Raw genomic sequence first — 144,179 nt, forward strand, 5'->3', positions numbered from 1 at the left:
CTGCATTCACTGATGAAAAATTTGCAAGAATATTTTTCAATTCAATTGTGATAAATACAAATACAAACAAAATGAATGTTGTGGGTTTTTGAAATGGCATGATATGTAAATATTTGTTCATTTGCAATTCCATTTGACTCTTTGTAATATTGTACTCCCGGCGTTATCTTGTAACAACTCTCGTAAAAGACGAGTCCATAAAGCCCTCAAAAAATATTTTAAAAAATAAAACAATAGATTTTAAGTGCTACACGGTACATACATAATATTTTCACAATAATCTTAGAACAAAATTTAGTTACAAAATTAGTTGTACTCTAAGGTTACAACCTTACTCAATAAAATAAACATTACTACATATTTTGAAAATCTAACCGTTGAACTGCATGTTCTTTATTCTCTTAATACACATGTCAAATTTTGTATTAATCAGATATTATTTACTATATGATCTATATTCTTATATTTTATACATAATTTTAAACTACAAAAAATTATATTTTAAAAAATTTATTGATGACATAGCTATTGATCTTTAATCTTCTAGAAATTTTGCAAGCATAGAGGGTATAAAAAGAAAATGTAATCCAATTGTGACATTGTCAAAATCCACCTCCAATAAAAAGATATTAAGTAAAATTGTAGTGCTAGGGTACAACTAATTTTGTAGTTAAACTTTGTCCTTGTAAAGTTATTGTAAAAATGTTCTACCACGGATCCCCCTTGGTACGGTAGTCACTCTACAAGTACAAATGCTTGTAGAGTATGGGAGGTAAGGGCCGGGGTTCAAGTCTCTAGAAAGAAGTTTCACACACATATACACTTAGATTAAGTTAGAATAGAAATTTTATCTTGTATTAAAAAAAATGTTCCTAATGTACCATTTCTTAATTAGATTAGCTTAAGAGAGTGCAGCGACAAGTGCATTACTTTCTCCCCCACCCCACCATATTCCATTACCAATTCGTATTCTAATGGAGTAATTTTTGGAAACCAATCGTCCTCTAATTTAATTCATTCGGAGTTGGATTCTTGTGGTTACAGACATACAATAGAATAATTAGTATTGTTAATATAAGACCTTTATGATTGCTGCGATAGCAAAGAGGATTACCTGATTAATTAATTGCTTTTCTTTTGATAAAAATTAATTTATTACTATGATTGCATTGAAAATGTAACAGTGCACGAAGTGCTAATTTGGTCACTAAAAGGGTTGGAATCAGCCGTGTGATAGGCTGATAGCTTTGATTGGTATGTATAATACCTTTATGGTTGTTGCGACAGCAGAAAGGATTACCTAATTAATTCATTACTTTTATTTTGATAAAAAAAAATAATTAATTACGTACTATAATTGCATATGAAAATGTAACATTGCACGAAGTGCTAATTTTGGCCATAAAAGGGGTTGGAATCAACCGTGTGATAGGCTGATAGCTGTGATTGGCCCAAATAAATTAAAGAAGGTTTAGTCATCTCTATCACATTCCTTCTTTCGTCCTAGGGTTTTCTATATTTCTTTCCGCAACTTTTGATTGCTTTGAAGGGCTTAGGCCTCTAGGGTTTCTATTGTGAGAGAGAGAAAGTCATGTTTGGCATGGCCTTTAGGATTTTTTATGTTTGAGGAATTTGGTTGTATTCTCAATTCATTGCTTACTTAATCTTTCGCTGGGTGGCCTTCAGTGAAGGTTTATGACTAGGATTAAGAGTCAAGGATTTGAACCCATTTTTAGAAAATGTTTTTGTGTTTTTTGGTTTTGTGCTTTCATGAATTATTATGTTATCTTTCTTTTCAAGACGATGAAGCAGAAGCTCAGCGCTACTGAGTTGGAAAAATGGTCAACTGTAGCTTGGGCGACTTGGAACGCACGCAATCAGTTCTATTTTAAGCATGTTCAGGTACACCCGAAGATGATTTTTGAGGGTGCGGTAGGTCTGTTAGAGGAATATCAGCGTTTGATGTCTGCGCATCTGTAAGGCTAAGTGGGGTGCTGTTCTGTCTTGGGTTGTTTTGTGTTGTAGCCTTTGGAGTTTTAGCTCGGAACAACACATGTTGTTTGTTGATGGGTCCCTAGTAGCTGTCTTGGGTTTTGCTTAGTTCTTTTTTCCTTGCTGTATTTAGGGGTGGCAATTCGTGTTCGCGTGTCGGGTTTGTGTCGTGTCAACTCATATGTATCCGACTATATGGGTCAACACTAACCCGACATGTTTATTAAACGAGTCAAGATTCCTCAACCCTAACATGACCTATTTATTAAACGAGTCAATCGTGTCGACCTGTTTATCTAATTTTATTAAAATGAAGAAAAACATTTATGGAAAAACAAGCAAATAAATATTTTAAATATAAAATTTAGAACTAATGAGTAATTATATTACAAATAATCATTCAAAACTAAATCATATCTCAATATCATAAATAATCAATTACAATACGTCAAAGAAAATATACTACAACAACTAATAAGTTTATATACCTATAGTGTGAATGGTATATTGGTAAAATTTTATTTAATTAAACAGGTCAGATGGGTCAAACGGGTTCTATAGGTTGAACCCTAACCCAACCCGTTTATCAAATGAGTTCGTCGTGTCAACCCGAATATGACACTAACCCATTAAGCCTCAACCCCATAACCTGCTAATTTCGTGTCGTGTCGTGTCGGGTTCGCGGGTTGTGTCCAATTTTGCCACCCCTAGCTGTATTGCTTTTCTTTATCAATAAAATTTTTCTATCGTTGGGTTTTCAAAAAAAAAAAAAAAAAAAGGGGAAAAGCAGTATTTTGTTATTGAAAATTGCATTAATTAATTAGTTTTGATCGAGGGAGTGGAACTTTATCTTTTCTTGATGTCCCTAATATTGTAAAATCTAGTGTTCAAAAGTCTTCTACAAATGGTGTATGAGGGTTTTTTAATCTCTAACTCTCTGTGTTATATGAGCTTTCAACAACAATAACAGCAATAAGTTTAGTCCAAAAATTTTCTGGTTGGTTAAAGATTTACAATAAATTAGTTAAGGTTAACCATATGTATTTTTTTCAAAATTCTACATGATCTTTACATTTTTAATACAATCTTATTAATTAATTATAAATTAAAGATATCTTGTTTCTTTAAGGATAAAGACAAGGAAGAACCTAAGGATAAAGCATTTTCGTTTCTCAAAAAAAAACCTAAGGATAAAGCATTTTCAGATTTGACCAAATATTGTTCATAAATCATTTTATAGAAAAAAATACAGAGCGCTAGTTGAATTTTAGGTCTAAAAAACCATTAGAGTGTGCATAGGAGTTTCTTTTACTAACATTAAGCCTTTGATCTGTAATCGATGAAGTGGCCAAGAGAGAAGGACCATCTTTTGAGCAGGAAGATTTTGAAGGCTATCAAACAAGGATATTGAGACCAAGAGACTCATATTCTCTATGTAAAGCTACTTCGTTTGTACACTATAGGGTTTTGTAACCAAGTGCTTCCAGACTTTCATTGTTGATGAAGTGAAGAATTTTATAGGCAACACCATCTGTTCAAGTTGCTAGAGTTAGTCACATATTTGAAATCTATGCAAAGGGTTTGTATGTTTATAAACCCCCTTAAAACAACCAGATTAACCTAGTTATGCAGATCTAGGTTAACACATATAAATCATATCATGCAAAGTAGTGAAAAAATAAAGAACACAATGATATGATGACTAAGAAAAACCAAACTGGTAAAAAACTTGGGGAGAATTTAATCTAATTATCCTTAAGGTAAAACTGAATCCACTATGAAGAAATTGAAGTTTACACAATAGCGATTTAAACCACTAACATCCTATTGCTACCTTAAGTAGGAAACTTACTACCATGACCACGTGACAGCTCCGAGTCCACGGACTACTTCCTTTTTGGATTCCCAGCAAGCACAAGCACTCTCGCTTGTATATCTTTAAGTTTTTAATGCAGTAACTGAATAATCATCAAGTTCTTGACATAATCTTGATCCTTGATAACCCTAAATATGTGTGAAGGCAAACACCTCTAAATCTCATAGAAGATTCACATGTACAGCATCAACAACCTCTAAAAATGTGGCTAGGTTTTCCCTTTTATACCTAAGGCAAAACATAAAATCCTACATGGGCTGAGTTGGAAAATTCTGCAGAAAAAATAATCTGCACGACTTTCGATCGGTCGAGTCTAATTCTCGATCGATCGAGCTAGGTAGAATTGCATAAAAGACACATACTTTGAGCAGTCTAAATAAGACTAAAACGTTTTGATCATGGTTTGCCAACATTACAAATTAGTGTTCTAATACATTTAAACCTAAAGGTCTTAGAACCTAACAAACTCCCCTTTTGACAATTCGTGACAAAACACAAACCAAACAAAATGCTCAAAGTTTACATATAAAAAGCCCATTACAAAAACACAGCCCAACATAATAAATTCAACCTAACTACTATCCATCAGTTGCAAATGTAGACAGCAGCATGACTGAATCAACCTGTATATTCTTGTAATACTTAACAAACACATAAACGCATGTGTGGAAAATATAAGTAAAACAAACATAACTTCTTGATTTCACAAAAAGATAAACTACAAGACATATATCATGACTCATCAATATAGATCAATAGACAATGTAGCACAATGTGAAACAAGAAACAAATAAACAAAACAAAATATCTCCCCCTATCATGAACAACCCAACACAAACATCATGAGCCAAAAAAATACAAACAAAGTGAAGCACCTAGATACAATCTAAAATATCTCCACAGCTCCAAACAATACAAAATCTCCCCCTAACTACAAAAAACTCATCTCTACAACATATATGCACTCCCCTTTTTGTGACAAATTGCCAAAGGGCACTTACTCATTATCAAAAGAAGGTGGAGGTCCAAAACTCTCCAAATTTGCTCGCAAGGCACGAAACTTATCAAACATGACCACCAAAATTGACCATAAGCTGCCTAAACGGTCATGATAGTCTCTAACATACGTGAAATGTCTTAATCATCCGAAGCATCTCATAATTGAATACGAGATGTCATAATTACAGGCTTTACAACTATATTGATCAAAGCGCTACGTAGACTTTTGTTTCTCTTGTAATAATAATCATGATAAGTAATCGAGTAGGCTTCGATAAAGTGGTGGTCCCTTTCATGCACTTGCCCTTGCTTATGGACAAATTAATTGGTTTTATGCTTTGGTGTCTCTAAGGTTTGGACTTTTGCACTCACAGAGTCACGGTGCTTTTGGACTAATTAATTGGGACATCAATCTTGAAATCACTTGTCAAAGACTTGGGTTTTGAAGGTGATTTTAAGCACATTTTCAATAATCTCTATTCCACAGTGCAACTTTATTTTCTTCCATCCAAACCAGTTCATCCAAATTACTTTGGGTTCATTTGGATTGAGGGTTCCTTGAATTTACTGTAGCCAATAATTATGACACGATTAATTCAAGTTACACATCACACAGGTCCACATATGAATTGATGAGTAAAAGTCACATTGTTTACAGGGTCCAGTATGTATTTGTAGCTCTTGCCTTATTTGCCCACTATAGTTCGCACGTTATACAATTAATATGTCATATTATGTCTCTTGAGGTCCTTTAAAATGTTTTATTTCCATTGTTTGAATCTTCTTTTTATACAATGAACGACGATTAAATATATACAATATATATTATTAAACATGATTAAATAGTTAAATTTATTAAATTCCAATATTTTTTAATTGTCGAAGAACAAATACTAATATTTTAACATTTTTTTTTCCATTTAAATTACAAAAGTTCACTGTCGTTCACGAATTATCTTTCTTTGGGCCTACGGCTAGAAGGTGTGGTTGGAACTTTGGCAACATGATCGCGTGGAGATCATAGCCAATGCCATTAAACAGGAAGACGTCGTCTTACGTGGTTTTCGCAAACGCTGATGAGCGTTTGGTCAGGAACCATACACATTATGCTCAAAGCACACAAAACATTAGGAGATAATTCAAGATAAAAAGATGAAATCGAATTCACATCATCAAAGACATACATATATATAATCCAACAACATATTTTTTCTTTTGAGAAGAAATCTAACAACATATTAATTGAACCAATTACTCACCCTGAATTTATTTCACTGTTAATTTAAGTCCTCCCAAACGAACAACTTGTCCATCAATTCGTTATGTTTGGTTCAATATAATATATGAATTTCTACAACGTTTTTATTTTTTATTTTTTATTTTTTATGCCGTGATTAATTGAGAAAATATAAGACATTTTAGTGAAATCATATTCATTTAATGGAGGGTAAGTGCTTCTGCTTCATTTTAATATAATGGCATATCTTCCGTTATCAATTAGGTCGCTAAGTGAGATATGTTGGGTTTAAAACCCAACCCGATTCAAAAATCAAAATCCTAGCCATAATTAGCAATAATCACTGTAAACCGTGACAATGGTCACAATATTTTAAAATTTCCGATCTCTGGTTGGCCTCTTATTCGGATTTTGATCCTATAATTATTATGTTGTTGTGTGTGATGTAAAATTTTGAAAAGTTAAAATTAAAAAAAAAATATTCAAAAATTAAGATTAAAAGTGAATTTTTTACATTTTAATTCACCCATTGATTCACTATATTAAACTCAGTGACAGATCCTCTCATCATTCTTTCCCAATCCCAAGTTTCTGCTATAGTAGCATCTACTTTAGATACTATGCATTCAAGGACATAATTATACTTTTCCTATCCAGTTGTCTCCTATGCAATGTCAAATATATGATTAGAACTCGTTACACGGTTAATTGGGGGCTCAATTATTATTTCTGGGATCTTATTAAACTTATATTTGTTACTTGCCAAAACAGGTTGTAGTTTAATCATATTGGACCCTTTTTTTTTTTTTAAATCTCATCTTTAATAGATTTTTTGTGAGATGCACGAGTTATCAACTAGTCTAACATATAATTAAACCACGAATAAAGGAGGAAAAATTCATGAAAAGCGATAGTTATTAGACACATTCTCTAGCTCTACACGAATATATATTATAAAGTCAAAACCTTGATAAAGTATGTAAGACCCTTAAAAAACAGAAAAGGTTATTTCTAGAATCAATATGAACCTTGAAAACTATTTTTTTTTTTTAAGTAAATAATTCCATTCGACTTACCTAGGGGCTAAATGTCATGCCTTACAACAAATCACCAATTCATTGAGATGGGGATCATTCCAACAAGATTACACAAAACTACCTACTGCGCAATAAGTAGGAGAGAGAATCTTGCACATTGGTTAAAACCTAGAAAAAACAAAATAAGCAAAACAAAGAAAGACCCACCAACAGATTCTGCATTCAACAACCAACTTGTTATGACTTATTATGACATCTCATATTCAATATATTGAATTCTTTTCACTCTAATTAAGTTAATTTAAGCCCTCCCAAACGAAAAAGCAGTCCATCGATTGGTCATGTTTGGTCCAATATGAGTTTCTATGACAACCTTTTTCTATGCCGAGAATTGAGAATAGGTATGACATTGTAACGAAAACACCTTCAATTCGTTTGCTCTACCTACTGTTCTACTCAGCACCAATTATAGTCACAATCCGATCTACTTACGGTACCGAGGGTACTGAAAATCAAAATGTTGAATCAATATTTCTACTTTGCAAGTAAGTATTCGGAAACAAAATTTCTTTTCATTTAAAGGAAAAAAACTATTTAATAGAATAATGTTGTAGATATAAACTATTTTACAATTTTTTTACAAATTGATGATGTCACTTTAGCATTTTTCAAATAGTTATTATAAGTAAAAATATGATATTAATGATGGACCTATATTATAATTAGTAAGAATTTTCCATATTATCAGTTTGTGAAAATATTGTAAAATAATTTGTCTTTGTACCATTACTCCTATTAAAAAAAAAAGGTAGATTTATAGGATTTTTTTTTTCTTTTTTTGGTATCCACCAAGCTCTAACACTGTTTAGTTCATACAATCCACCACAAACTATCATGATACGTAGGAGGTTTTTAATTTTAATTTTTTTTAATGTTTTGGATACTGAAAAGGTATAATAAATTGATATGTAGGAGTTAGTTGAAGCGTCACTCTAATTTTCTTATAACATCAGATTAACTGGAATATTTAGAGTTTTATCAAGGACATATAATTATAATAATTCTCCTATTCCTATATATATGCGATGTCAAATTTGTTTTACTTATTTTCTTCTTGTGAACATTTAAAAAAAAAAAAAAAAAGTAATTCATCACTATCTCTAAATTAGAATCTGTTTACTAATTTTGTTAATTGCAGAAAATAGATTTCTATCCATCTCTATATATCCTGAGAGCATCAAATTTGAAACCTTATCAACACCAAAACATAAAACTTAATAGATACGAAACCTTTATTAGTCCAAAAATATGAAACCTATTAGTCCATAAACACCTGTTAGAGTCACAAAAAGTCAAAGACCGCCTTATTGAAATCCTATTAATGCATAAGCACTGTGAGAGGAACAAAAGTGTACAGACCATCATATTGACACCAATACATGATATCTATGTAGTCCAAATATAAATAAATCTATTAGTCTATAAGCACCGTGAAAGCAACAAAAGTCTATAGACTGTCTTATATTGAAATCCTATTTAGTGCATAAGCACTCTGAGAGCAACAAAAGTGTACAAACCACCTTATTGCAACCAATACATAATATCTTTATTAGCCAAAAACACGATACCTAATAGTCCATAAGCACCGTGAAAGTAACAAAAGTCTAGACTACCTTATTACTTGAAATCCTATTAATTAGTCCATAAGCACTAGTGTGAGAGCACCAAAAGTTATGGACCGCCTTATATTGAACCCAAAACGTGAAACCAAATTATCCATAAGCAAAAGTAAAAGCAAAAAAATGTCCACAATGTCTACAGGCAGCGCTATTAAAGTATTAATACCAAAACATGTATGAGAGTTAGGTAATGCTGTGCATTGATTGAAGTCCGTGTTTTCGTGATGTGCACGCTGAACAATGCACCTTTTTTGTTATATATAACAGCCCTAAGACACGTACATTCTTCATCAATCAAATTGTTCTTGACTAATCTCTTCTCTTCATATATCTTCTCTTATCTCTGGCCTGTAAGAACCCCTTCACTTTAGACTGAAGAACAAGATGAGGTTCAATATGCTTGTCATAGTCACAACAGTCCTGTTTCTTATGAGCATGCCTCTACCCGAGGCTAGCAGAGTTCTCCCGGCTGGAGAAAAACAAAATATGATGAAGAACAACCAATTCTTCGGATCACTTCAAGTGCAAGGAGATCAAGTACTCCCTCCAATATCTGTGGCGTCCAAGCCCAATCCTCCGACCACCCCTCCTTCGACGATCAGCCAAAAGGCCTTCGCTAGCGATCACAATAAGGTCTCTCCTTTGCTCCGCAGACAGTTGCGTTGGGGTTCCGTTACTCCATCTGCCCCCAATCCAGGAACCCTAATCCCACCTTCAGCAACGGGACACAAAGCTGGTCCATTGCCAGGCTCCTTGAACAAGAGTGCTCCCCCTCCCTCTATGCCTGATGGGTACACCTCCAACCCCTAGACCTGATGTATTTGTGTTGGGCTGTGTTTTCTTTCCCTTTGCTTGTTGAGGTGCTCCTTGTGCTTATCCAGGAGGTTGTTGTTGTTGTTGTTGTTGTTTTTGTGTTTTTGTTGTTGTTGTATTTCAGGTGTTAGGCCTGGGTTGAGGTTTGCTGTTGTTGTTGGTTTCCAGTTTGTGCTTTAATAATAATTTCTTGTCCAAGAAAAAAAAAAAGCAATATTCAAAGGGCCGGGGAAGAAGGTAAAAAAAAAAACTATATATATATATATATATGAAAACTTTGTTCAATTAATATGTTGTTGGATTATATATGTTGTTAGATTTTAAAATCTCATAACACCACCATTCAAGGCAGGCGGTAAGGCAACAAGGCCCGCTAAGTTTGAGCAGCCTGAGCCAATCACTAATGCTTTGTTCACACCACACCTTCCTTCTATCCTCTTTCCCTATTTTCCATCATAAATACATACAAGGCAAGTAGAATCACTACAAGGAGATCAGTGACCCAAGTTGCCATTGAAACTCCCTCAAGACCCTTATCTTTTGAAAGTAATACGTTGATGGGAATGTGAAAAGCCAGACCCAGACCCGAGCTAAACAATATGGGAATTGTGATGCTCTGTGAGCTCAAGTAGGCCTTGAGTGGACATAGAAATGAAGTGATTACCAAATCAGGGAGGAGATGGAAAAGATAGGTCTTTGCCACAATTGATAAATCCTTTTGTTGACCAAAATGGATAAAAATTTTATCAACATTGAGCCACAAGAAAGTTATAGGTAGTGTAGCAAGTAGTAATAATAAGATTGCCATGAGGAGGGTCTTGTGAAGGAGTTTAAAGTTTTTGGCTCCGCAAGCTTGACCACATATGGGTTCCATGGCTCCACAGAGGCCGTTGGATTTCTTCTCCAAAAAAAAAAATGTTGTTGGATTATACATGTATGTCTTTGATGATGTGAATTCGGATTTGTCTTTTTATCTTGAATTGTCTCCTAATGTTTTGTGTGCTTTGAGCAAAATGTGTATCGTTCCTGACCAAACCGCTCAGTGTTTGTGAAAACCACGTAAGACGAATTCGTCCTGTTTAATGGCATTGACTATGATCTCCACGCGATCGTGTTGCCAAAGATCCAACCACACCTTCTATCCCTAGCCATAGGCCCAAAGAAAGATAATTCGTGAACGACTGTGAACTTTTGTAAGTTAAAAGGAAAAAAAAAATGTTAAAATATTAGTATTTGGTCTTCAACAATTAAAAAATATTGGAATTTAATAAATTTAATTATTTAATCATGTTTAATAATATATATATATATATTTTGTTCTGAGCCGTCTGATCAATGTTGTTTTAAGTTTTAACGAGCAAAAGAGTGTTTCCTAAACCGACATGCCTGTAGGCAATGGAAAATATCTTTAATTAACAGCCTTGAGAAGTGAGGATCATCGGAATTTTGATGATTTTTTCTTTTCGTTGTTTTGGTACATTATACCCTGGCCTTTTCGGCCCAAATTTGGCTAAAGATGAAATGGTTGCTTTTGTCAAAGTGCTTGCCAACAACAATACAACAGCGAAAACTAGTTTGTATTGTTTTTTAACAATATGCAATCTCATCCATACAAATTTTTTTGTAAGTCTTTATTTTTACACGTAAACTTGTGATAGGTGGATTATTATAAGAATAGGTGAATTATTTGACATCGCATAAATAAGAATAGGTGAATTTTTATAATTATATGTCCTTGATAAAACTCTAAATATCCCAGTTTTTTATTAAGGATTAAATATCCCAGCTAATCTGATGTTATAAGAAAATTAGAGTGACGCTTCAACTAACTCCTACATATCAATTTACCTTTTCTGTATCCAAAACATTAAAAAAATATATATTTTAAAAAACCTCCTACGTATCATGATAGTTCGTTGTGGGTGGTATGAACTGAACAGTGTTAAAGCTTGGTGGATACCAACAAAAAAAATAATAATAAAAATCCTTTCAATCTACCTTTTTTTTTTAATAGGAGTAATGGTATAAATACAAACTATTTTATAATATTTTTACAAACTACTGATATGATAAATTCTTACTAATTTTAATATAGATCCATCACTACATCACATTTTTACTTACAATAACTATTTGAAAAATACTAAAGCAACATCATTAATATATAAAAATGTTGTAAAATTGTTTATGTTTATAGCATTACTCTATAAATAGTTTACTTTTTTAAGATGGTGAATTAAATAGTTTTTTTCCTTTAAATGAAAAAGAAATTTTGTTTCCAAATACTTACAAAGTAGAAATATTGATTCCAACACTTTGATTTTCAGTACTCTCGATCGGTAGAGCAAACGAATTGAAGATGATTTCATTAATTAAAATGTCATATATATTCTCAATTCTCAGCATAGAAAAAAATTGTCATAAAAATTCATATTGGACTAGCTGCTGGTTTGGTAGGGCTTAATTTTTTTTTTTTTTGAGTGAATAGAATTCAATTGAATATGAGATTTCATAATCTAATTCATAACAAGTTGCTTGTTGAACGCAGAATCTTTTGGTGGTCCTTTGTTTTGTTTGCGAACTATAGTTGGCAGGCAAATAAGGCAAGAGCCACAAATGTGACTTTTAGTCATCAATTTATATGTGGACCGACGTCATGTGTAACTTTAATAAAGCGTGTCATAATTGAGGAAACTGACTCAATATCAAGATCAGAATATAACAGGAAAAGATACCCTTTGCAATTGCAATTTGCGAGGCGGTACCCTGAAGATGAGACATTCACGCTAGGAGACTAGTCTAGTAGCCCTTCTTGCCAAAGCATGACTTTTCAGAAACTCTGTGACTACCGAGGAAAAAATTATCATAGGAGTTAGAGACGCCTTTTTTTGACCCAATTTTGTTCACATTGATATAATGTGGCAATGCATTATCTACCCCACTACTAACAGGCCATGGCTCATAAATCATAATTTGCGATTGCGATGGGATTTGGCTTGCAAGAGAATTGTGGAAAGAGGAAAATCTTTTTATATTCTTTAAAAAGACTCTTTCTTTTCCAAAATCTAAGGATAAAAAAGAAATATACCAACAACGGCAAAATCTGCAATTCTTAATATGATCTTTAAAAATTAATTTCTTAAAAATTATTAAGAAATGAATTATAATCTAAAAAAACTACTGTTTCGAAATGGGAAATCAGACACAATTGTGAGGTTCTTTTTTTTCCATCAAATAGTTGGGAAATGAAATATTTTTACCTAACATTTTAGTTAAAAATGTTAGAAAGTGCATTGAATGTTTGAACTACAAAATTCTTAATTATAAGTATTTATTATGACAAGTGACGCGACAGAATAAAAATATAATGATTCCCATAAAATATATATATATATATAATGATTTTTTAATAATTGACAATCAACTTCCATTATAGATGAAGATAATTCAGAAATTAATTGGCCTTATATTTAGCGTCAAGGTCTTAAGTTTTATGCATTATAAAAGCTATAATAATTATGTGAAATGTATTAGGGAATAATGGATTCCAAGATCAAGATGTGAGAGATTACGCAAGATTAAGATTAGCATGGATATTAATTATTTGTATTAAATTCTTCATGTAAGTTAAAATAATAATAATAATAATAATAATAATGATATTGCAAATGATATAGCTCCTACCGAATAAATATTTTATCATCTATTTACCACGATCTGGTCACCAATTTGTAATTTTGTATATTTGTTAGTTAACAAAATATGGCTTTGCTTGTTGTGTAATTCTTTGTCTTCATCAAAGTAATGTATTGCTTCAGAATCCCAAGATTTATCTACTCTCTCCATCCCAGTTTGTTTGTTCTCTATTCTATTTTGAAATATCCTAAAATATTGTCCTGTTTCTAAAAATAAAAGTCATTAATTTACTAATGTTTCTATTACACCCCTACTTTATTTTGAAAATTATTTGAAAAGAAAACTAACAAATATTTAAAAAAAATTAATCTAATTGGGGCACCTTTTTAGTTGCCTTATTAAGAATAACTCTTTTTTTTTTTTTTTTAAACTGATAAATTTATTTAAAGGTAGTTTTGTAAACTTATACATTTTTATAAAGCAATCAAGACAATAAATGATGTTTCCTTAAGAAGTTTGACTCTTTAAACAGGAAAAACAAATTGGGATGGAGAGAATACTATTTTCTTGCTTGCCTACTCATTAGTCAATGTAAATTATTTCCTTCATCTCAATTTATTTGTCCTATTTCAAAATTCCAACTTTATAAAAAAAATCATTTATTGTTTTGTCTGCTATATAATGTAGAAGTTTTCAAAATTACCCTTAAATAAATTTATTAAAAATGGTTTTGAAAATAAAGTAGAGGCATTAAGGGTTTTTAATTTTAGAAACAGGATAATATTTTAGGACATTCTAAAATAAAATAGAGGACAAACAAATTGAGAATGAAGGAGTATAAGTTATTTTTTGTTTCTGTTGGGGAGATAACACATTGGGGAGCCCCGGACTAAATAGTTAATATAATATATGTCCCCAAGAATTTCCTTCAAAAATTATGAAGTTCTAAAGAAACCTGAATTTACTCTTAATTGGATATACCCATCAAAAAGTGATAAAAAGAAAAAGGAAAAAATAAAAAATAAAAATTGGTTTCCACAATGAGGTAGTAGTGGAGTACTACAATTTATTTTTTAATAATTTGATAGTTACAATAGAGAAAAGAAGATTTGAACTACAAATGTCATGGATGTACTAAGAGATGTCAAACAATTAAGTTACAAGGCTTTTGGTTGGAGTATTATAACTTAATCCTAAAAAAAATTCAAAAATTAACTATAGGGTCACAAACAACAAATATTATATGAATGCATATTTTATATTGTGTACTAAAGGTCCAAAACTTATTTTAATCATATTCTCAACTCTTTTTAAGACAAACCAACTAATGCATCTGCATGCATAAAAAATAAAAAATAAAACTTCATATGATCAGAATTAATTGAGATGGTTAATAAGTAACAACATGAAGCTTTATTATTATTATTAATTTTTCTATAGTCTTCAAGATCAATTTATAAAGGTAGGTCGTGGCAGAAGAACCTCATTTATAGAATCAATTAATCAAAGATCTAGCCATATATATAATTTACAAAAACATGGCAAATGTTCAAAACTTCAAATGAATCTTATAAAACAGGAGACCATGAACTTCATTTCTTAATAACATAGCTTGCTCAAAACTACGAGACCAAGAACAACAAATAGCAAACAATATAGATCGCTACTATCCTAATTTGTCTTTTAATCATCACAATTATCTTGTTTGACAGTAACCACGTGATCGATCTTAAATTCTAATTCTATCAAGTGACACAATTTCTCATGTATATTAATTTTATTTTTGTTCATTCAACCTTTCTTATGTACAAAAAATTACAAAATACAGGGTCTTGCCCTAAATATGAAAATAACTTGAAATGATAAACCTTGCTCCACATATAAGGACATCAAATAAGAGTTGATCGAACTTATCAACATACTCAAACAAAAAATGAAAAAACAACATAAAAAGCTATTTAAAATAATTGCCTAGTACTTCCTCAAATGAATTCAATTTGATGTTTAAAAAGTATACACTAATTAGCCTGGATGAGATTCTGCCTCGTGCACCTTTTCATAAGGGTATACTGCCATATAACAGCAATGATTAAAAATGAAGAAGTAAATTACACAGACAAAAAAAAAAAAAAAAATTAAACAAATTGATACAAACACAAAGAAGAACAACACATCGTCTTTAAGTATTCATGGCTAATGTAGACAAGGAACTCATTGCCCAAAATAGGAAGAGCAATATATTATATATCAATTATTAAGGAGACCTGAAAAATGGACTCCGCTGTCCAAAAGTCTAAACCAATGTTTGCCCATTACTTTTCTTTTCCTCACCAAAGCCATTAAATTAATTTGTAAAAGTCTATCATTTCATCAATTAAGACTAAAATTTGTACACATTGTCCCCACAATGGCACAAAGTCTTTTTCAGTAACGAAAGATATCTTTCGACTAATGCTAAGAAAATTGGACCAAGCTAGCTTATCACCAATAATCTTTTGACTAAAAGCCAACATAAGTAATCAAGCTTATCATAAATAATGGCTATTGGACCAAGCTTATCATAAATAATCTAATTCCATCCAAAAACATAATGATTACATGGATGACAAAATCCAACAAATTTTCGTTCCCTTATTTCCTTCTACTGCCTCAACTAAACATATATTTCAAATGAAAATCTAATAGGATTTAAAATGAAATATAAAGAAGAAAAAATAATTCAGCCTCACTTTAATTATATCATGAATGAAGACCCATATTAGTTATTACTATATTAAGACTGCAGCACTAACAATTCACGAAAGACCTATTTGGATTAAGTAGGATGGAAGGGGAAATTAAGGGAAGGAAAGTAGAATTGACTAAATATAAACTAATTTATAGTCAGTTCTACTCTACTCCCCTTTATTCTCCTTCCTTTCCCTCAATTCAAACGAACCCAAAGTAATTTGGATGAACTGATTTGGCTGGAAGAAAAACAAAGTTCTTGCACTGTGCAATAGAGATGATTGAAAACCTGCTTAAAAGTCACCTTCAAAACCAAAGTCTTTGACAAGTAATTTCAAGATTTATGTACCAATTAATTAGTCCAAAAGCTCTGTGACGCTGTGAGAGCGACAAAAGTCCATAAGCACCGTGAGATGTTACGGGCAAGTGCATGAAAGGGACCACCCTACTCGATCCCTTATTATGATTATTATTACGAGAGAAACAAAAGCCACGGAGCGCCTTAGTGATAATTGATATTAATATATTTAGTTAATGTGGTTGTAATTAATTATTATGGATACCATAAAATTAGAGATGGATAGAAAAATCTATTTTCTGCAATTAATAAAATTAGTAAACAGATTCTAATTTAGAGATAAATGATGAGTTACTTTTTTTTTATAATAATGTTCACAAGAAGAAAATAATTAAGTAACACAAATTTGACATCGCATATATAGGAGTAGGAGAATTATTATAATTATATGTCCTTGATAAAACTCTAAATATCCCAGTTAATTAATCTGATGTTATAAGAAAATTAGAGTGACGCTTCAACTAACTCCTACTTATCAATTTACCTTTTCTGTATCACAAACATTTTTAAAAAAATAAAAAAAAATAAAGCCCTTTTACGTATCATGATAGTTCGTGGTCGGTGGTATAAACTAAACAGTGTTAAAGCTTGGTGGATACCAAAAAAAATCCTTTAAATCTACATTTTTTTTTTTTTGAGAAGGTCCTTTTAAATAGTTTTTTTCCTTTAAATAAAAAGAAATTTTGTTTCCAAATTAATACTTACTTGCAAAGTAGAAATATTGATTCCAACGCTTGATTTTCAGTACCCTCAGTACCGTAAGTAGATCGGATTGTGACTAAAAATTGGTGCTGAGTAGAACAGTAGGTAGAGTAAACGAATTGAAGATGTTTTCATTAAAATGTCATATATGTTATCAATTGTCAGCTTAGAAAAAGGTTGCCATAGAAATTCATATTGAACCAAACGATGGACTAGTTGTTCGGTTGGGAGGGCTTAAATTAAGAGTGAAAAGAATTCATTGAATATGAGATCTCATAATAATTCATAACAAGTTGGTTGTTGAACGCAGAATCTGTTGGTGGGTCCTTCTTTGCTTTGTTTATTTTGTTTTTTCTAGGTTTTAACCAATGTGCAAGATTCTCTCACCTACTTATTGCGCAGTGGGTTGTTTTGTGTAATCTTGTTGGAATGATCTCCATCTCAAAGAATTGGTGATTTGTTGTAAGGCATGACATGGGTTTTTGGTTAGCCCCTAGGTGGGTCGAATGGAATTATTTACTTATAAAATAAAAAAAATGTTTTCAAGGTTCATATTGATTCTCGAAATAACCAAAAAGGGTTTTACATACTTTATCAAGGTTTTGACTTTATAATAAAATAAAAAAAAATAAAAAATTCGTGTAGAGAGAGTGTGTCTAATAACTATCCCTTTTAATGAATTTTTCCTCCTTTATTTATGGTTTAATTAGATGTTAGGTTAGTTGCTAATTCATGCATCCCACGAAAAATCTATTACACATGAGATTTTAAAAGAAATAGGGTCCAATATGATTAAACTACAACCTGTTCTGAAAAGTAACAAAATTATTATCAAATTAATTTGTAGAATTTCATTATTAAAAAGAGAACACCTAGAGGTTCTAAGCAAAATACGAAAAATAACCGTGACATAACATTATAAGAGCTACTGCTCTCAAAACTCTTCAGTTACACGACAAACAAAAATAAGTTTAATAAGATCCCAGAAATAATAATTGAGCCACCAATTAACCGTGTAAAGAGTTCTAATCATTTAAAATTCTATTAATTTAGTTGAAAGTTGAAACCCTCCCCAAATCTATGGACAATTTGACATATTTGACAACTGCATTGGAAAAGTATAATTATGTCCTTTTGAATGCATAGATCTATGATAGATACTACTATGTCCTTCTGGTAACCTTTGATGGGGCCTGGTTTATTCCTTTTTGAAGTATCCATTAAAGAAAAAGTCTACATACCGCTTTATTGAGACCAGAACACGAAATTATTTTGTCCATAAGCACCGAGAGTGCAAGAAAAGTCTACAAGGAGGCTTTATTAGTCGCATCAAAGCACGAAACCAATTAGTCCATGCTTAGGTAGGCAGATTGTAACCCCAAGTTCTATATGTTTAATTGTGGATGGAATTTGGGGGGGACTTAAGAGCTTCAACGATTGGGAGATAATCCATACCCAAAAAAAGGGCAACCAAGCTGCTGACATTTTGGCTAGGCAAGCCAAATTTCTTGATGATTGTAATATCTGGGTAGAAGATACTCCGCTCAGCATGGTTGATCAAATTTGAATTGATGTAACCCAATGCAATCCTATTTTAAGTTAATGAAAGTGTTGAATGGGTCATTATAAAAAAAAAAAAAAAAATTAGTCCGTCTATATATAGCATCAAATTTGAAGCCTTATCAACACCAAAACATAAAACCTTATTGTAACCAATAAATAATATCTTTATTAGCCCAAAACATGATACCTAATAGTCCATAAGCACCGTGAAAGTAACAAAAGTCTAGACTACCTTATTAATTGAAATCCTATTAATAATTAGTCCATAAGCACTAGTGTGAGAGCACCAAAAGTCTATGGACCACCTTATTGACCCCAAAACATGAAACCTAATTAGCCATAAGCAAAAGTAAAAGCAAAAAAAAAGTCTACAGAGCCTTATTGATACCAAAACAGTTCCATAAGAGTTACGTACATGCCGCCTTGATCCACGATGTACCTTTTTTGTTACATATAACAGCCCTAAGACACGTACATTCTTCATCAATCAATTTGTTCTTGACTAATCTCTTCTCTTCATATATCTTCTCTTATCTCTGGCCTGTAAGAACCCCTTCACTTTAGACTGAAGAACAAGATGAGGTTCAATATGCTTGTCATATTGATTAGTAAATTTACTACTTTTAAGTAAGTTCCAATAAAATAATCAAAATCATACATAAAACACAATCTAATATTAACCAAAGTCAGAAAAGATAACAGAGGAGAGCAACTTATGTACCTGTAATCAACGGCAGCGGGAAGCAACAACGACTGATGGACAGTGAGACTGATGGAGACTGGATAAGGAGAGTGAGACTGATGGAGATTGGATAGGGAGAGTGGGGAAGCCTGATCACAGAGCAGAGCAAGGGAGAGCGTGGAGGGAGCGAGCAAGAACGCGAGGGAGAGTGTAGGGGTGGCAATTCGTGTTCGCGTGTCGGGTTCGTGTCATGTCAAGTCATGAGTATTTGACTACATAGGTCAACACTAACCCGACATGTTTATTAAACGGGTCAAGATTCCTTAATCCTAACACGACCCATTTATTAAACGGGTCAGTCGTGTCGACCTGTTTATCAGATTTTATCAAAATGAAAAATAAAAATTAATGAAAAAACAAACAAATAAATATTTTTAATATAAAATTCAAAACTAACGAGTAACTGCATCACAAATAATCATTCAAAATTAAAACATATCTCAATATCACAAAAAATCAAACACGATATGTCAAAGAAAATAAATCACAACAACTAATAAGTTTATATACCTAGAGTTTGAAGGGTATATTGGTAAAATATAATTTAATTAAACGGGTCAGACGGGTCAAACGGGTTCTATGTATTCAACACTAACCCAACCCATTTATTAAATGGGTTAGTCGTGTCAACCCGAATATGACACGAACCCGTTAAGCCTCAACCCATAACCTGCTAATTTCGTGTCGTGTCGTGTCGGGTTCGCAGGTCGTGTCAAATTTTGCCACCCCTAGGAGAGTGTATAGGGAGAGAGAGAGTGAATAGGCGTTGTGAGACATTAGGGATTCAAATGGTTGAGCAAAACTCGATAATGAAGTTACCGAGTTATGAATAAATACACAATAAATTTTTTATTGGGAAAATGCCAATGTGGCACAATGCTGAATATAACTTGATCATAGGTATATCGTGTTATTCAGGAAAACTCAATTCTCTTATTGTCGAGTTACAAAAGAGGGACATTTTTCGAATTAGTTTGGAAAATGAGGTAGAACTAGGTTTTTTGGACTAGTGGCTAACTCATGCATCCCACAAAAATTTTTTTTTTTTTTTTTGAGAAGGCACAAAAAATCTATTAAATATGAGATTTTAAAAGAAATAGGGTCCAATTTGATTAAACTACAACCTGTTTTGGCAAGTAACAAGATTATCATCAAATTAATTTGTAGAATTTCATTATTAAAAGGAGAACACCTAGAGGTTCTAACAAAATACAAAAAATAACCATGACATAACATTACAAAAGCTACTGCTCTCAAAACTATTCAGTTACACGACAAACATAAAGAAGTTTAATAAGATCCCAGAAATAATAATTGAGCCACCAATTAACCGTGTAAAGAGTTCTAATCATTCAAAATTCTATTAATTTAGTTGAAAGTTGAAGCCCTCCTCAAATATATGGACAATTTGACATATTTCACATTGCATAGGAGACAACTGGATAGGAAAAGTATAATAATTATGTCCTTGAATGCATAGTATCTAAAGTACATGCTACTATAGCAGAACGTAGTTCTTGTCTCCACTCATCTAATTATGTCTTTATGCTTTCACCGTGCCTAAGGTGCCTTTCACTCTCATGTACGTTATAACATAAAATGACATCTTGTTTTGACACATCACCTTTTTAAAATGTACTCTTTTTTCTTTTTTTCTTTTTTTTAACTTCAGTGTTTTTTAATTACAATTTTCTTAAATACTTCATAATTTAAAAAAAAAAAAAAAAACTGAGAAAGTAAAAAGGAAAAAAAGTTATAACAAATGGGCAAATAATAGGATTTATGTTCAAAGTTTATCATGTTAAAAAATTATGTTGTGCAATGATATAAAAGTATTGTTCAAATATAATTTCTAATCAAAATCTTTAAATTTTACTATTGATGTAAATGATGTCTAAGAATATATTTCTGACACCGCAGAGACAGTGTTATATTTTTCGAATATTTAAGATAGAAATAAACATAAAAGAGCACTAAAAAACCAGTTCATTCAGTGCTCTTTTATGTTTATTTTTATCTTAATTATTTGAAAAAGATAACACTATTTAGTTCATTTATGAGTTTTAATTAGCTTAATTGGTAAAATTTCTGATAGTTAAAAGAGAGATTTAGGGTTCAATCTCTGCCTACGCAAAAAACAAATTGTTTCTTGATCTGATGATAAAGAGTCATCATCAAGAATAAACTCCATAAGTTGAAACTCTCTAAAAAAAATATTCATTTCTCTCTTGGTTTGGAAACACATAAAAGTAGGGACAAGTTATGAGAGTGAGTCCTAGGCAGGCAACACAGACTACCAAATTATATTCGCTAAAATATTAACCTCTCTAATCTTTTCTTTATGTTAGAGAAGATTTAGTCTCTCTAATCTCTATTAACAATTTAACAAAATTTGACATAGCATACAAGACAAAAGGATACGAAACCGATTGAATGTCTTAGTTTGATGATAAAGAGCTATAATTAGGAGTGAACGTCATAAGTTTTTTTTTTTTTTTTTAAGTAAACGTTATAGGTTAAAACTCTCTTAAAATAAAAATAAAAAATAAAAAATAAAAGATACGCATAATTGTAATATCCTTGATCATACTCTAAATAGGGCTAGTCAATATGATGTGATAAGAAATTTAGATAGTGACGCTTAATTAATTAATTCCTACCCATCATAATGGTTCGTGGCATGATCGAAGGTCAAACATTTAATATTGAGAGAGAAAGAGAGAACTTTTTCTAGTCTCAAATCCATTCCTGGTAGACAATTTGGTTAATAATCTATGGTCATACCATACTAATTATTTTTTGCCACACCATAATTGTTGCTTAAGGCTGAGGCTAGTGGGTCGTTTGTGTATTTTTCTTTGTACTGAATAAGATTTGCAGTTCAATATAATTTTCACACAACTTTTTTTCTCTCGTGCGCTCTCTCTACTTAGAAAGCCGCGATGATGAAAACCTAACGCCTATCTTTGTATAGGCCGCCCTTTTCCCTCATAAGTGAAAACTCTACCCTTCCTTGGCCTACTCCCTCCCTCCCTTCACTCTCTCAAACACACTGTGCCCTGCCATGGACGAACTATCTAGACAATGGGCACACCTATCACTCAATCCACAAGAGAGCCAAACTGTTCCCTTTGAGACAGACTCCTTGGCTCTCTCAGAATCTCTCACAGACATGTCCACAGTACCAATTACTATCGAAAATTGCATAGGAGGCATTCACATTAAGTTGCAAAACTTCAGACAATCACGAATGCAGCATGTTCATCGTGAAGGAAACAAACCAGCTCATACCTTGGCACACTATACCAAAGGAATTGATAACTTTGTAACATGGATAGAAGAAACTCCATCTTTTATTGAGTCCTTCATAATTCAGGATGCTTTGTATCTTTCTTCATATTAATAAGACTCACGTATTTCTCATAAAAAAAAATATTGCAGTTCATATAAAATAAAATAAAATAAAATAAATCAAAGATGTGAATGTGAATGAGAAAATTGGGCCGTAAAGGATAAATATTTGATCATTTTCTATTTTCGCTTGTGTTATAGCTTTATTATTTATTTTATTTTATTTAATATGGAAAAGCTTTATTGGTTTTGATAAATATATTATTAGCAACGCGATGTGTTATATCATGTTGTATATGCTAGAGTGGATGTGGAAGGTGAAGCATAGAATAGGAATATTGAAAACATGAGGGTTGCGTGGTTCAGCCTTGTCGGCCTACATACACGGAGGAATCCCTTAAGGGTTACATCTTTATTGTATAAGAGTGTAATACAATAGCCTGTTTTATTATGAACCCTAATATGAGTATATATAAGCGACTAAACTCTAGACTACTAGTACAAGTAGGACTAGGCTTGGATCTATTACATTGGGCTAATATGTCTAATATATCTCTAACACCCTCCCTCAAACTCAAGGTATAAGCTCGATGAAGGTTTGAGATTGGATAAGCATGAGAAGATCCCTTGGAGATGCCTTGAAGAATGCCTTTGAAGAAACCACAATGAAGAATATGTCAATTGACCAATTTTGGAGTTCCAAATGAAGAAATGGAGTCCAAAATTGGAATCTACAGGAAAAACTGAGCAAGATAGACCCTTTTAGAAATTTTGACTTTGGTCAAAGGTCAACACAAAAGTCAAAGTCAACGAAAGTCAACGATTAGTGCTCACGGGTCAAATCCGGGTGGTCCAGGTTGGGTCAATCTAGGTCAACGGTCAGCTAGGTGACGTGGTGTTGATGAGGCGACACTGCTGACGTGGTTGATGACATGTTTAGGGCTAACGTGGCTTTTTGTTGATGTCATGGATGACGTCATATTAAGCTGATGTAGTTCTTCGGCGCATGCGATCACTGCCGGCATGTGTAGGAGATGCCAAAAACCCAGGCGGTGCATGTGGGCGCATGTTTTGATTTTGGCCGCCGGGCTTCTCAGCATTTGTAGATCGAAGGGCGATGAGGCCGACAAAGCGGCACGTGTGCCATAATCTAGTCTGGAATTCGAGAACTTCAGCAGTGCGTGGAAGGAGTCACCGAAGGCTTTGTCAGCGCGTGGAGGCACGTGCTGTGGCCATTGGATTTCGAGTTCCTGGGTTTTGGTCACGATATACCGTGGAGTGCTTTTGTTTTGTTGGTTTCATCAGGCGAAGGCTTGATGTGCACAGATCTGATAGGGAGAGGCACGGATTGCTTGGGCTCGAGGATCTACACACAGTAGTGAGCCATGGCGGCTGCGATGCGGTGGAGTCTAGATTCAGCAAACAAGCATGTGTGACTTTGACGGTGGTGTGCATGGAGAATCTTCTTTACACGCTAGAGATGTTTGTTTGATGCCAAAAACGAAGTTTGGCTCTGATACTATGATAAATATATTATTAGCAACGCGATGTGTTATACCATGTTGTATATGCTAGAGTGGATGCAGAAGGGGAAGCAAAGAATAGGAACACTGAGAACACAAAGATTACGTGCCTTGTCAGCCTACATCCACGGATGAATCCCTTAAGGGTTACATCTTTATTGTATAAGAGTGTAGTACAATAGAAAGGTGTTACATCTACAATATTTTCACAACAAATTATAGGTGATTAGTTATTACTAGTTCAAATTTGAACCTAACACTAAAATTACTTTTTTGCCCCAACAATAACAACCAGCAACAATAACAACCAACAATAACTTGCCACTTATGATTTGTTGTGAAAATGTTGTGGACATATCATTCTTCTGTACAATAACTTGTGTTACACTAAACCCTAACATAAAAATATATAGGCAACTAAACCCTAGACTACTAGTACAACCAGGATTGGGTTTGGGCCTATTACATTGGGCTAATATGTCTAATATATCTCTAACACCTTCCCTTAAACTCAAGGCGAAGGCTCGATAAGGACTTGAGGTTGGATAAACATGAGAAGATCCCTTAGAAATGCCTACCTTTGAAGAAACCACAATGAAGAATATGGCAATTGACCAATTTTGGAACTTTAAATGAAGAAACAGAGACCAAGATTGGAATTTATGCGAAAAACTAAGCAAGATAGACCATTTTGAAAATTTTGACTTTTGGTCAATAGTGAATGCAAAAGTCAAACCCAAAAGGTCAAAGTTAACGATCAGCGAAAGTCAACAGCACATGGTTAGGGTCGATTTTGGGTTTCCGAGTCGAGTCACGTACGGACAACAGAGACGCTGATGTCATACGATGACGTGGAATAGGAATGACGTGGACGTGCTTGCGTGGCTGCTAATATGCGGTGATGACATCATCTAGTGACATTAGCGACAGTTTTCGGCTCGTGGTAGAAGCATGCGATGTTCACCGGTGGGTAGAGGAGAAACCAGAAAACCAGGTGGCTCATGAAGGTTCGTGTAAGATCGTATGAGTCCCAAATTCTCGAGCTATGTAAATCGGCGGACTGCAAGGCTTTAATGGCGGCGCGCGTATCCAAATTTCGATCTAGTAGTGGAGAACCTTCGGCGGCGCATGGGACTGTGTCCAAAGTTCACGTAGCGCATATGGGTGCGTGCGGTGGATTCGGGTGACCTTGGTTTCGGGTTTTCCACATGAGAGGCCGAGGAGCATGGTTGTGTAGTTGGTTTCTCGAAAGGAAGGCTTGTTTTGCACAAATCTGATATTGATGTCACGGGGTCTACTTGAGTTTGTGGATCTTGGACACAACATTGAGCCATGGTGGCTGCGAGATGCTGTGGAGTCTAAATCCAGCAGGCAAGCATGTGTGACGCAGTGTGCATGTGATAATCTTCTTTGCTTGCTAGAGCGTTTGTTTGATGCCAAGAACGGAGTTTGGCTCTAATACCATGATAAATATGTTATTAGCAACGCAATATGTTATACCATGTTGTATATGCTAGAGTGGATGCAAAAGTGGAAGCATAGAATAGGAACACTAAGAAGACGAAGGTTACGTGATTCAGCCTTGTTGTCCTCCATCCACGGAGGAATCCCTTAAGGGTTTTATCTTTATTGTATAAGAGTGTAGTACAATAACCTATGTTACAATGAACCCTAACATAAGTATATATAGACAACTAAACCCTAGACTACTAGTATAAGCAGGACTAAACTTGAGCTTATTACACTAGGCTAATATGTCTATTATATCTCTAACAGGTTTATTTTCTATAAGGAAGAAATGACGTGATATTATTTATAAACGAAATGACGTTACTTCGTGTTATGTAAATTCTATAAATTTCATATAGTCCGCATAAGTATACGATTATTTTTTTAGCTCAATTTAAAAAGCAATAGATCTTTGTAATCAATAAAAGAGATCTTTGTAATCAATAAAAGAACTCCATGAAGGGATTTGTGGGAGCCACATTGGGGGAAGGTCCTTAGCCCATAGAGCCCTAACTCAGGGTTATTGGTGGTCCAATATGCAGAGGGAGGCTCAGGACTATGCCAGAAAATATGATCAATGCTAGAGGTTCGCCCCTAATATTCATCAACCTGGAGGGGTTCTCAACCCTCTCTCTAGTCCTTGGCCTTTCACACAATGGAGATTGAACATAGTAGGGCCATTTCCGAGGGCTGCAGGAAACAAAAGATTGCTGCTCGTGAGGACAGACTACATTACTAAATGGGTCAAGGCCGAGCCTTTAGCAAATATCAGAGACATTGATTCCAAGAAGTTTGTTTGGAAAAACATCGTCACTAGATTTAGAATACCACACACTTTTATTTCAAACAATGGCCTTCAGTTTGATAGCAGGGCTTTTAGGAAATACTGTGGTGATATGGGCATCATAAATAGATACTCCACCCTAGCTTATCCTTAGGGAAATGGGCAAGCCGATGCCGTTAACAAGGTCATAGTCAGTGGGCTTAAGAAAAGGTTGGATAATGCGAAAGGTAGATGGGTAGAAGAACTACCACATGTTCTGTGGACGTATCGGACTACACCGCGTAAGCCCACTCGAGAAACTCCATTCTCTATGACTTTTGGAGCCGAGGCGGTGATACCTTTGGAATCTAGTTTCCCCACCCTAAAGACGAGTTCTTTTAGCCTAGAGAATAATAATGGCCTCTTGGAGAAAGGCCTGGATTTAGTTGAGGAACGGCGCGAGGTAGTTATGGTCCAAATAGCTTATTATCAACAGAAGCTTAAGCGGGGATATGATGCCCACGTGAAGCTAAGGCCACTCGCACCTGGGGATTTTGTACTAAGAAAAGTTGTGGGCACTGCTAAGAACCCAGCTTGGGGTAAGCTAGGACCAAACTGGGAAGGTCCCTATCGCATTGTTTCAGTAGCAGACATAGGGTCATATCGGCTAGCTGACTTAGATGAAAAAATTGTACCACGCCCATGGAATGTAAATAACCTTCGAAGGTATTATTATTAATAAAAGGTACTTTTGTTAGTTAGCAGTTCAAAGTTATGAATACATTAGGGGCTTACAGGTACTATTCTTAAGTGTCAAACAGAAACTTGGTTAAGTATGGTCCTCGGACCACAAACCTTGTGGAAATTGATATCTTATCATTTGTTAAACAGAACCTTAGTTATGCCGGGTCCTCGGGTCTCCTACTTTGGGGAAATTAATATTTGAAGTTACTATTCTTAAGTGTTAAACAAAAACTTGGTTAAGTATGGTCCTCGGACCGCAAACCTTGTGGAAATTGATATCTTATCATTTGTTAAACAGAACCTTAGTTATGCCAGGTCCTCGGGCCTCCTACTTTGGGGAAATTAATATTTGAAGTTACTCTTCTTAAGTGTCAAACAGAAACTTGGTTAAGTATGGTCCTCGGACCACAAACCTTGTGGAAATTGATATCTTATCATTTGTTAAACAGAACCTTAGTTTTGCCGGTTTCTCGGACCTTCTACTTTGGAGAAATTAACATTTGAAGTTGCTGTTCTTAAGTGTCAAACAGAAACTTGGTTAAGTATGGTCCTCGGACCACAAACCTTGTGGAAATTGATATCTTATCATTTGTTAAACAGAACCTTAGTTATGTCGGGTCCTCGGACCTTCTACTTTGGAGAAATTAACATTTGAAGTTACTGTTCTTAAGTGTCAAACAGAAACTTGGTTAAGTATGGTCCTCGGGCCACAAACCTTGTGGAAATTGATATCTTATCATTTGTTAAACAGAACCTTAGTTATGCCGGGTCCTCGGACCTTCTACTTTGGAGAAATTAACATTTGAAGTTGCTGTTCTTAAGTGTCAAACAAAAACTTGGTTAAGTATGGTCCTCGGACCACAAACCTTGTGGAAATTGATATCTTATCATTTGTTAAACAGAATCTTAGTCACTGTTCTTATTCTTATCACACACTTTGTGGAAATCAATATCTTACCATTCGTTAAATTAGATCTTAGGTTTTATATCTTTAATTGTTAAACAAAATTTTGTAAGGGATGGTCCTCGGACCTTACACTCTACTAAAATTGATATCTCAGATTACAAAGTTTAACCATCATGGGGGTTTTCTAGCTAAGGCATGGTATAATATCCAAACTAAGTTAGTTTTTGTTAGGTTCTTTAATGTTTCACTTGCAAAGCAAATATGCACATGGCCGTTTAAAGGTTATAATTGTTCAACTGCTGGAGTTAGACTTGTTTGTTCCGTTCTGTCTTTAGCTATGTGTTAGTAAAAACTTTCATGACAAGCATAAAAAGGACAAAGTGAAATAAATACAACTCGGATGGAAATAGAGTAAAATTGTTCTTCATTAATTATAAATGGAATACATCATCATATGAAAAATGAGAAAATACAGAAAAGTCCTATGCTAGGCCCTAAGCTTGGGGAGGGGGGTCTTGGAGGGAGGTGCTGCCAACCTCGGTGCTCTTCAACTCCAACTCAAAGGTAGATAAGACTTGTTTCCCTTTGTCTGTTGAAGGAAAGAGGGGCTCCACGTTCTGGCTTTGCTCCTTCTCGGCACCCCCACACCCGTCCTTCTCTTTATGGGAACCCTCAAGTTCTGTAGGATCAGGAACGAGTTCTAGCACCATGGAAGGAAGGGCAGGAGAGGCAACAATAGGAGTGTCTTCTATCTCCTGTATGTCAAGGGGAAGCCAAACGTTCTCGGGCTTCAACAGCTCGGAAGCTTGAGGAACCCCTGCTGCATTTAAGGCCTCCCCCTAGACCTGCTGACAGTATTCTCGGCATAAGGCCGCGAAAGCTTCTGTCAGCTGGTCCTGTGTTGCGACCACTCCCTCCTGATAGCTGGCCTGCTTCGCAGCCTCCAGTGAGTGCTTGTAGGTGCGAGCTTCCTCCTTCATCCGCGCAAGCTCCTTCTCCAAGTCAGAGCGTGCCCGTTGGGCTTGTGAGAGCTCGTCGTCCTTTTGGTGAAAAAGCTTGCGTTGCCCCTCCACTTGATTCTTCATTGTTTTCAGACTGGCTTCGGCACCATCTCTCTCTCTCTTCAGATTAGCCAGCTGAGAGGTGAGCTTTCCATTCTCCGCCAGGGCCTGGCATAGGGACTTTTTTGTCTTTTGCCTTATTTCTTGCTCCGCTCTTGCTCGCTTCCGAGAATCCTCCACGAACTTCTCGGCAGCAAAAACTTCTTGAATGGCCTGCGATAAATGTTAGGGGGTTAAAATATAGTACGAAATTTACGAATAACCCTAAGAATACAAGAATGAAGTGAAGCTTACCAGAGCTAAGTCCCTTTTTAAAGAAAGGAACAGCTGAGGCTGGCTCATCTTTTCCAAGGCTTCCATGTCCTTGGGCAGCAGAAGTGGGCGCTCCAACGCATCGGCCAGGTGGAGGGCATGGCCTTGTTGGAACGCCCTGATGTTAGACTGAAGGGGAATTGGCGCTCCATCCAGCCTCAAGTCGGGAGACCACATAGCTAGTGCTCGGCGCACCTCGGCCATGTCTCTGATCTCCCCACTTTCCACTGAACGGGCGCGCCCTTTGCCCTTGTCCAACTTCTGCTGCTGAGCCTGCAGTGGCTGCTGTTTCAGCTTTTTCTGCTTCTCGCCACCAGCCCCCTCGGCCTCTACCTTCCTTTTCTTCTTCGGATCGTCGGCAGGAGGCTTGGGGTCGACTGGAGGAGGGGGTGGTGGCAAGGCTGGGGGAGCTTGGGATCCCCTCGCCCCCTTTTTAGCAACTCTCTCGCCTCTCGCGGTCAGGAGGCCCTTAAGCGCGTCCATGTCCTCTTCAATAGAGCTGTCGTCTGGATGTGCTATCACTAGGCCCGCGATCCCAGAGGTCTCGGTGAGCTCTTCTTCCTCGTCAGAAAGGACAACAAACGGGTTTCCATGAGGTCGCTGGACGTCCTCGAGTTAAAACTGTTCTATCTCCTCGTCCAACGTGTTCGATGAGGACACTTGCTCCTCTGGGATAGCGGTTGCCTGAGAGTGTGGTACGAGGGGGATCGCCGCGAGGGGTTGCGTGTATAAGATTGTGTGGAGATCGTCGAGAATATCGTGGTCGGCTAGGAAATGCGGCCTGGCAACGTTGATTCGCCTAGGTCTCCAGTCACCCGCAACGATCGCGTTCTCTATCTCCTGGAAGTCTGTAGATATGGGGTCATACCCTAATATCAAGTGAGCCGCCCGAAGCTGCAAGTCTTCACTCACAAAAATCTCTGAGTGAAGCACTCGGTTCAAATCTGCAACGTTGCAGTGGCTCAAGCGCGGGTGCACGTGTTGTTTATCTGCAAAGAAAGACACCAAAACAAACAAACATGGTTAGATTTGTAGGACATGTAATAAACTAAAGTTAAACGCATAAGTAAATGTAAATGAACATTTCAAGATGTTAGATGAAGCTACGGGGTGGGAAGTTAGATCCTAAGGAGTCACACCTGGATCTCCCCACTCGACTGGGCAGTGGGGGCCGTCGTGCCAGTTGCCTGAGGTGATGAGGTAGTCGTCCTTCATGCCTTTATTGGACTTAGGCAGACAGGAAATCAACCTAACTATGCTAGAGCGGGATTTGATGTAATAGCCTACCCTAGTAAGTTTGTGGCATTCGTACATAAAAACGACGTCATGCCAAGTGAGCTTTAATCCCAGTTGCTCATTTAGCGCATCGACGCTCCCTAAAACTCTAAAGACGTTGGGAGCGCATTGGTCAGGACACAACCGGTGATTGCGGAGGTACTCCCTGGTCACGCTTTTCATTGGGAGGGTCATCCCACCTTCTATGAAGGCAACCATAGGGATGATGACCTTTCCCGTTTTCCTAGAATCGGCCACGGCTTTCGCCGGACAATATCTCAAACCTACGTCGCCGGGGATGTGGTATTTAGCCCTAAAACCTTCCATCCCAACGGCGGTGTCAACTAAATACTTAAATCTACCCATCTATAAGAGGTGAAAGGGCAGGTTTTAAGAAGGAGAATGGTTAAGAAGTGAGCCGAGGATGAAATCCGAGGAGAAAGGAGTAAAGAAAAATTAGGAACTTACGAGTTTGAAGTTATGCGAGTTTCCACAGTTTTTCTGCAGTGAAAAGGCAACGACTGATGTTTTGATATGATTGTGCTCTAGAGAAATAAATGAAGGTGCATGTTTCCAAGGCGTTATGACGTGCGAGAAGCGGCTCGAAATTGCATCCGTCCCGCCAAATTTTCGGGGAGCGACAAGGGCCGTTGGATGCTCATCTCACCGTTGAACGTGGGGAACCAGGTGTAACTTACAGTCATAAATGCGCGCGTTTTTGAAATTCAAACCGCCAAATGGCGTCCTTTGGAACACGAAGCGATCTCCACACGCGCGGTTATTTACAAAACGTGCGGGGTAAGTTCTCGTTGGATCAAAACCCTATTTTCCTCCTCGGATGTTGAAAAATAGAGTTTTGAGGGGCTATTGTGGAGAGTAAAGGGACCCGAGTAGGCATTTTTGGGCCTTTGGGCTCTAACAAGGAGGGCCAACCTGTTCTTGATAAAAGGCCTGTTAAAACTACAAATCGGCCCATGCGTCGAGGGTCCGAGGATGAGTTTCTCCTCGGATAGACCCAGGAGGACTGGGAGTCTCGCTAGAATGATCAAGGCAGAGTTCCAGAAAGACTATTGGTTAAAGGGGGGATCCCTGTACCCTTTAGAGGCGTCGGTGGTAGAAAAATATCTTAGGAAAATGCTATTACCTCCACATTAAAGACCCTGCAACCACCTCCCAGGCCGCATTAATGGGGAAGTGACCCCTGAACAGTAGAAGGGAACGTTCTGGATAAGGAAGGATTTGGGCAACACGTGGATAAAGCACCAAGAGAAGAAGTATTTAAAGAGGGGTAGAAGCCAAAGAAAAAGAGGGAGGGGATCGGTCAGTTATCAAGAGAGAAATTAAGCATTGTAACCTTTAAGAGAGAAAGAGAAATCATACAGAAGTGGTCCTCAGCTCACGTCCGAGGAGGTCCCTTTGCAATTTTCACCTATTATTTACAAGTATCTTCACACTTTAGCCTGTTGTCAAGTTCTCAGTACCTCTAAGTTAGATTTCAAACCCACACTCTACAAATTTCATTGTTTAAGGCTCGTTGGGCCTGAGCCCATAATCCCCTTTGGGTCCAGGTGCAATTGTGCACTTACAGTAGGGGTATTTGGGTCATTTTGGGTATTTAAGGTTGTTTTGGTAATTTTGGAGGTCAAGAGGGTATTTATGTAGTCTTAGAGGTATTTGGGTCATATTGAGTTAAATAGGTGGATTACTAATTAAATGGGTTGGGTGAGTAATGGATAATTAATTTATATATAAACGAGTCATAAATAGATAAATGGGTAACTATACACCCAACTTATTTATGACCTAATCCACCCATTTGCCACCCCCTAGTCTTTACCTATTTAACCCAAATATTAAAATGGGTTGGGTTATAACTTTTACAAATTAGGTGAGTAATAGGTGAATTTATAAATATTGATAAAAATTATCACCCTTATTATAACAAAGTGCAAGAAAGTGTATAATACTAGCATTATTAAATAACGATCCCAACAGCCGAGAAGCTTTACTTCTTGCAAGATTGGGCTCCTGGCCTTTCCTAGCTACAGGGCCATCTCCACTTGGTCAAAACAACCCACATCAAATGCCATTAAAATTATATCCGAATTCCATCCAGGGCCTACCAAATCAAAAACCCATATACAGCAGCAATGACCGTAAGCAAACCGGGCCTAAAAGACACTTCCACCCACACTTAGCCCAACAAGCAGCCCATTTACTCAAATACTTCCCATACACAAAATCTAAAACGAATTCACAATACCAGACTCAAACCAAGTGAATCCCAATAAAAAATTGAAACTGGAAGAAATCTCTTGCATTCCCACCCTATTCTGGACGTATCCTCTGCCCCAAACTATCACAGGCGCCTAAGAGCAAGGAAAAATTTAGGCTCAAGAATATTGCAAGAGGACACTTTCCCACAATTGATTCCATGAACTCAATCCAAATGTCTTCTGATAAGTGTATTATATTTGATGAGTAACAAAATATACATAAATATCTTTATATAAAAGACAAAGTGTACCGTATAAATATATGTGCTATACATATAAATAAGATGGGCCTAAATCTCATAATTTATTATACGTTAAAAACATACTTTTAATTTTAATTTTTTTTTATATCATATCATTTAAAATTTTAAATGATGCACACTCTTAAATCTTTGAAATAAAATTTTAATTCATGAAATGGAGACCAATCTTGGCATGCCCATAGGCGTGGTGCAAACCAACGCATGGCCGCATTCATGCATGCCTGACATGCCCAGTACAAGCCAGCACAAACTTACCATGTAATTTCGAATCCTATTACTAGGAAGATAGTAAAAATGTTCGCTAAAATTTGAAGTCTAATACATGTTGGCTAAGAAACTTGCTCTATCTACTCCCAAAAAAACCCAACGACAGCAACTTGCACTATACGTATACGACGTCTGGGGCACCTAATAAAAAATGCAGGCTTTGCAACAGAAATTTCAGTCCACGCGGGGTAAGCACTTTTGAACCCTTGAACCTTGCCATCTTTTGCACCTTGCAAGCCATAGTCTTAGTCTTTTTTCTTCTTTTTTTTTGTCTTTTTATGTGACTTTATTATTTAGTGTTGATGATAATCTCTATATATAGAAGATCATCTTAATTGGTATCTGCTTAATTCTAGGAAATCTAGAATGAAATGTAATGCAAGGTAACTGGATAAGCTTGGATCCTATAAAGCAACGCAATAAATGAATCACGACACAGGAAACAGGGCAACACTTCCAACAAAGTATAGGAAGAATTCAAACATGAACAAGGGGACATTGCTCTTGTAGCAAGTTAGCAACATCCTTCTTCACCCACTTAGTTTGAGTGTTAGGCTGAGAGGATGAAGAGGTCTTCTTCGGGAAACATTTCCCTTAGGGTTCGGGGGGATTTTTATTCCCCTGAGACTAAGTATCCGTTTGGATACAAAGGTTGCGTTTTGCATTTTTTTTTTTTTTTTTTGCGGGAGACAAGCAGTGCAGTGCGCACTGTGCGCACACTATTTACACACTTTTTCAAAAAATTTTATTAAAATAGGTCCCGCAGTACTATTCATACATTTAAAAATGATCAGTGTTTTTAGTTTTTAGTTTTCAGTAATAAGTTCTATCAAAACGGATCCTAAGTTAAAATGCTCAATGCCTTAATCAACTCACATAACAAAGGCATTGGGTCCTGTGCCTTGGACTTGGCCCTTGTGATTAGACAAAATTCTCATTTTAGCTAGGAAGCCATTTGAAATAATTTGGACATTGTGTCCAATAATACCACAATGGTTGTAAAAGTAAGGGACTTATACTAATTTTGGCACATTGCCAATGATAGATTGTCATGTCCCAAACCTCAAAGGGTTCAAAGTATTAGAAAGACATCTCAAAAGTGCCTGTAAATTTTTTCTTTTTGACAATTCAATCCAAATAAATCATATCAAGTGCCAATGTCAAGAATTATCATTATAGTTTCATTAAATATACTCCCAAAGTAAGTCAGAGTTCTATGCAATAATTACAAGGACTATTAGCCACAAAAGAATGAAAGTCTGAATAAATAATTATATATCATCAACTTGTCCCATCAGTGAGAATAAAGTCACAACTACTATAGTATACAAAAGAATGAGTTAAGCATACTCTAAGATGTACATCATCTAATATCTCTATCACATAAGTTCAACCTCCATCAGTATTTAGTCTAACTACTGTTCGTCACCAAAAAACTGTCTCAAAATGATCATTGCCTACTTTGAAAATTTTTGTAAAATAATAGAATGAGACAGAGCCAAGTAAGTAGCATAATTAATGGGGTGGGAGAAATGCAAGTTTCATGATGATAAATAGTTTACAAAGCATGTTTTAATTTGGAAAATTTCTAAATGAATACTGCAAGAGTATTTTCAATTATATTATGACAAGAATCATTAAAATAGAATAGCACAAAACTTTTTAAAAATATCTTAATGTGAAACTACATACTATATATTTCTCAAAATATCTCAACATGAAACTACATACAATACACTATGAGCAATAACAACACTGTTCTAAACCAGAAAATCCAACCTAAGGCCACATGGCAATCGCTGACACAAAGCCGGAACTCATTGCCAACACAAAGTCGGAACTAATCTGCCGACAATCGACACAAAGCCGAAACTCATCTACCAACACAAAGCCAGAACTCATAACCATTACAAAGACGGGTGTTAAGATACCAATGTCACACAGACTATAATATCTAGTTGGGTAATCACCGGGTAATCACATGTCACAGCCCAAGGGTAAAACATGAAAAGCTCATAGTTCACATAAAATCAAAACACAGTTCAATTTCAAGTAGTTTCACAAAAACCTTTGTAATACCCAATATATTCACAAGGTTCTCAAAGCCTTCAAACTCATTCCTTGTCAAGAAGATTTTCTATCAATTTCCCAAATATCACAAGTTAATAAAACACCTTTAGAATCTGCATATAATGCAATAAATCCCTAAAATCCATTCCCAAGAATTTTATAAAAGATACTTATCATTTCCAAATGAACAAATCATGTATTTCCCTTTTCGCATTACCATATATAATGCATTTTTTTATTTATTTATAAATAGTCATATATAATAAGGTCACAACACAATACTTTTTTATGAAAACTTAATCCTACAAATAATTTTTCAAAATGTGTTTGACCCAAAAATAACGTTTATACAACATGTTATTTTTCCAAAAATCCCATTAAAAAGCTTCTTGCCTTGCAACCTGCAAAAAACTTAACTCTCCCAGATCCAAAGGAGACTAGCTAGAACCTAAATAATATCAAGCAAACCTATTACAATAAACATAATGCTTGAAATTGTATCTAGCTATAAACTATGAATTGCCAAATAAGCACTTCATTAGGCAAACCTAATATTTAACCTCACAAATAATGTATTCTACATCAAAAGTTTTTCAATAAATTAATTTACAAGGCATAGACCCCAATTTATAGACTTAAATCATGTCATTCAAAGTCTTCTCCTTTATCATAAGAGATCCTAACATTTTATGAAGTTCGTCCACAATATATACATAGTAATCTCAAGAGACCCATTAAACAACAGCATATATAACAATATCCACCATTACAAACCCCAAAGGTAAATCCTCCACTAACTCCAAATAACCAATAAAAATTATATTCACAATTTATCCCACATTAAAAATCCAAAACTCCCAAATTTTCACCCCTTAGATAGCTATTATTGTAAAAACTACAAACCTACTCATCAAATGAATCCACTAAGACAAAACCCATACATATAAACACATAAATATCACTTCCAAAACTCATAAATCACATAAGTATCATTATCAAAATTTAGATAAGAATATAACCTTGAGCAAAATATAAAACTCACCAAAAAGATTAGAGATGTTACTTCAAATAAAAGATGTAAAGGTCCTTAGAAGTTTTTAACGATTTTTCGGTGATATTGCTAGATAAAATGATGGTGGAGATGGTGGTTAATTTGGAGTGGAACCCGGTGGTAAATTGAGGGAGATGAGTGTGTATATAAGTGAGAAGAAAAGAAAAGAAAGTAAATGAGAGGAAGTGAGATGACCGCCCAACCCCAAAAGTGTGAGGGAGTGTGTGAGATGTGGTGGGTAGTGATTGGGGTAGGTGGGGCACGTTGGACACCCAAAAATATCTGACCACGTATCTCTCTCTTTTTGGAAAGCCGTTACATAGATTTTCACTTATCTGCCTTTGTTTGTTCAACATTAGGCTCAACCTTTTCAGATTGTAGAAGAAATCCAGATCTAGGCCTGGAAGTGGATGAACAGCCTCAATATACATTAACTCAATTATATAATGTGACATATAACTTAGCAGACAATGATGAATCCTTTTCTGTTGCATATGCTTGATTGGAGGATTTAGCATGTTAATTGCTCGCTAAGCAGCTGATGTATTGTGATTATCTCCAACTTTTATTAATAAAATATTTAACTTACATGCAAGATCAAGGTTAAAGAGTGGAGATTGGCTACTAATCAATGATAAGAAATGGAATTTTTTTTTTCTAAATTTTTGTGGAACATCGAAAAATTAAAATTTTTAATGAGTGAATATCAGGATGACTTTTGTAACATAATGCCATGCATCTGTGGTTCTCCTTCGACGTCCAAGCTTCCATGAACTTGATTTTCGACACATTAAAGAGCAAAAGAACTATAAAGTAACACATTGACTCACTTTTTATATCAAATTTCCAAAAAACTTTTGTATAAGAATTTTTTTTTTCTTTTTTGTTTTTGGCACAGATGTTTCTTTAGTCTCTTAGTTGGTGTGTGGACCATATATGGAAGTTGTTTCTTAGATTAATAACCATATTTTTCCAGTCATTATATAGAGTAATTATGGGTTTACATTATACTATAAATGTAAACCTTTGCACAATGTAAACTATATATATATAACCAAACTTAGTTGTAGTCTAAAGCTAGAACTTTCGATAAAAAAATTAACATAGCTACATATTTAAAAAATATAACCATTGGATTGCATATTTTTTTTTTAAGTTTTTAACACTTATGTCAAATGTCATGCTAAACTGATATTATTTATCATTCAATTTATAAACTTATTTTTTATGTAAAATTTTATACTAAAAAAACTTGAAATTTAAACATTTTATTAATGACAGAATTTTTAATTTTTAATCTTCTGAAATTTTTGTAAGCATGTAGGATATATAAAAATAAAATGTAATCTAATGGTAATTTTTCAAAATTTACATCCTAATAAAAACATATTAAATGGAGTTGTAATCTTAAGTTACAACCAAGCTTGTAACCAAACTTTGTTATATATATATATATATATATATATATATATATATATATATTAGAGAATAATATTCCGTATTGCATGGTACGCCTTTCAATATTCTTCTTTTTCTTCTTTTTTTTTTTTTTTTAAAAAAAATTTAGAAAATTGATTACACAATTACTTCGCATTTGAATGTGACTGTGGGAACAATACCATATTCTTCCAATAATAATATCTGGGTAAACACTTGAATCATAACTTTTTGAATAAGTTCATGAACCAAAGTACAAATGCAAAGTTAAATAAAACACAAAGAGAGCAACAATAATATTGTTTACTATGAAGAGATATTTAGGGGATGTTTGGTAGGGGTATTTAAATAACAATTTTCGTTGATTAAACAACGCACACGTATTTTCACAACACTTTTTTATTCACACGTATTTTCAAAAAACTTAAACAACGTTATTAGAATAATATTACCAAACAGACCCTTATTTTTTAAGACTACTAATCTGTGTGGCTCGAAATTTGTTGTTTGTGATAGTCAACAAAGGATTTTATAAACCAGGAAAGGAGAATACAATATTAGCTAGGAAGAGACTGCTCCTGCGGTAATACATCAGCAAAATTGCAACAGCCAATAAGTTGATCATAATTCTTTTTGGTTTTGTATTCAGAAAAATAAAGAATTGATTATAATTTTTTTCGGTGATAAGGAAACTTCATTAAAATTATCGAAACTAGCCTCCATCAAAGGGAACAATGTTCATACGACATGCCAACCACCAGCATCTAAATTTAAAAGCATTAAAACATCGTGGGGAAGTTAATTATGCAAAACATTTATAGTCCTAAGTTGGTCATAATTATGGCCAAACCAAGCCCACTAACATTATATATATAATTATATATACATTTTTGTATTATTTGTATGTCTGATTATTATATATTCTTGCATTTGATTTGAAACCTATTTGTGCTACATGCACTACAAAGACCCCTCGATCTTCGTCATAGCATACGTACATTGACGTTGATATATGTATTAATTCCTCTGCCACTTGTGGATGTTAGAAGTTACTACTATAGTTTTATTTTATTTTGAAAATATTAATAGATATCCTTGTACCAATGGTTAACAATTGACTTTAAAATTTTTTTTATGAGACCTTTTTATTTAACATGACCCTTTTATTTTTGATAAGGCCAGTAGTCTATATATATATATATAACCGAAACCTCTGAAAGTCTCATAATTTTTCACATCAGTATAATATTTAAATAAAAACGTCAGCACAATATTTAGATAAAATTATCATTTTATTTAAACAAAATTATTTTTGATTAATTCAAATTTAATAAGAAGTGGAATTCTATCTCTCTAACAAGTTCAACTTAAACTCAAACTCATCTTTTTTTTAATAAAATTATTTTTGTTTTAGTCCAAATTTAATAAGGAGTGAAATTCTATCTCTCTAACAAGTCTAACTTAAACTCAAACTCATTATTATCATTTTTAAAAAAAAATTATTTTTGTCTAGTTCAAACTTAACAAGGAGTGAAACTCTATATCTCTAACAAGTTTAACTAAAACTCAAACATTGATAAAAAAAATTTGAATAAATCCTATATTAAGATTATCCTAAACGTGAATATATTTGGATAAATATAAAAATCATAAACTATTGATAAAGTTCAACTTCTTTAGATAATAGAACAATTTTACTGCAAACTCCTTTCAAAAGTAATTTCTGTACATAAATCACCAAACTCTTTATAGCTGTATTTTACAAGATATAAAAAAAAGATTGCAATAATTGAAATTATTCTTTTGAATGTAAGCCATATTTCTTTTATATTTCTCTATTGTTTAGTCATATATATTTTGTTTTGTTTCAGTAATTTTTAAGTAATGAATATCTGAATTTTTGAGTTATTTTTTTGCAGTATTTGAAATTTTCTGACAAATTTTTTGTAAATCATTGCACTTTCAAGCAATGACTTCTTCATCAAATTGTATAGTTTTTTAATAATACAAATTGAAGTCATACAAGAGCAAATTATGCAATGATATAGTTTTTTAAGAAATTTCAGATTTTATAAAATTATTTTAATCTACCTAACAAATATGTAAATTCTCGTGCATTGCACGAGTTAGCGACTAGTTTTATTAAAAGTAAGGCTTGGGACATTGAATTTGGCATAACTTTGTGTCATAACTTGTTACATAACGAGTTATGATTAGTAAATGTGTGAAAGACAACTTGCCCTCAAGGCGAGTTATGGCACAAAATTGTACCAAATTCGGTGTTCTTAACATTACTCTTTTATTAATTACGCTTTGTAATATTGTTGGGATTGGTAAAATGTTAGGGCTTCGGCACTTTTGTAACAACATTAACCAGATTAACATTGGTACCGATGTTTCCAATTGTGGAATTAAAATTATCTTGTAAGTTTCAATAGCAAGTACGAATTGATCATTCTTGTTATTTAACTTGTTAGTTCTATATATGAATGGTTTATATATTTTTTCAGGCATAATTGATTCAGACATGGAGGTTTTTTTTTTTTTTTTTTTTTTTGAGAGATAGTTTAAGTATCATTAAACTTACTCCTTATGCTATCTCGTTATTACGTCGTAAAGGTCGTTTATAAGACCCACAAATAATATAGAAGATGAGTAGAATATTTATAATTTATGTGAAAAATCAAGCTTTGCTTGTAAGAGTTACCGGTTTACTTCTTTAGTTGTTTTCCATATTTCTCTCTATTGTCTCCATATACCTCGAGGGAGAAGAGGTCCAGCTTGCGGCTGAGGGGGTCATATCATATGCTAAGTTGAGTTAAGCATGATACCCTGTTCGAAAGCCATGCTATATAATATATTAACCCCGTCTTCAACTTTTGATCTCTTATCTTCATCATAATTTTAATTTGCACAAGTAAGTCAATCCATTTATTTTAGTTAGTGCTCAGACTAGCTAGCCTGTTCATGCTCTGTCAAGATGCTTCTAAATTGGAATGATGAGTTGGAAAAATCTTCTAAAAAGTGCCATTGTATATATGACAAAAGTTTTGTTTTCTTCTTTTTTAATTCACCACTCTTATCTTTTGCTTATAAATGTAGTATATTGTGGGCGAAAGTCGCAGTCTTTGTATATAATAATATGTTGACCTTTTGAGGTGTAAACGTTGGCCACAGATTTTTGTAAGCGTGAATGACTCACCATTATTGAAGAGGAAGCTTCATGCACAAACACAAATGTCATGAATCCCATGATTTTGTCCACTATGATACACCTAAGTTTTAAATGGTATCTGCCCAGGTAATTCTTCTATACACGATTTTCTATAAATAAGTGATTATGTTCAGTATATTCTTCATCAAAATTTTCTAAACCATCTTAAAAAAAATGCTTCTCGCAGCCACAGTTGTGCTTTTTCTGATGACGAGCATGCCTGCATATCAGACTAGGAGAATTCTCTATAGAGAAGAACAGAATTTTATGACAAAAAACCAGTTGTTAGGGCCAGTACTGCAAGGCCAAGTCCCTCCAATATCTGAACCCAATCCTCCCACCACCACCGACACCCCTCATTCGAGGATCAGCCCAAAGAGCTTCGCTAGTGATCACACTGATGTCTCTTCTTCAATAGGTGGAGTGAAAAATCCTCGTTCTCAGGAGCCTCCATCTGGACCCGATCCATGCACCTATATTCCCAATCCAAGAGTGAGTTACAACACTGCCTGTCACTAGGCACCCCGCAAACACCTTTTCTTCCCTCTATGACCAACTGGGACACCTGCATCCCCTAACCCAGATAAATATATATATATATATATATATATATATATATGTGCGCGCGCGCGTGCATATATGTACCGTTTCTTTATCTATATGCTATAGTAGATGATATATATATATATGGTATTCATGGAGTGCACTAGTGTGATAAAAGACGCTATAATAATATTAAGTTAGATCCTCACAAGAATGCCAATGAACTCTAGAAGTGTTTTAAGTTAGGGTTTTTCACTTATAACTTTGAAAGTCCAGAGTTTATATAGGGGTTTGGACTTGATCACACTCACATGAATTTAGTCACTCCCGTTATGGGAAGCATAATAGGGGCGTGGAGTTAATGGCAACAAGATCCTTAAAGTTCACTTCCATACTCGGAAGATATGGGTGGGTGGAAAAATTTACAGGCGTGGTTCTCTTGACAAGAGGAGGGAAATTGTTCCTGATATTTGGATGGGGAAGACATCTCTGGACAAGAGGAGGTCTGGACAGATGAGAGGGCCTCTTCCATGCAGGTGATGGTCTTTGGATGGAAGACAGTCGTCCAGGTTGAATTGTTCCTCATGCATCAAGATAAATTAATATATATTAATTGTATGGATAGTATATGTATGTTTTTGAAAATGTGAATTTGGGTTTACCTTGGATTCTGGGTGTAAGTGCATCTTGTAGACCGTATGCGCATATGTTAAAGCTTGGCCTTGCTTGGTAAAAACGTTTCACCCATTAGTTGGAGTATACGCAATGTATACATGCTTAAGAGATGACATACAAGCCAAAATTGGTGGCCTTTAGCTTCGTATCATCAGCAGGAGCATCAATAAGTGTTGGATTGGGTGTAGCTTATTTTTGATAACTTATTTGTATAGTATTTATGAAATATATAATTTTTATGTTAAATGTGTGACAAAAAACTTAAAGCTAGTTTGTTTCTAGAAAAAGAAGGCTAAGAATTAGATTATTTGTAAAAAAAAAAAATTAAAAAAAAAAAACTGAAACAAAAGGCAAAAAAAAATTAGCGTATAAGCAAAACCTCGGGAGCTTATGCATGTCCCGTAGTACCAGATCCAACAACCTCTTAATCAATATATAGATCAATCAACCAATTGCTAAGCACGTTGTCATTCCATACCGGATCCATATCCGAGGTGCAATGGTAAATCAATGTTTGAGATTAAAATTTTAAAATATACTTTAAAGTTATGTTTGGTAGAGGAGAATGAGGAAGAAAAAGAAAAGAAGAGGAGAAAAAGGAAATAAAAATCCTTTATTTAGTTAAGATGGATTAGGGTGAAGAAAAGGAAAATGTTGAATATACCAATAAGATAGATTTCCTTCCATCACTATCTTACAAACCAAACAAGCGAAAGGAAATTTTTTATCCATTCTCTTCCCTTTCCTCTCCGCTCTCTTCCATCATTTCCTTTCCCTTTGCCAAACACAGTGTAAAACTTACTCTTTGGATCCGAAAACTTTTTAATTTTTCACTTTTTAACATTTCTATTTTCCCCCCTATTTTAGCTTTCATATCTCATAATACAAGGTAATTACATAATTTAATAATTGCATCAGATCCAAATCCCATCTCAACAACGTTGAAACCTCTTTATCAATAAATTAATCCGCATGAATTAATCAAACATTTTTATCTAAAATAAAAAAAAAAATGAAATTTTCAAGAAAACAAAGCCATAAAGCATCACCTGACAGCAAAATAAACACAACAAAACCATCAAACCCGTTACCACATAAAATTCATCATCTACATATTGAAGTTATGTAATAAGGCTGTAACACATGAACACGCACACAAATATCTAATTAGATAGAACGAGTACTACTTACCAAAATGGAAAATATTGTTTCATACTTGTTATTGTATATTTCATATATACAATATCTATAATTTTTTATGTGCGACATATACATATTTTATTGATATTTACATTTAAAACGTAAAATGGTGATGCGTAAAGATGATATACATACAAAAGCCTTATAATTCTTTTAGCCATAGCAACAATAACAGAAGTCTTATAATTATAGGCCTGGTTAACGAGTATTGAAATGCATTGATTATGATTAAGTTTTTGTTTTTGATTCTCCAGTTGTCCCAAATTCTTGGTTTTCTATTGCATTTTGGGGTAACCCAAAATTTAATCTTCTTTGAAAAGTTAATAAATAAAATCCCTAATGACAACCTATTAAATGATAATCATTTAAAAAGTTAAAATTTTAGTTTTGACCAAAAATTTGAAACACAAGGAATTTAATCAGCCAATTTTTTTTTTTTTTTGGGAATTGCAAAAAGTTCAATTAAATGAGTATTTTTTATATATTACTTTTCATAAGTGTTCTTTTTTTTTTTCTTTTTTTCTTTTTTTTTTCTAATAACCTAGACTTTCCATAAGTGTTCTTTAATGAGTTTTGTCCAATCGTTAACATATTTCTATTAAGATTAATAATTATCACACATTTACTAACGTTTAATATATTTCTATTATAAATAGTAATTATCACACACTTGTCAACGATAAGGATGGTGTAGCAACATTTTACCTCTTATAATTAGTGTAACTTTTTTATTATTTTCTGTTGGTATCTAGTGCGCAAAGACAAGGAATCGGTGATGGAAAAAGGGGAAGAAAAAAAAAATCATACTCCGGGCAGGGAAGCACAGAAAGTTAAGCAATAAGCACTAAACTTGTCGCCTGTGGCCTTTTAAAAGTCAATTCCTGCCTGATTGTCTTCAAAGTTTAAATGCGATTATATGTGTTGCGCTTGCTCGGTATGTGACTTATTCGTCCAAAGAATCTACTTTCATCTCTACTTTCTCTTTTATAATAAAAAAAATAAAGTGTTATGTTAATAGGTATTTTTAGGACAAATTGTTAATAAATTAAATTAAAAAAGTTTTAACATCACTAATTAAAAGATTATAAAAAAATAATTATTTTATCATTTTTTTCATAAGATATTTTTAAAAATAATTCATAAACCAATTTCTTTCTTTCCCCAAAATAAAAAAAAGAGGCTACATATAATAAAGCAAAATAAATTATAATATATTTCAGAGAGAACACGTACATCTTAACTTGTCCCACAAAGTATTTCTGAGAAAGTGCTTTTCTGATGGGTAACCCAAGCACATTATATAAAAATTGAAAATTAAAACTTGTCGACAAAGAAACTTGCACTATATGTCATTATGTCCCGGCCACCTCATAAAAAAATGCAGGCACGCATGCATGATTGTCTTTTGGAACTAAAATTTCAAGCACTTTTGCACCAGTTTGCACCTTAACCAACTTGGACACTTTCTCGGCTGGTTCTTCTTCTCTTGTGCTTTCTTCCACAAGATGAATCTAGGACAACCAAAATAGGATGAACAATTACAACTTACAAGGACAAGCTGTTATTTGGGGTAGTACAGCAACGTGAAGCCCCTCCAAATATTCCAACAAAAACGACAGGAGATATCCCTTCTTCAATGATCAGCCAAAAGGCCTTATTTCGGTTATTTGTCACTGATCACATCAATGTCTCTCCTTCGCTATTCCTCCTTCAATGAATCTCCGTGCTCCTCCTTTGCTAAACTCAAAGCAAAAAAGTACTCCATCTTCCTCTATGCCCAAGGGGAGCTCCTCCAACCCTTATGGTCCATTTGGATTGAAGGGGAGTAGAGTAAAATAGAATAGATTTAGTACAAACTCTACTCTACTTTACTCCCCTCCACCCTTCCTCCTTTCCTCCTCTATCCAAACGGACTCTTAGGTTTCAACTGTTAAGAATATAAAGTGAGAGAGAGACTGAATAATCTGTATATTCTGTGTAAACAATAATGTACAATAGAGAGCCTTATATAGGCTAGGTATGTGTGCAATACAAGTAATATGAATAAACTACAAGTACAGTATACTGGGCCAAGCCCAATGGGCTAGTCTAGTCTAAGCTATATACTAACATCCCCCCTCAAACTCGAGGTGGCAAGGAGGAAGCCAATTAGAGTTTGGATATAAGATCTCGAAGACAACCAGGCGGGTGAGTCTTGGTAAAGATATCAACAGGCTGGTTAGCAGAAGAGATGGAGAACAACTTGAGATTGCCTTTCTTGAGATGCTGGTGAGTGATGTGGCAGTCAATTTCAATGTGCTTGGTGCATTTATGGAAGACATTATTATGAGCAATGTAGATGGCACTACAACTGTCACAATAAAGAGGAGTGGCAGTGGGCTGTGGAGCATCTATGTCAGTCAAGAGCCAGCGTAACCAGACGCAGGTGGTGTCGACAAGGGCACGATACTTAGCCTCAGTACTGGAACGGGAAACCACATCCTACTTCTTGCTACGCCATGAGACAAAGGAAGTACCCAACATGAAATAGAAACCATGATTAGTCGGATCACCTGCCTAGTCTGCATCTTAATAAGCATGAAGCTCGAGAGAAGACCAAAAGGAGTAGTGGAGACCATGATAAAGTGTTCCCTTGACATATCGGAGAATCCGAAGAACTGCAGCATAGTGAACAGAACAAGGGGCATCCATGAACTTACTAACCATACCCACGGCATGTGAGATATCCAGACGAGTAACAGTGAGATAGATCAGACTATCAACCAACTGACGATAGCGAGTAGCATCAGATATAGATTTACCATCCAAGGGTGTGAGCTTTGCATTGTATTCCAAAGGAGTAGAAACAGTCTTGTTGTCGGTGATATCGGCTTTGGAAAGAAGATCAGAAGCATATTTAGCTTGGGAAAGATAGTATCCATCAGAGGATGAGGTAACCTCAAGCCCAAGAAAATAGCTAAGAGTGCCCAGATCTTTCATCTCAAAATGCTGACTAAGGAAGTGCTAAAGAGAGCGGATATCTGCAGAATCATCTCCAATAATAATCATATCATCAACATAAAGGAGAATAAGGGTGATACCAAAAGAGGATCTTCGGACAAAAAGAGCAGTGTCAAGAGCACTGGAAGTGAAACCCTGCTGAGGAATAACTGAGCTAAACCTTTCAAACCAAGCTCGAGGAGCCTGCTTGGGGCCATAAAGAGCACGACTAAGGCGACAAACTTGATGGCCTGAGTGTAGATAGACAGGGGGTGGTTGCATGTACACTTCTTCTTGGAGGTCTCCATTGAGGAAAGCATTCTTCACATCCATTTGATAAAGAGGCCAACGACGAACAGCAGCCACAGCAATGAGACATCTGACAGATGTAAGGCGAGCAACAGGAGCAAATGTTTCCTCATAGTTAATGCCATACTCCTGAGTAAAGCCCTTGGCAACGAGGCGAGCCTTGTATCATTCAATAGATCCATCAGCCTTGGTCTTGATCTTGTAAACCCACGGACAACCTACTACAGACTGACCAGGAGGCAAATCAACCATATCCCAAGTGTGATTCTTATGAAGAGTATCTAGTTCTTCGTTCATAGCTTGCTGCTAAAGAGGGTCAGTATGGGCCTCACGATAGGTGTAAGGTTCATAGAGGGTGGCAAGAGCAAAAGAGCAGTGATAATCAGTGAGATAAGGGGGGAGGAATGCTTACCCGAGTGGAACGACGAAGTTCAAGACCAACACGTAACTCAGGAGAGGGTGGTGGCACATGATCCAAGACAGGCAGGTCATATACCAGGGACGGAACCGGAGATGAGTCGTTTGTAGAGGCAGCCGATGTCGAAGAATCCTCCATAAGTTCAAGATAGAGAGGGAGGAAAAGATCGGTAAAAATGGGAGACTCTGAGGAAGATGATGCAGGAAACTGTTGAAGACTTGTGAAAGGACGATGTTCCCAAAACTCAACATGACGGGAGACACGAAGCCGATGAGAAATGGGATCATAGCAGTGAAACCCCTTTTAAGAGACACCATAACCAAGGAAACAACAGAGACGAGCACGAGGCTGAAGCTTTGTTCGCTCATAAGGAGGAAGAGAGACAAAGCAAGCACAACCAAAAACCCGAAGAGAGGAGTAGTCAGGGGTTTGACCATAGAGAAGCTCGAATGGTGATTTGTTATGTGTAGTTGGTGAAGGAATACGATTAATGGTGTACACAGTAGTGAATGCTGCCTCACCCCAAAAGTGCTCAGGAAGAGAGGCAGAAATGAGAAGGGTGCGGACAACATCAAGAATGTGACGATGTTTTCGTTTTGCACGACCATTTTGTTGAGAGGTGTAAGGACAAGACCACTGAGGAAGGGTACCATGACTGTCTAAAAAGGATAAGAAAGATTTATCATTATATTCTTAGGCATTATCTGATAGAAAGACTTTGACAATGCGATTAAACTGTGTTTCAATCATTTTATGAAATGTTTGGTAAATAGACACAAGTTCAGACCTATGGTGAAGCAAATAAATCCAAGTATATCGAGAAAAATCATCCACAAATATGACAAAATATCTAGATTCTCCCTCAGTGGGAACCGAGACAGGACCCCAAATATCAGAATGTATAAGATCAAAAGGTGCAGAATAAAAAGAGTCACTATTATTAAAGGGCAATTTTGCTTGTTTGCCAAAATGACAGGAAGTACAATCAAATTTTTGAAATTGAACTGAACTTAAATGACTTTGAGAAGCTAACAACTGAAGACGAGATAAGGATGGATGACCAAGACGAGCATGCCATAGATCAAGTGAGGGGGTGGCAATGGTAGCAGCTGCAAAAACAACTTGTGAAGGAATCTTCAAGTCATGAACCTTAAACATGCGACCAACCTTACGCCCTGTCCCAAGCACATGACCCGTCCAGAGATCCTGCACATCTACACCATGATTAGTAAATAGGAGATCTACGCCTAATTCACAAAGTTGACCAACAGAAAGCAAATTAAGGGATAACTTTGGGATATGAAAGGTGTCACTAAGGGATAAACCAGGAGAAGAGATTGTTCCTTTATGACTAACAGGCATAGGAGTTCCATCAGTAATGTAAATAGTGATAGGGTGTGCTAAGGGTGCCTTATCAGAGAATTGAGATTCATCAGGAGTCATATGGTTACAACATGCAGTATCAAAAAACCAAGGTTATTTACTTGAGGTGACAGAAAGTGCAATGGAAGTTCGGGATAAAACCTGTTGAACTACTGCCTCAATATCAGCTGTAGTAAGTGAGGAAGGCAAAGATGGACCTGTAGGAGGCAATGGATTTGAAGGACATACAGCAGCTACCTAAGGAAAAGAAGCTTTATTCTACTCTTGCATAAATTTCTGCAGTTTGCGACAAACTGAGATGTCATGGCCTTTGACAAGACAAAACTTGCAGCAAGTACCTTTGGAAGACTTAGAGGTGGGACGCCCAGAGTTTATTTGTGGAGGAGCAGTGAAAGCAGCAACAGGAGGCTGTGGAGATGGTGTAACCAAGACATGATCAGATGATGACATGTGATAAGTAGGACAACGGTTCTCCTTAGAAATGAGCTCCTTGACTGCAGCATCAAGTGAAGGAGTAGGAAACTGGCTCAGCAAAGAAGCCCTAGTAGGCTCAAAATCCTCACGTAAACCCATCATGAAGTGCATAAATTTACAGCGATCCTGATATTTGGCAAAGAGCTCAATGTCCTTAAAACATATTAGTGGAGGATCTGCAGCAGAGAGTTGTTCCCGCATAGTATAAGTCTGAGAATAATAATCAGAAATAGATTGACCTGTTTCTTGGCGCATTTGATAAAGCTTTGATTCAATGTGGAACTCCAAGTTTGAATCATTAGTGCAATTATAACGATCAGCCAGAATTTTCCAAGCTACCTCAGCAGTCTCAAGACGAGGAAGAAGATTATGAATGGAGGGAATAGAGGTATTGATAAACCAAGACAAAATCTTACTCTGAATACTCTCCCATTCCTCTAAGCGTTCTTCATAATCATCCACTGCAGCAGCGGTCTTTGAGGTATCTTCAGCAGCTGTGGCTTTGGATGTAGGTTTGGTACTGGCTTAGGAATTGAACCAGTCACATATCTCCACATTTTACGACCCTAGAAAAAGACAGTCATATTCTGAGACCATACATGATAGCTAGCAGGACCATCCAACATAATGGTGATAGGACGTATGATATCTTGTTCGTTTTATGGAGCCATAATGAAGAAAATGACCAAAAGTGGGATTTAGATACCTCAAATGAAGAAACAGAGCTCAAAATCGAAATCTACACGAAAAACTGAGCAAGACAGGCCCTGTTGAAAATTTTTGACTTTGGTCAAGAAGTCAATCCAAAGTCAACGGTCAACTGTGGTAGTCAACGGTCAAGTCAACGGCTGGCGTGTGCTGACGTAGGCGGTTGACTCAAACGCTAACGAGTGCGATGATGTCAGCCTAGGGCTGACGTGGATAGACGCAGATGGTCTCAGGCGCTTGGAGCGCGTGTCACGGGGTGAGGCGCATGGCTAATCTTTTACCGGCGCGTGCAGCGCGTGAAGCACTTCTGGAAGTGCGTGGCAGCGCGTGTTCGACAGTCAGAATATTAAGACGGTGCATGTGGGCGCGTGTGATACTTGTTCTGGCTGTTCTTGGTTGGGTTTTGCTCGGGATTGGCTGTTCTGTCACTCTATGTCTTTGCTTTGACAATTGGATGAGTAGAACGGTGAGATCCGAGAGTTGCAGGGACTGTGGGCGTGACAGCGGTGACTCGCTTCTAACATTGGCTACTAGATGAAGGCGAGGGCAGCGGAAGAACACCGGAGATGTCCACAAGAACCAGAAAATCAGAGGTATGACTCTGATACCATGTTAAGAATATAAAGTGAGAGAGAGACTGAATAATCTGTATATTCTGTGTAAACAATAATGTACAATAGAGAGCCTTATATAAGCTAGCTATGTGTGCAGTACAAGTAATATGAGTAAATTACAAGTACAGTATACTGGGTCAAGCCCAATGGGCTAGTCTAGTCTAAGTTATACACTAACATCAACAAATGTCAAATTAAAAGAGGGGGTATGTACAACGCTCTTCAAGCATCTAACTATTTTCCAATTATTCTTAACCCCAGATGTGTATTCTATCCTATCTCAGTTTAAGCTACATTCTTAATCATTTCTTGCTTTATTATTTGTAATTTTCATTAGAAGTAACATTGTAAAGCATAAAAAGAAGTGGAAAATTAAAATATGAAGGTCAAGATGGGATTGTAGTACGTTTAGGGCTAACAAAGGCTAAGAAATTTCGCTTGCAGATTGTGAGACTGTTGAATAAGTTAATTAATTTATTAATTTAAGTGAATTTCAATGTATACGGAATTGCTTTTCGGGTGATAGTTTATGATTTATGTGACTTTTTATTGGGTATGGATTATAATCTTCAGATTCATGAATCTTTTACTACAATGTTTATTTGATTTTTTTTTTTTTTTCACTTGGGATTACTTTTATGTTTAGTGCTGAGAACTTTATTAGTGCACGTGTGCATTCAAAACTATAAAGTTTTAGTTTAGTTGTAATTGGCACAAACAATATAAATTCATACTATATCACATTTTTTGTGCACCAGCGTAGAAAGTTATTAACTTGTGGCGGCGCACTTTTTAAAGCTAATTCCCATTTTTATACCTCTCTGTCTTAGTCGTCTTTTAATACACCAACTAAGACGTTCAAAATTATACCGCTCAGAAAAAAAAAAATTATACTAATGTATAACACAAGCATTATATAAACTGAAAAATACAAAATGTTATTGTAAGTGCACAATTGCACCTGGACCCAAAAACAACCGTGGGTTCAGGCCCAATGAGCCTTAAACAATGAAATTTGTAGAGTGTGGGTATGAAATCTAGCTTAGAGATACTAGAAACTTAATAACCCGGCTAAGATGTAAAAATACTGGCGAATAGTAAATGATTATTGCAAAGGAGCTTCCTCGGACATAAGCCGAGGACAATTTCTGTATTATTTCTCTTTCTTTCTTGAAGGTTACAACTCTTAGTTTCTTTTTTTGGTAACCGATCGATCCCCTCTTTGGTCTCTACCCCCTTTAAATACTTCTTCTCTTGGTGCTTTATCCACGTGTTGCCCAAATCTTCCCTCCCCCCTCTAACACCACCTTCTTCAAGTATTTTAAATAGTAATTAGAAGGTTCAATTCTACTGTTCAGGGGTCACTTCCCCATTAATGCGGCCTGGGAGGTGGGTGCAGAGTCTTTAATGTGGAGGTAGCAGCCTTTTCCTAAGATATTTCTCTAATACCGGTGCCTCTAGAGGGTACTTGAATCCACCTTTTAACCAACAGTCTTTCTGGAACTCTGTCTTGATCATTCTAGCGAATCTCCGAGTCCTCCTGGGTCTATCCGAGGAGAAACTCACCCTCGAATGTATCCTCGGACCCTCGGCGTATGGGCCGATTTGCAGTATTGTTAGGCTTTTAATCAAGAACAGATTGGTTCTTCTTGTTAGAGCCCAAAGGTCCAAATGCCTGCTTGGGTCCGTTTACTCCCCACAAATATTTTCTTTTTTTATTTTTACTTACATATTAGTTTCAGTCAAAGTCTTTAAATCTTACCAGTACATGTGCAATGATGTGTGTGTCCTCATTCTTGCAACAACGATCACCTTGAGTTTCCTTCTTTCACCCTCATGATAGTCACGTACGTTTAAAGACTTTAATATTGTAAGCATCCTATGTTTAAGGTTTGTTTAAGAACCGTTTATTTTGTTGAAACTGAAATTTTTTTGCTGAAAGTACTGTAGCAAAATAAGCTAAAAGCTAGCTGATTGTTTTGTTGCTAAAAGTGTTGTAGAAAAAAGCTGAAAGTGCTAAAAATACTGTAAAAGAAAATTTATGTGTAATTTTAACCTTATAATATTAATGCTTGAAAATGCAAAACGACTTCCAAACATGAACAAATATTTAACAACAACAACAACAACAACAATAACTATAGCTACTTTTTTTTGTCTTAGCTATAATTTACTATCAAGTTTGTTATATCATGATTAAGATACATATTTCATCAAAGCCATCAATTAGAGTTACCAAAAAAAAAAAAACCATAATGTTAATGGTAATTATAACAAGAAGTTTTTAGATTTTGACAAAAAAAAAATACCACAAGATGAATGGTAATTGTAACATTAGTAACAAAGGAAGTCCTAGGATGGAAGAATCCTACATATTGATGCTGTGATATTATTCCGAACCACTTTCATCTCAGGTTCATCTAAAGAAGAGATCATATGTGTCATTTCATCGTAATAACCTCCTTCATTACTTTTTTATGTGTTCCATCTAAAAAGCCCTTGTCCAATATCATTGTCTTCATGAGCTCTAATAAAATTATGAAGAACCATTGTAGTAACAATAATGCGTTCTTGAATGCATATATCATAGTTGAGCATATCTCTCAAAATTCTCAATCTATTCTTCCAAATACCAAAAGTTTGCTTTGTGACAGAACGAAGTGAAGAATGAAGATCATTAAATTTCTCCTCTGGATTTTGTAGTGTTCAACATTCATGAAAATTAGGGAGGTGGTACCTCTCTCCCTTAAATGGTGCAAGGAACCCTTTCTTCATAGGTTACCTTGAATCAACAAGATAATATTTTCCTACAAATGAGAATGTTTATTATATTAGCATTTTCACTATAAACAAGATTTTAATACATTAATTAAAATTCAACAATACAGACCAAGTGGAGGTTTTGGGAAGTTGTCACTCTCATTATTTAGGCAACTTAAAAATATTCTTGTGTCATGTGCTTACCCTTCCCATCCAAGACATGTAAATGTGAATTTCATGTCAAAATCACAAGCACACATGCAATTGATTGTTGTCTTCCTTTTCCTTCCTCTATATATATGTTGCTTAGGAACTAGTAAGACCATGGGAACATGAACCCATCAATTGCTCCAATGCAATCCTAATCATTGCCATAAAAATATCATGTGAAATTTGCAATGTGTTTTGGTCATAAAGATAAATTGAATAAAATTAAACCAAGATACCAAAAAACAAAGTACCTTGAAATGTGGCCAATATCTATCAGAATATTGAATATGTTGTGCACATTAGGAAATGTAGGATCAACAGGCTTGATAATGTCTTGTGACATAACATTGCCTAACAATATAACTACCATTTCATGTGTCAACTTACTGTCTCATCCGAACGCTAAAATCTATCCTAAAGCGTTCCATTACACATGTCATGACTAAATACCACCAATGTCATTACCACAGACTCTTCCAAGCGAACTCCTTTGCTACCCTCATATTTATATTGAGTGCTCAATGTATTATACAATTCTCCAAAAACGTAGCGTGATACTCTAAATACATTGTGACATTTCCACTCATTCCCATGTAAAATATATTGTACCCATTCGTACCTTGTTTGTACATTTGTATGCGTCGGTACTTTGTTCATATATGTCTCCATGTAAGCTATGACACTTGCATACCCAACTGAACATGTTGCATGTACAAGCTCGTCACTTATTTCAAAACCCATTTTTCTGCATATATGTGGTAATATAAACCAAACTATATATAAAAATCACTTAAGAAAAAAAAAGGTTCATATTACCTCACAATCACTTTCATCATTTCATAAATTAAATAAAATAAAAACGCTACAAAAGTACCATGAACAAAGAACATATAAATTCAGCAATGTAAAGGTGACTTAACACATTCACAAGCTGTTTACATAAAACATAAAGGCAACAATATTTGGGGGTATATTGTTCATCAATACATATATATACCCATTCTATAATTAAATAAAACATAATTTCTTAACCTCACAACATATTTTTAAGCAATACTAATAAAAGAAAAACACCCCAATTATATAACACATACGGTTCTGAACAATCAACCCCTTCAATACAAGCATAGTTTACCAAAGATAAGGCCTTTTGTCATACTTTTTTTCTAGCCAAAGCAACTGGAACATTTTGTCATGCTTATTTGCTGCAAACATGCTCATTGCACTTTGATTTTTAATAAAAAAAAAATAAGGAGCTGAACATAGGGACGTGATGACTCAATTGCTCCCCAAGAAGACTTAACACCATTCACAATACTGTTTGTACCTTAATAGCTACTGTAGAAGTATATGCTACAGGACTACTTACACTTTTACCTTTAATGATGACATCTGTCATGCTCTTCAAATAGTCAAACATTTCTTGCATAGCTAAACGTTTTTTACTACACTTCTTGCAAATTCCTTTGAAGAGTGGGACATTTCTTATCAAGCCTTTTCCCTTATTACTTTCTAGTCCTGCTCTCGACAATAATGGGCCTTCAACATCCATTTTATCAATGTTCATAGGGAACTAACATTGGGGGTCAACAGATTCTTCATTATCAAAAGAGTCCCTAGAACCTTTGATGCTTTCCTTTGGTATTTGACTATTTGGGGTCCATACATTTTTTCTAGTTGCAACAGTGCCTTCAAACATGATTTTCATAACCCTTGAATTTGGCAACCCTTTTGTACGAAACGTTTTTGCTTTTGGACATTCATACATGTTTACAAACAATAGTTATGGTACTATTTATTAGTTGTAGAAAATTGAGGTTGTCAACATTCTCTAAAGTAAACTAACATTAATCTTTCGCTCCCACCATTCATCACTTGCATCAATTTTTTTAGTGTTAGGATCATAACCCAACCCAGTTTCACGCTCAAAAAGCTACTTACATACCTTCCATACCTTTCTCAGATGATCCCATTTGTTTTTAATTTGGACCTGACTCACCACTTTGTTAATCAGCCTCAACTGCTTTGTCACTTCATCGCACCCTTCCTTTTTCAAATATCCTCCACTCCTATTGCCTGCTAGGACTTGAGCAGCACACAAATCATAAAGGGCTTTTAGTTCTATTGGATATTTCCAATCTATTCGATCATCTTTTTGTTCAGCATCCTTCGATTTACCCTTAACCATTTTGGCTACAAATAAATTCTATACTCATAAACATCCTTACATATAAATCATATGCTAAAAAAAAATTACAAATATAAAACACAAACACCTTCCATGCCATGTTCCATTAAACCTTCCTAATTAGAATCTCATCGTTGTGTGTAAATTTTTATTAATGCACATTCATTTAAATAAAAGACAACTAACATTGTGTACATAAGTTTCTCCACACAAAAAAAAAAAAAGCGTACGTAAAGACATGCAACAAACAACATTAACAATTTAACAAAGTATAATTGTGTAATTGTTAAGATCATCATGAAAGAGTTATCTACTATGGAGATATTCCTGCTATTGTGTGAAACTGTTAATGCTGTTGTGAGGACTGTGGAGCTGTTTCTACTACTGTGGAGCTGTTACTGCTACAGCATGGACTGTGGAGCTAGATTGTGAAGCTATTACTGGTTTAGTGTGGACTGTGGTCTTTGTTATGAACTGAGTTTAAGAGATGAAGAATTTATGAGCCCTTCACAAGACCAGCAAAACTGCAAAGAAATAACATGGCACATTCGACTTTTTTTTTTTCCCTAGGGAAGTAAATGTATTAAAGAAGAAAACAACTATACAAGAGCAGAGGAAGATACCCCAAGAAAGCATCAATTATACCTGAATAAAAAAAAAATGAACAACACCTTGCATAGCTGACACAACATACCAAAAAATACACACACCCACACTACTATGACTAAAATATAAAACACCTTGGCTCAAAGGATGTTTGTGTTCATAATGGTAAGCTCCTTGAAGAGGAAGGTCCTTTTTTGTATGCTCAAGAAAGATGTAAGATACGGAGCAATGGTTTGTAGGAAAGTGAAGTGCTCTCTCCTCAGTGGAATTCTGTGTAATAGATGGAATATCCTCTTTCCTCTTTTTGATCTGAGTAAATTTCCTTTTTTTTAGACACACACACAAAGGAAGAGAAACAAGTGCACTTTCTGTTCATCGTAATAAACTAATAAATCACAATATTTGAGATTCGTAATCTTTAACAAACTAAAAGATCACAATATTTGACATTCATAATTATCAAAGTATTCCCATCATAATCATTAAAGAATACCCAAAAGATTGATCTATAATCTTTAACAAACCTTAAAAATTCAGCCACACCCAACAAAAGGGAAAACACATTAATAAATAAAAAAAAATTTAGAAAAACACACCGACACATCAGCTCATCTCCCTCACAGTGGCAGCATCATCTTTGTCTTTCTCAATCTCTCACAGCCTCTTCCAATCACTAAATCGCCGTTAGGGGGTTGTCCAAATAGAGGAAGAAAAGAGTGGCAAATTTGAAGCAAATATATATATATATATATATATATATATATATATATATATATATATTTATTTATTTATATACAAAATAGAAATTCTGCTTTAGCCTAATTTAAGTGTATATGTATGTGAATCTTCCTTCTGGAGACTTGAACCCCGACCCTTACTTCCCACACTCTACAAGTATACTCCACTAACACTTATACTTGTGAAGTGACCACCACACTAAGAGTGCACGATGTGAAGCACATATTTGGGTTGTTGGTGGGTAGATATAAAATTGAAGAGCATTGAAGAGAAAGGAGTTTTAGCATTGATGAGGAGAGAGTCGGGTTGTGGGAATTGCAGGGGAAATCTTCTCTGCAGATTCGCATGGTTGGGCTGAAGGGAAAGGGAAAAATTCAAAATATTACCATTGCTAAATGGTACTGTATTGGGAAAAACTCTCGAAAATAAGCTGGCTTTTTTACACAGTGAATGGACCAACATTAACAGTGAAAGGGGAGCCACCTGATGCTAAAAAATAAGCTCAGCCAATCTCTTATGCCAAACGCACACTTAGTGTCTTATATAATATAAATGACATAATAATAGGATTTTTTTTTTTAAAGTTTCTTATTCAACCAAAAAAATAATTATTATAAAGAAGGACCCATTATTTTCATACTTGCTAGGAGAATAGTGAAATTGACATGTGACAAGTGAATACATTTTTTTAGTAGTGCTATGAACATAACAATTTCACAACAAAACATAAGTAATAATAGGATTTAAAAAAAAAATGTTTCTTATTCAACCAAAAAAAAATAATTATTATAAAGTAGGACCCATTATTTCATACTTCCCAGGAGAATAGTGAAATTGATGTGTGACAAGTATATACATTTTTTTAGTAGTGCTGTGAACATAACAATTTCACAACAAAACATAGGTAACAAGCTACTATTGGTCGTCATTTAGAATTATTATTGATATTACTTTTTTATCTGCTATTAATAAGTTGCCACTTAAATTTTATTGGGAAAATGTTTGGCTCTAGCTTTTTATTTTTTTACTAAGTAAATATATTACTTTTATGTGGAATTGTTAGTCTAAAAGTTAAAAAATTGTATGTACACCAAATTGTGCATGTCGAAAACTAATTCTAAGCAAACAAAGTTAGTACCATAACATTTTACCCAACTTTTGCTATAATTCACTATGTGGCGAGTTGTGAGTGGTAAAAAAAAAATAGTAATTTATGTGTATCCAAATTTCCACCACTCATAACTCACCTACTAGCATTGCTCATTCTAACTAGTACTACTAAAAAAAAAATGGGAAGCTCGGGGGGCAATTGACCCCTATCGCCCCCCTAGCTCCGCTAGAGATTGTAAAGCAAGAATTTTGAGTTGGAATTTTTTCTCATATTTAAATATTAATTGAATGATATTTATTCAACTTTTGATAATATGTATTGAATTTCAGCAATAAATTTTTCTAAGTATTTGGAAGGCTGGAATTTTTTACTCACTTAAACTTCCACAAATAAAGTAAAATGCATTGGAGAAGAGAATAATTTTTTTTTTTAAATGTTGATTAAAATTGTTAGACCTTAATTACAATGTTTACACTATGAGAGAAATAGATAATACATCTATTGGACAATAGAGGAGCCTTTTTCGTTTTCCCCAGTTGAGGGGGCTTGATTTCTTTTTTTTTCTTTTTTCTTCTTTTTTTGAACCTTGATTTCTTGTTTCTGCATTATTAGATAGATAAATATGATACTCCACTGGCTATACAGGGCCTTAGATGATCAGCCATTGCAGGGCCAACTAATGACTAGGCTAATTAGAGTCCAAATCTTCTGTCCCACTATATACTCTACAAATAAAAATATACCACATGTCCATTCTATTTTATTAAAAGCTAAATTTATACTTTCTATTATTTCGATTTCCTAAAATAAATAAATAAATAATCCATCATATTTAGAAAAATTAAAATAATAAAAGGCATAAATTTAGTATTTAATAAAATAAATAGACATGTGACATATTTTTATTTGTGGAGTATATAGTAGAGCTGAAAGAATCAGATAGAAAATTTGTATGCGTTCAATATTAATAAATGCTAATTTGAATTTTCATTGAAAATTTTTTGTTCAGATTTTGGCTTGGCGCCAAATCGGCCACGCCCAATCCCACCGCTCTACCGGTGATTACAATTTTTCTTTTTTCCCACTCAATCTCTTTCTGGCTTCATCCATATTGCGACCTGGTTTAGATAACCTACTACTTCCCTCAAAGAACAGTAATATCTGACGGTGGAGATGAGCGGCTGGGAATACCATGCGACTGAGATCTTTGGTGAAGCGGTCCTGGGCAACTTTGGCAAATCACTCGCTCACGTGAGAGAGCTGTGGGATTTGAAAATTATAAAATAAAATAAAATAAAATAAAAAAACGAGTTCTGTTAAAGAAGTATCAAGAATGAAGAGTTTCCTACGACTTGTCGTTTCTACTGATGTATTTGTTATAAGCAGTATTATAAATAGTACTAGTTTACTGTACAGTATCACGTATCAGTAATTGAACATATATATATATATATAGTTAGTGGACTGTTATACACGTGAAAAAGAAACTATAGTAGTATGAGGTAGTAGTACGTACTACGTAGTTGGTACTAAGGACAGAATAATTGAGAGGACAAACAAAAAGATTGCAAGTTAAAAAAATATTTGAATTTGGATTATTCAGTTGTAGGATTTTCTGGTCCCCATCTCCACCGTGGTTTATGATCAATCATTGTAATGTTTTCAGCGATTCTTATTGCTAATATCTTAGGATTTTGATTTTTGAATCAAGTAACCAATATGGCAATATTATCTTTAGTAATCTGTACACGTGTATAATACTTGCAAATATCAAGATGATAAGCAATATTTTTGTCTCCAAAAAGGCAAAACCTACTCCATAATACTTGCCAAATATAGTAATTTTGATTATACCTTTTGTCAGCACCCTCATCACTTTGATTTAGCAAGCAAATTGAAGATGTTTTCTTACAAACGTTTTAGATGTTCTCAATTCTCAGCATAGAATATGGTTATAAGAGAAATTTATATTGAACCGTTATTTGATATATCTAACATTGCTCGATTATTAGGGCTTAAATTAAGGTTAATATTCAAAAGTTGCTTAAACTGTCTACCCACAAAATTCTATTGTTACTTAACCTCTTTTTGTGTGTTATTCTCAAAAATAAATAAAGAAACAAAAACTCTCTTCGTGTTGGTGCTAACGTGAGTACCAAGCTACTCCATTATGGTCCTATTGAGCACGCTTGTGCTCAGGATGTAACCTGGCCACTTACTGTTGAATATAAAGTTTCTCGCAGAGCTCTTATCAAAAACAAAACGACAAATGGATATATACCAAGCTGCTTCATTATTGGGAATTGGTCAGAAGTGTGTTGTATCTTTCTCTAATTCATTGTACAATCAGATGTGGAGCACTAAGACCTCGGTTGGGAGGAAAGAATGGAATGTAATAGAAATAAATGAAAAAAATAATATTAGAATATTCTTCTTTTTCCTTATTTGGGAGTTTTAGGTGGAGTTTGGATAGCGCGTTTCCTGCGTCCGCGTTTTGTTTTTTTTTTGTTTTTTTTTTTTTAACCCAGCCGCAAGTTTGGACTTTTCAGCCATGAACAGTGCACAAATGCACTGTTCATGGGTCCCACAATTTTACTTTTCAGCAACTTTTTCATTAAAAATGGGTCCCACAGCACTATTCACACATTTAAAAATTATTTTGCTACAGTGTTTTCAGTTTTCAGTTTTCAGTTTCAGCAAAATAAGTTCTATCCAAATAGACTCTTAATAATGAGAATGGAAAGTTCATTCCCTTATTTGAGAATTTAAGTGGGAGGGAATAGAATGGATAGGAGAAAACACTTATACCTCTCTATTCCCTTAAAATCTCAAGTTTTCATTCACCCTGAAATTGAGAGGAATAGAAGGGAGTGGAATTAGATTTAATGAATTTTTTACTAAAACTCCAAAAATACTCATATATATTCAACCCTTTATTTTAAAATATGAGGTCTAATAGTAATATTGTCATAAAATGATTCCATTCCATTCAGGATACCCTCAAACATGACTACTTATATTCCATTCATTTTCATTCTTTATTTTAAAACATCCAATTAAAGTTACTTAATTCCATTCCATTGTATTCCTTTCCTTTGCTTAAATACATTCTATTCCCTTATTTAAATTCATTTCATTCCAATCTATTCATTTCATCCCTTATAATCATTCCGTTCTGTTCCATTCCATTTTTCTATGAACTCCCAGACGAAGTCTAAAACTTTTCCTATATAAGCAACGCCATGTTCTTGCTCAGTCTTCATGAAAAAATATCTGAACCATTTCTCAATCTAAATATGAGACCATCTCTTTTCCTAAACTTTCTTCTAGTAGCTACAGTGGCGCTTTTTCTTATGATCATGCCTGCTGCATATGAGGCGAGGAGAATCCTCCATGGAGAAGAACAAAATCTGCCGAGCAAAAGGTCACTGCTGGTGCAAGGCCCAGTACCTACTATATCTGTGCCCAATACTTGGAGGATCAACCAAAAGATCATTACTGGTGATCACAAAAATGCGTCTCCTTGGCTACGCCGACATCTGCTTAGGAGTCCCGTTCCTCCATCTGCTCCAAATCCACGCACTGGAATCCCAGCATCTGCTGCAACGAGGAATGTCACCGCTCCATCAGAACAAGGCTCACTGCAGAAGAGTCCTGTGTCTCACTATGTCCCCAGTGGGGACACCTCCATCCCCTAGTTCCGATGAATATGTGTGCAACCTTCTTTTCTTTCTCTCTCTATATATAAGAATTTTGATATTTAGTTCAATAAATATATATACATGGATTATATATCTCTATGTGTATGGTTGGTTCAATAACCAATCAGAGATCAAAGAAATACCGAGCACGCATATGTTCTTCGTAGGCCTAAAGCTATCCTAATTTGATTTCCCTATGATTCTATGAATCTTCTTTATCTGTTTAAAAAAAAAAAAAGACAAGCCGTACGTGTCTGACGGCGTAGCAGATGCGTGGCACACTGCGAAGCCTCACGTTGCTATTACATCTCAACGCCATTAAAACCTCTACATCAGTATATATCAAATAGCACGAATTAACTTCTTTTTCTTTTTTTTCCTATAAAAGAGAAACTGAAATTTTCAAGAGCGCAAATCATACGAGTATGACTCTTGAGCTATTGCAGGGGAACAAGCCGGCAGCGTACGTGCAGAAAGTAGAGATGCTCATGCCTCTGTTGATGTGTGGTTGAGTTGTTTCAAGCTGTAACGTTGGGAGATTGATCAGATTGTTATCCAATAACCGTGTTTTAAGCAGTGTTTGAGAGTATTTATTTTTTAGCAGTATCTGAGAGTGTTTTGAGTACTTCATTTTTGCTTCAGTTTGAATTTGAGTCCTTATCGATGGCATTTAAACTTTACAGGATGCTATCATTTGTATAAAGCCAGTGAAGTGAAGGTATTAATCATGGGCATTATTATCCAAATTGCTTCTTCTAAGATAGCCCAGATTTCCTCGAATCAAATCTAGTTATTTTTCCTAATTTCCTTTGTGTTCTTTCCAAACATACATCTTGCGTGTAGATTCAGTCCTTTACGTACCAACTAAACCACAAAGCACCGTCCAAGAGTAAAATAAACGCAGCAAAGCCATCAAACCTAATTACCACCGTAAGAGTTAAAACTCATCTACAGATTGGAGTCCACTAACAAAAAAGCCAAATTTAATTAGGCAGAACAAGTACTGGTTAACAAAAGGGTGATAATCCTCTCCCTCATGCATGGCAGCAGCTACAACAGTCTACTAAATAATTATTTCAACTTTTAAGGATGATCCGAATGCTACCTGAGAGTCTTATGGACAAAGGAGACCGGTGGTAGAGCAATATCATATATGGAAAACCTATGAAGCATGGGTGCCTTTTTGGATTCAAGTGTGGGTGCGGGTGCGGGTGCGGGTGTGAGACTCGGCAATTTTTAAAAAGGTAGGATGCAGGTGCATAGGTATAGCAATTAAAAAATTATTAAAAATATTTGTATTTATATTTTCTATATATTGCTAAGCATATTTTTTCACATTATATAAACATATACCAAATTTAAAAGTAATAGTAGATAATAACTAAAACAAGATGATCATAAATTAAATATAACTCACAAAATTGAAAAATGATGAGAATTGTATTGCAACAACCGTGTATATTCGTTATACAAGCTTCTCACTAATTCCTTAGAATTTTGGTTGTATATTGGTTATTGTAGCCTTAAATGAGGTGCAAAAGGTAGTCTAGGTTCTATGTTTCAGTAACTCTATACCATATTTTGGCTTTGTCCCCACCCCTACTCTCCGCGGCCCACGTTTTGCACTTTTTTTTGAAAATTTTTTTTACTTGAATCGGCCTGAATCAGCCTGTACGGCCTAAATTGGTCGGCTTCGGCTGGCCGATACAATCCGATTCAACTCGAATCGGTGCATATCTAGAAACGAAAAAAAAAAAAAATTCCGACACGGCACCAATGCGCAGGCAATGGCGTCGCCCACCGCACCCTGCATCGAGCCGCATCGGATGCCTGTGCAGCACTCTTGTAGCTGCGTCAGTGCTTTCCTATGGAAAACTCTTTAAAAAAAAGAAAAGAAGATTACATACAAGAAATGATATATCAGTTTTATTAACTAAGAGTAATAATAATATAAGACATGAACAAGGCCTAAGTACTCCTCTCTCAGGTTACAAATATATTTAAAATTAAAAAATAATAATAACAAAAATTGTTTAAAGCCAAAAGATACTGGTTGGTATTAGGATAATGCTTGGCACACAATAAAATGTCACAACAATATTACAAAATTCATAAATTAGCATACCAACTTACACATGGACTCACCTCAATTTCTAATTTAAATTTATTAGTATACTAATTTAAGAATTTTTGTGAAATTGTTATAACATTTTGTTATGTATTGCATTACTCTTAATATTAACAACAAATGGTAGATCCATTAAAAAAAAACACATAAATATTTTAAAATCATGGCATGCTTTTTCACCACATTTTGAAAAGTGGCTTGCATCTTTTTTAGATGATCTTCTTCTTTTATACTACTCTATTCTACTCAAATACTCTCTCGCGCGGTAACCTACCATTTGAGTAAGACAAATTGTTTGATTCAAATTCATCCACACACAATACAGTGAAAAAGAGCTTGGGTACATATGAAGAAGATGAACGAAGAAGACGAAGAAGAAGGAAATTCAAAAAAGAAGAAGAACTGACCTCTGTTTAATTTATAGTGGATGATAAATCTAGATTCTCCATACTAATGAATTTATTGTTGCAGTTTGGTTTATAAGCCATGTGTTCAATGTTGTGGGTGTTCAAATTCTCTTTTAGGGTAGTCAACAAAATATTTTAAAAATATTATATTTATAAAAATTTTCATTAATTTGAACACCCTGCCTTTAACATGACCTTGCCACTATAACTGCCTAGATAGTAAGTTGTTATTTGTATAAAAAGTAAAAATAAAAAATTCTATGAAAGACCTTTTTTTTGTGAAATACCTAGATTGAAATCTATTTAAGCTTGCCAACTTTTTATTTTTAGAATCAAAAGTTTGTCAACTCAAATATTGTAAAAATTGTTGTTTTTATAGCATTAATGTATTGATTACTCAATCTCCTACCAACTTGATCTGTAAAGTTATGATGTAGGACACGGTTTATTTAAATTTTGTAATTATTTAATTACAACATTTTTATGTAATTTTTGTTATTTTAGGTTTAGGTGATTTATTCCCTTATTTTAGGTGTTTTTAATGTTGTTTAGTCAAATTAAAGTTTTATTTGCTTTCATAGCCATCTTAGGGTTTCTAGCTACCCTATGTTTTCTTTTTATTATTTAAATGCATTATAGCCTCTAAAAGCAATTCAAATAAAATATAGACTTTTGTCAAATTCTTTCTCAGGTGGATTCCAATTATCTCCTTGTGGATTCAAGAAAACCCCTCATGGATTCAATGTTTACTACCAAAAACTAACAGTTTAATTTCTATTCCATCAAAGAGAGTATCGTGTGTGCTTTCTTCAGGCTTCTACGACATCAATTGGTATTAGAGCCTTGACTTACCCTGGTCTAATGGCTAACTAGCGAGACAATGACCACCACAACAACAATAGCGGCAACGACATCAACAACGCAGTCCTCACTAGGGTTGAGTTCCTCAAATTTTGTAAAGATGCTTGTGATGAGGATCAATAATTTCTTGAAAAGAGTCAGCAAATTATAGGCAAAATGCAAAAGATTTCTACTCTTCTTGCTAGGAAATTATCTCAAAACAACAATGGTCAATATATTCAAAGACGCACTCCTACCTACAAGAAAATTCCATTCTTTGATGGAGATATTTGTAAGTTGGATTTTATTGATTGTTTTCTTGATTTGAAAGAGTATTTTAATTTTTGGAAGATTTGTGATAAAGAAAAAATGCAGCTTGCATCTAATAAATTCGACAATGAGACAGAGAAATGGTGGGAAGATATTCAAATCGATAGAAACCGTCGAGGTTAGCATTCAATTGGCAATATTAATTGATTTATAGTTTCCTCATGACTATTATAATATACTAGATTATACAAGTGTTGATTATAAATCTGTATATTCATATGAAAAGAAATATGTTCAAAACATGAAAGGTCAACCACAACACCAAAATTATCATAGCCAAGTCCATGTGTCAAGTAAAGGAAAGGATTTGAAGGTTGAAAAGAAGTAGCCTACTTCTAAAGAAAATTTTGAAGTGGTTCAAAAAGATCAAGACTTGCAACAAGTTATTGAATTGAAGATTGAAGATATCACTTGTCAAAATTTTGATGAAGACGTCAAAGAAAAGAAGGTTCAGTTGATTGTGGATAATGATAGAAATCAAGAGATGCTAATTATTGAGAATATTGTGGAAGATCCTATTGAGGTTAAATATGATGATGAGTCCATCATCTGCAACCCCTAGGTTCCAGTTGATTTGTTGAAAATGACTACACAATATGTTGATTTTCTTGGAGTAGAAATTCTAATTTTATTATCAACCCATTGTTGATTGATGTTGCAAATACATTGAAAGTAAATGAGAAGAAATTTTATGCTATACTTCATGAAGAATTCAAGTTTCAAAACAAGATCAAAGTATTTGTTTATTAAGAGCGGGAGATTTCAGATTTCGATCATCAACTCGATGACGAGTTTGTTTTAAGTGGAGGGGTCTGATATAGGACACAGTTTATTTAAATTTTGTAATTATTTAACTGCAACATTTTTAGGTTGTTTGAAAAATTTAGACCCCGATTGATAGAATTAACAAGATTTAAATCCAAATTGTTAATTAAATTTATTATGCATAAAACTTGTTAAAACAAACAAACATCAATATCGTGTCAAAACTAAGTGCAGCGGAAAAATAAATAAGATAAGATATAATGACCCATGAAAACCAATGAAACCAACCAGTTTCACAGTAAAAAACCTGGGGGAAAACCTTCCCGAAAAGCAATCCACTATAGTAAAGAGAAGTTTCAGATCTAGTACAAAACATTTGTCCTTAGACTCTACAATCTCCGTAAATGAACTTACAGCAGAAACCTTCTACTGCTTCAGAACCTCTGAACTCTTCAATATATGAACGCCACCCTTTGATGCACGGATCCTAGTACGTGACTAATTCCTTTGCACGAATCTCAGTACGTGACTCACTCATCAACTTGAGAAAGAAGAATGTTGGCTGTAAAGTTCTTCACTTCATCAATAATGAAGATCAAGAAGCACTTAGTTACAAAACCCTCAAGCGCAAAAGACGCAGTAGCTTCTTTCAAAGAGAATAAGGTTCCGGTCACCTTTTGCATATGTTTTCTTTGTATTCTCTTATGTGACGGCCTCTAAAATAAGCCTTATATATGTCTAGGGTTGTAAGAAAAGAAACCCTACACAATTACAAAAGCTTGGCCCAAAAATCAGATTTGAAAATCTAAATTCTCGTAATCTCGATAAATACCTCGATAGATAGCAGGTGTCGAGCCTCATTAAACCTCGATAGATAGCTATCTGTCGAGCAGTTGTCCAACTATTTGTTCAGCTTTAGTAAACACATTTTCTTCACTTGTTTCTTGGTCCAATCTTCATGGCTTTAATACTAGACTCGAACAACATGTTCTTTGAAGTATTAAACACATCCTAGATCTACCCAAATATAAGTAAAGTGCGTTTTGTCAAAGGATTAGCCAACTACATAAAATATGTCCTCAACATATGTAATTTTTGTTATTTTAGGTTTAGGTGATTTATTTCCTTGTTTTAGATGCTTTAATGTTGTTTAGTCAAAGTAGGGTTTTATATGTTTTCGTAGCTGCTTTAGGGTTTCTAGCTACCTTAGGTTTTCTCTTTACTATTTAAACTTGATTCCTAATTAGCATAGATGATAATCTATAATTTATATATATCTATATATCAACTAATAAAAAAATTTGATTCACGAAATAAACTCTTGGGTGATGTTGCAGGAATGTTTTAGATAAAACCTACAGGTTAAATGCTCTTATATCAGTTATTATCAACTATTCTTCAACTTTCTTCTAAACAAAAACTACTTCTTCAATGCTTTGGGATAGACATAAAGACTTAGCTTCTGTTATTAATTTTTCTTTTTCTTTTTTCATTAATAAAACAACTATTACACAAGATTTGTTATTTCTTTTGGATATTAATTGTTAGACAATTATTCCACGTTGAAGTTTGACAATTTTTGCTAATACACAGCTAATTGGATATACATGAAACTTTTTTTTATTTTTTTTTGAGAAATACACACACACACATACATAGGGGAAGGGGATGAAATGAAACCTTAAATTTCTCATTAAAAAAACCTTAAATTGTTAGTTAGACAGTATATTCACATTAAAGTTAGGCAAATACACGGCTTCTTCATAACCTTAGAACTTATCAAATAAATTAATCTGACTTAGTTTTAAGACTTTGGAGATTGAATTAAATTTGGGACTATCGCTTTATCACAAATACTATCATTCCAAAGATTAATTCTAGGCAGAACCCTTTACCTCATTATAGTGATAAAAAGAAAGAGAGAGAGAGGGAGTTTCAATATTATGTTGGCCTGGCTATGTTTTCTTCTAGAGATAGTATGGAGTTTAATCATCTTGCCATATTTTCTTCTACAAAGATCATTATAGAGTTTAATCATCAAAAAAACAAGCCAAGTTTGATTGTTTCTGATATGAACCCTCCAATAACTTATTAAATCCCATAGAGTTTACATTGCTTCAGTTGCATAAATACTTGCATAGGAATATATAGTTCTCATTTGAATTGACGGTATTTAATACTTTTTGGTATCTTCCTTTCTTTATTTCTATTTACCATCCTTTATATTTTTAAGGGTTTCAATGGGTTCTCCATGGTGAGTATGTTAAGGGCTTCCGGGCACTTTTGCTTACAAAAACCGAAGAAAAATAAAAAGCATTGCTTAATATCAACTGAGAAAGAGGGTTTAAATGGTAGTTTCAAGGTATTAATTCTTATATATTCTTTTAATATATAAATTTGATTTTGATCATAAAATATGAATTTTTATAGTTCCCTTAGACTATATCTCATTATATATAATGATTTGATTAAGTAAATAACTCTATTTATTACTATTTCTCTAGTTTAAATATTACTAAAAAAATACTAATTAATGTAAGTGGAACAACAATATTTCAGATACAAACTGAAATGTAGGGGTGTCAATTTGGATTAACGTGTCGGGTTCGTGTTGTGTCGAGCTAGGGGTATTTGACTAAATGACTCAACCCTAACCTGCCCCATTTAATAATTATGTCATGATCTTTTAACCCAACTTGTTAATATATAAGGTGGGTTGACCTGACCCAACCCATTTGACACGTGTAATAAATGAGTCGTGTTGGGTTGACACGAATGTAATATAACCTATTTTAACCTGTATAATATTTAATATAACATTGATTTAAATTTTTTTTTTTTTACATTCCAAAAGCAGTACATACATTTCAAATCTTCAACCCACATTCAAAATAATATAGTTCAACAAAAATATAACTTTCATCTAAAAATAAGTTCTTTACACTCTAAAAGAATTGCATACACTTCAACCCAAATTCAAAACAACATAATTTAACAAAAATAACATAGTTCAACAAAAATATAATATCTTTGGAACTCGCCAAATGCTAAGTATTAATATTGAAAGAATTGGAGCAAACAGCAAACTAATCCTGATTATGACTACGATTATCATCCATAGAGAGAGAGAGAGAGACAGCAATAATCGATTTGAGACTTTGAATTTGAGAATTGGACATAAGACTATAAGATAGTAGAGTGAGTAGTACCGCTGAAAAAAAAAATTAGATATTTATAAAAAGGTCTAGAGATTTAGGGTTTTTAGGGTTTAGAGATCTAAGGTTTATAAAGTTTTAATTTTCAATTATATCCCTTGTAAATTTTTATAGCTACTCACTTTTCTTTTTAAATTTAAAATATATGTTAATATAAAAGGTATTTGAAAAATCTAAAATAAAATGAATATTTATTTGTTATACTAGTTAAACACTGTGTTAAGTGGGTCATTTTGAGTTAACACAAATAAATTGATGTGTCAAACGTGTCTACTACAGATTATGCAAGTTGACTAGCTTATGACACATTTTTTATCGTATCGCTTTCGGGTCAACCTGTTTATAACCCAAACCCATTAAGGCACAACCCTAACCACAAAAACTCACGTCAGGTTCGTGTCTTGTTTGTGGGTTGGGTCGAACATTGACACCACTACTGAAATGCAAGTTGGCGAGATAATAAAGATTGAAAGTATGTAGTTTTTAGGGGAAAAGCACCTATTACGTAACTCTCCAATATAGAAGAAGAGGTAAAAAGGGTAGAAACATTCTATTTGTCAAATTAAATTAATTATGTTAGATTGAAAATTAATATTGATGTTTTGTTCTTTGAGACCATACAAAATATTTAAATGAAATAAACTTTTTTCATGTTTAGATTATAAGTAAACATTTTTATCTTTCTTTTTTTTCTTTTTTTTTTTACATTCTTTTATATATACTTTATTTACAATCTCAAAAAAATTGTACTATCTACTATTTCTATTTGCTCAAGAGGACCTACATCATTATTGACATTGACAAATCCCAATCAGTTTACAAACTTGCCTAATTTTTTTTTTTTGGAGAAACACACACACACATATTAAATGCACTATTCTATGAAAATGTCAAAAAAAAAAAATCACTAGCTAGAAAGGTGGGCTTAATTTACACTAGGCAAAAAAAGTTTGAGGCCTGCAAGCGTTTATGCACCAAATAAATTTCTAAGACTTACGAGACTAAATTATAATTAATTTAATGTATATAATCCAAATCTGGATATCTTCCAAAAGTGTAGGTTCATCTTTTCCAAAACATGTATTGATTCAAAAAATCGAAGCCATCATAATAAGAAAACTAGAAAAATAGATTTTATAGAAGCTTAAGAGATTAAGACCATAACCTGAGAGGTAAAATGTTGGGTTTAAGTGGCAGGAAAGATTTGAACTCTACAAAGTAATTTGCTAATTACTAATATTATTACAAGAGTATTAATAAACTGTTTTATTTATTTACATATAATTTAGTAATTTCTACTTTTAATACATTATTTCAATAATATTATTGTTAAAAAAAAAAAAAACTGTAATTCACTTATACTTTATATATATTTATGCCGTATGTCAAATCCATTACTTAATTTTGGTGCAAGTATTTATCACACATTGCAACAATCAAGGATTTTGTTAATTGTATATTAAATGTGATACCGGTCTAAACAATCCAAGTGTATTGCACTACACTCACTAATAAAATGCTCTTTACTTGACCATTGGTGACGCAAATATGAGAGTCTACCTTGCATAACTATGGCAGTCACCATCACACTCATAGTAGAATTCTTTTACTCAACCATGGGTGAAGCAAATATGGAAGTTTTCCTTGCATAATTACGGGAGTCAACAACACATACCTAATAGATTTCTTTTACTCAATCATGGGTGGAGAAAACATGACAGTTTTCCTTGTTCTACTTGGAGAGACCAACTAGTGAACACTTGACCTCAAACTATTGGCTCTCATCCCACTTGTTGGGTCCCAATCCAATTTTGTTTGAATCAAGAAAATCAATTAGCAATTTAATCAATCCCCTAAATATATTACCACCAAAATTACTAAGCCAATATATCAATAAAATACAAGAACACAAATACTTACGTAGAAAATCATTTCTCCTTAAAAGAAAATATCACAGGAAAACTCCAAATAAATCTACTATTATAAAATTTCATTATAAAATCTCTTCTCAAGTTTATGTCTACCCTTGAGATCCACACCAAATACAATAATATCTCTCTAAGAATGTATGTGAACTCACATGAGACCTTTACTCATTTTGAATACAACAAGTTTCCGTGATTGTAGCACCCAAAATTTCTCCCTAAAAAATCTCAAATTTATCTTATTTTATGTATGTCTCACAACTAAAGAATCTCCTTGTTTCTCTTTACTCACACCGACATATTGCACCTTGATTTCTTCTTAGTGTGCTCCCATTGTGGCAATACCTTTTTTTTTTTCTTCATGTCACCTTGCAACATTAATTGAAGCCTCATAGAAGCGAGTTATAAGAAACTCACAAAACTTAATTTATGTAACAAGCTCTATTGTTGTGCGGGTGGTCTCATGTTATGCATGAGCCGGGTTGAAGTGGACAAAAGGCAATGAGCACACTTGCACGTCCCCCTTTTTCATTCATCAATTTAAAAAAATGGCTTTCAAATACAAAACAAAAATATTGAGTTATAGTCAATTAATTAACTAATTATCCAAATGGATTCATTAATCCAAATTACATGCAAAACCAGTTAAGGCATAATCAAATCAACCAAACTAAATTAAGTGTAGTAAAATAAAATTAAAAAAAAAAAGAACAATTTTGACATGGCGAATTGATCATGATGGGGAAATCCTTACAAGTCAAAGCTTTGTGATGAAATACCAGAGCAATTAGAAAAGAACACACCTGGTCAGAGGAAAATTTCTTTAAAAAACTCAATAGCCGTACTGGAAAAACTTTGTGACTCATTTAAGTGGAGGATAGTTTATATATACATCACTGGAGAAAGGAGTGGACAGGTGTCTGTTCGATTGTATGTGTTTATAGAAAAACCTGGTGTAATAATATTTTAAATTTACTCATCACTGAAGAACAAAACTATCAATTCTTCAACCACTACACAAATGTGTGAGAGTTCAGACTTGTGCAGTGGTTGAGACTTGTTAAATTTTTTCACAAAATATTAACAATTCTTCAACCACTACACAAATCTGACGCACTTATAAGCTTGAAGATAACCATTTCCTCAGGAATCTGTGAGAAAGTTCAGATTTGTGTAGTGGTTGAAGATGACCTTTCCCTTCCACTATATTGTTTCTTTCCTCAACTTAAAGCATCCACTAATTAGTGAGTTGGTGGAGGTTTGCTAGAAGCATTCAAGGGCTGCCTCGTAATTAGCTGTCCCCATTATTTTTATATCCATAATTGTATGTTTTCCCTTGACATATATACCAATTTCCAACCACTACACAGACTTCCCTCCAAAAAAATAAAGAAGAAGACGACTTTCCTCGTGTCTCTTTGGTTTCCATTTTACGCTCTAAAATACTCCTATTAGAAGATCAAAAATAAAATACCCCTATTATTAAAGCTTTAGCTTTCATTTTCCTAAATGGTCAAAAATAAGGTTTCAAAATTTCCACTATTAATCAGTTCTTCAATTCCACTCTGATTAAAATAGAGTAAATTACAAACATCAGTATACCTTTACATAAATACAAACATATGCATCACAATCACAATAAGCTACGGCACCCTGCCTTCCTAGTCTCCTGCTCCTTTCTCAAATCCAATTATATGTTACCCCCAAAAAAAAAAAATTTTAATTTTAAAACACCAAGCTACTCTTATTATGTGGAGACATTATTGCTGAAACCCGGATGGTATTGCCAAAACTCTACGTTGCAACTTCAACGACAACCCAAACAACCAAAGAATAAGAAAAGCCAAAATTAGAAAAGGTATCAAAGCAAAAATTTTCGGGAAAACCCCAACTATAGTGATGAACAAAGGGACGGGGGGAAAACTCTAAAGCTATTCAAAACCAAATCTCACATTGACAAAATTAGGCACCCCACTAACTGGCAAGTATTGCCAAATATTAACTTCGATTGTGGCTAAGTTAATTTTAGGCAAATCTAATAATTAAGTCTTTTTAAGTGATTAACCAATTAACTTGAACATGGATAAAGGCATGTAGAAACAACACAACCATAGCAAATAAAGAAACAATAACACAGATAACACCCAATGTGTTATCGAAAAGGAAAAATCGATTACTACATGTAAAACCCTCTTTGTAGCCTCAACATCGAAAATGATTCGCTAGAATTGATAATTGCAATACAATTTACTCACAAAATCCTCCAAGTAATGTAGTAAAGATGTACTCAAGTCCTCCAAACTGTTGCTCACAACCGACTTTAGAGAAAGGATTTGTGGCTGACCAATATTATACTTCCCAACTCCAATCAACTCTCACAACTCAAAGGTAGTGATGGGTGTGATGGATTTATTTCAATTCCTCCCAATAATTTAACAAGGGTGAGAGGAAGGTAGAGAAATTAATGGTGTTTGGCTCTCAATATTTGTTGAGTTTCTCTCAACCTTAACATAGGAATTAGGAGGGTTGAGCTTCCAGGGTCGAGGGGGACACCTGGCCCACCCAAATTTCGTCACCCCATATATTAGAATTTCACCTTTATTTATTTTTTCCTTTTTAGTTTATTTTATTCTTTATTTTTTTTCATGTATATCATAAATAATAGGCTTTTTTCATGTCAAACTTCATTTGAAAAGGAAATTAAAATCTTTCTTAATTTTTTTCTCCAAAAAAAAAAATTCTTAGTTTTTTTCCTCAAAAATAAAAAATCTTTCTTGGTTTTATTAATGTCTTTAAAGGTTTAAACCAATTAAAGAAAACTAAATGTTAAAAACACCAAGAAACAAAGAAGTACGAATTTTATTTGAAAAAAAAAAAAAAGGAACATTACTATTACCTTTCAAAAGTGATAAAAATTTTATAAAAAAGCACAAATTCGTAATGTAAATTTATGAATAAATAAATAACTAATAAAATAAGAGAATGATTACACATGATAAACTCCAAATTTTAAATTGTTTTAAAATGAAACATGAAATTTTAAGTACATCTATATTCACAATATAATTTTAAAAGTGTACAAATTTGATTAGTCTATATTAATTAAATTTTTTTTATAACTATATTAATTAATATATTAGAATTTACATAAGTTGCACTTGATGTTAGTCCAACTATTAATATATCAAAAAAATGGTACTAACAATCTTGACTTAAAAAAAAAATGACATATGGTTGAGTAGAAAAAACCTCTGATTGATAAGCACAGAACAAATATCTTTTTTAACTAAAAAATTACTTATGATTCACATAAATTGTTTGTTATTATACATATTGGTCTCAAGTATTTCTATGCATGTGTCTGTCACTTAAAAATTTTGCCCTCTTCCCACCAAAAATCAGATCCTGACTCCGCCAATGGAAATTAAGGTATAATTTCGCGAGTAATAAGGTATTTATACTTTTATAGGCTAGGTAAAGTTTGGAGAGTAATAGAAAGTTCATATTAGAAATCTCTCAAGTTCTGACCATTTTGGTCGATTTAGTGTCCCGCAAAATGCTATTAAACTTTTTGCTTTACAAAATGCTATTACTGCCATTTCATCGGACAACTACTCCATTTCACTCGATCGAAACTCCATCTTGAATAAATTCAAATTTAGCTCTTGAAACCTCAACCCAAATATACATAGATCCACAAAGTACAAAATACAAAGTATTTGCAAGATCAATTACCATGAACCTTTGAAATGAAATATGCCAACACAATAGAAACCTGAAAAACATTAATTCAAACCCCCAAAAAAACAAAAATCCAACGAAAAAACAAAACATTAGTACTGAATGCAAGATTAAAAAAAAAAAATCAGCATATTCCAAATTAGAATTTTACTATGCTCTGTTGTTTCACTATAAAATGTTTTCTGTTGAAAATATTCTCAATTAACATTTACCGATGTTTGGTGTGACCTAAAATTTTTCAAGCAAAAAATACCAAATTTTCCAAGCACAACTGTCAAATCCAACTGCATCGATCTGCCTACTGTAAGAGCACAATTGCACCTGGACCCAAAGACAAAGTGGGCTCAGGCCCAATGAGCCTTAAACAATAAAAATTTATAGAGTATAGATTTGAAATATAGCTTTTGGGGTGTTGGAAACTTGACAAACAGGCTTAAATGTTACAGTATTTGCAAATGATAAACAAATATGACCAAGGAATCTCCTCGGACGTAAGTCGAGGACGATTTCAGTATTATATCTCTCTCTTACCTGAAGATTATAGGTCTTAGTTCCTCTTTCACTCCTCCCTTTACTCTGCTCTTTTTTCTCTTCTTAAATACTTCCGCCTTCCTCTTTCCTTGTCTTCCCACCCTTCTTGAAATCTTTAAATAATAGCCAGAAGGCTCAATCCTACTATTCAGTGGTCACTTCCCCATTAATGTGGCCAAGTAGATAGGTGCAGGGTCTTTAATGTGGAGGTAGCAGCTTTTTTCTAGAATAATTCTCTCACACTGGTGCGTCTAGAGGGTACTTGGATCCCCTCTTTAACCTACAGTCTTTCCAGAACTCTGCCTTGATCTTTCTAGCGAATCTCCAAGTCATCACGAGTCTGTCCGAGGAGAGATTCTTCCTCGGATGAATCCTCGGACCCTCGGCTTGTGAGCCGACTCGCAGTCCTAAAGGCCTTTAGTTAAGAACGAACTGGTCCTCCTTAACAGAGCCCAAAGGCCCAAATACCTGCTCAGGTCTTTTTACTCCCCACACCTACCACCACTATTCAATCCACTTTGCCATGCAAGCGTGATCTTCCTCATCATTGCTCTCGTCAATGACCAGTCTCCAAAGCCACCACTCGCAGCAATGACCACTGAGCGAGTGAAGGGTGGGTTACTTCAAGACTTGTACATCAAAACAAATGAAACGTTTGTTTATTTTGAAATTAAACATTTTCTAGAAACCACTATCTTATTTTCTTGTCTTTGATAGGATCTCGAAAATGTGAATTTTTATTTTCTTATTTTTGCATGGCGTGAGATAAAGTTGTTTTTAAAAAAATTTAGAAAAAAAAAAAAAAAAAAAAAAAAAAAAACCCTTTAAAAAATAAGTCATATTTTTTAATAGAGATTTCTTTTGACCCAAGATATTTTTATTTTCTCATTTTTTTTCCAATATTACCAAACACTGAAAACATAGAAAATTCTTTTCACATAAGGTTTTTTATTGAAATAAACAAAATATAATTACGTTTAGGCCCCTAATAGGGCTTCCTATTGATTTTAACCAAATTCACTCTAACCCAAGCCACCAAATATTTCAATTTCATATTGCAAGTATCAAGGATAATAGATAACAGTAAATAAACCACAATGCACACAATTGAGGACAATTTGTGATTATGGATAGAAATTCGTAAGGGGGAAAAATTCTTTGCGCCCTAGCCTAGTAAATGCAATCTTATATGGAGATAATTGCAGCACATTACGACTTACAAAAACTTTGGTTAAGCAATGTACATATGCTCGAGTCGACCACAAGTTTGATCACTTGAATGCTACAATGCCTCTTGAAGGTTTCAGATGAACTTTGTGGTTTTCAGAACTCCAAAGCACTCAAGCTCTCACCTAGTGTATTGGTGAATTTCTCCTCTCAAGGATATATGTTCAATGGGAGAGGGCGAAGGTATGTAAGAATATGAATTTTTCTCTCACAATTTATGGGGGAGACTCTATCTTCGTTCTATTTGGATTATGGTTTATTTTTCATTCTTATAGTTGGTACAAATTATGAGTTGGATGGCTGCTCTCAAATTGAAAAAACTAATATGGAAATTTTCAATCAACTCACTCGACCAAGGTGACTGGTGAGTGTCGAACGAGCTTCTTCATGGCTCAAAGTTAATTCACTTGACTAGGATTTTATAGCAGCAACTTAAACTTCTTCTATCAGCTCTTCTTCCTTGACAACTCAAATGATTACAACTCGAATGAAAAAGTTACGTGAAAATCAATGCTGAGTACATTTAAAATTTTGACATGGAATTTGCTAACATTAAAGTGTTCTTAACAAATTCAAAATAAAAAAATAAAAGTTCGAAGAAAAATCCCAAACATGAACTGAAACCAAAAATTTCTCAGGGAATTGATGAATGCACCCACTAAAAAATACTTGGAATACATTCAAAACTAAATTTCAAAAAAAAAAAAAAAATCTAGGAATCCAAATTTTAATGGTGAATCCTGTTAGTATAGACGTCAGTTTAGTCCTGGCCCAATAGACTTACTCCATGCATACTAAATAGGGCCGTTTGTTACCGTTGTTTTAACAACAGTTTTCAGTGTTTAAATAATATTATACGTATTTTCACACTTTTTCACACACATGTATTTTTTAAAAATACAAACAATGTTACCAAACAGGTCATAGTATTAGAGACAGAATATGCATAAATATTTAGGCTATTCAAAAAGAAAACTTAAAAACTATTAAATGAAAAGAACCAGCAAAAACACAAAATTTGGTGAAAAAAAAAAAAAAACCAAGTCTCACCTCAGGTTTTCGCCAATTGCCCCCGACCTCCTCCTCCTCCTTTTTTCGCCTGTCCCAGCACCTTTCTGCCTTAATGTTATTTCTTTAGAGTTTCAGTTTGACGGAGACGCTGCCTGGTTTTTCTTACGTTGGATCTGAACAAAGCTGGTGTTGACAAATAAAAAGGGCAAGATAATTGATGTTCATAATCATGGAGCAAATATAATTGAGCCGCCCACCTGTTACTTCTGTCACAACGTGCATGGTTTTTATTTATTTAATTTATTCAAAGTCATAGAGTGGGTTTGACCCAAAGAGAGATGGGTTTGAAAATTTATAAATTTGTAAGGATAATTTGATTGATTTTTATCAATCTGTAATCATATTTTATCAATAAATTTTCTAAAATTTAATATAATAAATAAATAATAAATAAACTTTATTTGTTATATTGAATTATTTTAATTTTTTGAGAGGAAAAAAAATCAGTAACATTTCATTGTTTATTTATGTTTTCTTTAATGAAAAATGTTATATCTACAATACTTTTACAACAAATTGCAGATTACAATTTTTTTCTAGTTCTTACTTGAGACATTTTTATTTTACCAACCATTAGCAATCTACTATCTAGAATTTGTTGTCTACCATTAACAATATTTTTTTACCCACCATTAGCAATCTATGATGTAGGACATAGTTTAATATTTAATTTTTGTAATTATTTAATTTTAGTATTTTTAAGTTATTTTAGGTTTAGGTTATTTGTTTTCTTCTTTTTAGGTGCTTTTAATGTTGTTTAGTCAAATTAGGGTTTATATGCTTTTGTAGCCGTCTTAGAATTTCTAGTTGCCCTAGGTTTTATTTTTCCTATATTAAACACATTGCAACATCCAAAGGCAATTCAGTTTTTAGATTATTATCAATAAAATTACAAAGTTTTTCTCAACCTTTTCTTTGGTAGATTTCAGTTTATCACCTTGTGGATTCAAGGGACCCCTCGTGGATTTGAGGTTTACTACTCAGAAACTAACAGTTTACTTTCTGTTCATCAAAGAGAGTATCGTGTGTACTTTCTTTAGGCTTCTGTGACATCAGTTGGTATCAGAGCCTTGACATACCTTAGTCTGATGGCTAACCAGCGAGACGGTGACCACCACAGCAATGACATCAATAGCACAGTCCTCACTAGGGCTGAGTTCCTCAAGTTTCGTGAAAAGGCTCGTGATGAGAACCAACATTTTCATGTAAAGAGTCAGCAAATTATAGGCAAAATCCAGCAAATGATTGCTACTCTTCTTGCTAGGAAATCATCTCATAACAACAATTATCAATATATTGAAAGACGCACTCCCAACTACAAGAAAATTTCATTCTTTGATAGAGATATGTGTAAGTTGGATTTTATTGACTAGCTTATTGATTTGGAAGAATATTTTAATTTTTGGTAGATTTGTGATGAAGAAAAAATCCAGCTTGTATCTAATAAATTGGACGATGAAGAAGAGGAATGGTGGGAAGACATTCAAATTGATAGAAAGCAACGAGGTAAGCATTCAATCTGCTCTTGGCAAAGAATGAAAAGGGTATTAATTGATTAATGGTTTTCTAATGACTATTATGATATACTAGATTTTACAAGTGTTGATTATAAATCTATATATCCATATGAAAAGCAATATGTTCAAGACATTAAAAGTCAACCACAATAAAAAACTACCACAGCCAAGTTTATGCGTCAAGTAAAGGAAAGATTTTTAGGGTTGAGAAGAAGTAGTCTATTTCTAAAGAAAATTTTGAAGTGGTTAAAAAAGATCTAGACTTGCAACAAGTTGTTGAATTGAAACTTGAAGATACCACTTCTCAAAAATATGATGAAGAGCTCAAAGAAGAAGAAGGTTGAGTTAATTGTGGAAGATCCAGTTGACAAAATTTAAGAGATGGTAATTATTGAGAATATTGTGAAAGATCCAATTGAGGTTAAATATGAGGATGTGTCCATCACCCACAATCCCCAGGTTCCGATTGATTTGTTGAAGATGGCTACACAATATGTTGATTGATGTTGCAAATAAATTGAAGGTAGATAGGAAGAAACTTTATGCTATACCTTATGAAGAATTCAAGTTTAAAAACTGGATTAACTTATTAAAGCATTCAAAGTATTTGTTTATTTAGAGCGGAAGATTTCCGATTTCGATTATCGGCTCGAGGACGAGTTTGTTTCAAGTGGAGGGATCTGATTTAAGACACAGTTTAATATTTCATTTTAGTATTTTTATAATTTTTGTTATTGTAGGTTTAGGTTATCTATTTCCTTCTTTTTAGGTGTTTTTAATATTGTTTAATCAAATTAGGGTTTATATTCTTTCGTTAGCCGCCTTAGGGTTTCTAGTTGCCCTAGGTTTTTTTATCAAAAAAATTGCAAAGTTTTTCTCAAACTTTTCTCTGGTTCCTATTTATCACCTTGTGGATTCAAAGGATCTTGCGGATTCAAAGTTTACTACCCAGAAACTAACTGTTTAATTTCTATCTATCAAAGAGAGTATCGTGTGAGCTTTCTTCAGGCTTCCGTGACATCAACCTACTACCTAGAATTTACTGTAAAATGTTTTGGTAAAACACTTTAATATCTATTCCTTAACTCGCCGTAATAGCATTTATTAAAAAATTACTAAAAACCCATTAGCTATAACTTAAAAAATAATAATAAAAATTTTAGGACTACAACTTTTGTCAAAATTTTAACCAGTTACCTATTACTTTCACATGGAACTACCATTTATAATCAACCACATCAAAATTGTGACAAAATTTGCCTCTCTAAAAAAAAAAAATATATATATATATATATATATATATATATATATATATATAAATATATTGACAAGTGGTGTAAAATGGTTGTCCATAAAGTGACTATTATTACTAAGGACGATCGTAAGCACACATTAATGCCTAGACATAAATTCCTCAATTAAATGACACAAATGTAACAGACGTACAACACTTCTAGCCACCAGTTCACAGCTGTTATAGCCACCTCAAACTGACCGTTACACAGCCGTTACAGGACATTGAATGGGGAGATTGAATGTGACGGATAGCAATAAAATGCTCAACCATATTGCAAACCCTCCAAGTTAATGACGAGTAAAAGTATGGACAAGCATAAGCACATTAATTTCAAATAGCATTGAATGACCAAATGATGAATGAACATGGAGCTGTTACCACCATCCAATTATGTGCATTTAATGGCTGCTACGAATGTTAAAAAGTTGGAATTAAGTGGTCATTATTGAGCCATAATTCATATTGAACACACACACAAATTGCTTTATAGATTTTAGATTTCTAAAGAGTTTAAGCTAATTTAAGTATTGGAGGGTTCTTGGCAGGTCCTAAACCAATGTCATTATTTACTTAGTGTTTTCTCTCATACAAGATCTCAAGGTCGTCTATCGTACTGACAAGGAACATATTGACAAGGCAAAATCACGTTCTATCATATATATATATATATATATATATATATATATATATATATATATATATATATATTTGTTGCTTTTTCGCCAAATTTAAACCATTCAAAAGGCTCTCTCTTGAGTTGTTCTGGAACCAAAATAAGTCTGACATTTATCGAATTCAAAACACACTTCTAAAGTTGAATTTGAGTAAGGGTTATATGACAGAGTGGGTAGTATGCTTACCCTTGAAATAACTCAAATAAGTATTTGAAAAAAAAATAAATAAATAAAAAAGCGGGCTCGCCCGCGTGAGTTTTGGAAGTTTTGAAAGAGGTTAAGATGCACGAGTGGGTAGTATGTTTGTTCAATTTGAAGTTTTTTTAACTTGCGTTTTTTTTTTAGCTTGGGTAGTATCGTTAAGATGCACGAGTGGGTAGTACGTTTTTTTTTAACAATCCTGTAGGATTGTTTGTGTGAGAATCTCCTTTATGTAAAGGTTCAGTTTCTTGGAAAACATTCCTCATAATTTTTGTGTATTACTTCAATTAACAAAACCTTTATCCCATGTATTGTTAGCTTTCTAGATGAGTAACCTTTCCAGCTAATGAATTCTTTCCACCTCCTAGTCAATCTATTATATCTTATAAAAGTTGTATTGTGTTTTTCATAGATATTCGAAGTTAATTCAGCAATAGGATTATCGAATCTATTTTTTTCGGATTCTTCAAATAGAATTTGTAAGGCGTTTCTATCATTTTCTTTCTCGAATTTTCCAGTATTATTGACTTTTGATATTGTTAACTGCCTTTTGATTGTCATAGCTGTTTTATTTGGCCATCATTATTGTTGAATTTCCTGATGTTAACTAACTTAGAATTGATAATTAAAAATAAATAAATAAATAAATAATATTGGGTGTTTCTCTTTAGTATTATCTGCAATGTTGTATATCTTTCATGTACTATCTTCTTAGGAGCTTGAACCCAACCAAAAAAAAAAAATGCAATACAATTCAACTTACTTTGGCCGTAAAATCTGCTATATAAATGTCAATTATTTGGTATCATAAATATTGGCCAATGAGCTCAGCCAAATCAATTTTTCCTACTTTCATTGGAAGAGAGAGAGAGAGAGAGAGAGATGTTCTAGCTTGAAGAGATAGTGAAGAAAGAGAAGGAACAAAAAAATAATCAAAATAGTTTATTGAGCTACAGTAACCTTGCTCCATCTACCTAGTGTCTATTCAAAAACTAGTTTGTCTGTGTTTTGTTAAGGCTGATGTGTGGGTGTTTTAAGCCTACTACAAATGCTCTTAGATAACATGCCTTCTTTTAAGGCTCATTTGGTTGGAGGGAAAACAAGATGGATGGAAAATAGATGAGAGAAAATAGATTTTCGTGTTGTTTGATAAGAGTGGAAAATAAGAGGAATTTTGATGACACCAAAAAGAAATCCATACAAATTGGAGTGATTTTAGGAAAGAAAATAGGGATGAGAAGAGTAGATGAGAAAATACCAATAATGAACCCCTACATCCAATGTGTACTATGTCTATGTTATACTTTGGATTATGTTATGTTCTTTATCCTTATTTTTTTTCAACGTGTTTTCTTCTTTCCTAACGGTGGCTTTTATTTTTTCAAGGGGAAATTAAACTTTACCATCTTAAACTATATCCTATATTACACTTTGCATCCTAAACTCTTTAAATGCACATTTTGCACCCTAAACTATAACGCTTGTTACACTTTGCACCCCAATGTTAAGTTTTCTGTTAACTTGGATGGAAATTTAAAATTTAGGGTGCAGTGTAATCAAAAGTATAATTTAAGGTGGTAAAGTGTAATTTATCTTTTATTTTTAAAGCATTGACAAGAGTGGCAATTAGGTTTTTTCATATGGTGCTATATTTTTCCATCCAAGTTAATAGAAAACTTATTATCGAAGTGCAAAGTATAACAAGAGCTATAGTTTAGAGTGCAAAACATGTATTCAAAATTTTTAGGGTTCAAAGTGTAATCAAGGGTATAGTTTAGGGTAGTAAAGTGTAATTTTACTTGTGGACGACTATATTTCAAGTTTGAAATAAATCAAAGAAGTAAAATAGTTTCACAAATGTGAATTTGTATTGATGAATGTGTGGTACAATTCTCTGTAATTACAAAAAAGTGATCATTTGATTCAATCTCCTTGAAAGACTTGTTTATTAGAATTATGGTAATGTCATTTTGACTTGAACACTAAATATCCTTCAATTTGGCTTAAGGATGCATCGAAGACCCTTGAAATAGAATTATGAAGCATCTCTGGTTATGTCCTTATTAGAAATTATTTGTTCTTTGTGTTCTTTATGTGTTCTTCATCTTCAAAGGTTTGTGGTGGAAGTTCTTCGAAGCTTTTAGAGCATGAATCCGTAAAGCTTCACTAATTTGTGGTTTCTTGAGGTTTCTAGAGGCTTTTGGGTTTGATTCCAGCAAACTTTAAGATCTAGGAAGGTAGTTTGGATGGTTCTGCTTTGAATGTTCTTTGTATTCAAAGGTTGAAGTTCTTGAAGTTCCTAGAGACTTTAGAGCTTGATTCTAGCAAACCTTTTGTACTTCTTTGATGTTACTTGTGGCATGGATGCCTTGGTGTGTCCCAAGATATCTTCCAAAATGTCTTGGTGTGTTGAAATGCATTAGGAAGGCTTCTATTTATAGGAGTTTGGAGGTGGGTGAACGACATGTGGCAGAGTCTGATTGGTGACACATGTCAAAACCTAATTGAATGAGCTTTAAGACTTTTTCTCCAAGACACATGGCATCACTTAATTAGCTGAAAATGTCCTAATTTTCAAGGTGACACGTGTCAACAATCAATTGGATCACTTATGTCATTGCTTTCACGCGCCAATGTGTGATTGGTTTCTCGCATGCTTTTTATGATTTTTTTCAATGACACTTGGTATGTCTCAGTTGGTTTTCGAATGGTAATAGTGGAAACTAGTAGTAGTACATGACGTTTTATAGTTGGCCGTACTTTGTGGACTTGCTAGTATGATATGTCAACTTGAGATAGGTTGGTAATTTTCTACAAATGCCCCCTCGAGACTTGTTCATGCACATAGTTTCAAAGTGTGGTGAGGGAATGGGTCTCGAAAATGGATTTCAACAATTGATTCTTCAAATAAAGTAGTTGAGGGTGGTGAAACTTTTAGCAAGATGAGGTAATTCCAAAAGAGTATACCCACCCATATGAGAGGTGTTGGGAGGTTAAGATAAATTGACCCAGTTAATTAATTTAATTACTCAAGTTGAATTTTAACAAATGACCAAAGAACTAATATGCAATGAAAAATAAATTAACACGGTGATTTGTTGACAAATGGGAAAAATCTCTCGCAGGGCAAAAACTCCACTGGGTGAATTTAAGGTTACTACTTCTAAAAATCTACTAATCAATAATCAAGCGGTTACAAGTATGAGGAATCCTACCACTATCCTCGCCTATCCCAAAATGCCAACCTACAATCAAACCTTCACATCAATACCCAATTAGACTTGGATCTTATAGCAGACTTCTTTCCTTTGTTGCATAAATCTCCAATCTGCGACTAACTCCTTTGCACAGATCCCAATACATGACTAACACTAACAACTTGAATGATTGTTATTGGCTGCAAAGTTCTTCACTTTATAAACGATAAAGATCAAGAAGCACTTCATTACAAAATCCTACAGCGTTCAAATGCAATTACCTCACACAGAATATATGAGTTCTAGGTCTCTATTTTCGTTAATGATGACTTTTAAAATAAGCCTTATATATGACTAGGGTTGTAAGAAAAGAAACCCTAATCAATCAAGTCATTATGGGCTAAATTTCAAATCTGGAAATTTTGAAATTGTAGATCTTGATAGATCGAGCTTGTGTCCAGCTCTCCATTAATCTTTGATAACAACATCTGTTGAGCTTGTGTCGAGTCTTAATGAAACAAATTTTCTTCACTTTTTTCTTGGATGAACCTTCATGTCTTTAATAATACCACTTGATATGTTCGAACAACATATATCTTGATACATTAAACTGAACTTAAATCTACCCAATTACAAATAAAGTACGTTTTGTCAAAGGATTAGCCAATTACATGGAAAATATGACCCTAACAAAGGTTTTGATGAGACTGAAAAGCGGTCAACAAGTAGTCAAATGTACCTATGTGATTGGGTCATGTCAATAGAGGTTAAGTTGAGGTAATTTCAAAAGAGTGTTATATGGTATCGGAAATGGGTTAGTGAGGCTTATAGTTATATGCAAGTATCTAGATGTACTTGTGTGATTGAATCATATTAGGTGAGGTTAAGTTGAGGTAATTTCAGAAGAGTATTTTGGATTGTTGGTGGCGATCACAGAGTGTAGAAGATGGTGATGAAGCAAGGATGTTGGTTGGGTACATCATTTAGAGTTATGGGGCTGGCCTCGCACTTTTAAGAATTCTAGGCAAAATAATCTCAGAATAATATACTTCAGGTTATGGAAGGGGCATGTGGGAAAGTGGTTGAGTGCACATGCGATATTGTATCTCTCAAGTTAAGTTGAGGTAATTTCAAAAGAGCATGAGCTGGTGGTGATTGTGAAGGGAAGAAGATGAAGATGAAGCGAAGATGGTGACTGACTATGTGAAACATAGAAAACCATAGAGCTGGCCCTGTAGGTCGGGGGATTTCTGGTGAAGAGTTTTCTAGGGAGTATATATTGGGAGTATGGAACTAATTGCATGCTGAGCGGAGTCCAGCAACAAGTTGTAGAATGTGTGTGCATGATGGGACTATGCTAACGGAAGTTAAGTTGAAGTAATTTCAGAAGTATGCTTTCTGAAATTCTTCAAGCAAAATTAAGTTGTAGTACCAGAAAAATGTATTCTGAAATACTAGCAACGATGACCTATGTGTCTCGAACTAATGGCGACATAGAATGAGAAATGAATGTGAAAAGGATGATTTAAAATTTTGAAAGAAGCAGATATTCATTTCACGATTCAGTGTGTTTTTCTTAATGAGCTTTAATGAATCCAAACCTTCTATTTATAGCGAAGAAATGAAGAACAGTAGATGGGTATGTTAGATGAGAATAGTGGATGAGAATTTTTGGTGGGAATGGTAGATGAAAATGTTTGAGTTCGAATGAGAATGGTAAGTGGGAGACTAATAGGCAACGAACGGGAATGGTAGGTTGATGAATGGTAGTTTGTTTAAAAGTAAAAATTTTGTACTGTGTGACTAAAGTAGACAAGAAAGAGTGGAAGATTGAAGCTTCCGTTTCATGGGCCCCTCATCCCCTGATTGTGCAGTGCTTTATGCCCCTAGATGACCGCTCCCCTTGTTTTTAACTCATTCGCAAGTACTTTAAGTTTGCTCTATTTTGATTTTTTTACTTTACTTTTCATAGCTTTCATTTTTGTATTCCTTATAATATATTATTTATTATTAAAATAATCAATAATTATATACAAAATGGAATCACAAATTATAAATATAATTATAAATGTAGTTGATTAGTAGATTAAAATATATTGTATATACTATTATATTAACATATATCTAATTGTTGCTTATTATATTTTTTTATGCATGGACATTTGAATGATTGTTTATCTTTTATATAGCAATAAATTACATGTTAATATAGTAGTATATACAGTATATTTGAATGACTGTTTCATTCAAATACAATCCATAAATACACATATCAACAAATTACAATAATTAAACATTCAGCATCATTCAAATAAACACATAGGTGTTTCAACAATTACCTCAACAAATAAAAGGGAAACAAATTCTGATTTTCATCCTAGCACATCTAGGTCTTACTTGTACACAACAGTAGAAAGATTGAAAAGTCAAAAACTTTGTTGATGTGCCTCACCACCAAGTCCCCTCCACAGTTGCAGAAACATTTTACCTCACACAGATGACTCTCTCTCTCTCTCACTCTCTTTGTCTGCGTTAGCAACTTGGCGTTTGTCTTCTTCTTCTTCTTCTTCTTAGTTCTTTCCTTTTCCTCCCTTTCACGGTTACTGTAGTTTGTTTAAAAGTAAAAGTTTTGTACTCTATGACTAAAGTAGACAAGAAAGAGTGGAAGATTGAAGCTTCCGTTCCGTGCATCCTCATCCCCTGATTGTGCAGTGCTCTATGCCCCTGAATAATCACTCCTCTTGTTTTTAACTCATTCACAAGTACTTTGAATTTGCTTTGTTTTGATTTTTTTACTTTACTTTTCATTGCTTTCTTTTTTGTATTCCTTATAATATATTATTTATTATTATAATAAACAATAATTATATACCGAATGGAATCATAAATTATAAATTATAAATGTACTTGATTAGTTGATTAAAATATACAGTATATACTACTATATTAACATGTATTTAATTGTTGCTTATTTAATTTTTTTATGCATTGACATTTGAATGATTGTTTGCCTTTTATATAGCAATAAAATACATATTAATATAGTAGTATATACAGTATATTTGAAAGAATTTTTCATTCAAATACAATATATAAATACACATGTTCACCAATTACAATAATTAAACATTCAGCATCTTTAAAATAAACACATAGGTATTTCAACAATTACCTCAACAAATAAAAGGAAAAAAAATCTAATTTTTATCCCAATACATCTGGGGCTTACTTGTACACAATAGTAGAAAAATTGAAAAGTCAAAAACTTTGTTGATGTGTCTCACCACCAAGTCCCCCACACAGTTGCAGAAACATTTTGCCTCACACAGATGGCCCTCTCTCTCTCACTCTGTTTGTCTGTGTTAGCAACTTGGCGTTTGTCTTCTTCTTCTTCTTCTTCTTCTTCTTCTTCTTAGTTCTTTCCTTTTCCTCCCTTTCACTAATACTGTAGTTTGTTTAAGGCTCTGTTTGGGAGTTCATAAGAGAAGGGAATGGAATGGAATGTATTTAAGTAAGAGAAAGGAATGGAAAAGAATGGAATGGAATGGAATTAAGTAACCTTGATTGGATGTTTTAAAATAAAGGAATGTAAATGAATGAAAATGAATGGAATGGAAGTAATCTTGTTTGGGAGTAATATGGAATGAATGGAATGGAATCATTTTATGACAATATTACTTTTAGACCCCTATTTTAAAATAAAGGGTTGAATATATAGGGGTATTTTGGGAGTTTTAGTAAAAAATTCATTAAATTTAATTTCATTCCCTCTCATTCCTCCCAATTTCGGGAAGAACGAAAATTTGAAATTTTAAGAAAATAGAGAGGAATGAGTATTCCCTTCTACCCATTCTATTCCCTCCCACTTAAACTCCTAAACAAGGGAATGGACTTTCCATTCCCTTCATTAAAACTCCCAAACAAGGGAAGGGAAGGGAAGAATATTCAAAAATTATTATTTTCATTCATTTCCATTCCATTCCATTCGCTCCTCCCAAACGAGGCCTAAAAGTAAAAGTTTTGTACTATGTGACTAAAGTAGACAAGAAAGAGTGGAAGATTGAAGCTTTCGTGTCGTGCGTCCCTCATCCCCTGATTGTGCATGCCCCTGGATGATTGCTCCCCTTGTTTTTAACTCATTCACAAGTACTTTAAATTTGCTTTGTTTTGATTTTTTTACTTTACTTTTCATTGCTTTCTTTTTTGTATTCCTTATAATATATTATTTATTATTATAATAATCAATAATTATATACCGAATGGAATCATAAATTATAAATTATAAATGTACTTGATTAGTTGATTAAAATATACAGTATATACTATTATATTAACATGTATTTAATTGTTGCTTATTTAATTTTTTATGCATTGACATTTGAATGATTGTTTGTTTTTTATATAGCAATAAAATACATATTAATATAGTAGTATATACAGTATATTTGAATGATTTTTTCAATCAAATACAATCTATAAATACACATGTCGACAAATTACAATAATTAAACATTCAGCATCTTTAAAATAAACACTTAGGTATTTCAACAATTACCTCAACAAATAAAAGGAAAAAAAAAATCTAATTTTCATCCCAACACATCTAGGGCTTACTTGTACGCAACAGTAGAAAAATTGAAAAATCAAAACTTTGTTGATGTGCCGCACCACCAAGTCCCCCACACAGTTGCAGAAACATTTTGCCTCACACAGATGGCCCTCTCTCTCTCACTCTGTTTGTCTGTGTTAGCAACTTGGCGTTTGTCTTCTTCTTCTTCTTCTTCTTCTTCTTAGTTCTTTCCTTTTCCTCCCTTTCACTAATACTGTAGTTTGTTTAAGGCTCTGTTTGGGAGTTCATAAGAGAAGGGAATGGAATGGAATGGAATGTATTTAAGTAAGAGAAAGGAATGGAAAAGAATGGAATGGAATGGAATTAAGTAACCTTGATTGGATGTTTTAAAATAAAGGAATGGAAATGAATGAAAATGAATGGAATGGAAGTAATCTTGTTTGGGAGTAATATGGAATGAATGGAATGGAATCATTTTATGACAATATTACTATTAGACCCCTATTTTAAAATAAAGGGTTGAATATATAGGGGTATTTTGGGAGTTTTAGTAAAAAATTCATTAAATTTAATTTCATTCCCTCTCATTCCTCCCAATTTCAGGAAGAACGAAAATTTGAAATTTTAAGAAAATAGAGAGGAATGAGTATTCCCTTCTACCCATTCTATTCCCTCCCACTTAAACTCCCAAACAAGGGAAGGGAAGGGAAGAATATTCAAAAATTATTATTTTCATTCATTTCCATTTCATTCCATTCGCTCCTCCCAAACGAGGCCTAAAAGTAAAAGTTTTGTACTATGTGACTAAAGTAGACAAGAAAGAGTGGAAGATTGAAGCTTTCGTGTCGTGCGTCCCTCATCCCCTGATTGTGCAGTGCTCTTTGCCCCTGGATGATTGCTCCCCTTGTTTTTAACTCATTCACAAGTACTTTAAATTTGCTTTGTTTTGATTTTTTTACTTTAGTTTTAATTGCTTTCTTTTTTGTATTCCTTATAATATATTATTTATTATTATAATAATCAATAATTATATACCGAATGGAATCATAAATTATAAATTATAAATGTACTTGATTAGTTGATTAAAATATACAGTATATACTATTATATTAACATGTATTTAATTGTTGCTTATTTAATTTTTTATGCATTGACATTTGAATGATTGTTTGTCTTTTATATAGCAATAAAATACATATTAATATAGTAGTATATACAGTATATTTGAAAGAATTTTTCATTCAAATACAATATATAAATACACATGTCCACAAATTACAATAATTAAACATTCAGCATCTTTAAAATAAACACATAGGTATTTCAACAATTACCTCAACAAATAAAAGGAAAAAAAATCTAATTTTTATCCCAATACATCTGGGGCTTACTTGTACCCAACAGTAGAAAAATTGAAAAGTCAAAAACTTTGTTGATGTGTCGCACCACCAAGTCCCCCACACAGTTGCAGAAACATTTTGCCTCACACAAATGGCCCTCTCTCTCTCACTCTGTTTGTCTGTGTTAGCAACTTGGCGTTTGTCTTCTTCTTCTTCTTCTTCTTCTTAGTTCTTTCCTTTTCCTCCCTTTCACTAATACTGTAGTTTGTTTAAGGCTCTGTTTGGGAGTTCATAAGAGAAGGGAATGGAATGGAATGTATTTAAGTAAGAGAAAGGAATGGAAAAGAATGGAATGGAATGGAATTAAGTAACCTTGATTGGATGTTTTAAAATAAAGGGATGGAAATGAATGAAAATGAATGGAATGGAAGTAATCTTGTTTTGGAGTAATATGGAATGAATGGAATGGAATCATTTTATGACAATATTACTATTAGACCCCTATTTTAAAATAAAGAGTTGAATATATAGGGGTATTTTGGGAGTTTTAGTAAAAAATTCATTAAATTTAATTTCATTCCCTCTCATTCCTCCCAATTTCGGAAAGAACGAAAATTTGAAATTTTAAGAAAATAGAGAGGAATGAGTATTCCCTTCTACCCATTCTATTCCCTCCCACTTAAACTCCCAAACAAGGGAATGGACTTTCCATTCCCTTCATTAAAACTCCCAAACAAGGGAAGGGAAGGGAAGAATATTTAAAAATTATTATTTTCATTCATTTCCATTCCATTCCATTCGCACCTCCCAAACGAGGCCTAAAAGTAAAAGTTTTGTACTATGTGACTAAAGTAGACAAGAAAGAGTGGAAGATTGAAGCTTTCGTGTCGTGCGTCCCTCATCCCCTGATTGTGCAGTGCTCTATGCCCCTGGATGATTGCTCCCCTTGTTTTTAACTCATTCACAAGTACTTTAAATTTGCTTTGTTTTGATTTTTTTACTTTACTTTTCATTGCTTTCTTTTTTGTATTCCTTATAATATATTATTTATTATTATAATAATCAATAATTATATACCGAATGGAATCATAAATTATAAATTATAAATGTACTTGATTAGTTGATTAAAATATACAGTATATACTATTATATTAACATGTATTTAATTGTTGCTTATTTAATTTTTTATGCATTGACATTTGAATGATTGTTTGTCTTTTATATAGCAATAAAATACATATTAATATAGTAGTATATACAGTATATTTGAAAGAATTTTTCATTCAAATACAATATATAAATACACATGTCCACAAATTACAATAATTAAACATTCAGCATCTTTAAAATAAACGCATAGGTATTTCAACAATTACCTCAACAAATAAAAGGAAAAAAAATCTAATTTTTATCCCAATACATCTGGGGCTTACTTGTACCCAATAGTAGAAAAATTGAAAAGTCAAAAACTTTGTTGATGTGTCGCACCACCAAGTCCCCCACACAGTTGCAGAAACATTTTGCCTCACACAGATGGCCCTCTCTCTCTCACTCTGTTTGTCTGTGTTAGCAACTTGGCGTTTGTCTTCTTCTTCTTCTTCTTCTTCTTCTTCTTCTTAGTTCTTTCCTTTTCCTCCCTTTCACTAATACTATAGTTTGTTTAAGGCTCTGTTTGGGAGTTCATAAGAGAAGGGAATGGAATGGAATGTATTTAAGTAAGAGAAAGGAATGGAAAAGAATGGAATGGAATGGAATTAAGTAACCTTGATTGGATGTTTTAAAATAAAGGAATGGAAATGAATGAAAATGAATGGAATGGAAGTAATCTTGTTTGGGAGTAATATGGAATGAATGGAATGGAATCATTTTATGACAATATTACTATTAGACCCCTATTTTAAAATAAAGGGTTGAATATATAGGGGTATTTTGGGAGTTTTAGTAAAAAATTCATTAAATTTAATTTCATTCCCTCTCATTCCTCCCAATTTCAGGAAGAACGAAAATTTGAAATTTTAAGAAAATAGAGAGGAATGAGTATTCCCTTCTACCCATTCTATTCCCTCCCACTTAAACTCCTAAACAAGGGAATGGACTTTCCATTCCCTTCATTAAAACTCCCAAACAAGGGAAGGGAAGGGAAGAATATTCAAAAATTATTATTTTCATTCATTTCCATTCCATTCCATTCGCTCCTCCCAAACGAGGCCTAAAAGTAAAAGTTTTGTACTATGTGACTAAAGTAGACAAGAAAGAGTGGAAGATTGAAGCTTTCGTGTCGTGCGTCCCTCATCCCCTGATTGTGCAGTGCTCTATGCCCCTGGATGATTGCTCCCCTTGTTTTTAACTCATTCACAAGTACTTTAAATTTGCTTTGTTTTGATTTTTTTACTTTACTTTTCATTGCTTTCTTTTTTGTATTCCTTATAATATATTATTTATTATTATAATAATCAATAATTATATACCGAATGGAATCATAAATTATAAATTATAAATGTACTTGATTAGTTGATTAAAATATACAGTATATACTATTATATTAACATGTATTTAATTGTTGCTTATTTAATTTTTTATGCATTGACATTTGAATGATTGTTTGTTTTTTATATAGCAATAAAATACATATTAATATAGTAGTATATACAGTATATTTGAATGATTTTTTCATTCAAATACAATCTATAAATACACATGTCAACAAATTACAATAATTAAACATTCAGCATCTTTAAAATAAACACTTAGGTATTTCAACAATTACCTCAACAAATAAAAGGAAAAAAAAATCTAATTTTCATCCCAACACATCTAGGGCTTACTTGTACGCAACAGTAGAAAAATTGAAAAATCAAAACTTTGTTGATGTGCCGCACCACCAAGTCCCTCACACAGTTGCAGAAACATTTTTGCCTCTCTCTCTCACTCTCTCTGTTTGCATTAGAGACTTGGCGTTTTCCTTCTTCTTCTTCTTCTTCTTCTTCTTTTCTTTTTGGTTCTTTCCTTTTCCTCCCTCGATCCCATTGCTGTTGTAGTTTGTTTAAAAGTAAAAGTTTTGTACAGTGTGACTAAACTAGACAAGAAATAGTGGAATATTGAAGCTTCCGTGCGACTAAATTTGCTTTGTTTTGATTTTTTTACTTTACTTTTCATTACTTTCTTTTTTGTATTCCTTATAATATATTAATTATTATTATAATAATCAATAATTATATACCAAATGGAATTATAAATTATAATATACTTATAAATTATAAATGTACTTGTTTAGTTGATTAAAATATATTGTATATACTACTATATTAATTAACATGTATTTAATAGTTGTTTATTACATTTTTTTTTATACATTGACATTTGAATGATTGTTTGTCTTTTATATAGCAATAAAATACATGTTAATATAGTAGTATATTCAGAATATTTCAATGATTGTTTCATTCAAATACTATTAGTTTATTATATTATTTTATGCTTTGACATGAACGATTTTTTGTCTTTTTTATGCATTGACATTTATATAGGTTTTCTTTCATGCCTTGTTATGCTAAAACAATTATTGAAGTAGTAATATTTTGGCATCAATTATCAAAGTCAAATATGGATTGCGTTTGGATGTAGATTTTTGTTAACAACTTTATTATTTTATTTTTTTATCCAAACTTGATTAAAGTATATAATGTGCTAAAGAAATGTGAATTGGACATAAGCAAATAATGTTAAAAAGATAAAGAAAATGTTCATATATAAGAAATAGCTTTTCAAATACTTTCCTTTTTCAGGATACAATTATACTACGAGGTTGATAAACTCCCGAAATCATCTTCTTTTGATAACTAAATTTCTAAAACTGACAAATTAATATTCTAACATAATTTTATGAATTTAATAGTTAAATAAGTTTTTTTTTTTTTATATAAGCCTCTTTCTCCTTCTAACAGTTGTATAAAATAAAAGTTCCTACTTTCTCAACTCTTCTTTCACTTCTACCATATTGATTTCTATATTTTTGTCTCTTCTTTCTTTCTCTCCATGTAAATAACTACCAATATTTTCTTTCATATTTATTCTCTTTTTTCTTTATCTCCACGTAAGTAATTACCAGCCTTTCGTTTTATATTTATCGTCTCTTTTTTTCTTTCTCTCAATTTAAATAACTACCAGTCTTTTCTTATTTTCTTCCTCTCCACGTTAAAAACTACTGGTCTTTTCTTTTTAATATATAAAAAGAAATCATTTTTCACTATTTGTGAATATCTTTGTATTTTATTTTTGCACATCAATACAAGTGCATCACCATGATGAGTAGAAGATAAGAAGAAATTAGAGCCTCAAAAATTGGCCATATCTTTATCTTTCAATTCTTTTTTCCCTCCTTATATATATCCCACTATATATGTTACCTAAACAATACAATGCCTAATTAAGTCACTTAACAAATCATCACCTATTTTTATTTTTATTTTTTGATAAAATGTTGGAGAACATGGCGAAAATAAAATTTTTAATGAAAAAGCACGAGGGTCCAAGCTTACCACACAAACAACATTGATATGTGAGACCAATTATTAGATATATATATATATATATATATAGAATACAGAGATGTGATACTCCCTTTTCTTATATAATTTATGAATTTCATTACTGGATTTGATTAGTGTGATCTAAGGGTGACAATTCATGTTTACGTGTCAGGTTCGTATCATGTTGACTAATGAGTATTTGACTATATAAGTAAACACTAACCCGACATGTTTATTACACGGGTCAAGATTCCTCAACTCTAATACAACCCATTTATTAAACGAGTCAGTCGTGTCAACCTGTTTATCAGATTTTATCAAAACGAAAAGAAAAAAAAATTAGTATGAACCAAATTGATATAAATTATGAAAAATCAAACAAATAAATATTTTTAATATAAAATTCAGAACTAACGAATAACTGCATCACAAATAATCATTCAAAATTAAAGTATATCTCAATATGACAAATAATCAATCATAATATGTCAAAGAAAATAAGTCACAACAACTAATAAGTTTATATATCCAGGGTTTGAAGAGTATATTGGTAAAATGTCATTTAATTAAACGGGTCAAACGAATTTCATATGATGGACACTATTGCAACCCGTTTATTAAACGGATCAATCATGTCAACTCAAATATGACATAAACCCATTAAGCCTCAACCCACAACCTGCTAGTTTCATGTCGTGTTGTGTCGTGTCGGGTTCGTGGGTCGTATCCAATTTTGCCATCCCTAGTGTGATCTATTATTATGTGAGATGAAGAGGAAGGAGTACCTTATCACTTTATTTTCAAAATACTAAATAATTAGTTGATAACCATAAAATGAAGGAAAATTTTAACAAAATGTGATTTTTTTTCCTCCCATATATTTTGTCTAAATATGAAATTCGATAATTATGAATAATCATTTTTTAAAAGAATAAATAGTATTTTATTCTAATTTTGGTAAGATAATAAAATAAAAAATAAAAGATAGTAAAATAGTCTTTATTTTAATTGTGGCAAGATTCAAATAGAGTTTTTAAATGTTGAATATAATTTAAACTCATCTGAAAAACATATATCAAAATAATAACGTGTAAAATTGTGGAACCTTCACAACTTGTGTAACATATATAATATGGCAATTTCATGCAAAAGTCAGTAATCCTCTATTTTATATACATTTTAGATAATAAATTACTCTTACGGTGTTGTATTGAAGTTAGTAAGTCTCGTTATGCATAATAATTTTTTTGGTTGAGAAGTAGTAATCCATTTAAAGTGATTAATTTATTTAGTTAAGGTATACATGGATAATGATAATTTTAGGAAAAATTAACAAGTACTTTTAAAGTAAAAACTTAGGATGGAGTACCACACGAATGATGGTCTTCAACCTTTTTTTTTAGAGATAGAGATAAAGAGATAGTTTTCAACCTAAATGTGGTTAATACATATGCACTATCATATGAAAGAAGGAAATTCACAATTTCACATTACTGTAATCGGAAAATACTAAATAATAACTCTCTCTCTCTTTTTTTTAATGATAGATGCATTATTCATAGGAGAGAAAAAATAATACCGAAAAATTAAGAAATAGTGGTGTGACTTCTAGCGATTAGCGATGCTTTTTAAAGTCAAACACCGACCATGCATCAAACCGAATATCCAATCTTTGAGGCTCAAACAAATGTGATTAAAAATAATAATAAAAATAAAATAAAATAAAAAACCTATAAAAGTGGCAGTTGCCCAGTTGGGACTAGGACAGAATGAATGAGTTATGAGAGGCGCCATCAGAAATTGTAAAATACTAGTATAAAATAATTTAATTTGGATCTTTTCAATTTGTCAAATGTTGTCACGTTTCATGATTCTTGCCAATTTTAGGATTTAGAATCTGTCAATAATAGTCTGACATAAAGTTGTTTCTTAACGGGTACTTTGCGGTGCCCATTAACCCGACCTTTTTTACTTCAATCTTTCAACTTTAGTCACCATCATTCTTTTATATAATTCAATGTCATCGCATGATATTCTCTCTCTCTTTTTTCTTTTTTTTTTCCTTCTCCAAACAAACACATCTTACACCAAATTAGGCACGATACAAATCTCAAAACACATCACAAATGGTTACACAATTTCCCTATAAATAAACCATATGCTCCCTCATATTTTGTTCATCAAACATTTCTTCCCCCTCTTTGGCAAAGAGACTTTGCTTCCAAATATGCTACCATCTATTTCTCTACAAATGCTTCTCTTAGCCACAATGGCGCTTTTTCTTATGAGCATGCCTGCTTCATATGAGGCTAGGAGAATCCTCAATGGAGAAGAACAAAATCTGATGAAGAAAAATCAGTTGTTGTTAGAGTCGTCACTGCAAACGCAAGGCCACCAAGTCCCTCCAATATCTATGTCCATGCCCAATCCTCCCACCACCACCGACGACACCCCTTCTTCCACGATCAGCCAAAAGGCCACCTTCGCTAGTGATCACATTAAAGTCCTTGCTTTGCTACGAAGACAACTTCGTAAGGGTCCTGTTCCACCATCGGCTCCAAATCCGCCCACTCATAGCCCGCTAGGAAAGGACACCTCCATCCCCTAGCCCCCATATATATATATACACACACGTTTTCTGTAACAATAAGAATTATGTTAACTCAACATATATATATTGTATGCCTTTAATAATCTGAATTTGAGTTTATCTTTGATTCTCGCAGCTGATGCATATGTGTTTATGTTCTTTGGCATTGTATATGTTCATAAGTATGTATGGTTAACCGCATAATCCATCACTGTACATATGTCTGTGAAAGAAACACCATGTGGTTCAAGAATCTTCCTTTCCTGTTCCTAATGCTATTAAGTATTGATTTGGCAAAGATTATTTTTGCCAACTTATTTTACTATTTAACTTATTTTTGCTACTATTTAGGGGTCTTGTTACACTTTTTGGTACTATTTATTGGTCTTATTGCACTTTTTAATGCTATTTATAAGTCTCACTGTACTATTTCAGTTAACTTTAACTTTTAAATTTTATTTACAATATTTTCAGCAAAAAATTTTCAATTTCAACAAAATAAGTGAATTTCAAATGGACCTTAAAACTTTCTCATCAATTAATTATTCAGCGTCACAGAGATTGAAAATTTTCAAGAATTGAAAACCGTGAAGCACCGTGCCACACAGCAGAATAAACACAGCAAAACCATGAAACCCATTACCACATAAAACCCAACTGCAGATCGGAGTCCAATAACCACCCAAAAAAAAAAAAATCGGATTCAAATTAGTAAGAAGTACTAGTTAAAACAAAAGTCTTAAAGCATCCACATTCATTTTTCTCAATTCTATCCTATTTTTCCATAAAAAACCACTTTATCAATTATACAATACCATTTTTCAATACACACAACATCAAAACTTCTATTTTTCTATTCTACTCATTAAAATAATATATCTTCACAATAAAATATATTTTTTTCTCAATTTTATCTTCCTTCTAGAATCCTCTGTTAGTTTATTTCTCACCTTCTTCCAGACTCCTCCTCCATCATCCAAATCAACCCAACTCCTCCATAATCCTTCATCCATATCAACCCAGATCGGCGAAACTGAAAAAAAAAATCACACCGATCACAACGCCACAGCCACCACAACGCCGATCACATATACCAGCAAACCCAAAAAAAAAAAAAAAAAAAACCACCCACCTACGCCGATCTCCACCGTTGTCAACACCCATGCCGATCTCATCAAAACCCACACTAATCTCCACCATTCTCGGTCACACCACCCACCTGTGCTGAGCAAAATCCAGCCAAATCAAAATCAAAAATCAAAAATCAAAAATCAAAATCCAAAACCAAAATCCATCATCAAACCCAGCAAACCCATCGAAAAAAATCCCCCAAACGCCAACCCAAATCCGACCCAAACACCACCCCAACAACACCCAAACGCCACCCATATCCGACCCAAACGCCGGAAACCCATGAACAAACCCACGCTGGAAACCCATGAACAAACCCACGCCGGAAACCCATGAACAAACTCACAACCTCCACGCCTCCACCACAGCAGCTAATCGAGCCTCCACGCCGTTGCCTCCATGCCGTTGAAGAAGAGAGAGCATGAAGAAGAGAGAGTAGAAGGAAAGAGAGAAAGATAGAAAGAAAGAGAGCAGAGAGAGCAGAAATTATTGAAGAGAGAAGACCACGATCGAATAAAAAATAGTTTTTTTTATACCATTGAGCTACAGTACGATTCTACATTTAGAATCGCACTGTAGCTCAATTGTAATTTTTTTTTACAATTCTTGTATTTTACAACTTTCAATGGAGATGGATTTTGGGCCTCAATTGTAAATAAATTTGGAATTTGGCATGCATTTGGGATTTTCCACATTCAATGTGGATGCTCTTATATTTCTATCTGCCATAGCAGTGAGTTCAGTGACTACAAAAGTCTTATACTCCAATTATTACAACTTTTAAGGATGATCCAGTTGGTATTTGAGTTGGTGATATATAGAATATAAGTAAGGTCAATAGTACAGACAAAAGGTTACACACTGACTTGTAGTTGTTGGTATGCCTTTTAAAGCAAATTAATGCCATCTTGTCTTTAAAGTTTGAACGCGGCTAGAATTGATCGATAGCATGTGCTACCTTTTTTTTTTTTTTTTTTTTTTTTTTTTGAGAGAGACACGTGCTACCTAGTTACGTGTGAAAAGAGACGATTTACATCATTATAATAAAGCAAAATACACCACCTCATACCCTTGGTGCGTTGGTCATTCCACAAGTATAAGTGCTTATGGGGTGTAGGGAGCAAGGGCCGGGGTTTAAGTCTCTAAAAAGGAGCTTCACACACATATACACTTAGATTAGGCTAGAGTAGAAATTCTATCTTGTATCAAAAATAAAAATTGAAAAAAAAAATAAAGCAAAATACATCATGATACATTTCATCATGCGTCTAGCTTGTTCCACAAGCACATTCTTCCTCTTCTTCTTCTTTTTTTTTTTTTTGATAAAACAAAGGATTTATTTATTAATTAAGGAGCACGGTTCACAAGCACATTCTTTATTATACTTTATGGCTTCTAAATTTAACAACCGAATGATTTTAAAACGTCTTCTTCAAAAAAAAAAGAAAAAAAAGAAAGGATTTTAAAACATAGAACAAAGTTTGGATATAGGGATTTAAGATCAAGGGATTTAAATAATAATTTCCAGGGTAAATTGTAAAGTACACCCTTAAAGTTTGGGGTTGCTTGAATTTTACACCTTGAAGTTTGAAAATTTTGATTTTACATCCTAAGTTTTAGTTTCATTAACAAAATCTCACCCTCCGTTAGTTTAAGGTGTTAAGTGACACATAGGCTTGCTAACGTATTTTATTTTTGCCACATCAGCCATTCAAAACAACACCATTTCAAAGAAGGAAAAGACATTGCTGCCAACTCTCTAAACAGCACTGTTCGCCCAACTCAAAACAAAATTTCTAGGGGGTCGTTTGGTAACGTTGTTCTAGTAACGTTGTTTGTATTTTTTGGAAATACGTATGGGTGAAAAGGTGTGTAGAAATACATGTAATGTTGTTTAAAAACTGAAAACATGTGTTTAAATACATGTACCAAATAAGCCCTACGCTGTTTTGTCCAAGCTATAAACACAAAATATAGGATTTGCAAACACAACACCGTTTCACAGCCATTGAACGACATATTCCCAAAATTAAAACCCTAGCTATATTCGGTTTTCCAAGCCCTGGAGAGAATAGCTCTAACCATGTTCCTGTTGACAACTTTGCTAATGATAAGCCTTCCAATAAGGCCAAAACCGTATATTTTGTTTTCTAGAACATAGAGTTGTGGCTTAAACAAACAAAGTAATCATTTTCTACTGAATTACTAATAAGCAATCCTTAGAAGCACATACAAGCTAGAGCATTGCCATCAAGTGTGTTAAATACTAAATTTTTAGCATACAAGCACACCAAACACCAAAAATCATACCTTATCAGATGTGCAAAAACCCAATTTCTTTTACAACAAGCTACATTAGCCTTCTACTAGTAGGAAACTATAAGAAATTTACTCAAAATAAATATACCTTAGACTAGTTAAGACTGTAATTCTGATTAAGTGAAGTAGAATGACGAAAATATGGTAGTAAAAGTAAGAAGTTTAATTAATTAGCTTTTCATTGAATCCAGTTACTCAATAATCAATATAGGAGAAATTATATAAAATGACAACATTACGAGCACTAACAAGTATTACAACAAAACAAAATTTCTATTCCACACATTCATTACAATCTATAATTGAGAAAAGTTATCGTATAGAAATAATTTGACTTCTTTTGTGAAAATTCACTGATTATTTTATATTTTTTCTTTTATTTTTTTATTGAATATGAAAACTTTATTTCACAAAAGAGGAACATAGTCCATCTCCACCCAAAACTCCCAATGCAGAGAGAGAGATGGAAGAGATGCAAGGCGTTCCTTTAACATTACATTCACATGCCCCGAAAGTAGAAACAAATTGTACAAGGTGAAGTCTTTCCCTAGATTGAATCAAATTGGATTTGTACATGTTGTTCCTAAGAACAATAATTAATAAATAAATAATATTCAAATTATTTAAATAATAACGTATCACATAAATTAGAATTTACCATAAAATTAGAAAACAATGGAAAGACATTATCTCAATGATGCTTTAAAGCAGTTTAATAACATGAGAATAATTTACTGTCAATTCATAAGTTTTTAGATGACGAAGTTAAGGCACGGACTATGTAACTATCTTGAGACGATACACGCTATCTACGCAATTTTCGGTATAGTAAACTAATAATATTGTGCGTACCGCTCCCGGAATACAACAACTCAACCACCTAACATATAACATTGTGCGTACCGCCTCCGGCCCTCCGCTATCTATGGCAAAGTGATATAACATATAACATCAATATGTTATATCACTTTGCCTATTGTTGCAAATCAATTATAGGAATTATTCCATACTAGTAACATTCATATAAAGCCTCATTATTATGAAACCGTCGGCTATAACACAATATCATAAATACAAAATGTTCGATAAGGAAATACCAACATATTTTTTATACTTTCTCAAAAAAAAAAAAATTTGTTAAAAAACACGGCTATAGGTGACTCTATAGCCGCATTTGTAAGTGTCTATAGCTGCGTTTTTTGATAGGGCCTATAGCCGCGTTTTAAAAACGCAGCTATAGGTCCATCCAAATTATTTATATATTATTTACTTATATATATTTTTTAAAAAAAGATGTGGAGATCTAGCTATAGGTCCACTCATTTTTTTGAAAGAGGAGGTATAGCTATAGGTCTAGCCAAAAAATATATTTCTTTTTTAAAAGGATGGCATATAATGTACAGCCGAAAAAAATTATTTTTTTTTTGTATATAAAGGAGGAGCTATAGCCGCGTTTTCAAAAACGCGGCTATAGGTAACACCAAAAAAAAAACCCACCAATTGACATCCCCACTTTCCCACCTATCCATACTCTTATCTTTTCTTTCTTTGGTCATTATTTTTGTGCTTTCCTAAGTTTCTTTCTTGCTTCTCTACAAATCACGCCCTTGACTCTTCTTTTCTTTTTTTTTTCCTTCTTCACTCTAGCACAACTCTTTTTTTTTCTTTTTTTTTTTTTCCTTCTGTGTTTGTTTGCTGCTACTTCTTCTTTTCTTTTTCTTTTTTTTCCTTTCTTTCTTTCTTTCTTTTTTTCTTTCAACACAGCACACCCACTGGTACACTCCACACCACCATATACTTCATTTTTCCGGCAAGGGTCACCGGAAAACTTCATAGGAAAAGCTAAGGCTCACTCATCTCTACTATTTGAGGTAAAAAATTTCTAATCTTTTTATGGGTATTATACTTTTGTTAGAGGTTATTTTTTATCTAAGCTTTAATAGTAAAACCCAAGTGATTTATGAGCATTGGGAGTAATATTTATGTGTTTATATGTATGGATTTTACATTGATGGAATTATTTGATTTTGAATTTTTTGGTTCTATGCTTGAATTTGTGCTATTGTGTTACTGATATTGTACTTATGTTCAAATGGGTTTGTGTTCTTGAACTTGTTCTTTTGTGTTTCTAATCTTGTGCTTTTGTGTTCTTCGAATGGATTTAGTATTAACTTTGAGTTGGTTTTGTTGAATGAGAGGAGAATTAAGGGTTTGTATTGTTATATTTTGGAGCACAATATATTTGTATTGTCATGTAGTATGTTGTGTTTGATTTTGAATTTTCTGGGTTTGTGTTTAATTTTGAATTTTTTTTTTGTTTGAATTTTGAATTTTTTGGGAAAAAAAAAACCCAGAAATTTGTTTTTAAGCTATAGCTGCGTTTCAAAAACGCAGCCAAAACTGTACCTATAGCCGCGTTTTGTAAAACGCGGCTATAGGTCTCCGCAGGGCTCGCAGGATAGCCCGCGTTTAGAAACGCGGCTATATCCTATAGCTGCATTTTTAGGGTCTAAAAAACGCAGCTTAAATCACTTAAATCAACATTTTAAAAAATATTTAAAATCTTTATAAAAATATTCCAACAGTACAGACAAAATTCTTTTACCGGATTCCTATAAAAATAATAATAATAAAAAAAAAAGTCTTTTACAGGATGGAATTTAAACAGGGGCCTGAGCTTTTTGAACAGGGACGTGAGCTCGAAATTGAACAGTCTTCCCTTCGGGCTTTATTTATTCAGCCCACAGCCCAAAAAAATAGACCTCAAAGCCCACTTTCCAAATTCATCAGCACCATATTTATCCCGTCCGGGCCCAAGTATATTAACAATCTTTGATTATCGCATTCACCGGCTTGTTTGGTTTAGTCTCTGAGCATGATAGAGCTTCAATATTGAACGTCTTCAAATCTTTTTTTTATATTACTAATTGGTGCCAAACAGTTTGAAAAGTACAACATAAAGAATTTGTGGGCTCATATATCATGTTGATTGACAATGTGGCTTGTTTTCTTCAATGCTTGCACTGTTGTTGGAGAAGTATGATTGCAGATTCACTAAACTGCAGTAGATGTAGCAATCTACTGATCACTGTAGTGGATATAACATATTACTGTAAATGATATAGCAGCTGGATTATAACAGATAATATTGTTGGATTGTATGTAGTAGGTTTCGTTGCTGGGTTTTAACAACTGAAGTTGCTAGATCGAAAAAATAAGGCTGTTGGATCGTAGCAGATTACACTTCTAGATCGTAGCAACTTAAGCATTAATTAATGAATAATGAGCTAGGCTATTTCACGAATTGATGCAGCATCATGTTTTGTGTTGGAAAGTTCTTTGCTCTAGAACCTCAAATGAAGAAGATGTTGCCTTGATTTGTGTAGGATCGGCCGAGACACTTTCCTTGAAATTGAGTGGACGAACCAAGGAAGGCCTAAAAACCATCGAATGAAGGTGCCACCAATTTGGCCCAGTTTGAGTACTTAACTATTCGATAGTATAGAAGATTTGAATCTCGGATGTTTTTATTGAAACACTAAGATGTATCAATAGAATTACAGGAGTCTTGACAATTTGTATAAGGATAAAAAGTACTACACCGATTTTTTAACTAAATGAAATCGTGTTTTCAATTCATAATTCCACTTAAAAAAAAAATGAATTTGTAATAGTGTGAATAATAGGGTGTGTGCATGTAATAAACACTACCATTTGTATAGTATATTGAACCCCAAAAGAACATGGCTAAGGAAAATTTTACCCTCAATTTCTTAATAGTTTAAACTTTTAAAAAAATCGTTAATTTTACGTGGTATCAAAGCAAAAACTCTTGAATTCAACTGTCCAACTTACATCAATTTAAATTTCCAAGCCTTTCTGTTTTGACACATTTGTTTAGTCGGCTGTATATGTGAGTTTATCTAATTGGAGTGTTTATATATAAATTTTTTTAACAACAATTGGAGTGTTTATATAGACGCCTATTAAGCACCTCTTTAATAGAGGTATACATTTTATCTTTTAATCTCTTAAATGATTTTTTTTCTTAAATATTAATATTTTAATTAGTTGGAATATTTTTGCTTTGAGAGAAATAAGTTGGAATGTTGAATTCAAAAGAAGTGCGGCCTTTTTTTTTTTTTAATAGTCCGAGCCTTCATGATGACTAGATTTTCCTTTTCCTGACTCTCAAATAATTTTTTTTTAAGAAATATTTTCCTTCTTCCTTTGATAGTCATTTAAAATAAATTAAATTAAATCAGACTCCATCATCTTCTTTTTTTTTTTGTGTGCTGAATATCAGACTCCATCATCATTTTTTGTATCTTTCTGCTCACGAAATTCTACCAATGACGTACACGATGTCATTATGTTATAGTAACCATATATCCATATGCTCCCCCATATTGTTTATCAAAGCATATTTCTCAATCATCTTTGCTTATAATTATGCAACCATCCTTTTTTTTTTCTTCTCTTTTTTTTCTAAAAATGCTTCTCGTAGCCACAGTGGCGCTTTTTATTTTGAGCATGCCTGCTGCATGTGAGGCTAGGAGAATCTTCCATGGAGAATATATAACAAAATCTGATGAACAAAAACCAATACGTAAATACTTGAGAAGAGTAAGCCCAAAAGAAAGAAAATCTGCCACTCAACCACATCAGGAATAGGCACTTATCCATGTTTAGGGATTAATTAATTAGGAGAGAGAAGGAAAGTAGAAAAGAAAATAAATAATATAATATAATATTCTCTCAAATTAATGATGAGATAGGTTATAGTGTTTTACTAATCATTAAATCTCAAATTAATGATGAGATAGAATATAGTGTTTCACAATCCCATACTCAAGCCAAGTGAATCCCAAAAAAGCAAAAGGTGAAAAAGAAAAGAAGAAGAAGACTACCAGGAAAGGTCATGTGATCCAATACTTAACCAATGCAACTTCCTTTATCACTCAATCTGTGACCCACCAAAATTTACACTCACCATTCAATTTATTTATTTGCTTAATAATAAAAATAGATTTCCCGCGGGGACTCATCAAGTCCACATCATGTGATGGCAATATGTGGCAATGGGTACAATCTCATCAAGTTGATGACAATATGTGGGTACAATAGTTAAATTACAGATTCAGATCCTCTAGAGTTCTTAGGGTACTCTACCAGTAGAGTTCATTAAATCCTAACCACTCTTTAATGATTTAATGGTTTAGATTCTGCCATGTCAGCATTTCATTAATAATATTCTTAAAATAATAAAATAATGTTGTAAACAAAACAATTAAGATGATTGTTAATGAAATGCTGACATGGCAAAATCTAGACCATTAAATCATTAAAGAGTGATTAGGATTTAATGAACTCTACTTGGTAGAGTACCCTAGGAACTCTAGAGGATCTGAATCCTTAAATTACCAAGCCGTTGATGGGGTTATATATCATTGTGGGAACTAATGCAGAGTCAGGATTTTGACTTAAGGGGCCAGACAAAAAAGGATAATTAAGTATTTTTTATATTTAATATATCTATACCATATACGGTAGTTAAATTAGTAACATTACTATCTTTTTTTATTTTGAAGAATGAATCAATAATTTTTAACGTACTCATTAACCTAGATTTTACGATTAAATTTTAACTCTTCTATATAATGACTACATTACAAATGAATTATTAATAGACTAAAAAGTAAAGATAATATTAGTTTATTTATATTATACATTAAAAATCATACCAGTTTCAATATTTCCTCAAAAATAACAGTTTCATTAATCATAGTATTATATTATATACATTATTAATATATTTATCAATTTAATGACAAATAAGAAATAACAAGTAAAGGAAGGGCCAAACTTGAGAGTATTTGTTTTTGCTTTTGAAGATAACTTGAAGTGTAAACCATACACGGTGAGACTTGAAGCAAATTGTAATCTCAAAATTGTAAAAAATAAAAAATAAAAAAAATAAATATTTTCTTGGAACTCGGATGGTGGACTTCAAATCTTGCATGTTGGTACTGTGGGATGAAGAGTAAAGTAGGAAAAAATAAAATAGCAAACCAGACCAAAGAAAGAGGGGAGAGAGAGAGTCAAAAACTCATCTATGAGACTGTGATGTGGTTGGCACCAGTGTGTTGCCTATTTGCCAATTCCCAAGGTGCAAATCTGTTGGAGACTCATTTGCAAAGCGGTGGTGTAATTTATTGAGGATGGAGTAGAGGCTTTCCCACCGTAAACTGCAAAGAAAGTGAGAGAGGTTTTCCAACAAGGATGGAGCAAAAATTAGAATTTTTTCCTTCTTTTCTTTTGTGATTATTGTTAAAATGATCTTGTGTTTATCATTAGCTTGTTGATATATACACAATTTATCATTAGTCAAAATTTTCTTTTTTGGATAACCACTAATACGATTGTAATCCTATTTATGAATGTAAATACCTTCTTATAGAATCAAATTAATGCTATTTATAAATCCAAATAAACATTTAAGCGTGATGGGTGCAGAATTTATCTTTTCTTTTAAAATTTTAAAACGGTATGGATGACACTTATTCAATATATATCAACTGATTTTCAAATATATATATATCAACTGAATTTTTTAAAAGTTTTTTTGGGCGCCAAGGCCCCTTTTGGTCCCAACATGGCTCTGCTACTGGCAAGCATAATATATTCATTGAAATGCCACTATTGAAACTGCTCAACTTCAGCTAAAGATTATGTAAAGCGATAGAAAACTCTTACCACTAAATCACACCCATACTTATCATTCAATCAAATGCAGAGCACAAACACAATCCATATGGAAGTCGGTAGACTTTAACAAGGCCAATCATTTAAATTTTAATGAATTAATTTGTCCATAAGCACCGTGAGATGTTACGTACGTGCAAGTGCATGCATGGAAGGAACCACCCTTTCTCTGTCTTAAACACACGGAGACGGTCCTAATCCTTTATTACGAGAGCAAAAAACAAATTTACAGGGCGCCTTAGTGACACCAAAACAATAACAACTAATCAGTGCATATTCCATAAGCACTGTGAGACCAACAAAAGTCTACAAAGGGCCTTAGTGACATTCTGACCCATAATTCATTGGTATAATTGATATTTGGTTTATGTGGTTGTAATTAATTATTATGGATATCATAAAAAATTAAGAGATTGGAAATAATTAATTAGGGTTAATGTAGTTGTAATTATCTAATTATTGTAGATGTATTATTCTTATATTTGTTGAATCTAAATTCTTGTGATTATCAAATCAGGATGTTCAATATTTTTTTTTTTTTTGTAGGAAGGTCAAAATATTTTAGTTTAGTATTTTTTTTTTTTTCTAAGTATTTGTGGGGAGTAAAGGACCCAAGCAGGCATTTGGGCCTTTAGGCTCTAGCAAGGTATGCCGACCTGTTCTTAAATTAAGAACTCGTTAATACAGCATATCGGCCCATACGCCGAGAGTTCGAGGACACATCTGAGGGTGAGTTCCTCCTCGGATAAACCCAAGAGAACTCGGAGATTCACTATAAAGGTCAAGGCAGAATTCCGGAAAGACTGTTGGTTAAAAGGGGGAATTCCTGAACCTCTTAGATACACCGGTGTTAGAGAAATATCTTAGGAAAAGGCTGCTACCTCCACATTAAAGACTCTGCACCTACCTCCCTGACCGTATTAATGGGAAAGTGACCCCTGAACAGTAGAACTGAAATTTTTGGTTACTATTCAAAGACACTAAGAGAAGAAATATCTAGAGGGGAGGAAATTGGAGCAACACGTAGATGAAACACCAAGGGAAGAAGTATTTAAAGGAGTAGAAGGCCAAAGAAAAGGGGATCGATCAGTTATAAAGAAAGAAATTATTAAGAATTGTAACCTTTAAGAGAAAAAGAGAATTAATATAGAAGTGGTCATCGGCTCACGTCCGAAGAGGTTCATTTGCAATTATCATCTATTATTTACAAGTGTTTTGGCACCTTAGCCTGTTATCTAGTTCTCAGTACCTCTAACTTAGATTTCAAGCCCACACTCTACAAATTTCATTGTTTAAGGCTTATTGGGCCTAAGCCCATAATTGTCTTTGGGTCCAGGTACAATTGTGCACTTACAGTATTTATATTTTTTATATAAAATATTATTTTAATCCTTCAACTTTACCAAAAGGGTTTTTTTTTTCATTTTTAAACTTTAAAATGTTTTTTTTTTCATCTTTAAACTTTATAAAGAGTTTTCTAAATAGTTTAGAAATAAAATAGAGATGAAAATAATAGTTTTTTTCAATAGTTTATGAATAATTTTTTTAAATTTAAGAAAGAAAGTAAACATTTTTAATAATTTAAGAACAAGAGATGAACTTTTTAATAGTTTAGGGATATAAAACCAACTTTTCAATAATTTAAGAATGAAAAACAAATTTTTAAAAGTTTAGGAATAAAAAAAAAACTTTTTATAAGAATTAGGAACCAAATTAGTATGTTAGGAATATGAAATAATTGTTATAATCAATATTATGAATACTATTTCGGACCTTGTTTCGGTTTGTCCAATGAAATAGAATCTTTCAGTACCGATCTATTTCAGCATACCATTTTAGGGTGTTTCGGGATTTTTAAAAATGAATAATAAGAATAAAAAAATGTCTTACTATTTTAGATTATTAAACTAAATATTCAAATTGTTAAACAAATGTGCAGATACAAGTTTTAAGAAAAAAAACAAAAACAAAAACAAAACCACGTTAAAGATGAAAGAAGCTTCCTACTCTCCATGCAAAAGTCTCCTTAGCCCACGTGAATATATATCATCTTTTCCATGGAGCATTGATTGGTTTTATTTTTACCACTCCTCAATAACATGCGAGTCCACTTCTCAATAAAAAAGTGAATGTCTACCATCTTTTCCATGGAGCATTGATTAGTTTTACTTTTACCATTCCTTAAAATCCTGTGAGTCCACTTCGCAATAAAAAAATTACTTTCATCTTCATCTTCTTTCTATTTTTCTCTCACAGAGTCTTCTTAGTGACTCTCCGTTCTCATCTTTCTCCTTTTTTTTCTTTTTCTTTTTTTCACAGTAAATCTGATCTACTTTTTTCCTTCTACAAATATCAACAAAGTAAAGCATGTAAGGTTCATCTTTTCCTTAGACTTTGAAATCCTATGTTGTTTTAAGTTTAAGGAGAAGAATACCCAAAACTCCATTCCGGCTGAATCTTCCATTTTGGCTGGTATTTGGCCAAAACTCACTGGAACAATCCGAAATTCTATTAGAGGTGGAACAGGAGGTCTTATTGTTCTGCATACCGGTACTAGATTTTTTGGCCATTTTGGCCGAAATAGAACCAAATTAAGAACATTGGTTATAATCCCTTTAAATAGTTAGTTAGTTGAGATTAAGATGAGTTAGTTAAGATTTAAGTACATGTAGATTTTTAACACGTGATTTAATTTATAGGACACACATTGAATTAATTAGTCAATTATCTTGAGCTGTGTGGGCCAATGAGATTATAGCTAGTTTCCTATATATACATAATTGTACATAATTCAACATTAGATATCATTGAAAAATAAACCAATTAATTGTTTAGTGTATTTCATTTCTTTATCTTTCTCTTAATATTTCTCTATAGATGGTCCATTTGGATAGAATTTATTATTGAAAACTAAAAACATTGTAGCAAAATAATTTTTAAATGTGTGAATAGTGATATGAGACCTAGTTTTAATTTTTTTTTTTGAATAAAGTGCTTGTGGGTCTTATGAACAGTGCTAAACAGTAACTTTGTCTCCCATATAGTGTAATTGTGTTCATGAACAATACTGATTACTGTTCATGAACAGTAGTCGTAACAGTGAAACTTGCCGTGCAAAAAAAAAAAAAAAAAAAAAACATAAACTCAAAACGCAAAGCCTATCCAAACACTTAGAGAGAGTAACTATTTCGAATTAAGCCAATTTCATACGTTCTTTATACAATTCCTATCCAATCCATTACGAACCACTAGGTTCCTAACACAGTATTCTACCTTTTCTATTACATTGCAATAGAGCCAAAACTGTCCTCTTCTATGATCACAGCCAAGAATTTCTGCGCTTTCGCCAAATTAAAGCTTTGTTCGTTTATCTCCAAGGAAGAAATGAATGTAAAAGAAAGATGTAACATTGTGTTGTTTTCATGCTTTAATTTTGATCGTATGTCGAGAGAGTCGGAGCAGTGGGTCATGTCTCATGTGACAGCATCCAGTAAAAGAGAAAAAGAGAGATCTCGTTTCGTCTAAAGATCAGTCTAGCCGGATCCCAACGTTTTACTGGATTAATTTAAGATAGTGATGTGATTTGTGGAAATTTGAATACATAGTACTACTACTCTATCTAAAACAGATGCTAAAGTAGGAGAAAATAGAGAAAGAATGAGAGAGAGAATCTGTCTCATCGTCGATCAGATTAAAAAGTCAAAAAATAATAATAATTTTTTTAACTCCAACTTAAATAAATAAACTTCTCAAACTTTTTTTTTTTTTTTTTTACTATAAACTTCTCAAACTTTTATATCACATAACTGCGCAATAATTACCACATCTAAATCCGAATGAGAGGCCAACCGAAGATCTGAAATTTTAAAATGTTGTGACCATTATCAGGCTTTCAGTGATTCTGGCTATTTTAGCTAGGATTTTGATTTTTTGAATCGGATAGGGTCTTAAACCCAAAACGTATCTAACTGTGCGCCCTATCAAAAGATATCATATGCTATTTAAGGTGAAACACTTACCCTCTATATATATATATATATATATATATATATATATATATATATATATATATATATATATATATATATATATATATATATGTCATGTAGAACCATATATATGAGTCCGAGACTCAAAGTCGTGTGGGAATAAAAAGCACTCGCACCATGTATATACCTTGGCAAGAGCACTATACTCGTGGTTTGTATCATTTTTATTTTTATTTTTTTTATATTGGTTGTAGTTCCTTGTCTAATATATATATTGGTTGTAGTTCCGTGATCTATGTTCATTCCCTCCATTGTTTCTTTAAAAAAGAATGTTCAATCCCTCCGTGATACACACAGCTGAATTAAATGGCACCCATAAACTGTATCAATTATTAAATATTCCTAGGTAACATCTATATATATATATATATATATATATATATATATATATATATATATATATATATATATATATTTTTTTTTTTTTTTTTTTTTTTTTTTTGTTGAGAGAAACATCTATACTAAATATGATTTTTTTTTTTTAACACTACTAAATAAGAAATTGCGTGGCTGACAATTCTAGCTAATGCTTCCAAGGACCAACATGTATATGGGATAAGAAAAGGGAATAAAAATGAAAAGCACCGATATTTTCAAAATAAAAAACAGTGGGTAAATCCCATATTGAAAAATTGAGTGTGAGTTAAAAAAGTTTAAAAATTTGTGCTGTGTATCTAAAAGTTATGCTATTTTAAATATACATCACTGTCAGTTTCTTTAAGACCTTCTCTCCTTTCTCTGTGTGTGTGTTAAAAATACTTAAGTTATATCTAGTAACAGTTTTTGTTTTATATTTTCAAAAACTTATTTTTGGAAATATAGAAAAAAAAAAACAATTTTCTTGTATTTTTGAAATAAAAAACATGTTTGGTTAGTTGAATTTTTTTATAAAAAAAATAGTTTTTTGAAGAAACAAATAAAACATACTAAAATATATTGTTACTAGGTTTTGAATTCTAGTGCTAACTTATTAAATGGGACATATTCATTAAATCAAATGCGTGTTTTCATTAATTTTTGTAAACTAGAAACTGAAAACAGTCATTTGCATGTTTTCAGTTTCTTTCACAAATTGAGTTTTAAATCAAATGCATGTTTTCTTGTTTTTAATACATATTTCAAAGAATGATAACTGATTTCATCAAAAGAGGAAAATTAAAATGATAAAACCTATTAGCTCTTTAAAAAAATTTCCATTGGTTTTCTTAATTTCAAGCCTTGTTATATTCGAAAAATAATTATACTAATATTATGGTATCAAGGTTACACATGGGGACGGATTCACATCATTCACTTATGGTACAATTAGTGGAGAGAAGCAGCTACGTTCTTGGGGAGAGAAGCTACTCATCTATTTAAATAGTCAAGTAGTCAGTAATCTATGCAGTGCACCAATAAAATTTAATAAATATTATTTTTTGGATTAATTACAAATTATCCACTAGTGGTTTATCTCGAATTTAAGTTACTTACTTGTGGTTTAAAAGTTGACACTCTACCCACTTAAGCTTAGCTTTGTTAGGCTTCTATATATAAACCACTTCTCCATTCGTCATTAAAAACACAATTTAATTCAACATAACATAAAATAAATTAAAAGGCTAGGGTTATGAACATTGTGAAATTTCAAAGGTATAATAGTACATATGAACCCAAAGTACCTATGGTAAGAGAATTCCAATGTTAGATATAGCTAGGTTGGAAATTTTTCAAAGAGCAAGAAGGATTAACACCAATGAGCCCAACACTATCTTTTATCTTAAAAAAACCCAGAAATCCCAAGACTTCTAGCAGATAAGGCCCATAAAGATAATATAGAATTAGTCAAAAGAACGAGTGATAGAGAGAGAGAGAGAGAGAAACAACAACGGCTTCTTGTGTGTACTGCGGTAACTATCTTAATGAAAATTTGTTCTAAATTCGCTTTGTTGTCTTTGTATTGTCTATATTGCCGTTGGTGTAATTGGTAATTAAGTACTTAAGTTTGAGTGAGAGTTGAGAAAAGTGGGGACTAATAAAGAGACTCCTCATATTGCCTTTAGTAATGTACAGAGATGAGAAAGAGAGATACATTGGGAGAGGGGCAATGGATTGCTTGGAAGAAAGAAACAAATAAAATTACTATAAACTTTATCTTTCATTTAATTTGTTTACTTCTATTTTTATTATTAAATTGATTTTTAATTCTTTTACAGAAAAAGGGAAAGAGGGATACTACTTCAGTTTGGGTTTGAAAGTGGGGTGGTATTGGTATGAAATTTCATAATGTTCATAACCCTAGTTTTTTGATCCATATGTTGTTATGTTTTCAAATTAAAATATGTTTTTTAACCGAAAATAGAAAGATGGGTTACGAAAGCCTAATGGAGCTAAACTAAGGTGGGCAAAGTGTCAACTTTTAAACCATAGGTAAGCAATTTATATAAATTCGAGTCAAACCACATGTGGGTAATATGTAATTTGCCCTTATTTTTTTGTTTTTTTTTTTGGTATAAATATGAAAATTGATAATTATGGTAGTTATTCATATTTAATAGGTATTTACTATAATTGTATTTGTATATAAACTAGTAAAAAAATAAAAATAAAAATAAAAAACTAGTTATTCTATCATTTAAAGAAAATCCGATAAGCCAAGAGTATAATGTAAGGTTTAAATATATAATAGAATTTAAATTTAATTAAAAAAAATTTAAAAACTATCTTATAGCCATGGCATATACATATGTTCAATTAAGAACAATTACAATTAAAACAAATTTACATTTTTCTCAAAATAAAATAATTACACATACATATATAAATATGATATTTTTATCTAATAGAAGTATAATAAATTTCATATAAATATAATTGATACAGAATTAGAATATAATTTAAATGACAGAATTAGAATATAGTTTAAATGACACTTGGTATGAAAAGTGAAGTGTGCATGCATGTAAAATCTAAAGATACATGACATCAAATTATATGGAAATTAGGTCATTAGGTACAAAATTATCCCTCTTAGACCTAATATTGCAATATCTCAATCTGCATTTTATTTATTGTATAAAGGAGGGGTTGCTGTTTAAAATGAAAGGAAATTTTGTCTCCAAATACTTTAATTCATAAAAATAATAATTTTGATTTCTGCACTTTTTTCAGTACCCTCGGTACCTAATGTAGATCAGATTGTGAGTATAACCAGTGATGAGTAGACGAATGGTAAAAAATAGTTAACATTAGAATGTTTTCATAAAAATTTATATTGAACCAAACATGACCTATTGATAGACTAGTTTCTCGTTTGGTAGGGCTGAATATAACATGCCATAAGAGTTGGCAAAGTCTTGCACAAAAATCCGGTGGACTCAATAGTTCCTCTAGGCAATAGTGGGAGTGAATTCCTCTTCTGGTGTTACTTAATTAAACTCTATGTTAGTGCTATGTGGAGCTTCTCCATACTTTTTATTTTTTTTAACAAACAAGTTATTCATACCTTTTTGAGTATTTGACTATTTTCTCAAGTGTATGTAGTTTTTTTATCTTACACGTAATAGATTATTATAGAGAGGAATTTCGTGGCCTATGGGGGTGGCTCTAAAATATTGATGAGAGGTTTTTAACTCAAGATCTCATGAATATCTTAAATCCTAACCTAGCAGCTTCTAGATACTCGGTTTAATTAAAAAGGTGTCTCTTGTACATTGTAAATTTGATTTGTAGCAGTAAAAATCTCCTTTATAAGCAACCAAATGCTCGCCATATTCTTCATCACAAAATCTTAGAACTATCTTTGCTTCCAAATATGATACCATCTCTTTTTCTAAAAATGCTTCTCCTCCTAGCCATAGCGGCACTTATGAACATGCCTAATGCATATGAGGCTAGGAGGCTTCCAGAGAAAAATAAGTTTCTAGGGCCACTGCAAATGCAAGGCTTCCAACTAACTCCTACATCTATGATCATGTCCGATCCTCCCACCATCCCCAGCGACACTCCTCCTTCGAAGTCCAGCCAAAAGGCCTTCACCAATGATCACGTTGAAGCCCTTCCTTTGCTACACCAACAGCTTTTTAAGGGTCCTGTCCCGCCATCTGCTCCAAATCCGGGCACCCATATCCCATCTTCAACAAGCACTTTGGCGAGTGAATACGCTGCACTGCTGAACAGTCTTCCTCCTACCCCTATGCCCTAAGAAGGAACCTCCATCCCCTAGTCCCAATTAATATATATGTGTGTGAGTGTGTGTGTGTGTGTTTGTGTGTCTTCCTTCTTATCTTTATCAATAAGAATTTTGTTGGCTCAACAAAATATGTTGTAAGGATTATATATGTATACCTTTGATAATGTGAATTTGAGTTTTTCTCTGATTCTCAGCTGATGAATATGTATATGCTTTGAAATTATATGTTTGTATTGTTGGTTTAGAGAAATGGTTATTCTTTGGAGTCGGTTTAAATGAGCTTTAGGAAAAATATATTAATTTTTTATTGTGTTGCTGCTGCAGTGCACAGTAATTGGAAATGCCGATAAGTGATAATTCACCATGAGAATATTATTCAGTTTTGCTTAATTACACTGGCAGCACTACAAATCACATATTTATAGGCTCCTTTAGACAATTCTAGGGTCATTCTAGATTACTGATCAGACACTTAAAACTGCATCTAGACATAGGATAGGCTCAGATTCAACAAATTAAGTTCCAGAAAGTGCATTACATATGTATGGTTAGCCGCATAACCCATCACATGTCAGTGAAAGAAACACCCAGCGGTTCAACAATCTTCTCTCTGTTTCTAAAGAGACAAGCCGTGGCCAACAAGTCAAACACACAAAATGGTGTTCTAACAGCCACGTTGCAAATGGTTGCACAATTCTCATTATTAAATAAATCAGATGCTCTCTCATATTGTTCATCATCAAAATTTCTGAACCCTCTTTTCCAAATATGCTACCATCTATTTCACTAAAAATGCTTCTCCTATCCACAGTGGCGCTTTTTCTTATGAGCATATATGCCTAATGCATATGAGGCTAGGAGAATCCTCCATGAAGAACAACAAAATCTGATGACAAAAAACAAGTTGTTGTTAGGGTCACGGCAAGTGCATGGCCAAGTCCCTACAAATATCCGTGCCCAATCCTTCAACTTTCAGCCCAAAGGCCTTCGCTAGTGATCAACGAGTCAAAACTATATGTATAAATATAAAGAATTCTGTTAAGTAGTTGAATTAATATGTTGTATGGATTACATATTTACGTCTTTGATAATGTGGATTTGCGTTTATCTTGAATTTTTAGCTGATGGGTCTATGTGCTTTGAAATTGTATGTGCCGCATCACCGATCACAGTGTCAGTAAAAAACACCAAAAGCTCGATCACCAGACTTACTCCTCTCCGGTGGTCTAAGAATCTTCTTCTTATGTTTCTAAAGAGTCGAGCTATGACAGAGTCCCAAAAAGTCAGCCAACCAAAATCCTACAGAAAAAAACTATTACACATTTTATGAATTGAAATCGTGTCTTCAACTCTCGATTTTAGTTCAAAAATACGTCCGTATATGCGTAACAAATACTACCCAAATCCAACTACCAAGCCTTAAGAGTTTCCATTCCATTCTAACGCCTCGGAAACCTTTCCATCAACAAATCAATCAGCATGATCAATCAACCAAACAATTTTAATTAAAACAGAAAGTGGAACTTACATATCCACAAAAATACCTTAAAACCCATATGGAACTTAGATTTAATTAGGAAGGGAACAAGTACAATTATTAAAAGAGTAATGATATAGGCAAAATGTTTCACAATATTTTTAATAACAGTTTGTTGAGTTGATATATAATTAAACTTTTACCAATTATAATTTGTATTCAACATTAACATTATTCTTTTACTCACTACTAATAATTTAGCACATCATCCCAATGTTAAATTTATTATCAAGTGTGTTTTTTAGGTATCTGAGAGTGTAACAAGGGATCGGGATTAGAATATATAATCATATATGCATATTTGTGTAGATACGTAGGGTCAGAATTGTCAGATAGAAAGTACTGCGCCTTATAAAGCTGATTCCTTTTGGGTGCATGCACGTGCATGGAACCAAAGTCGAGCCCACTTGAATTCAAATCTCTCTAACGAGCTTGTAAAAGAGTCTGATCTTGGCCAACAAGCCTCTGGTAAATCCTCCTAATTCAACTTTGGGAGTCGTGTGCGACTAGGAGGAGTATGAGAGTCCGTGCTTCTATGTTTATATATAAAGTTGTGTTCGTGTTCGCGATTATCAAAAAAAAAGAAGTTGTGTTCGTGTTTTATAGAACAGAGTGAAAAAAAAGAGTGTTGGCGAACAAAAAGAAAAAGATAGTGTCGTCGATCGAGTGAGCACAGTGAGAAGAAAAATAAGGTAAAATATGCGTATAACAGTGAAGCCATTATATTTCTGAGACATACATAAGGAAATATAAATTAAGAAATATAACATTGATTTTATGCACACCGGTATCCAAACTGACCAAATCTGTGAACCCACCAAACCTGAGAGTTGGGGTGTTAAGTTTGGTTTGGGTTGATTAGTAAAACTAAATAATATTACGTGAATTATAATAATTTATTAAAAATATTTTTTTAATTAAAATATATAGCAAAAAAATCAATGAAATTTCAATATTTTTGCAACAATTTTTTTTTTTATTTTTTTATCTATGCATCATACTTTTTTTTTTGTGTGTGGGAAAACCATATCATTACGTTGATCACAATGGAATGTCAAAAATAAATAAAACTAAAATTGGTCTCAATGAATTGTTACAGCTCAAATTCAACAATACCGACATTGCTTTATCAGAGAATCAGAACCTGGAAAACAAATTTAAAAAATAAAGAGAGACAAATCTAAATCATACATGCTTTGAAGAGGGGGACACGAAAGTGAAAAAACCTAGAGATCAAGGAGGTAGGACACATATATCGAATTAATAATGGTTGAAGAGATGACCAATGATGAACGTGACCATTTTTTTGGTTGGTTTCGGTCTTTCTATTCATTGGGTCGATTTTTTACACAGCCCTAATATAAATTTGGGGGGTTTTTAATTAGAAGTTTTTAGGTGCTTTAGATCTCAAGTTAGGCATAAAGTTGAGAAAATATTGTAATTAACTTTATAACAGTGTATTTATTCTAAGTTTGTTCTATGATTTTTCCCTTCAAGAAGAAATAGTTTTTCACATAAATTTGTATGTTTTTGTCATCTTGTGTGTAATTGATATCTTGTCTTGGTAATTTTCGCAATAATAATTTGAGGTTATTGATTTTGTTGGCCTTTGATCATGATGCATAAATTTATTTTTCAACAGAAGGAAGAGATCAAGTCCCGAAGTCCGACAAAAAAATAAAGTATTTTAACACGTATTTTGTGAGTTGTTAGACTAGATAGGTAGCAGAAGTTTAAATTCAAAACTTAAGGAGTAATATCTAAAGTACTATATCTAAGTTTTACCCTATTATGAATACATGAGTTACATAAATAGATGGTGTTACTTTCATAAAGAGACAAAGTTATATTCTTTCATACATGCCATTGAATTCTTAAAAATTCCTTCCATTCGACTTTTAAGCCCTATAAATATGTGATCTAATTACAAATGAATACACATGCAATATTCAAGGATGCATAGTATTGTGTGGATGAATTTTCTCATCTTCATATATCTTTACCTTATCCTACTATTTCTTTTATTTTATAACATGTTATCAGCATGAGCCTCTAGTCAAATTCTAAAATAAAATTGTGCCCTTATTGTTCTGAAAAAATGTAACACTCAATTCATTATCAGTCTTTTCTTAAGAATTGAAACCTCACAATCTACCAACATTCAAGTGGCGTAGTTGGTAAGATACAAGGCCAACAGGTCTTAGGACTTGGGTTTGAGCCTCAACAACTAATAATGTATTGGTGCTCCTTATATTGCATTTCCATCCCAAACAGTCCAAAGATAATAAGTGAGTTTTTCATAGACCAGGAGTATGAGGTCTTGTCTAGGAGCAGGTAGGGTGCTACTATGGTCACGCCCAAGTAGGGAAGCCACACTAATCGCCCTCCTCTACCCATTTTTTATTTACCAAAAATAAAAGAAACTGTACAATCTGATTTGTTGATTATCAGGGTAATGCATGATTAGAAATTTAGTATTTACATAATGAATAGAAAAAAAAACAAAAAACAAAATAAGCTTGATTTTTTAAAAATTTTTAGTTTTAGGGAGTTATATTTATTCTATGAAATGAGGTCCTTAAAAAAATATATTGTTAAAGTAATTTATATAGAAAAATCAACCTAGTTGTTCTCAAATATTTTTCTATCTTTTCTTGGTTATCTCTTTGAACATGGTTTAAGATCTTGTGACATTCAACAAACCTGACAACTTCATGAGATTGGCAATAGAGCTAAGGCTTTGGTTCAAGAGTTTTGGGATATCCACTACAAGGAGCCACTGATCCGAGTTCGCCCATTTGTAGTTCGGTGGTCGCCTCCCCCAGCTAAATATTATAAAGTTAATTTTGATGCAGCGATTTTGGAAGGTTCAAACTGAGTAGGAATAGGGGTTGTGTGTAGAGATTGTGAAGGCCATGTTTTGGCTGCTCTGAGTCAGAATGTGGCACTGCTTCAGTTGGTGGAGATGGCAAGGGCTTTGGCTGCTAGAAGAGGAGTTTAGTTTGCTAGGGAGTTGAGTTTTTTCGATGTACAAATTGAATGTGATTGTCTTCGTGTCATCCAAGCTTTTCAGGACTCGAATTGTTGCTTTACTCTCTTTGGCCACATTATCGACGAGACTAAGAGAGGTTGGGTAGTTTTTTACAGCAGTGTCAATTTCAACATATGCGTCAAGATGGAAATAGATTGGCTCATTGCCTTGCTAGACGAGCAGCTTTAGCTACAACTACTGATGTGTGGGTAGGGGATTTACTTAGTGATTTAGATGTTGTATTCCAATCGAATTTGCCTTAGTTTTATAGTTTTTTATTTATTTTTATTAAAATATCGATTACCTTTTGCTCAAAAAAAAAAAAAAGATCTTGTGACATGTAACTCTTTAGTGCCACTGCCACTGCCACACATTGGTGGGACTTATTGACCCATATGATATATCCCACAACATCCCCTATGCCCAACAATGTTCAAAGAGATTAACACAAAAGAAAATTAGTATCTTCTGATCACCAAAAAGACAGTTCTACGTCCCATAAAATAAAATAAAATAATATAAAGTAATTCTATGTCTACACTCATTTTGAATGCTTTCACTGTGCCTTTCACTTTCACGTACATTATCAAAGTATAATTTTTTTTTTTACTTTTTTTTTTTTTTTTGTTTAAGGTACAATGTTTTCAAATAGCTAATAATTTTCAAAGGAAAAAAAAAAAAAAAAAACTGAAAAAGTCAAAAGAAAAAAAAAATTATATTAAACGGGCACATAATAAGATTTATGGTAAAAATTATTATGTTAAATACCTATGATATGAAATGATATAAAAGTAGTGTTCAAATATCATTTCTATATATATAACTTCTAATCAAAATCTTTACAAATTTTATTATTGACGCAAATGATGTCTAAGAAAATTTCTGATACTATGGAGATAATGGCGTCTTTTTCGAATAATTAAGATAGAAATAAACATAAAAGAGCACCTAAAGAAACCAGTTCATTTTTTTCCTGGGAAGGGATAAGAGATGGAAGTGAGCCCAGGGAAAATTATTAGGTAAAATATTAGCCTCTCTATGACTATGGAGAATTTGACATAAGCATAGGAGAAGAAGACAACAGGATACAAAACTTCTAATATCCTAGATAAGGCTTTCCTTAGGGATCTATTTGGCCCACAGACCACAAAAGTAGACCACAAAGCCCAATTCACAAACTCATCATCACCATATATACCGGTCCCGGCCCAAGTTATATGAAAAACCTTTGTCTATTGCAAACACCAACTTGTTTGGGCTAATCTCTCTGGGCACGATAGAGCTTGCTGAGTTACTTCCTGCTTAGCCAGCTGAACTGCCCACTTTTTATATACTAAGTCCCAAAAATTAAATGTATATAAGGGTTTTTGTTTTTGTTTTTGTTTTTGTTTTGGGCCCTCTCGTTTAGCATTTTATGAACTGTTTTTTCTTTTAATCCGCCCAGATTTCTCTTTAATTCTTAGTTGATATGTGTGGAGTATTTGGCAATGATGGTGGTTGTTAAACTGTTTTTTTTTTTTTTGGGTGTTTTTTACTTGTATTTTGGGTAGGTGAAAAGTGAAAACTCATGCCCTGAGGGTGAGGGGATTTGAAATTTCGAACACGCCCCTTCACCCGAAGTTCATTGGCATAAAATCTGCTTATGTTGTAACAATATGAATATGTAAATCTAGATAGAATCTCATGCTAAATCAGTATAATGATTTGGAATAAGAAAATTCCAAACTTTTATACCATCAAACAAAGAAACAGAAAATAAATTTTTATACTTTCCAAAGCTTTGAAGTGATTAAATTTTTAATTTTTTTTTTATAGATATAAAATTTCAATCTTGTCTCAAACAAAGTTGGATCTAAAAAAATCAAAGAAAGATGGATTTTCTTTTTCCTTTCAACACTAATAAATTTTGGCTTTTTAATCTTTAGAGAGAGACTCCAGTTTTAGCATACCGTTGCTTTTTTTTTTTTTTTTTGTATTGAAAATAATCAGATGGACCCAAGTGGGGGCCCAAGGGGACTCGAGCCCCCTCGGTACAAATTTTTTTTTTTTTTTATAATAGTTCTAATATATTTTATTTTTGTAGTTAGGCCCCTTCCAAAATCTTAGACCACCTTCTTCTGAATAAGTCTAACTAGCCTCACTCAAATAACAACTGTCCAACCCAAAAACTTAACAAAAATAATAAAAACATTCATAATAGTGATTGTATTTTAGCAAAAAAAAAACTATTTTACCAACAAAGAACCAAAAAATCATGTATTATTAAAGAAGTTAAAGCTAAATTTTTTGCAACTATAATAAACTGGTATAAATACCAGTTGACAATAACAAGTTGTTAAAAATAAAATACAATATTTTATTAAGATTATATCTCTTCCTTCAATTAAAAAACTCAAATTTTCTCACTTCCTTTATTATTTTAAATGAAGTGATAAAAAAAATAGAATATTTGATATTTGGTATATTATAAAGTGATGTGATAAAATAAATAAAAAAAATAGCTTTTTAAAGTAGTAAAAACTAAAAATTTTAGTACCGCCACTATGAATGCTCTAACTTCAACAAAAAACAAAAAAACAAAACAAAAAACAAATCTTAACCAACCTAGTATTAAAATAAAAAAATAAAAAAATATTCTTTTGCTTTTGTTTCTATTTTTTTGGTAAATAATTATATTTTAATATATTTAAAAATAATAATTTTAAGTATTTATAAATTTTTAACACTATATGGATAATTTTTTTTTCTTTATACTTGGAATAATAATATAAAGAAAAGACGCAATAGTGGACCGGTTACTCAGATTCTAGACATATATGTTGTCCACAATCAGATCCAGCTTGGTGGGTAACCACAAGATACTCATTAGGGAGGAAAAGTTGTATTTGCAAAAGTCAATGACTTTTCTCTCTAATGAATGAAAAATTGGAAGAATCTTTTAAAACTTTTGTTTTTAGTGAATGAAGTCACTTCAGGAGTGTTTGAATTTGACACGTTTTTTTTTACTTTGTAAAGTAGAGTGCCATTTTATTTGGACCAAAGCAATTTGATATATGATTTATATAGAACTTCCAAGTCTTCCATATACTTGGGTTTAACGAATCTTTAATTTATTATTTTAAATATTTGGGTTTCATGGCGTCTGACCCCATGTGACTCTAGCAATCCTTAAAATATTCTAATCCCATTGGGATGGTGGCATCCTTTTATTATTTTTTTAATAAGATAGAAATCAACATAAAAGAGCACTAAAAAACTACTATATGGTCTATAAACATTTTTTTTATAAAGAAAATGATGGAGGGATAAAAGAGATTTGGTGGATAAATATTTTTTACACAAAAAAAATAATTAATACATTAACGTGATGATAAAAAGTAATTATTATAAAATAAATATCATAAGTTAAAATTTTATCTCATTAATAAATAAAAAGGAATAAAAGATACCTACAATTAGACAAATTTGGCATACCATCCAAGACAGCAAGATAAGAACATTCAAATATCCTTTTATAATAGTATAATCATCTTAATAGTCTAGATTGTCCAGTCAATCTTATCTAGTTATTTATGGGATAAAGAACTTTAGATAGTGACCTATAATTTTATAGGTCACGTATCATGATGGTTGGTAGCATATGTTATTGTCACTGAATGTCAAACATTTTTTCTTTTTGTTATTTTGTATTTTTTAATGGTCTTACAAGGAAAACTTTATTTGTATGATTTTTTTATGGTAGCCTATGATCTTACAAGGAAAACTTTTTTGTGATAAGAAACTGTCGGGATAGTTACGTACTAATGGAAAGCAATGACACAGAGAACACGATATTACAAGGAAGGACCGTGTTTATTGCTGCAAATACACACTTGACACTACCAAAAAATGTGACTTTAAATCATGATTTTCAACTAAAGAGTGTGTAACCTATGTGTTATTTTAGGCAGTTGTATGAAACAAATTTTTACTAAAAAGTAGAAGGGTAAGACTTGTGTACAATACTTAAGTATTGTTTTTTAGGTTTCCCTCCTAAGATTCTGCTATGTGAATTTTTTCTAAAATGATGGAAGTGTGTTTTTTATTTAAGTAGCCACTTGTCTGAATCTTAAGAAAAAAAAACCTAAAGAACAACACCTAAAGTACTGTACCTAAATTTTGTCATAAGTAAAAAAGAATATTACTAGGATTTGAAATAGAGAGAACTCTACTTCTAGTCATTATATTACTTTTTTTTTCTTCTTTAAAAAAATTAAGCAAGAACATTATAATGTGCACAGTGAACTATGAGAGTGAGTGTGTGAAGAGTAATTCAGTGAGAAAAAAAAAGTTTTACTTTGTTTATTTTTTTGCCCTGATACCCCTTCTATTTGTTCTATCTTATCCTCTCTCTCTTTTCTCTCTCCAAGTAAATAACTACCAGTCTTTGGTTCTATATTATTATATTTTCTCTTTTGTTTTTCTCTTCACTACAAGAAATTTGGGTTTAGGCAACGTTTTTAAAACGTCATTAAAAACCCAAAAAACGTCGCTATAGACACAAATGGTCTACAACGACGTTTTCTTTTGCGACGTTTCAGTCGCTATAAGTCTATTGCGACGTTTCTAAAAACGTCACCATATATGAATTTTTAATGGCGTTCAAAACATTTTAGTGATGTTTTCTAAAACATTACTAAATAATATTATATTTTTGTATGTTGGAAAATACATTTAGCGATGCTTTTAAAACACCGCTAAAATCTGCTTTTTTTTTTAATATCAAAAATGTTATATAAACTTGCTCAAACTTCAACAATAGCTAACATTAACTTGTAATATATCAAATATACCTATTGATCATTAATATTCCACAATAAAAAATGCCCAAACTAACACATTAACCATAGATTCAAATATATATAGTACCAATACATGTATCATCTTGAATTGAACAAAACACTTGTCTACCTACACAAAAAAGAACAACCACCTAAACTATGACAATATTATAAACAAAGTACAATACTTCCAAAATAAATGTGGCTGTAACAAAACACTTGTCTACCTACACACACACACACACACACACACACACACACAAAAACAACCATCCGAACTATGACAATATTATAAACAAAGTACAATACTTTCAAAATAAATGTAATTGTTCAAAACAACTATGTAACAGCCCATGGAGTCCTTAAAACATTGTATTTACCGCTATATGCTAGTTCTTGATAGGATGAAGTCTGCAATCTATGAGGAGTTAGAGATTGATGATCTAAACCAAAACCGACCTGAATACAAATTAAGAATATCTAATAAGTTCATAAAGAAATCATTTAGAATAACAAAACAATAATTGTTATACTTAAAAATTTAAATACCATCGAAGTAGAATTGTGCATACACTTAAGTATAGTGTGCACAACATATTCAAAACTACATAGTTTCATAAACATGCAAATAGGATTACATATAATCTTAAATATACTAAATAAACCATATCAAGTTTATCAATATCCTCATTCACACAACTGGACTAAGTCATAAAGCTCTACAAACTTAAGCAAAAACCATGGAAGTAAAATTACACATACACTTAAATATAGTACATAATATAATCAAAACCACATAGTTTCATAAATATGCAAATAGGATTACATGTAATCTTAAATATACTAAACAAAACATATCGAGTCTATCAATATCCTCATTCACACAAATGAAGTAAGTCTTAAAACTCTACAAACTTAAGCAAAAACCATGGAAGTAGAAAACAAACCTATGCTTCTAAGAAAACAAAGCAAAATTTCCAAATTTGAGAAAATGACTTGCAAGTCACACCAAGGTCCTAAGTGTAGGCATGAGGAGTCTAAATTCATTAGTAATTTATTAATACATTTAGTAACTAATCAATATTTGTTGATAATTGTCATTTAGTTTGCATGTTCTGACATGCAAAAGAAAAAAAATAATCAAACAATAATCTACCACAAAACAATTATCAATGCAAGCCACCCACTTGCTCCAACTAAACAATCCACTACAAAACAATTATCAATAGAATGCTTATAAGTATTGAAGTCCAAAAAGTAATCAACAAACATAACAACATCCAAATTTTCAAAAAATAATAAACACTTCTAATATGAATGTAAATCGCCTTATAATACCATGCAAGTCACCTACTTACTTTAGCACAACAATCCTCCCAATACAATTATCATAATCACAAATATAGAATACTTACAAGTATTGAAGTCCAAAAAGTAATCAACAATTATAACTCAAAAATATCCATCCAAATTGTCAAAAAATAATAAACACTTCCAATATGAATGTAAACCGCCTTATAGCACCATGCAAGCCACCCACTTACTCCAACTCAACAATCCACCCTAACACAATTATCAACATCTCAAGTACAAAGTTTTAAGCAAAAATTACTTACTATGCTCAAGCCAAGCACGCACCTTTCCAAAAAAAATCCAAACTTATCACAATAAATAAGTGGTTAACATGCAAAATAAAAGAGGACACTTAAAGCCCAAATTCTTACTTGCTATATTTTTAATACTAGCCTGCAAAATTACTTGCTATATTTTTAATACTAGCCCAAATTCTTTGAGACTTGATTAACATTAAAGCCACATGTTAAAAAAACATATTAAAACAAGGAATGAAACTCACAATCTCATATAGCAATTATCAAACTACAAGTCAAGCAATCCAATTCCATAACTCTTAGAGACAATTTATCAAACACTTGGCATGCAACAAGTATAAAGTTTACTCTCACATATGTCAAAACCATCCTAATGCAAAGAAAACACACTTTCAAAATTAGGCCATCTCAACACATGCAACAACAAAACTCATATGGTTGTTCTAGGAAACCAACCCTCAAATACCCATTAGTAAAATAGAGAACCAAAACACCCAATCGAAGCAAACACCTCCAAAAAGATTGTAATTTTTGGATTTAATAAATCCCTTGCTACCCAAATCCTTATAATTCTCTAATCTTCCAATATTCACCAAACCCATCAAGTATATACCATAAACATTATCAAATAAAAAAACGAAATATATCTCATAGAAGAAATTGAGAGAAGACTCATATTTTTACCTTGGGTTTGATCCACTTTGAAATCTCATGGAGTTTGGCTACTAGGAGGATTAATGGAGAGAAATCTTCACTTTGTTGGAGGTCTTAACTTGTGAAAGGAAAAATGAGGAAGGAGACTAAAATTTAGTGTGCAAAGCACTAAAAATGTTTGAGCTAGGATTTGGTCATGGCAGGGAAAGTAAATGAGAGAGTAGAGAAGAGAGTAAAGAGGGGAGGGGCTGCTGTAAAAGATGAGTGAGGGCAAACCAACGTGTAGTGGAAATAGGGTTGGTGTTGGTATGGACACAAATACGATAATACCCCCACTTAAAATCATATTGCCAAAACTAAGTGGAGGGAAAAAAAAAAAAAGAGAAGTGTGAGTGTGGGACATGAAGGGGAAAAAAAAGGTGAAAAAAGTGTGGGATATGGGCAAAAGCTTATGCAAGAAAAGTCAAAAATTGTGGGAACTTATAGCGACCTTTACAAAACGTCGCTATAGACCTTTTCCTGTTTTTGCTTACTGCTGGGGTCTGGGACACAAAGTGAAAAAAAAAAAAAAAAAAAAAAATTGTGGGAAAAAAGCAAAAGTTTGTAACTACTTATTGCGGCGTTTTCAAAAACGTCGCTAAAGGATCACTATATAGTACCATTTTTCGATATACCACTTATAACGGCAAATTTAAAAACATTGCTAAAAAAAAAGCTGCCTAAACCCAGATTTCTTGTAGTGCTTCTTTATCTTCAGGTAAATGACTACTAGTCTTTTTCTTTCTCTTCACGTTAGTAACTATCGGTCTTCTCAATTTAATAGATCCAAAGAAGTAATCATTTTTAATTATTTATCATTAGAATAGCTTTTATTGTATTTATGCACACCAATATAAGTGCATCACCATGATGAGTAGAAGATAAGGAGAATTACTTTTATTTATTTATTTTCTATTAACCCAATATATTTGTTACCTAAACAATACAATGCCTACTTAAGTAACTAAACAAATCATCACTCCTTTTCCTTTTCCTTTTCCTTTTCCTTTCTTTTTTTACTCTAAAATTTTGGAGAACATCAAAAAATTAAAATATTTAATGAAAGAATGTGAGGGTCAAAGCTTGACACATGAACAACATTGACAAGTGTCACTAATTATTAGAAATTAATTGAGTAAAGTGATATGGTACTCATTTTTTTCATTAAATGATACAAATTTCACCAATAAATTTAATTAAAATAATCTATTTTCATGCGGAAGGAGAGAGTACCGTCTCACTTGGTTCTTGGAATTCTATATTTCTAGTTAGTTACTTGTGCAATGCAAGAAATTTTAACAAAATGTGATTTTCAATTTTTTTTTTTTTGTCTAACTATGCAATTTCCATATTGTGGTATATATATATATACACCTATGCAATGCAAGAGAGTTTAACAAAATGTGATTTTTAATTTATTTCTCAGTCTAAACATACAATTTCCAAATTGTGGTGTGTGTGTGTGTGCATTATGACATGTAAAATTGTATGACCCAAAACTCATGTGATAAAATATTATGAGGTCAATCAAAAATCAAATAATATTTTTTATAGATTATAGATTCTTATTGAGAAACAAGTAAATGGAAGTTAGTAGCGTATAGTTAGTGTACTTTATTTAAAGTGACTAATTTCTTTAGTTTGGGTACATATATAGATAATGATAATTTTCAAAGAAAATTATTAAGTACTTTTAGAATATAATGAAATGATATTCCCTTATCTCATATGAATGATAAATTTCATCTAATTTTAATAAGGAAAAAACTTAGATACAGTACCTTAGGTGCTATTCTTTAAGTTCCCTTCTTAAGATTCTGTCATGTAGCTAGTTAACTAAAAATATACCTTCATTTTATGAAAAAAATCCACATGGCATAATCTTAAGAAAGAAACCTAAAGAGCAACACATAAATACTAGGATTTAGATATTCTAGATTTCCTAAAATACTCCACCAGTAGATTTCTTTAAATCTTAACCACTCTTTTATGATTTAAGGATCTAGATTCTGTTTTGTCAGAATTCCATTAATAATACATGGCAGAATCTAGAATCTACTGATAGAGGATCTGAATCCTAAATACTATACCTATGAAAGGAGCGGGTATAACATTACGGAATTTTGAATCTTTAATAGTAATAACATAATATTTATGATTGGATCTACCATTCACTAAAAATAAAATAAAAAAACAAAACAAAACAAAAAAGAGCACCATAGCACTATATTTTGAGAGTAAGGGTTTAGTAATATTGTTCTAGTAATGCTGTTTGTATTTTTTGAAAATACATGTAATGTTATTTAAACACTAAAAACCGTTGTTTAAAATACCTTATCAAACATTCCCTAGATATCAGTGTGAATTTTTTAAAGCAGACAAGCAGTGATATTCTTTTTCAAGACACACCGACTATGAAAATCTTTGTGGTTCACATGGACCTGAAAAAGATGCCAATAACAATAATTGGACTAACAGACAGAATGGATGAAGACAGTAATTCAAAAAATAGTACACTTTTAGGTTCTAATGTTGAAAAGTCAACTTTCAGTAAGCATGCTTCCAAAATAATATACAATTATATTACTATTTTACATTTCATACACATAAATATATATATATATATAGATATATATATATATATATATTATATGACCCTCAAAGATAAATTCCTAGCTCCACCACGGATAATAATTCTTCTTCTTTTTTTATGATAGATACATTATTCATAGGAGAGAAAAAATAATATCGAAAAATTAAGAAATAGTGGTGTACACCACTATTTCTTAATTTTTCGATATTATTCATGTGACTTCTAGCGAGTAGCTATGCTTTTTAAAGAAAAACACCAACCATGGCATAAAACCGAATATCCAATCTTTTTTTTTTTTTTATAGGAGAATATCCAATTTTTGAGATTCAAATGAATGTGATTACCAAAAAAAAAAAAAACCTATAAAAGTGGTAGTTGCCTAGTTGGGACTTGGACAGAATGAATGAGTTATGATAGGCGTCATCAAAAATTGTAAAATATTAGTATAAAATAATTTAATTTGGATTTTTTCAATTTGTCAAACGTTGTCACGTTTCATGATTCTTGCCAATTTAAATAGGATTATAATTTTTTTACTTCAATCTTTCAACTTCAGTCACTCACCATCATCCTTTTATGAAATTCAATGTCATCACACGATTCTCTCTATTTTTTTCCTTCTCGAAACAAACACATCTTACACCAAATTAAGCACGATACAAATCTCAAAACACATCACAAATGGATACACAATTTCCCTATAAATAAACCATATGCTCCCTCATATTTTGTTCATCAAACATTTCTTCACCCTCTTTGCCAAAGAGACTTTGCTTCAAAATATGCTACCATCTATTTCTCTAAAAATTCTTCTCTTAGCCACAGTGGCGCTTTTTCTTATGAGCAAGCCTGCTGCATATGAGGCTAGGACAATCCTCCATGGAGAAGATCAAAATCTGATGAAGAAAAACCAGTTGTTGCTAGAGTCGTCACTGCAAATGCAAGGCGACCAAGTCCCTCCAATATCTATGTCCATGCCCAATCCTCCCACCACCACTGGCGACACCCCTTCTTCCACGATCAGCCAAAAGGCCACCTTCACTAGTGATCACATTAAAGTCCTTCCTTTGCTACGAAGACAACTTGGTAAGGGTCCTGTTCCACGGTTGGCTCCAAATCCGGGCACTCATGTCCCACCCAAAATGGACAACTCCATCCCCTAACCCCATATATATATGGAGTTCGGTTAATGAATGATTTAAAGGTGTACATTAACCCTCCATTTTAAGAAACTTTTTATGAAAAATTTAAAAAACTATCAAATCAGTTAGTTACTTTTTCATTTTTTCATAAAAATATTCTCTAAAATTGTTTACTATTGTATGCCCTTAAGACATACATTAATATATATACATGTTTTCTATATCAATAAGAATTATGTTAGCTCAACATATATATATATATATATTGTATGGATTTTATATATATTGTATGCCTTTAATAATGTGAATTTGAGTTTATCTTTGATTTTCGCAGCTGATGGATATGTATATATGTTCTTTGAAATTGTATATGTATGTAAGTATGTATGGTTAACCGCATAACCCATCACTGTACATGTCTGTGAAAGAAACACCATGTGGTTCAAGAATCTTCCTTTTCTGTTCCTAACGCTATTAAAACTTTCTCATTGATTAATCAATCAGCGTCATAGAGACTGAAAATTTTCAAGAATTGAAAACCACGAAGCACCATGCCACACAGCAGAATAAACACAACAAAACCATGAAACCCATTACCACATAAAACCCATTGCAGATCGGAGTCCAATAACCACCCAAAAAAAATCGGATTTAATTAGTAAGAGCAAGTACTGACTAAATCAAAAAAAAAAAAGTATTGTTTAAAACAAGTCTTATATTTCTATCTGCCATAGCAGTCAGTTCATGACCACAAAAGTCTTTTTTTTTCTTCATTTTTTTTTTTATGAATGAGACCACAAAAGTCTTATACTACAATTATTACAACTTTTATGGATGATCCAGTTGGTATCTGAGTTGATGATAAAATATAACCATAAATGGTATGGTCAATAGTACGGACAAAAGGTTAAGCTCTGACTTTTAATCGTTGCCTTGTCGGTATGCCTTTTAAAGCAAATTCATGCCGTCTTGTCTTTAAAGTTTGAACACGACTAGAATTGATCGATAGCACGTGCTACCTAGTTATAATAAAGCAAAATACATTATAATACATTTCGTCATCATCTAGCTTGTTCCACAAGCAATCTTTATTATACTTAGGGGTGTGCACAACCAGACTGTGGCCGGCCCAACTGACTAGTGCAGACAATACCGCATTGCCACTGAAGTTAACCGATGGAGCCGAGTCTGGTGAACAGAGGGGATCTCCAATTTCGATGCCGGTACGATACAAAAGTCAGAAAGCAAATCTGAAACCGATTCTTGCACCGAATCGACCGATAAATCTTATATATATACACATCTCTCGGAATAGCGTCGTTTACCATAATTTTTCTTTTTTCCTTTTTCTAAACAAAACGGCATTGTGTCACATAGTTTTAAAAAAATAATGAAAACAGTGTCGTTTTGTGCACAACCCTGACCCTAACTCCCTAGGTATAAATTCATTATTTTCTCAGACCTTCCTTCATAACTCTCTTAGTCTCTCTTTCACCTCTTGGCTTTGCTGGGTGTTGGCTCTCCTTAAGTCGTTGTTTGACATGTCTCTCTCTCACTGCCTCACCAGTCACTGGCTCACCACCTCGCTGCCACCAGCCACTCCGCCGGTAACTCCATGTCTCCACTCTCCATCTCTCACCTTGCCGTTTTAAAGATTCTTTCTCTCACTTTGAGTCCAACCGTCCAAGTCCATCTATGAACTATGATTTGTCTAATGTTTTTTGTTTTTGGCATTTTTCAGCAATTTGATTTTTGGCATCTGTGAACTATACCTTTTACTCTTACTTTCATTTTTTTTTATTTAGTTAATAAATTAAATTTGGGGTTTTCTCATTGTATTGGCTTTCTCATTGTTGGACCGATTTCCGAATTGAGTAATGAGTAATTAAGTATGATTTGTATAAGTATGAGTTGGAATATGTTTTTGTGTATGGCAGGTTGGTTGTGAAAAATTATTTGTGATGTTGTTTTTAGTTTTTAGTTTTGTGTTTGTGTTGTCTAAAAAAATGTTTCAAACCCGACCAAACCGATTAAACCGACAACAAAAAACCGTACCGCTGTATCAAAAAATTGACCCTAAGCGGTATGCATCGGTTCTAATTATGAGAAAACTAATCTTTAACGGTTCGATGATAAATTTGGGAAAAAACCGAGCCAACCGAACTACACACATACTTTATGGCTTCTAAATTTAACAACCAAATGATTTTAAAACGTCTTCTCAAAATATATATATATATATATATATATATATATATATATATATTTAAAACATACAACAAAGTTTGGATATAGGGATTTAAGATCAAGGGATTTAAATAATAATTTTTAGGACAAATTGCAAAGTACACCTCTGAAATTTGACGTTTCTTGAATTTTACACTTTAAAGTTTGAAAATTTTGATTTTATATCCTGAAGTTTAGTTTCGTTAGCAAAACTTCACCCTTCATTAGTTTAAGGTGTTAAGTGACATATAGGCTTACCGGCGTGTTTTTTTTTTGCCACATCAGCTATTCAAAATACACCATTTCAAAGGAAGGAAAAGGCATTGCTGCCAACTCTCTAAACGGCGCCATTTCGCCCAATTCAAAACAAAAATTCCAGGCCTTTTTGTCCAAATTATAAACACAAAACATAGGATTTGCAAACACAACACTATTTCACAACCATTGAATGGTCTTTCCCAAAATCAAAACCCCAGCTATATTGGGTTTTCCAAGCCTTGGAGAGAATATCTCTAACCACATTCCTGTTGACAACTTTGCTAATGATAAGCCTTCCAATAAGGCCAAAACCTTACTTTGTTTTCTAGAACATAGAGTTGTGGCTTAAACAAACTAAGAAATCATTTTCTACTAAATTACTAATAAGCAATCCCTAGAAGTAGATATAAGTTAGAGCATTGCTATCAGGTGTGCTAAATGCTAAATTTTTAGCATTAAGCACACCAGACATAAAAAATAATACCTTATCAGATGTGCAAAAACCCATTTTTTTTACAACATGCTACATTAGCCTTCCACTAGTAGGAAACTAAAAGAATTTACTCAAAATCAATATACCTTAGACTAGTTAAGACTGTAATTCTGATTAAGTGAACTAGAATGACAAAAATATGGTAGTAAAAGTAAGAAGTTTAATTACTTAGCTTTTCATTGAATCCAGTGACTTTAGTCAATATTGAAGAAATTATATAAAATGCCAACTTTATGAGTACTAACAAGTATTTCAACATAATAAAATTTCTATTCCACACATTCATTTCAATTGACGATTAGAAAAAGTTATCGCATAGAAATAATTCGACTTCTTTTGTGAAAATTCACTGATTATTTTATATTTTTTTCTTTTATTTTTTAATTGAATACGAAAACTTTATTTCAAAAAAGAGGAACGTAGTCCATCTTCATCCAAAACTCCCAATGCAGAGATAGGGATGGAAGAGATGCGAAGCATTCCTTTAACATTACATTCACATGCCTCAAAAGTAGAAACAGATTGTACAGGGTGAATTCTTTCCCTAGATCAAATCAATTGGATTTGTACAAGTTGTTCTTAAGAATAATAATTGATAAAGAAATAATACTCAAATTAACATTTAAATAATAACATATTACATAAATTAAAATTTACAATAAAATTAGAGAACAGTGGAAAGATATTATCTCAATGATGCTTTAAAGTAGTCTCATAACATGAAAATAATTTACCGTCAATTCATAATTTTTTAGATAGCAGAGTTAAGGCGTGGACCATGTCATCTTGAGACGATACATACTATCTACGGGATTTCTGATGTAGTAAACTAATAACATTGTGTGTACCGCCCTCGAAATACAACAACCCAGCCACCATTACTATTTGTCCTTACAAACCTACACAACTTGTAGGACCTAAAACTCTCAATATAGTACTTTCTTTTACCCAGAAATATAGAGTAGTAAGGATATATATTTTTCATTAAAAGAATAGGAAAAACCATACAAGTGTTTTTAGAAATATGTTGCTGCATGTAAAAGTGACAAAACTACACGCTTTTTTTTTGTACACCCTCTTTTTGCCGTTCATGGTGGTCTATATATATAGGGGCTTAGAGCATTCACATTAGTGTAACTAATTTAATATTTCAGCAAATATATAGCTAAAAATTCATGCATCAATCTAAATATTTTGTTCTACAATTTTAACAATTGGAGAGGTACTCGCTAGACTTGGCGATGATTGGTCTTTGCTAAAAAATAAAAAGGAAAAAGAAACTTAATAGATTTTTTTTTATTTCATAATATATACGTCTCTCTCTCTCTCTCTCTCTCTCTCTCTCTCTCTCTCTCATGGCTTGAATGTCCATGGACAAACTCAAGTCGTGCTGCTCCTTCCTTAGACCACCAATCACCATCTCTGGAGTTAACCGTTGTGCACCACTGGCTTTATCTCTCTCTCCTCTCTTTTTTTTTTCATTGTGAGGCATCCAAGGCCAAAAGAACAGTCTTAGTCCATCATCATTGACCATGAATGGCGTCGAATCTTGGTTTCTTCAATGTTGATTTTGAGTTTAAGAAAGAAATTGAGGTTTGTTATGGGCTTGGTTAATGGTGGGTTTGTTGTGAAATTTCTTTGTATTTTTGGGTTTTGACTTTGTGGGTTTGGCCGATGATTGGTAGGATCGGTGATGCAAGTGGGTTTGGCCAGTGATTGGTTGGTTCGGTGGTGTGAGTGGGTTTGGCTGATGGAATTAGTGGTGCGAATGGGTTTAGTGGTTGAAGGGTTTGGCTTTGGCGGTGTGAAACGGTTTCACCTATGATTGGTGGGTTCGGTAGTGCAAGTGGGTTTGACCGGTGATTGGTGGGTTTGGTGGTGTTAGTGGGTTCGGCCGGTGGGTTTGGTGGTGCGAATGGGTTTGGTGGTTGAAGGGTTTGGCTTTGGCAGTGCCAATAGGTTTCGCTTGTGATTGGTGGTGGCCGGTGGGGTTAGTTGTATGAGTTGCTTAGGATTGCGATTTCGTTTGTTGTGATTGGTAGTATGGTAATTAGCAGTGGTGGTGTTGAAGGTGGGTCTTGATAGTTTTTGGGATAGAGAATAGGAAAAAAAATTATTATTGTAGAGAGGGAAAATTCCCAACCTATCACAAGTTGACACATCATACTACCAAATCCACAAAGTATGGCCAATTACAGAGCACCACGTACTACTATTAGGTTTTGATATCACTATTCAAAAACCAACAGAAATTTGCCAAGTGTCGTTGAAATAAAGACATAAAAAGCATGCCAATCACACATGGGTGCGTGTAAGAAATGACATATGCAACCCAGCATGTGTAAGCAATGACATTGGCAATCCAATCGGGTGCAAACATGTGTCACCTTGAAAATGAAGAGATTTTGGACAATCAACAGACTATGACACATGTCACCAATTAGACTTTGCCATGTGTTGCTCACCCACCCCCAAACTCCTATAAATACAAGCCTTCCTAAGGCATTTCAAAAGGACATCTTGGGAGACATCTTGAAACAGACACCAAGACATCCATGTCAAAAGCAACATCAAAGAGGATTCAGAAGTACAAATACTCAGCTAGAATCAAGCCCTGAAGCCTCCAGGAATTTCAAGAACTTCAACCTCAAATACGATGAACATTCAAAGTAGAATTGTCCAAAACTACTTGCCTAGATCTTAAAATTTGCTGGAATCAAGCCCAAAAGCCTTCGGAAACTTTAAGAAACCACAAATCAGCGAAGCTCTACGAATTCAAGCCCCAAAAGTTCCGAAGAACTCCAGCCACAAACCTTTAAATACAAAGAACATTCGAAGAGAAATCATCCAAATCATCTTCTTAGATCTCAAAGTTCACTAGAATCAAGCTCAAAAGCCTCTAGAAACTTCAAGAAACTACAAATTGGTGAAGCTTTACGAATTCTAGCCTCCAAAGCCCCGAAGAGTTCCACCACAAACCTCTGAAGACAAAGAACACATGAAGAACGTGAAGAACAAAGGATTTCTAACAAGCTCATAGTCAGAGATTCATTATAATTCTGTTTCAAATATCTTTGATCCATTCTTCAACCAAATTGCAGGATATTTGGTGTTCAAATCAAAATCACATTGCCACAATTCCAATCAACAAGTCTTGCAAAAGAGATCGAATCAGAGGAGCACTATTTTTGTAATTTTAGAGAATTGTACCACATATTCATCAATACAAATTCACATTTGTGAAACTATTTTACTTGTTTGATTTATTTCAAACTCGAAATTTAGTCGTCCACAATTATCAAAGAAAGAAAGAAAATTTTTAATTAGAGTAGAGAAACAAATATTAAGGCTGATTTACATGTTTATTGTGTCTATTCGATAAAATATTTTAACATAATCTAAGTTTGTATGTATGTGAAACTCTTTCCTGGATACTTCACTACAAAAAACGCACGCTATAGCCGCGTTTATAAAAAACGTGGCTATACCTGACCTATAGCCGCGTTTATTTTAAACGCAGCTATAGACCAAACCTATAGCGCCGTTTCCTAGAGACGCGGCTTCAGACCCAACCTATAGCTGCGTTTTGTTAAACGCGGCCATAGGTTAGGTCTAAAGCCGCGTTTCTAGTGCCTTGAGCTGCGTTTTATGTCCGGACTATAGCCACGTTTATCAAAACACGGCTATTGGTCCAGACAAAAATATTTTTTTTTTATGGGTGCTACGTACAGTAGAACAAATTTTTTTTAAGGGAGGGTTATAGCCGCGTTTCACAAAAACGCGGCTATAGGTCCAGTCAAATAATATATTTATTTTAAAAATATGACTTGTGTATCCAAATAAATTTTTTTTTATATGAGGGGGGCTATAGCCGCGTTTTCAAAAACGCGGCTATAGGTCCATATATATTTTTGTAAACATCCGAATAAATTATTTTTTTATATAAGGGCGGGGCTATAGCCGCGTTTTCAAAAACGCGGCTATAGGTCCAGTCAAATAATATATATTTTTTAAAAAGATTACCTGTGCATCCGAATAAATTTTTTTTTTAATAAGGGAGGGGCTATAGCCGCGTTTACAAAAACGCGGCTATAGGTCCAGTGAAATAATATATATATTTTTTTTAAAAGGATGAGCTGTACGTGCATCCGAATAAATTATTTTTTTAAAATAAGGGAGGGGCTATAGCCGTGTTTTTGAAAACGCGGCTATAGATAACACCATTAAAAAAACCCAGAACCCCACTTTCCCACCTACCCCCACTCTTATCTTTTCTTTCTTGGTCATTGTTGTCTGCTTTCTTGAGTTCTTTCTTTCTTTCTTCTCTGCAAGTCACGTCCAGCTCTCCTTTCTTTCTCTTTTTTTTTTTTTTTTTTCCTTCTTCACTCCAACACTGCTCTTTTTTTTTCTTTGTTTCTTTGTTGTTGCTTCTTCTTTTCTTTTTTTCTCTCTTTCCTTCTTTTTTTTCTCTCGTTCCTTCTTTTTTTCTTTCAACACAACGCACACACCGGTACACTCCACACCACTATATACTTCATTTTTCAAGCAAGGGTCACTGGAAAACTTCATAAGAAAAGCTAAAGGCTCACTCATCTCTACTATTTGAGGTAAAAATTCTCTAATTTTTTTATGGGTATTATACTTTTGCTAGAAGTTATTTTTGCTATTGTGTTGTTGATATTGTGCTTATGTTTAAATAGGTTTGTGTTCTTGAGCTTTTGTGTTCTTTGAATGGATTTAGTGTTAAATTTGGGTTGGTTTTGTTGAATGAGAGGAGATTTATGGTTTGTATTGTTATATTTTGGAGCACGTTGCATTTGTATTGTCAGTATATTGTGTTTGATTTTGAATTTTCTAGGTGTGTTTGATTTTAAATTTTTTGGGTTTGTGTTTAATTAAAAAAAAAATTTTGTTTGAATTTTGAATTTTTTGGGGAAAAAAAAACCCAGAAATTTTTTTTTGTTTAAAAAAAAAACTGAATTTTTGAATTTTTTGGGGAAAAAAAACCCCAGTAAATTTTTTTTTTTGTTTTCAAAAAGACCTATAGCCGCGGTTTAAACGCAGCTCAAAGCAGGTTTATAGCCGTGGTTCAAAAACGCGGCTTCAGGTCTGGTCTGTAGCCGCGGTTTTAAAAACGCGGCTACAGACCCGCAGGGTCTGTTGCTGCGCCACTTAGGCCGGGGTTGTAAACGCGGCCATAGAAAACACGGCTTCAGGTCTATAGCTGCGTTTTTGGGGTCTATAGCCGCGTTTTTGAAACGCGGCTATAGACCCCGTATTTTGTAGTGCTTGAACCCCGGCCCTTACCTCCCTACACCTCATAAGCACTTATTCTTGTAAAGTGATTATTGTACCAAAACTGTGCGATGGTTATTTGATAAAATAGTTAAAAGATGCGTTTTTGAGGTTAGTTTAGCTAAAATTTTGGAAAGACTGATGTGAATGCTCTTATGATAAAAAAAAAGCTTTCAAATAATTTGATGAAAATTAATATTATCATAAAAGGCTAATTTACTTTGCCTATTGTTGCAAATCAATTATAGAAATTATTCCATACTAGTAACATGCATATAAAGCGTCATTATTATGAAACCAACGGCTATAACAATTACATGTGCCGGTTGTGTTTTCCACCAAAATATTTTCCTTTACAATATGATAAATACATAATGTTTGATAAGGAAAGACCAACATATTGTTTATAGTCCCTCAAAAAAAAAAAAAAAACATATTGTTTATAGCATTTGAGAAAGAAACTGATTTATATTAAATCACTTAAATCAAAATTTCAAAAAAAAATATTTAAAATCTTTATAATAATATTCCAACAGTACAGAAATAGGTCTTTTACCGGATTCCTAAAAAAAAAAAACAGTCTTTTACCGGATGGAATTAAATTGGTAATTTGGTACTAACTAGTAACTACCATGCTTTTTGATCAGCGACGTGCGCTCGAAATTGAAGAGTCTTCCCTTAGGGCTTTATTTATTCAGCCCACAGCCCAAAAAAAAGGACCTCAAAGCCCACTTTCCAAAATCATCAGCACCATATTTATTCCGTCCCGGCCCAAGTATATTAACAATCTTTGATTATTGCAATCACCGACTTGTTTGGTTTAGTCTCTGAGCATGATAGAGCTTCAATATTGAACGTCTTCAAACTTTTTTTTTTTTAATTTTTTATTGGACACATCTTAAAATCTTTGTTCAATTAGAACTTGCTGCATTACTTCTTGCTTAGCCATCGGAACTGCCCACTTTTTATATCCTATAACAGTAATACAATATGTGTTACTGTTTCTTAAAAAAAAAAAAACGAAAGTGTTACTATTGATACCAAACGGTTTGAAAAGTACAACAAAGAATTTGTAGGCTCATATTTCATGTTGATTGACAATGTGACTTGTTTTCTTCAGCGCTTGCACTGTTATTGGAGAAGTATGATTGCAGATTCACTAGACTGCAGTAGATGTAGCAACCTACTGATCACTGTATTGGATGTAACATATTACTGTAAATGATATAGCAGCTGGATTATAAAAGATAATATTGTTGGATTGTATGCAGTAGGTTTCGTTGCTGGGTTTTAACAACTGAAGTTGCTAGATCGAATAAATAAGGATGTTGGATCGTAGCAGATTACACTGCTAGATCGTAGCAACTTAAGCATTAATTAATGAATAATGAGCTAGGCTATTTAACGAATTGATGCAGCATCATGTTTTGTGTTGGAAAGTTCTTTGCTCTAGAACCTCAAACGAAGAAGATGCTGCCTTGATTTGTGTAGGATCTGCCGAGACACTTTCCTTAAAATTGAGTGGACGAACGGAGGAAAGCCTAAAAACCATCGAATGTAAGTGCCACCAATCTGGCTCAGTTTGAGTACTTAATAATTCGATAGTATATAAGATTTGAATTTCGGATGTTTTTATTGAAACGCTAAGATGTATCAATAGAATTACAGAAATCTTGACAATTTGTATAAGGATAAAAAGTATCACACCAATTTTTTAACTAAATTGAAATCGTGTTTTCAATTCACAATTCCAATTAAAAAATATGGACATATAATAATGTGAATAACAGGTTGTGTGTAATAAACACTACCATTTGTATAATATATTGAACCCCAAAAGAACATGGCTAAGGAAAATTTCATCCTCAATCTCCTAATAGTTTAAACTTTTGAAAAAATTGTTAATTTTACACGATATCTGAGCAAGAAGTCTTGGGTTCAACAATCCAACTTACATCAATTTAAATTTCCAAGCCTTTCTGTTTTGACACATTTGTTTAGTCGGCTGTATATGTGAGTTTATCTTTTTCTTCTTCTTCTTCTTTTTTTTTTTTTTTTTTTTTGGTGAAGAGTATATGTGAATTTATCTAATTGGAGTGTTTATATATACATTTTTTTAACAACAATTGGAGTGTTTATATGAAGGCCTATTAAGCACCTCTTTAATAGAGGTATACATTTTATCTTTTAATCTTTTTTTCTTAAATATTAGTATTTTAATTAGTTGGAATTTTTTTTTTTCTTTGAGAGAAATAAGTTGGAATGTGGAATTCAAAAGAAGTGCGGCCTTTTTTTTTTTTTTTGTAATAGTCCGAGCCTGCATGATGACTAGATATTCCTTTTTCTGACTCTCAAATAGTTTTTTTTTTTTTTAATTCCTTCTTCCTTTGATAGTCATTAAAAATAAATAAATAAATAAATCAGACTCCATCATCTTTTTTAGTATCTTTCTGCTCACGAAATTCTACCAATGACTTTCACGATGTATGCAACCATCCTTTTTTTTTTCTTCTAAAAATGCTTCTCGTAGCCACAGTGGCGCTTTTTATTATGAGCATGCCTGCTGCATATGAGGCTAGGAGAATCTTCCATGAAGAATAACAAAATCTGATGAACAAAAACCAGTTGTTGTTAGGGTCACTGCATGTAAGGCCAAGTCCCTACAATATATGTTAAGTGGGTATTGGAGACAATTGCTACAAACGTATTCCATTAGGAGTATTAGTTGATAGGTTTTATTTTTGAATAATTATTATCAGTTTTGTATTTTCAAAAAAGAGCATTAGTTTTGGATGAGTGATTATCTTATCTCTTTGTTTTAGGATTGCTTAAGTTTATCTCTGTCTCATTGTTAATATGGAATTTCTATCATGTAAAGTTCCTATTTAAGACCCAAAAATAATAATAGAATGTAAGCAGAAACTTAATCAACGGTAATGCTATTTGGGGGTTTTGTTTTTCCTCGAACTAAAACCATTTTAATTGCTTTTACTAAGATAGTTACAGCCCTTCATCATATCTCCCCATAGTAAATGTGGCGTTAGTCGAGGTCACTGTGGTCGTGGCGACTTGGGTTGTAACAATATATGTGCTTTCATCAACGAGACACTCTCTGCCTAATTATCAATTACTAATTTACTACCTAGAACCACGGATGAAATCCAAAATAATGAACTCTAAATCTATATTCAAACAATCATTTGCTAAACCTCACATAACAAATAACCAATACGTAGTACTTGAGAAGAGTAAGCCCATGAGAAAGAAAATCTGCAACTCAACCGCATCAGGAATAGGCACTTATCCAAGTTTAAGGATTAATTAATTAGGAGAGAGAAGGAAAGTAGAAAAGAAAATAAATAATATAATGTAATATTCTCTCAAATTAATGATGAGATAGGTTATAGTGTTTCACAATTTCAGACTGACCACCGCGTATCCTTAATGCGGTGGCTATTCTACAAGCATAAATGCTTGTGAAGTATGGAAGTAAGGACCGAGATTCAAGTTTTCAGAAGAGAGTTTCACGCATATATACATTTAGATTATGTTAAAGTAAAATTTTTATCTTTTATAAAAATAAAATAAAAAAAAAATTCCCAGACTCAAAACCCAAGTGAATCCCAAAAAAAAGCAAAAGGTGAAAAAGAAAAGAAGAAGAAGAAGACTGCCAGGAAAGGTCATGTGATCCAACACCTAACCAATGCAACTTCCTTTATCACTCTATCTATGACCCACCAAAATTTACACTCACCATTCAATTTATTTATTTGCTTAATAATAAAAATAGATTTCCCACATGGGCTCATCAAGTCCATGTCATGTGATGGCAATATGTGGCAATGGGTACAATAGTTAAATTACTAAGCAGTTGATGGGGTTATATATCATCGTGAGCACCAATGGTAGAGTTAAGAATTTGACTTACGGGGGCCGGACAAAAAAAGATG

This window comes from Castanea sativa, chromosome 9, assembly GCF_040712315.1.
Source record: "Castanea sativa cultivar Marrone di Chiusa Pesio chromosome 9, ASM4071231v1".
In the NCBI taxonomy this organism is placed as follows: domain Eukaryota; kingdom Viridiplantae; phylum Streptophyta; class Magnoliopsida; order Fagales; family Fagaceae; genus Castanea; species Castanea sativa.